The sequence below is a fragment of the Macrosteles quadrilineatus genome, unplaced genomic scaffold, assembly GCF_028750875.1.
Source record: "Macrosteles quadrilineatus isolate MER2022 unplaced genomic scaffold, UCM_ALF_1.0 Scaffold_3__2_contigs__length_128488019, whole genome shotgun sequence".
NCBI classification, from domain to species: domain Eukaryota; kingdom Metazoa; phylum Arthropoda; class Insecta; order Hemiptera; family Cicadellidae; genus Macrosteles; species Macrosteles quadrilineatus.
In genome coordinates this window covers 85,532,875-85,677,053 of record NW_026542596.1, presented here as the reverse complement: position 1 = coordinate 85,677,053, position 144,179 = coordinate 85,532,875, and the positions used below count along the sequence as shown (strand labels likewise).

At 34.7% G+C, this 144,179-nt stretch overlaps 2 protein-coding genes and 1 long non-coding RNA gene across 4 annotated transcripts; 1 reads left to right on the top strand and 2 right to left on the bottom strand.

The window, feature by feature from the left end:
* Window positions 1-52,805: 52,805 nt before the first annotated feature.
* On the bottom strand, window positions 52,806-97,595 carry LOC128990833 (WD repeat-containing protein 81-like). The gene is made up of 33 exons (XM_054413446.1): window positions 97,351-97,595; window positions 94,361-94,474; window positions 93,851-93,980; window positions 93,430-93,583; window positions 90,588-90,802; window positions 86,144-86,332; window positions 85,229-85,425; window positions 83,442-83,607; window positions 82,676-82,876; window positions 81,442-81,587; window positions 80,688-80,875; window positions 78,532-78,662; window positions 77,666-77,860; window positions 77,137-77,302; window positions 75,770-76,014; window positions 75,309-75,454; window positions 73,992-74,240; window positions 73,125-73,270; window positions 72,395-72,585; window positions 71,543-71,744; window positions 71,084-71,256; window positions 67,055-67,284; window positions 65,491-65,590; window positions 61,978-62,143; window positions 60,729-60,829; window positions 60,235-60,308; window positions 59,274-59,475; window positions 57,962-58,180; window positions 57,560-57,634; window positions 56,647-56,796; window positions 55,031-55,137; window positions 54,079-54,244; window positions 52,806-53,213 (listed from the first exon to the last, which is right to left on the bottom strand). The coding sequence occupies exons 2-33, from the start codon at window positions 94,468-94,470 to the stop codon at window positions 53,148-53,150; spliced, it is 5,196 nt and encodes a 1,731-aa protein (XP_054269421.1). The 5' UTR covers window positions 94,471-94,474; window positions 97,351-97,595; the 3' UTR covers window positions 52,806-53,147.
* A 2,004-nt stretch (window positions 97,596-99,599) lies between these two features.
* LOC128989896 (uncharacterized) lies at window positions 99,600-124,541 on the top strand. 2 transcript variants are annotated; one of them, XM_054412021.1, is made up of 7 exons: window positions 99,600-99,825; window positions 108,166-108,321; window positions 115,284-115,505; window positions 116,822-116,949; window positions 117,908-118,052; window positions 119,806-120,062; window positions 123,488-124,541. In XM_054412021.1, exons 1-7 carry the CDS (start codon window positions 99,676-99,678, stop codon window positions 123,687-123,689), a joined length of 1,260 nt encoding a protein of 419 aa, XP_054267996.1. In that variant the 5' UTR covers window positions 99,600-99,675; the 3' UTR covers window positions 123,690-124,541. The 2 variants fall into 2 exon arrangements, with proteins under 2 accessions (XP_054267996.1, XP_054267998.1); XM_054412023.1 differs by lacking the exon at window positions 115,284-115,505.
* Window positions 124,542-130,986: 6,445 nt separating this feature from the next.
* LOC128990783 (uncharacterized) lies at window positions 130,987-133,472 on the bottom strand. The gene is made up of 3 exons (XR_008490564.1): window positions 133,262-133,472; window positions 131,527-131,636; window positions 130,987-131,136 (listed from the first exon to the last, which is right to left on the bottom strand). It is a non-coding gene; the product is annotated as an uncharacterized LOC128990783 (long non-coding RNA).
* Window positions 133,473-144,179: the final 10,707 nt, after the last annotated feature.

Below are 144,179 nucleotides of genomic sequence, written 5' to 3'. Positions count from 1 at the left end.
TGGTGTTATGTACAGTTATTTGGGAAAATAAAACATAACCTTCCGTATAGTTAGTATTTTTATCATTGTCCAACGATAAAAAAAACGTATCGATACATGAACTGAAACTTTTAAACACAGAATTTATCACAGATTTTTCAAATAGCCATATATCCTATGTTGTAAAAATTCGACTAATTGATTTTTATTCCTTCTAAAATGAAGTTTATATCCAAACGATTTTTTTACCTCAAACCTGTTATCTAGTGATACAAAGATCATAACACTATTAATTTTAGAACATCAGACAAAGTGACTGTAAACTATAATTGCCAAAGTATATTGATCAGTTCCACCCCACGTTGAGACGATTTCATAATAATAATGGGTTGCACAAAATATTACCTTATTATATTTAATTACTGTTCGTTGACTGGAACCTATTGCGAATCTCAAACCTAAAATTGTTTAGCAGTTTCAGGAAGTGCTCTTGCAAATAAAATAGGTCGTGAAAAGTTTAATGTGTATTTAACACTAAAAATATATGGAGCAGTATTTCAAAGGACATGACTTTCTTTGAGCTTCTACTCAATATTTTGAAACAAAAAATTATTCAAAAAAGTTTCAAAAGTACGGATTGACATTATTATTTTACAATTGCTATTGCCAACATATTTCAGCCAAACAAAGTAATATCCCTAACTCAAATGCAATCACTAAAATGTAAAAGTTAAATGTTTACATAATTTAGATTCATACGCAGGATATTTAATTTTGATAAAGTTTTTAAATTTAATGAGGGATAGTGAAAATTTAAGTTTTCATAATGATACTCACATAGTGCAATGACACACACAGTAGTCATTAACATGTTTGAATCACGTGATATTTTAGGTAAGTTACAGGAGGACGGTAATCGTACGTCATCACTAGACGCGTGTCTGTCACATACTGACTGTCTGTAGTCTGTAACCTCCCCCTACCACCCTCTCATAGTGTCCTCCCCTCAACATATAGTGACGTTATAGTTAGGTAAGTTACAGTAGGACGGTGATTGTACGTCATCACTAGACGCGTGTCTGTCACATACTGACTGTCTGTAGTCTGTAACCTCCCCCTACCACCCTCTCGAAGTGTCCTCCCCTCAACACAGTGACGTAATAGTTAGGATTTGATCCCCAGAAAAAAGGGTTGTTTCGAAAAATGTTCCAAAAAGTATTCAATAGAAAACAAAACTGAACAGGCGTAGATATAGAAAAACAAATATTTGTTTAGCTACAATATAAGCAGTTAGGCTAGTCAGCCATATATCAATGCCATACAGTATTGCGTATTTAGGTCCAACAAAATCCAGGATATTTCTTTGAGTGGAAGACTGTCTAATCGTCAACACTGGCTATTGAGTGCCAATGTTGGAGAGTTGTATAAATATTGCTAGAACGAGCTTCCCCAAATCCGGCACAAGATATCCTGGCAACTCCCCAGACGTTGTGTAAATCTGTTAACCCAACTTTCAGAGGGTTTCCAAGGGTTTTGAAGTAGATCCTGGTCATAGACGTAATGGACACAAATATAGTCAGTAGATCGTACATGCAAAGCATTAATTAGGTTGTATATAAACTTGTTTTTCTTTTTACATCGAAGGAATTTTTAAAGCTGGATTTTATCTCATTAAAAGTCACCCCACTCCTCCATTTTGAAGGTTGAGGGGTGTAGGTTAAAAAAAACCAGGAGTACAGATAAGAACACAATAGGAAAAATCTGTAAACATTAAGCCTTAATTTGGAGGTTACGGAGTGAAGATACCAAGCTACTTCTAATGACAAAAAAGTAGTGCGCAAAGTAATTCTGTATTCAGATTTAAACAGACTTGATCGCCCCAGAGTTTTATTAATCAACCAAATTTGTACATAGGATTTATCTTATGTTATTATGAAATTGACCGGAAGTAACACGATTATGTTTAGAACGATCCTTTACGAATCTAAAACCCAAATTTGTAATGGCGTCCCTACAATGATTATAAATTAATTATCAAATTTCAAATATCCTAGCAAGTGTTGTGTATAGAATTTAAGACTGAAAATATATCTTGAAAAGTAAGAATAAAACATGAATCATCCATTATTGGGAGTAAGAAGTAAAACATGACCTTAAAAGCCTCACATCATTTTGCTGCGCAAACACCTGATCCATTTAGACAGTGATGCAAACTGTGCTGACAAGTTTTGGTGTTGGAATTTTACGATAGCGCTGATTAAAGATTTAAATTTATATAAATGCTTAAAAGCAGTTTGATTGATATATAAATGCCACAACAAAACCTATTTGGGTTTCAAATTAAATTTTGCCAAAAAATGTATAGTAATTTATTTATTTCAATCGCCAACGCCATCAACAATATAGTGGAAATTGTGTAAGTGTAGTGCTTACTGTTAATATATTGTTTATTAATTTCCATCTCTTTCGAAAGACATGATGATGATAAAATACCACATACACACTAAATATATTATAATACTATTTACTGTAGATAACAAAATTTAAAACATAATGCAACATATCTAATGTAAACAATAATAATAAATATGCATACTGATTACTACGATAGTAATATTAATTCTTAATGCAATATTTTACATCTCTAGTTTATTCTGTAGGTTTTCAGCACCATAGGTTTATTTAGCCTTGATTTGTGCGGTTTTGTATTCTTTAAATAGCGATTCTTGCAAATTTTGTTAGGTTGTCATTCTAAAAGTGTTTACAATGGAGCTAGATTGCAATCGACGTCTTCAATCACTTACACAAAGGTATAATTTTAAAATAGTCTGTTAAAAATATTTTCTTTGCTCCATACGCATTGTGTTTAGATATTTTTAACAGTCTCATTGGCTAGAAAAAGTGGTCAGCATATAATTCTCAGATCCATCATTTCAGTCACTCACAGTGCACTCGTTCCGTTCTTACGTTAGAAACAGCACGTATCGCTTGAAAAACAAATTTATATCATACCAGTAATTATTTCAAACTGATTCTATTCGGTTTAACGCGATTTTCCAAAACGTGTAAATAATTTACACAAATATTAACATACTGGTAGCATTCATTGTAGCTGACGGTTTCCCTAACATAAGCTTTACGTAGGCAATAGCTGTCCGAGTTTCCAATTATATTAATTAAGAATGTTTGCTTCCTCTAAAAGCTCACGGGTTGTTTTTTAGTAAAAAAAATGAAGTTGCGGTCTAGCAAAAGAGTGTTGTAGGATCATAAGATCTACTATAATAAGCGTCCTGGTATATAAAAACAGTTCTTGATTATGACCTTTTAACAGTTAAGTCATGTAATGCAAAATTACATAAAATGTTAAATTTACAACAATTTACGTTATTAACGAATTGGTTTCTTCCCAATAACAGTTAAGTCATGTAATGCAAAATTACATAAAATGTTAAATTTACAACAATTTACGTTATTGACGAATAGTTAAGTCATGTAATGCAAAATTACATAAAATGTTAAATTTACAACAATTTACGTTATTAACGAATTGGTTTCTTCCCAATAGCAAAATCATGTTTTACATTGGATGTTTTTGGTTTTTCTCATTCGTTGTGGTTTATTATACAACCAAAAATTATATTCGTGTATATTATTTCGGTGTTTTCTACAATATATCTATTTAAATTTTTGCATTTAATTACTGTATTATAACTGTAATAGTCCATCAGTAGGAGGGATTAGGAAATATTTAAATGTGTCTTTAAATTCGATAACTCCTTATTAATGTTTATACAATAAGTTATTACTAATCATTTATAAATACTAAACGTTTTGAGGTTAAAAAAGAGGTAAAATAGTTCAAAAAGCGTTGGAAGTAAAAGAAATAAAAACAATTAATTAAAGGAGTAGTTGTAAAAAGATCCCTGAGGGCTTTGCTTGAAAATACGTTTAAATCACGAACTCTAGCTTACGAATTCACTACACAATAACTCCATAAATCCAATTATTGCATCTAAAATATAAAATAAATATCAAGACTTGTTTTACAATTAGAGAAATGAAGGATGAAAATGCATTGATCATTATAATAATAATGCTTTTGGTTACTACAACACATTTTTGCTTTTTACCGATTTTTAAATCTTTTACTTTATTATAATTGATTTTCGGTATGGCTATTATCATTAAATTATCGAGTATTACTTATAACATGATCTCTCGGGATATGACTAACGTAGCAGTTGGCAACACGTAAATTAATTTATGACCAAAACAATTAATGCTTAGTAAATTACACGTACGATGTTGATCAAGAAGTAAATTTAATTGAAACGTAAGTAAATTACATTAATTTGATTAATAACATTCGATTAGGATTACCCAGTTTATTTTCAATTAACTTACGGCCATTAAAAATACCATGAATTGTTTTTAAAATCATGTTTCCTCAGTCCCAAAGAAAATATTAACTTACAATAACATGTTGGTAATATTAAAATTAAGTAAAATTCATTTAACACAAAATTATGGTCGGACAGTTAAGTACCCTGGAGGTTATACGTGCAGTGTAATTATCTTAAAGTCCCAGAAGCTTGACAAAAAAGGTTTTATTGTCTTTGAATTCAATGAGACAATTAGTGACCACAGAGAGTTAGAGTTAGACAATAAGACTATTGTGTTTTACTCTTCATCCTCGGGAGAAAACAATTTAGTCTTTATCTTATTGTGTCGTGCTTTATACAGCTCTGCGACTTTTTACAAATGAAATTTATAAATATGATTCGGATTTTACCAACATAAAATTTTGCAGGGAGTGATTTAAATTACTGGACAAATTAAATAGCATGTGTAAACTATTTCCAAGCCATTTGCTGTGGGATCAGTATTTGAATCCACTAAACAATTTGAAAATAATATTTCTGGTCCCCACGGTCTACAGTTTGGTTGGTTGGGGGCAGGACCTTTGTGGTTTTGTTCATTTATACTACATTAAAGTTTAGAGTTTGAGATATTACTGTCCACGAACACCTTTAAAATACATTTAGGTAAATAAATTACGTTTGAGTTCAAATCGTTTTTATAGCCAGCTAGAAAATTTTTAAACTTTTATCACTAACAGGGACGTACCCAGGGGGGCAGGGGTCCGGGCCCCTCCTAGACTTTGAAAACATAAATTTTATTTAGGACGTGCTCCCCCCCCCCCCCCAAATAATGTGATCCCCCACCAGTCAGTTGCAATAAAGGTATAAAGGTAGGTAAAGTATACATAGATGTGACTGACTATAAATGTTTAATTAGAAAGATGTATATGAACTAAATTGGCAAAAATAAAATTTGGATTTTGGTACGTGTTTAAGTTTAAAATGTTAAACTCTTCAGAACGCGTGTAAAGCTACAACTATGCATGAAGAACAATTGGAACTAAGTCTATTGAAATTCAAGTCTCCACTATCTTTTGTCGAGACTAAAATTAATTGCAATTACTTACCTAACTCTAGAGCATGAAAACATTGTTGTCTGTTTAATGTGGTGTAAGTCAATTAAATCTAATTGCGTTTTGAGCATTCAACACCCCATGTCTATTGTTTACCTATGACAATTGTTTGTAACTTGATTTCATTATTTTGTATTCAAAATGTATATTATTATTAAATTTATTACAATCATCGTATTGATCATAATAATTTTTATAGTCTTTATAGTTATTTTATTAGTTAAAAATATATGCCTTAGCTTTTTTGGTAGTTATTAGTTTTCAAATTTTTACAATTCTTTTATAGGTACAAAACCCTTATACTACACACTACTTGTGGTACTGCTTAACACTTTTATTGGAATAACTATCAATTACAGTTTAGTTAACAAACATGTTTTTAAGTGCTCTATGCCTTACTATGAATTCCTAACTTACCCTCATATCATTACACAATGTGTTTACGATGACAAATATACCCCAATAATATGTACTAATTTTAAAACGTAATTCGAGTTGAATTCTATCAACTTTATTGCAATTTCAACAATGTAATGAAATAAAATCCCATTGCTGTTATTTCCTTATGGGGCAATACAATCAGATTTCAACGCAATTATTTCCAACGAATGTAGGCTTGGCTTTCTAGTGTAATCTTCCTCTCTTGTGCCGAGCTTAGCTGTAAATCCTCATGCGTATGGCAATTGATATTGTTGTGTAGGTTTAACATGAAATAAAATTTATAAGCTCAACATCTGGCAATGAGTTTATAGTAGAATTAATTATGGATTTTTGTAGACTAGATATAAGTATGTTGTAAGTGACAGATTAACCTTTATGAGATAACACATTTACATAACTTAACGTAGGTGAATTAGCCCAAGTTAGGTTATGTCATCATTCTGTGTTTTAGAAGTTTTTGTTAGGTTTTATTCGTCAATGCTTTTATATCCTGGTTTAAAAAAATTGCGGAACCTATGTTAACAATCAATTCCACAAACAGAATATTTCTATCTATTTCGGTTTCAGAAATACAGATTTTTCCATCATTTGTAAAATTGGTGCTTTTTCACATACAGTAAATCCAATTTTGGAATACCTGCCATTTTAGATAAGGGTGATATATCCACCTCAGGTTTGCTTCATTGTGTTTCTGTTGACATATCCTTCAAAATGAGGGGTCACTCAATAGGGATTGCTATTTGAAAAAAATTAAGTCACCCCAACCCCCTACCCTGTTAGGGGGCGTAAAAAATAATTTTGATGTAAACAATTGCGGAACCTTTGTTAAAAATTATTGCCAAAAACATAATATTTCTATCTATATTGATTTTAAAAATACAGATTTGTTTCAATACTTAATTTACAGACTGTATATGAATTTTTAAATGTATTTATCACCCAATGACTTATAAAGCATAACTGTCTTGAAATACATTCATATCATAAAAATATATTCTTCTAGACCCTATTTGTAACGCAAAATTAAAAATGATATCCAATTTATATGTTATCTTTTGCATTGACAAAGTATTTCATTCACGTATTATCAAAGATTTTGAATTTTAAAAAAGAATTGCTTTCACGATTATTAAATTCTTTATTGTAATCATTAGAGAAAAATGCTTAAAATATAGAAATAACCGGGTTACTCAAAACTAGTTCGTTGGGTATATTTCATGTCAACCCATATTTTGTTTTCACAGGCTCTATAAAAGTTAGGTCTTCAACAATTAATTTGGTAAAGTAGATCTTAGTTGAGCCAGTGCCACTTGGCAGGCTCCCATGGGTTGCTTTAAGCTGCTCGAGTTTGTAAAGTTGTCCTACTCATATCTTCATTTCATTGTAAAAATCAATTACGCGTTTAAAATGTATTTTGACCTTCCAGTCAAAGATAATACCTAAATTGGTTTTAATTTTTTTTTACAATCTTTTATTAACAGAATATTTGAATGGACTCCATCATTTTGTACTGAAAATCCGCTAACATAATCTATGTACAGATTCACCAACTGTAAGTTTTTTTATAGTGCGATGAATTTATGTAAGATTAAAATCTGAAGAAAAGTGTTCTACATATCTTTGCTGTGACAATTATAACAGTAAAATGTTGGATACCAGTAAATAAATCAACGTTTCCAGTTGTTTATTCCATTCTTTCAGGAAGTAATAATAATGTTCTTTTAATATAAGTGAAATTGAACGATATTGGGTTATCTTTCTAGACAATTGGGTACATTATGAAGAACAAAAGCAATATTTATTTGATAAGGTGAATGAGATTGTTTTTACATAACCCTATTTATAATACTCTATGTATAACTGCTATTTATGGTTTGAAAGTAGTTGTAAAAATGGGACCCGCTCAATTCTAGTAAAACATTTTATATAAGGAGGCTATTAACTCTTTCATAATGATAGGTGAATGTGATTAGGTTTAGTGTCCAATTCCAGCGGGATAGTAGGCTAATAATTTAACTTGAGATCTGTAAGGGACTGAAAAAGCAACTCCAAACTGTTTCGACAACCAAAAATATAATAGAAATACGATTCGTACTTTTAACACTAGTTGCATTTTAGTTTTTAAATTTTGCTCTGTAGTTGTTATAAGTAAAGTTTTAAGATTTTTACTTGGGATTGTTATGCTAGTTCGTGGCCTTGCCATTAATAAGACGGGACATGATTTAAAATCTAAAAGCAACTTTTGGCTCTCTGAACTTTGCCTTTGTTTCGTTAAAGGATAAAATACTGACCTCTAGGGAAAACATGTCAGCAGAAAATACAGAAACGATGTCGTTCTTGTTATAAACAACTTTCTTTGCGATGCCTGCAGATCTATACGAAATAAATAATAATACAAAAAAAAACTCAGAGTCATGAATGTGTTTGCAAAAGTTAATAAATGATTATTTAAACAGTTATTATAAATTTGAAATAAAACTTCACCAATATTTTCAGAATAGTTTAATTTTATTAAAACTAAGAATTATGAAATTAAAAATTCTAAAAATATTGGTAAAGTTTTTATTTCAAATTTATATTTATTCCAATATTACCAGTTCTTCTTGAAGATTAAACTGAGTAAGATTCGTACAAAATTTTTTTTTTTTTTAGATACTGCATATAGGTTTAGAATGGAACAAATTTTTTAACGTTTAAACTAATAAAAAAAATTAACTTGTTTTAATCGTTCCCAATAACTTAATCCGGTAGTGAACTTTTTTCATCCTATAAATTGGCATATTTTATTAATTTATTACTCAATGTATAGAGTGATATTAATTTTGGATCTTCAAATATATTCTTTGTCTGATTTTGATTGTATGGATCGTTTTAATATGTGATTTTTTTTTTCATTTTCACCTGATTTCTAAATTATTTCTTTACGGTCTACATTTGTGAGTAACGTATTAATGACTTCTTATATATAAACGTTATGCTCTATAAAATTAAAATAATTAAACTTTCACATAATTAGAATTCCATGTAAGACTGGTACTTTTAAACAAAATAAAAATTTAGATTTCAGTTAAATTCATATCAACATAATTTATTGCGAGATGGGTCAGTTACTAGAGGCGATTTCCACAAACTGCTTAAAAGGGTAATATTAAATTACCTTAACACAAAATGTGGCCTTTGTGAGATTTCAAATGTAGCTTCAGTACAATAATGTACTCTTAGAATCCTTACTATTTTCTTATTCCTTTGATGAGTTAGTTTTACAAAATATCCCTAACCTAATCTGGAAAGTAGTAGTACCTGGCAATTTAATCTCTAAAACTCACAATGGGATTCTAACAAGATTTGTGTTATGATTAGCTTATTCCGAAATATATTTATTTTTGTGTGTGTTAAAAACATATATTATTTTATATATTATTGTTTCCATAGTTATCACATTATAATAATAATTATAATCATGAATATATGGGGATTATTAAGTGTTGCACTCATATATTCTTTGATGAAGCGTGTTGAAATTTATGCAAGAGTCACCTCAAAACATTATAATTAGATTTAATTCATTATTTATTTCATTCCGATTCAATCTAATTCAAACGTTTAATCAATGTGTGGTCAATGTTGAGTTAGACAACACAAACTGTTATGTTAGGACTACGAGAACTGTTATCCTTACCCTCACAAGGATCAAAAGGAACTTGCAAGGTGTTCTAAAATAACAAAAGGTTTTACGTTCTTAAGTTTTTATTATATTAAGTGTTTACGTTTTTTTTAAATTATCAACGTGGTTATTTATTGTCTACTTAACGATTTTCTCATTCACAATTTCCGAGCTAACAAAATGTTTATACATAAATTACCATAAACTATAAAGTCATAAATAGAAAGTTTTGTTTACAGGCTATTTGATTTTTAAGTTCATTTTTGCCACCATCAACATGTGGCTTATTTTTGTACTATATCTATGGAAAACCTCTCCGAGTTTATGATTGTTTCTGTAACGTAGGTTTAAAATTGTTATCAAATGCACGTAATAGTTAATAAAAGCAAATATTTTTTACAGGTTATATTTTGTACATTTTCTATCTAGGTAGTCACCTTATATATATACTACAGATATACAACATATAAAGGAGGATTGATTCATATAGTTTCTATCATATGTCCCAAATAGGCATTGTATACATATTAGACACATATTACATTGTATAAACTACAAACACCTAAAACTAGCACCTTTAAGAGACGTGTATAAACTATTTATAATCTCTGCTGTTCTTGAGTTACATAATTATTAGGCTTTTAGTACCAGAAGCTGTAATGTTCCTTTGAGTAGTTAAACATAACCTTAAAGCTTTAATGAATACCAATGCTAAATAGTTTAGGATATTTGTAACCAACCTACGTCTAAAACATGTGGCATGTGTACAGTATCAACCCTCTTTTATGTTATTCTTATTAGAGTTTATAAGGTGTACGGTATTCAAAAATATACATCTGAAATGTATTTACCAAGTTGAGGTGTTTATTGAAACAACCCTTACCAAAGGACGTGATGTTGTGCATTTTAAAAATAACTTTTGTTTACCGAGTGCTGTTGTCACGGATAGCGAACCAAACATAATCCCAGAGACGTGCTGAATTTGTGTTGAAGCATAGATTAAAAGAAGTAGACATAGATTATGGAAGTAGTGTCTATACTCCTTTTATCTATGGTTGAAGTATTCGTTTTAAACATCACTTTGCACTCTTAATATGCCTTAAGTATTGAGTTTCTATTTGTAAAACAACGCAATTATGTCCTTAAAATGCTATTTGTCTGAGTGTTCAGTATTTTGCTAGGTAAACAAAGCTTTTTGGATTCAACTAACTTTTAATATAATGGTTGTTTAAAGTATAAAGATGTATGTATAACCCAACCCAAATCGACTAATTAAATTCTAACTCAACAATATAATCTAGGAAAGAATTATATTGTATATTGTCCAAGAAAAGATATAATTCTTTAACACAGAATCCAGTAAGCCATATTTAAATGAATGAAACTTTTTCCACAAAAGTTCAGAAGTACCGTACAAAAGGTTCCTTCTTGTGTGAATTCTTTTCAATTTCTACCTTCATTATTTTACTTATTTCTTTTAGGGGATGTACACCAACAAATACATGAAAAATAAGAACGTTAAATCAGACAACATATCCGGTTTTAAACTAAATTAAAGACTAAATTACAGTTTCAATGACATTTGAATCCAACAACGCATACATAGTTAAAAATTTTTGCTCAAATAAACAAATCATTAGTGTATAAAATAAGCAAACATTGAGTGCGTAAAATATGTTAATCTACATCAATAAAAGAGGAACTATGTATGTACGTACCTTATGGACTCCGAAACCGCTTGAGAGATTGTAATAAAATTTTCAGACATTATTAAGCTTTTTAAATTTGTTTCTCAATAAAACACATCATCAGTGTATACATTGCAAACATTGAATGTGTAAAATATGTTAATAATATATGTGTTAATAAATTACGTGTAATAATATGTTTAAAGGCTAGTTTCTAATCACCTTAACACTTTGGTAGATTGACACCAAGTGTCCACTTTGTTTACTCCTAGTTCACTGGCTACTGAGGTATTATGTTACTGAGCTAAAGAGCCATTCGATAAATTAATTTTAACCTACGCTACACGTTCTGGATTTCATTGGTATTTGAAATTATATTATTATTATCACTGTTTCTATAACTGAAACTACAAAATATATTATAAAATTATAATTAAATGCCAGCTATTATGTTTCTGAAAAAGAGTGAAATATATAAGCTTGTTCAAGTAAAAATTTCAATTTCCGAAATAAAAAATGTTACGTTCGTAACTAGTGATCATGACATAGCTAACAAGAAATATATTATTCCGTATTTCAAGCTTAAAAATAAAACATACAACATTATTTTTTACAAATATGTCATAGAAGTTAACGCAACGATCGCATAAAGATAGTCTTTAATGCTCGAGTACAAAATTCTGGGTACGAGCCTTGGCGAGTGTCTTTGAAACTTCTACTCGTGTCGCTAACACTATTTACGCGAGTTGCGTACAATACTTTACCTACGGCAGTGTTTTAATTGCTAAAAATCACTACTCATAACTTCGATGAGAGGTTATGTTTTCGTTTAAAACATCTCATTGCCACTGATTTTGATTCAACGACTAACACTCACTCATTGAATAATCAGTTAAATTGGTCTTAACAGCTGATAAGTTAACGTTCGAAGTATTACAATTTTACTTCTTTTCTTTCAATCCTTGAACCTCATTGGTCCAAACTTGTACTGTTAAGCAACAAAACGATGATGTATAGTTAGTAAACAATACTTTTATGTGAATATTTTCAATACTAAGAACTGAATTTAAAAGGCTGACTTGAAAATCGGCCGAAGTTAAATTTTTACGTTTCACAAATAAACATTTGGAACCATCCAGGCAAACAAAATCCCGCCACATTTACTGCAGAACAATGAACCACAAAAGCGCAGAACACAACTTATGCTACAGTCGCACACCTTATAAACCGTAACTTGGATTCTGGGGGGGTTTGTGTTTTATGATATACACTGTATTAAAAGAGGATATGAAGTAGAGTTTTATACATATTCATGAAACTTTCTTGTCCTGAATAGATTTTAGCGTTGTAAATCGTATACACTTACATTTTTCTTAAATCAAGGATTATATTCATTTTTATTTACTATTAAGATAACATTAATATTTAATGAACTGTTAATTTAAATTCAAACATGCTTCAGTGTAAAACATTTTTACACTTTAGACATGTATAATTCATTTTTATAGCCCCAGGATTGCGTAATATGACTAATAATGGTTAAAAACGTACCTTGTCAGACAATCCTTGACATGTTTTGTAGTGTTAATAACCACCGAAACATGTAGCAAGTTATTTTCGACACTACAAATCATGTCAAGGATTGTCTGACAAGGTACGTTCTTAGACTTGTGTTTTAAATTTATAAATTTGTGTGTTTTATTCAAATTTATTTTTAATAAAAGTAAATAACGTATGGTTTTTTTATTTGTGGGTTTACCTATCGAACTATTCATTAATTTATTACTTGGTTAAAGTAACGAGTATGCTTTTCCTTTTTTTTAATGTCCCACGGCCAAGAAAGCTAGGTTATGTTCTAGCCCAGAATTGACACATTACTTCGGGCTAGTCCTACAGGGTCGCGGCACAGACAACAGAAACCATTAAAGTATTATATTGTCTGTGGTTGCGGTATTATAAGATAAAATCCATTGGTGATTGCGTGATTAGAACCCGGGACTTCAGGCTCCAAAGCTGATTGAACGAGCATACCTTTGAAAAATCTTTAACAAAAGAAAAAAGTATACATTATGTAACATTATAGCGATTACTGTAGATACTGATAGATATAAAAAGTAAATAATTAAGAAGTAAAATAGCAATAAATAACCCTACCAGACTATTCTTTTGCTAAACACTTTACTTGTCAAACAACGTGTTTCCTTGATCACAAACCAAGGTCAAAGGATCTGATAGCTTATATCTTAAAGTTTCGACTCAAGTTTCCTGTAAACCAAAGTGTTCCCTCGAGAAACCTTGCCAAGCTGTTAGAGTTCGATAGAAAATTATTGTTTTGTAAGTAGAAATCTAGACACACCGATATTTTGCTCACAACTAATGGTATTATTCAGAGATAAACAAATTTATTTATGAGACTTACGATACATTCAATATGTATTATCTGGTACCTTTAATACATTTAAAACCAATGCCAAACTAATTTAATCAGAATATCATCGCAATCTTTGTCACGCATCTAGACTAAGTCTTGAATTGTTTATAGAGTACTTAGAGTTAGAAATGGGTAAAATTGATAAGATTTTGCATAAAGCTGGTGGTAAAACTTAACCAAGGCGTATATATGTACATATGTAGGTATATAGCACATTATTCACACTTTTTATGTCTTTGGAATCGACAACCGGATCCACTATTTCTATACAGTAGTAATAAGATACATGCAAATAGACGGTAAAAAGGAGACACACAATGAACGAAAAAAGTTAGGACAAGGCAAGTGTCCATCAGTTATATTTCATCTTTGCCACACTCTATTAGAGAATAACTACAAAGTTTCTCGTTTAGTATAAGCTAAAAATTGTTCATACAAAAATAACCAAAGATAAAAACTAAAAAATCTAACTAATTGAGCTAAAGTTAGACAAATAACTATATCATAATTAGATATTGATATTACAAATGTTTTTAATTCTGGTTAAACAGAATTTAATACTTTCTTATTAAATGGCGACCATACAAAGTAGGTATTTTAAGCCAAGTATGAATGGAGATGAGTGTAATTACCAGTATGTGAGGACTGGTTCAGCTTTGTTTGTATTATCAATTTATTAGTTGAGTTAATTATGTAAACCTGAAATAATAAAATAATTTACCAACGAATATGTTTGACTAAGTCGAACTCATGACATGAACGAATTCCTTACAATAATTAATTAATAGCATAATGTAATATTTTGAAATATTCTTTTTGAATGATGATCTGGAGTTAAACATTTTATACATTTTACATTAAACTAATTTAGTAATCTATTTAATGTATGTCACTATTTTAATTTTATTTGTTCAAGGTTGAGATTTCCCAATACTATATGACATGATAACAAATAAATTATGTATGGATGTTAACTTTAAATACTCGTATGGATATTAAAATCTCGTGCATGTTATGGAAGTAGAGACAGTTATAAAGAGCCGCAGTCTGGGGAAAACACAGAGTGACCAGGCGCTGAATAAAACATGTCTCTAATATGTTCAGTTGAGTTATTTTAGAATTTAAAGAATTAATATTTCACATATGCAAGGTAAGTATTTTATCTAAATTATACGTCACCTAGAGTCGATGTATAAAAGCTCTTATAGTTAACAAAGTTATAAGAAACTTGTAGATTTACTATAACAATATTTAGGGAATAACTAAAATGTGTGGATGGTCGGCTGCTGATACAAATACATAGATATCACATATGAGATCTAGCCTTACTCAATAAACAAAAACAATATTCTACAATAAAGTGTTTAGGTGGTTATGGCAATGCCGAAGCAATAATGGGAGTAATAGGGTGCTGAATAAAACGTGTGATAATATGATATTTCTATCTCAATTATAAAACACGTATGACTATTGTATAAAACACTTAAGCTAAAAGTATTTTAGGACTTTTTTTAATACTGATGCAATATTGAAGAAGATATGGTGAGTAAAATGCCAATTAAAATATATCTACCAATCTGTCTCGTTCTAACGTCATTTAGGGTTTTAAATATCAATAAAAATATTTTGGGGGTTAAAGATTTAGTAAAGCGATATTGAGGGAAATATGAAACTGACTGAGTATTGAATAAAACATGTCTGATATATTAGAACTCTGTCTCATCCTAACTCAATATAACTCAATATAAAAATATATCCGCTGCAAACCTGCAGACTACACAGATTTCCATTAACTGTTTGGATTTCCTCTCAAATATTTCCTTAACATTTTCAGATTTATTCCCTATTGAAATAGTATTAAGTTCAATAAATACTTAGTTATATTGCAATAGGAAAGGTAAGCGTAAATTTACCGATTTCTATCACACTTTAACAAGCCAACTACAACAATGTTCTTATGTCTCAATAAGAATGAGATAGGAACTTTAAATTAACAGTTTTTTTAGCTTTTCTCCGTATTTCGCTTACAACAACGCGTCACATACTGAACTATTTGTTTCGTAAGCTTTACAAAATGATTCAGAAAGCAATTGCAAAGTTTAATATTTTGAGGGTCGACCACCCATAAAACCCGCATAATTTGAACATGCGTGAGCGTAAGTTTACAAACAAATTTATTAAAACCGGATCAATTTTATCCGAGTTATCATGATATAACGCTATAACGCCATAGCGGACACGCGTGGATGGTGTTTTTGACTTATGAGGACCTCAAAACGAAAAAGTAAATCGGTCTTGGGACTATTTTATCTACTTTTTTGGGGATTTTTTTATGGAAAATTCATTAAAGATAATCCTACGGAAATGATGCAATCAGTTAATCGACTGATGGAGGTCCATTTGCTTTGCAAGCTCAGACTCCGCAAAAACTAATCGACTGAAAAACATTCATCCGCTGGTCGAACCGCGCAATATAGGTTAGACAAATAACGCGTTTTGTTTCCACGATGAATCTGTTACGTGTTATGAAATGTGTTTTGTGTCAGTCACTGGTATTATATTGTTCAGGGAAATTAAATGTATGAACAAAGTATCGAATCCACTGCGTTGACATAGCTACAGTTTTATTATACATTTGTATTATCTATACTTATGTAATAGATTATATGACTTACTAAATTTTCGTCCGTCAAAGTAAACTTTTTTAAAGATTCTTTCAATACAATCAAGCAAGTATTTACATTTTTACCAAGCAAAGTGTCTAGTACAAGATCTTGTACGAAATTGCTAAAACGTTTTACAATTTATGAATAATACTAAGAATATTAATTTTCTCCAAATAAATACGTTAACACAACGCACAATACAGAATTTTTTTAAATTTAAAGGTGCAGGGGAAGAACGATCAAACTCTAAAACCCTATTATAAGCGAGTTTTAAAACCATGTGTGATTTATACACTATAATAACGAACAGATTCCGCACTAGAATATAACAGGGGAATATCGGACAAACTCCGCTGCGTTCATTGGAAGAACGGACTAAGTTTGTTGTTGCACAGTGTTGTTTTATTCAGTCAGGCTGCAGTTATCTCTGATTAGGTTGAGTATGCGAGTAGCTTGATCGGGAGTTTTAGTTAATTTCTTACGGTTTAGGTAGACAGGGCTGACAGTGATGCTAGTGCAATGTAGATTGATGGCCAAAGTTCCGCCTATAACGTAAATTGTATCGTAAACGTGGACGTGGAAAGAAATACTACACATGAAATGGGTAATGACTGTCATTGTAAACAACTAAATAATTCGAAAATGTCATTGAAGCTGGAATACATTCTCCTATGATTACTAATTACGTGTAGTACAGAAAAATAATAACGTTAATTTTACTTTCTCCTACTATACCTTAGTATATAGAGAAAGTATTGTTTTCATAAAAATGTTCGAGTTTGAGTTTTGGGTACATATATCCGTTTTGTGTCCTCTGAACCCAGTTTTCGAAGTAATGCCAGTGTGTGTGTGTGTGAGTGTGTAAGTCTGTATGTGTGGATGTACACAGAGCTACAGACCCCACCTGTAGCCCGATTTTAAAAGTTTTGTATGTTGGCACTAACCTATATTACTTCCAGGTCTTTTTAAATTTTTTAAATTTTGATTTTAAATGACAATTTTTCTTTAAAATCCATGAAATAAACTAATACCAAATTAAATCATACTACTTCCACAGACAAGTAAACTACATCACTTTATCTACTCTCCATAAGAGTTATACTTTAAACACTTCCAATTAATTAAATTATTTGTTGTTTAAGCTCTGCAAAATATTTTGGAAAGAAATAGCCAAATACATATAATGTTTTAGGGGTCAAAAATGGGTAGAGCCAATTTTGACCCTATAAATTCCTATTACCATAGTCTGATCATGCTGGTTTCTGAAGAATAAATGTAGCCAACACATATGTATTAAATTTGATCAGAATCATAAAATCTGTCCCGGACCCTGGTCTTACCATGAGACCTACGGTAATGGATTATTCACTTTATAAGAGATTTTCTAAAACATCATTTTTTTAATTTTCAATATAAATACAAATAATATTTAAAATCACTGCTCGCAATAAAAATTGAAAAGATTGTTTGGAATTCTACTCCCTCTACATGAACATTGTGATATACATGACTGCATTCTTGGAGATCAAAATCTAATCCCTTAACATTTCCTTTCGTAACATGTGTTGCAACACAATTAAAAATTGTATTTAAAATTTAATTTTAAAGTTATACTTGCAAATTTTGTTAAAGAGTTGAAACATAAATTCAGTTTTTTTAGTGAATCTTTTTTATCCTTATTAGAGAACAAATTTAAAAATATAATGCTTAACATCAATAACACTCTTTACGATAGACTTTAGTTAACATTTTAAAGCAAGAAAGAGAATGTTTTAATATACCAATTTTTACAATAATTTTATAGATAAAATATTGAAGAAAGGTCGTCGTTTGCGGGTGAGGAACCAATGATGCTGGTGGCATTTCCTTTTTGTAAGGCCATGGCAATTCCTTAAACTAGGTATCTCCTCGCTTTATAGTCACCTGTAAAAAAGCAAACCGGAGCAGCAGCTGAAATGGCCACCCAGAGAAAACATACAAAATACTCAAATATTACGTCAAAAGGATACCAGTTAATCGTCCTGGGTGTGGAAACTGCTGAGTGCTGGGTGCAAGGAAGGCAAGAACTGGGTTAATGAAATAGGCTGCAAGCTAATTAAAAAAATTGTAATTAGTTCTAAATGTAATGTATTTGTATGTATTTTTTTATAAATGTTTCCATAGAAACATTGAATCACTTCATTGAAAGCTCTCAAACATTCAACAGCACCAACAATTATCTCAGTAAGTCTTCTTTTTTGTCAATTATTAGTAAACCATGAGTCGCATTCGTAAGGTGGTGGTAGGTGTGGGTGTAGGGATCGCTGTAGGCTGGGTAGTGAGGAAAGTATTCGGGGTACCACCCCCGCCACCTTTTGGAGGTGTCGGGGTGTTGGTTCCTCGAGTACTTGAACCACTACCTTCCGACAGTTTCCCTACTCCGGCACCTCCAGCATCCTGGGGGTGGGGCTCTTGGTAGGAAGTAAAGAAGGTGCTAGACGGGGACAAACCAAAGAACAAGGAATAATAAGGACAAACACAAATGAAAACCAGAATGAGGCTGCAAACATCCAAAGCCAGGCCTAGGATACGACCCTGAACCCATCACGAGCTCTAAAAACGATGGCATGAAATTCTCATGACTTAGGGTAACTGAAACACCCTCTTGGAGTCGAAACAAAAAGAGATATGCTATCAGCAAACAAGATATGCTATCAGCAAACAAGATAGGCTAGCAACACACCAGATAGGCTAGCAGCAAACCAGACAGTCTAGCATCAAACCAGATGGACTAGCAACAAACCACATAGGCTAGCATCAAACCAGATAGACTAGCAACAAACCAGATAGGCTAGCAGCAAACCAGATAGACTAGCAACAAACCAGATAGGCTAGCATCAAACCAGATGGACTAGCAACAAACCAGATAGGCTAGCATCAAACCAGATAGACTAGCAACAAACCAGATAGGCTAGCAGCAAACCAGATAGACTAGCAACAAACCAGATAGGCTAGCAGCAAACCAGATAGACTAGCAACAAACCAGATAGGCTAGCATCAAACTAGATGGACTAGCAACAAACCAGATAGGCTAGCATCAAACCAGATAGACTAGCAACAAACCAGATAGGCTAGCAGCAAACCAGATAGACTAGCAACAAACCAGATAGGCTAGCAGCAAACCAGATAGACTAGCAACAAACCAGATAGGCTAGCAGAAAACCAGATAGACTAGCAACAAACCAGATAGGCTAGCATCAAACCAGATAGACTAGCAACAAACCAGATAGTCTAGCATCAAACCAGATAGACTAGCAACAAACCAGATAGGCTAGCAGCAAACCAGATAGTCTAGCATCAAACCAGATAGTCTAGCATCAAACCAGATAGTCTAGCATCAAACCAGATAGTCTAGCATCAAACCAGATAGACTAGCAACAAACCAGATAGGCTAGCAGCAAACCATACCATGGGACCAACTCGATGAGGGAAATCAAGTGCGGGATTTTGAACACACAGAGGAAACCAAAGACGAGGTTGGAATCTAATACCCAAAGGAATGTCCGGAGGAGGTTCTTAGTATTGCTGTAGAGTAACCAATAAATACTCCTTTCAATGGACTACATATTTTATTTTTATTTTTGAAGTATACATATGTTATTCGTAAGAGCTTCTTTAAAAAAAGTAACAGAAATGTTTTGTGGAATATCTGAGCATCGTCAACACTTTTAAAATTTGTTTTACAGGTTATGACAAGCTGTAAATATTGAAACATGACCGTAATATAGCCTACTGTTCTTAAAACAAATCGCACTAGTCTCTCTAGCTCTCATCAGCCTCAAAAATAAAATAAACCCCGTCGGAGCAAACCTGGAGACTAAGCGAATTTCAACTTGTCTGATTACATTTTTACTAAAATATTTCCCAAAAAAATAAGACATATTCCCAATTTAAATAACAATATATTTAACGAGTGATTAGGTTTGCTGCTACGGGGAAGGTAAAAAGTGTTTTGACCAAACGTTAATAGTATAGGACGAAATAAATACATTTGACAAATTTTATCAACATACATTAAGACTGTTATAGTAGGCTTAAAGTTTTAGAATTACCGACAAACAAATATTGAACTAAAAACCTTTTCTGCATGTTTCTGTACTTGCAACGAAAATATTACAATAATTCGAAATATTCGTTCTGTAAGTTGTCTGGAAAGTTATCACTGCAGTGGTGACAACAGAGAACTAAACCACAAGACAACCCCCTACTGAGCTAAGGGTAGATTTGCTGCTGCAAATTGAAAACATCATACTCCACTCTCTTTGTGCTATTAAGTTCCATTTAGGGTTAAACCAAAATCAAATTCTATCTCTCTGTCAGACATAAATATTGTATACTAACTTAACTTTTGCTTTATTTTTAATAATATATGGTTTTAGATATCAGGCTTGAATGATAATACGTCAAAAGTATAAAGTGTATTGAAACTATGCTATTTGAAACTATTTAAATTTAACAGTGTTTTTGCTATTTGTTGTGTTAGTCTTTCCAAATTCTCACACGGTTCTCAAATTCGGCACAATCAATCAACGCAATGTGATTTAGTGGAGATTGTCAGTTAAAATTAGATTAGTTTATTAGGGATTAAGAGGTAGAGAGGATTTGCAGGGTCCTAAACCTTGCCTCTTAAATAAATAAAGTAATTTTGAATTCCATTACTGTTGGTGTTGGACAACAATCGAACAGCTGATTTTTATTTATTGCCAAACGGACATATTATTAAACGGTAAATATGCATAATCTTTGGAAAACAAATTTTCCTACACTTACCTAACAATGTACATGTTCCCTCACTGATTTGAGAAAGCAAAGTGGCCAAATTCGCTCATCAGTGAGACAATGTTAACATTGTTTCACTCTAATTACTTTGTCTCACTCCAGATTTGCAACGTGAAGGCACGAAAAAGTGAGCGCGTAACATGCACTTTCTGTACTTTCTCCCATTAGCTTGTCAACAACCTTTATCATGGGTAAGCGACAAGAGTAACTATGATATGTAATAGTAAAAATCACAAAAATTGCATTGCCTTTTGAACCGAATTTTTACAGGAATTACGGGGATAGAGATGGTTGCACTATTTTGCTTAGAATTATAAGGACTATAACAGACGAATTCTATTTCCATCCAACGACTATAACAGGACGAGTTTTTTATCCATTTTTCTGTTTTTCGTGGGTTTTTATGGGAAAATAACATAAGTTACAATAACTTTTGAACCGTAGTTTTTACAGCAATGGGGGGGGGGGGTTTGGAAGTCTTAGACTAAACATTTGTCGTCGTAAGCACAGAAAACATACTAGTAGTATGTTTTCTGTGTCGTAAGGGACATATAGAATCATTTGTCCTAGGCACGAGCCCGGTATTGTTTTTCACATCACTGTACTTTAGGCTAGAATTGGTGCTATTGGGTCTGATGATGATTGGAGTGTCCAATCGAAATCGATCACCACTTACCAACTTTTATATGTATTTACCGTCTTGTAAGTCAACAATATATGTGTATATATATTTTTTTACAAGTGTTATTAGACGTATATATTTTTGCTTTTTTCAGGTAATTTAATAACACGTACGATGTTGATCAAGAAGTTATTTATTGCTTATATGACGTATAACATGTGTTTAAGTCTCAATTACACACTGTTAGCACAAACTTAGCATGTACAGTAGAATGCACTTTGGCATGTAGTATTTAATGATTTTCATAGCATGTAGCATGAACTATATTATTTCATAGCATGATTTTCATAGCATGTAGCATGAACTATATTATTTCATAGCATGATTATCATAGCATGTAGCATGAACTATATTATTACCGCGCTTAAATTCACTTTGTTCTATTTTGTCCTTGATGCTCTATTTTTGTGTTATTTGTGTGTCATATTAACTGTACCTGCAACTGAATCAACTTAAATTATTGAATCTAGTAGCTATTGTTGCATGTAAGCGGCTTTGAAAGAAAAATGTATCACAATATTCTGTATACTAATTAAACATATTTTGTAAAATGGCGATTGCCGTATGTACGAATTAATAAATAAATAAGTTTTCAAGTTCACTATTAATTACGGCTGTTGAAATATTTTTAAAATATTGCATGTTAACAACGTTGTTTACTCTATGTTGTTTCGTTTTTTACTTTCTTAGTCAACGCTTGTAGATTTGTTTCTTATAACATTTGTAAATCAACGCTTTCTCTGTGACTAATTTCCATAAAGAGAACTTGTGAATTAATTTTGTCAAGTGAATAAAAGTGTTTTAGCAATTATAATATGAGTACTCATAAAAATATAAATTTGCACCACTTGCACATGGATACATTACAAACAGAAATAGATACACGGCAATTAGAATGTATCGATCATAATTATAACACAAACTTTGTATATAAACTAGTTTACCATCCAATTAGAGTAATTTTCTCTTGCCAGAAGCTGTACTCTTGCAAGTACCATTTTATATTTTCGAAGTATCTCTACATAGAGCATCATGTACTTGATCAACATGTTTCTCCTGCTTCTAATGTGTAAGTGTTTAAATTTGTTTCAGTAATTTTTGATTGCACCAGCAGTTTAAATAAGGATTACGATTAGAAGATGGGTACTCTGGGGTTTTACTCATTATCTACACAATACTAAGTCACCCACTCTTTTTATTGAACCTCAAAAGAGTATTAAAAAAATCTCAAAATACTTCATCAACAACGAATTGAACGTCGTTGCAGAACTATTTTCACTCATGTTATATTTTTCAACACTATTCATATAACACAATTATTAATCATCGTATTCTTCATATACCATAAAAATACTAAGTTAAATAGCATAACTACTCTATGAATTCGCAAGGGTGGAAATCTAATTAAATGTCCCGGATGGTTGGTCACTGTTCTTCACTCTTTTTTTCGGATGAGTTATTCATCACTAGGACCTAAAGTGACTATTTTTGATACGAGGTCAAGTTTTATGATCGAAGCGAAGCCGAGGTCGGAAAATGAGTGAGGGTTAAAAAGGTCACAAAAATCACTTGTGGTGAACTATATTTTTCGTAATATTGCATCATAATTAACAAACAAAGCTAGAAAACAAAATATATTTTTTGTTTAAAGATAACATCTCAAAACACCTTTTCGCTTGTTTTCAATTCTACTAATGGAAATAAGCAGCTGTTTAGTAAGTGATTCAATAATTTTGTCCATTACAATTGTGTTACAGTACATTATACCATCGATATGTCGAGCAATCGACAACAACAGGTTAAAACCTTACCTAATAAATCAATCGATAAATAATTTCGATCGATTCGATTGCCCAAATTGAAATTAACAACTGTTTACATCAGCAGATTTTTACTCCCTAGAGACTAAAAATGATAACGCTACTTTAGCATTTAAAAAATCTGTTTTTGCTGCAGTATGACGATAAAGCAAATAAAACATCTGTTCATTATAAGACACAATTCAATCTATTACGCACTAAAGGTGAACCAGAACCCGATAATGTGAGGATTTTACATTAATATATTCAGCGTTAAACATTAGCTAACTGTTAAAAGATCTCTCATGGAAAGAAACACCATAACGTACAAAATTTATAATTCTCGCCGAATTGTCACCAGGGGCGATTTCTCTTGTCAGGGCATATAATTCCGAATTAGGTACTTGCATGATTATGCGTGGGGTGGGGGAAAAATTTCTAAAGTGAAATTCTGGGCTTTTATTGCTAATCCAATATATCCACACTCTGGGTTTTTTATCCTTAGACCACATGTCAAGAGGGTTATCATTCCGCACAAACAAACTTAGCAGCGCTCGTCAATTTTGACATATGGATGGTTTTCTCAATGGTACAATTCACGGGAGGTAAAATCCCAGCTTCCCGTCTAGTCTAGCCTTAGACACCATCATTATCTTCTGTAACTCAATAACATTGGGAATTTTCGATCTCAAAATCTTCTCAGTCGCGTTGACAAAAGTTCGACTTGACTCATTTTTCTGACCTGACCCTCGATCATCCGAGCATATGAGGCTGTGAGGTTCAGCTCGGCTCGAAATTCAAAACTACTAGACATCTCTAGTTGAGTTAGGTTATGGACAAATTTAGAATTTCTTTAAGCCTATATACTTCACAATTAGCTTTTGTTAGACGCGGATGTCAGAGTTGTCTTTTGGAAGTGTAAACAACAGTATTATATAGGCTAACTGTTATGTTTCAGGTACACTCTGTGGGGCTCTGTGGGGTAAATGTGGACTAGGATTCAAGTCTAACGGTGAACAACGAAATCATGGAGGGTTAGATCAACCCTGCATTCGCTGCGTTATAAAAGAAAGGTACTATCCGATACCTCCGCTGCTCTCATCATACGATGAATGTAAAATAGGCTTCAGATGTACAGAAGTCTCGACAGTGTTTGAACTAGGCGGGAAAAAATACCCAGATTTTAAGCGAATTTGTAAACCTATTTTTCCGTGTTGGTTTTAAAATCATGCACACTTGAGTTGTGTCGGATTATTAATTAAAACTAGTGTCAAGCTGGATTTTGGTGGTTATATTTTTTTACCTACATCACATTACAACAATTTTCTTTACGAGCCAACACAGTTTAAGATATAACCAAGCAACAATAATACCCCTCCACAGAAAACCTGCATATCAGGCGAATTTCTATTGGTCTGAGTAAAGATTTTAACTAAACCGTTAAACAAAAAAAATCATAGGAACCAAAGACTCGATATAGTTTCCCAATAATTGGATTTATGGCAGATTAAAACTGCCAAGAGGCTGCCAAATGTAGTATAGTATTTGGTAACAAAGCATAAGTGATGCATGCTGTGTTATGCATGTGATTACTTGAGTAAATTTGGTCCGATTTTGATGAAATTCTGCTTGAAGATGTAGGGCGGGATAGCCTTAATTAGTTCGCAAGATCGGGTTGTATTAGTATATCTAATACTAAATATACTAAACACATGCTTATTAATATATAACTCATTCATGTTTATCCAGGTTTACAGATGAACTTAATGTAAATGCAATCTAAATTGGACCAAAATTACTCCAAGTTATCGTGTTCACGGACACACACATTCACATACACACGCACACACACACACACACACATACATCACTTCGAAAACCACTTTTTTGGATCCAGGGGGGCCCAAAATGGTTATATCCACTCAAATCTTAAACCCGAAAATTTTGACAAAAACAATACTTTCTCCATCTTAGGCTACAATGTATAGGGGGAGAAAGTAAAAATACACATAGTTCTGCTAATGGAAAGAGCTGCCATAGTCCATGTTAATTTTGAAATCAACCAAGCCGTCACAAATAAGCTATTGATTTAAACTGTTACTAAAACTTTTGGGTTTACAGGATTAGTCTCTAGTTGATTCACTGAATTTACCTCATTAATCTCCTAACTGAATTTACCCGTGGATATTTTAGTTTAGAGGTTGTTAGCGAAGTATTCAACAGTAATTACTTAATTGAATTACGTCATTCGTATGTATTTGTTTTAATTTTGAACAAAGCTTATAGACATATAGAACTATTTCACTCAGTATTTTACATGAAAAAGAAACTGAAAACCCGAGAAAATTTACGTAAAAAGTAAAATAAAAACAAAGAAAAGAATGAGGTTGTGCAATGTAACAGAAAACAGCGCGGAGTTAACTGAGCCAAGCCAAAACAGGCGTCACGTGGCGGGTAAATACAAAAACTGCTCTACATTATTGTCTGCGACATTTATTCTCTACCACGATTTCAATACTACATTTAACAAACTATGGTTTTATATTTTTGTTGTACACTTTAACAATCATTTTAATAATAACGTAAATTTAGTAGATGCACTAAATAAATTTAACGACTCTCAGTAATAAAATAAATACCTTACGCTTGACAAAATGTAAAAAATAACTTGTATTTTTTCACAAACATTGTTCAGTATTCATTAAAGATATGCCAGCTGATCATTGTGACAGTGAGTGAGAGTAGATTTCACAATACATATGGCCGCAATACGCAACAATTCAACAATGTAGACATATAAAATACAAAGCCCTCACTCATCACTCTCCTACTTCCCATTTACCTAGGAAGCTGAAATTTTGTACACTGATTCTCTAGGCATTAAATAGGAAAACTAAGTAGTTTTTATTCTGATCTGACTTTCGGGCTCCACCCCAGTGGCTCTGAAATTTACAATGTTAACGTTATGAGTACCTATTCAAATTTAAAAAGAATTAATGAATCTTAACAGCTGTTTAAATTAAACAAGTTGTTTCCATGACCATGATGTTCAATAGCACTATAAAGTTTCAATATTTACCAGCAGGATGCAGCATTATCTTTTTTATGACAACAGCTAATTTGAACAAAGCATTAACAAGCTGTGATAAACAATGAGAAATGTCAAATTAGGATTGTTTACAGTTATGTGTTCTTCAAAGTAATCATGAAAAGCCTATTGAAATGCCACCCAAACCGGTACGGCAATTAAAATTCTTATTGATACTTGTGAAGTCAGACGTGGCGAAGCCCGCGAGTAACAGCTAATGAATAAATAAATGATATCAGCAAACTAACGAACTTACTTTCACTCATTACCTTGTGAAAAAAACTCATAATGAGTAAGCTGGGAGTAAGTAAGGTAGTAGGAATGGATGCACAATTTTTATTCCAGCTGCAGTTTTTTTAATACGGAGAAAATGAGAGCATTCTATTGGCTGAGGGAACACCATTACCGCAAAAAAAAAACTGATTGGTGCCTTTTAGGCCTCGGTGGTCTAGTGGATAGCGTGCCTGGCTGATAATCTGATGGTACCAGGTACGAAACCCATCGATGGCACAAACTTTTTCTCTAAAATTTTTGCATTATCAGCAAGTTTGGTTAGCTTTGTTAGGTTAATTTATAATTAAAACCAGTTTAATTTTATGATTAAACCCTTATTAAATTGCATTTGAGCTATTTAGTTTTATTTTATGAACAGAACAATTTTTTAGATTTGTAAACCTTCATTAAATTTTTAATTTTCAGCAAGTTTGGTTAGTCTGGTTATAGTCCAGTAAAATAAGACATTTTGGTATGCAAAAGGTCGGGTAGTTCTGATTTTTGGATATGTTGTTAGTATTGGGCCCATAACATGAAATCCAAGTTATCCACCTCGAGATACTGCCGCTCGCCGCGGGGCGCGCCACTTGTTATCGAAATATCAAAAATATGGCAATTCCTATTGTTTTTCACTCAATCTCGCGAACCGTTGATTTTACCGAAGATTTTATATTATTGCATTAAAGAAGAATACATTTGTGACAGTTTAAGCCCAACAGCAAGTATGTAGCGTAAATAATGGTCAAAATACAGATCATCAAAATAAATAAATTTTCCAAAGACGTATACAAATTGTGTTTTTTTCTATATTTCCACATTATAGTTGTTTGAAGCAAACACCGAATTGATTTAAAGAGAATGCCAGTTTATTTGCTATTAATGGAAAATAAATTAAAGTATGAATAAAAATACCCCACCTCAGCAAACCTGCAGACTAAGCGAATTTCCATTTGCTTGATTTGATTTTCACAAATCTATTTAAATAATATTAGGTTTAACTGGTACCTAGGTTTGCTGCTACAGGGGGGGTAATATAGTATATAAAATAATAATAGTATGATAAGAAACAAATAAATTTACCCAATTTTATGAAAATGTGTCTATAAATAAGAAAAAAACAATAATTAAAAATCTTTGCTATTGGAATAACTTAAGGTTTTTTAATTTACATTTTTTAATTTTCTCCGTAACCAATAACAGTAAAAAAACATTTTAATGTACTAAATTATTTGTTTTTAGTAGCTCTACAAAATTCTTAAATGATACAACTGTAAAATTGTATGTTTTGAGGGTTAAAAATTAAAAAAAATATATTCTTACCGGCAAAATACCTATAAGGCACCCGTTCCTATGGCCTTATCATGCCAATCATGCTTCGCGAACTCGTTTTAATAAATAAATGTACGTTTAAATGATTCAATGATTTATTTAGGCCATTAAGCAAAAGCAATAGGCTAAGTCACTTACAATACAAAGTAAATGATAAATAGTCCATCTCTTGATTCACAAATAAAAGTAATGTTTTTACAAAATTTCACTAAATCGGATGATTTTTGGGAATCATCGTGCTAACAGACGATAATAACTTTTTTGGATACAGTTTAGTAAAATCTTTAGTTTTTTTTTATGCAGGGTCTATAAAAAATTCACATAGTTTGAAAATGTATTCATTTATTGTACTAGATACAAACTACTCTTCAACGACTGATACCATAGAGAAGGTTATGCTGATACATTAAATGAAAGGTAATAAAATAAAAGTTATTTTAACACTATCACACCTCAATATGCGAACCATTTGTAGCCCTGCACACATGCAAGATATTTTTACTCATTTTTATCATTAATATTTTATTATTTGTATTATATTTTTTTACCAAAACTATGTTCAAGGTCAAATGGGTGAACGCAACTTATTGCCAACGTACAACACTAAAACTTTGAAGTATACTCTACACAGCACGAAATGATCATTACTCATCCATTTGAACAATAGTATCGTGAGGTATTTTTAAAACTATGGAGTCTTTTTCATATTTGTATATAGGCCTATATTTTGTATATAGGCCTATATACATATATATACATATATATTTATATATGTTAGAACAATTTGAACCAACAGTATTTTTGGCCTCTAGGAATACCAAAATGAAAAAGTAAATCGGTCCCGGGTCTAGGTCTTACCGTGAGACCTACTGTAATGGCGTATTCCCTATAAGGGAAATTTGCTAATAATCAGCATATCACAAATATTGAATGGTATGTGTTGCGGAAACCACTATTTAATCTTTTCATCAATTTCGTTGTCTCGAGCAATGCGAGAATAGAGCACGTCAACATGATGCTCACTGTTAATGTTCAACTGACGTCATTTTTTATAATATTTCTTATATAACTTCCTACAGATTTGATGAGGACGGATCATCCCAAGCGCCCATCAAGTTACAAAATTGTGTCTGTTATCCCTCGTCCTCGAGTCAATCCACCAGAGCTTTTCATTGTCTTTATGAGGGCCTGTTCGATGGCCTAATCAGACCAAATTCCACACCAGAACTAGTCTGTACGTCTTGTAGTGAAATTTCCGATCTTTGTGAATTTGTTGTGTTCTTCAATATCAATCCTGTATTTCAATTCATATTCAGCATGTCCTGTATAGATGGGCGCACTTTGCGTGGAAAAATTACCCGCCGCATGGAAGATCTGTAGAGTGATTGTAATTGGAAGATCTTATTTGCCTGATCTTTCAGCCTCAATAAACTGTTAACTCTGTTAAACTGTTTTATTTTGTTTTCAGGTGAGAGTATAGTACCCAAAAGCTTAGCTAAAATGTTTATGTATAAACATTTGACAGCTTTGGGAAGAATAGTTTTGCCGTTGAAGGTATATTTTGAAGGTCTTTTTTGACATATAAACCTACATTTAAACGAGTTCGCGAAGCACGATCAGACCATGGGAACGGTTGCTTTATAGGGTCTTTTGTTAAGAACGGGGTTTTCGTATTTTTGACCCTCAAAACATATAATTTTACCATGTATCTCTAAACCATTTTGTAGAGCTTAAAAAGAAATAATTTAGTACATGAAAATGTTTTTTACAGTTATTGGTTACGGAGAAAATTAAAAAATGTAAATTAAAAAATCTCAAGTTATTCCAATAGCAAAGATTTTTAATTATTGTTTTTTTCCTTATTTATAGACACATTTTTATAAAATTGGTTACATTTATTTGTTTTTTATCATACTATTATTATTTTATATATTATATTACCCTCCCCGTAGCAGCAAATCTAGGTACCAGTTAAACCTAATGTTATTAGTCTGCAGGTTTGCAGAGGGGGGGGGGGTATTTTTATTCATACTTTCATTTATTTTCTATTAATAGCAAATAAACTGGCATACTCTCTTAATCAATACGGTATTTGCTTCAAACAACTATAATGTGAAGATATTGAAAAAACCACAACTTTTATACGTTTTTGGAAAATTTATTTATTTTGATGGTCTGTATTTTGGCCATTATTTACGCTACATACTTGCTGTTGGGCTTAAACTGTCACAAATGTATTCTTCTTTAATGTAATAATATAAAATTTTCGGTAAAATCAACGGTTCGCGAGATTGAGTGAAAAACAATAGGAATTGCCATATTTTTGATAATTCGATAACAAGTGGCGCGCCCCGCGGCGAGCGGCAGTGTCTCGAGGTGGATAACTTGGATTTCATGTTATGGGCCCAATACTAACAACATATCCAAAAATCAGAACTACCCGACCTTTTGCACAGCAACCGAGCAACCCCATATTTTCTGACAGATTTACTGGACTATAGGTCATTTTAACGAAACCAATACTTTCTCCGTATACCATAGGTAGGGAGTAGGGACAATAACTTGTCCATAACAAGGTCTACTTCTCTATGCATACCTATGCATACTTAATATGTATAGGAGTAGACTCGTCTAGTTGCCACCAGGTATCACTAGCCAAAGTTTGGCGTAGTTCACAAAATCGCCACTAGGTTTCCCTAGCCATTAAGTGCGGCGCAGTTCTCTAAGTCGCCGCTAGGTGTCACTAGTAAAAGTTGGGTGCAGTTCAACAAGTCGCCGCTAGGTGTCACTAGCGAAAGTGTGCCACAGTTCGCTTCGCAAAGTCGCCGCTAGGTAGCACCATGTAGCACCAAATAATAGAACGTAGAAGTTTATTTATTTATTAGTGGCCTTTTATTATTTAGGCATAATAAACTAATTTAGCATTGATTAAAATAAATAGCAAGTTATAAATTAAAAACTAGCGTAAAATGTTGCAATTTAGAGGCGAGGTAGTCAACTACGAATCCTTTGTATCAGTCGACACTCGCAGGGATTTTTGAGTAGCTAGTACATGACTACCGAGCTTGACCATGTTACTTACTATAATACTAAGTAAAAGTGAATCAAATTATTATTTGAAAAGCCGAGAGTTGTGTCTGTCTAAGGCCTCTAACCTGAGCTTTGGACCAATGATTGGCTTATAATTACATATAAATATAAATATAATAACTCCTCATATATTCCAGGAGCTGAGAAGGTTGGAGCATGGATGTTTATTTTAGCTGCAGTTTTAGAGTTTTTTTAATACGGACAAAATGAGAGTTAAAAAAATTATTAATTTAAAAAAAACTTTATTATTGGCCTAAAACTAAAAAGAATAAAATTAATTTTTTTATTATAAAATTAAACTGTCATAACATAACCTAACTAACCAAACTTGTTGAAAATGAAAAAAAATTGATTTAAGGTTAACTAATCGATAAAATAGTTGTGTTCATAACATAAATCTATAAATGCATCAAATTCAATTTTATATTTTTTATTATAAAATTAAACCAAAAAATGTAGGTAGTCATTCCATTTTCCAAGTGCATTGCTTCCTCGTAGTATCGTTATTTGTGTAGCGGCTTCATTGTTCTCTTAATTTTGTCTTGTTTAATTCTTTTGTGCATGTCCATTTAACCCTTTTAATCTGATTGTAAATTGTGTGAACTGAAATGTGAGAACGAATGGACATTGAAAAGATCTTTTCGACAGTGGAGTTGACAACAGCTAATTTTTACTCCATATGGGCTAAGAACGATTTTTACTCCCTAAAGAGTAAAAATGCTACTTTAGACCCGCAACGCATGCGTTAAAAACGACTTTTTTACTGCAGTATGACAAAAACAATTTACTATGAACCCTTGATGACTCCGCTCAATTTTGTGGATGCCTCTGCGAACGCCACCTAGTAATCCTTAACCAAAATTAAATTCAATATTACCATCATATTATCCAGTTTACATTCAAAAAACATGCTTAGGGATCCGCAACAATCATTATGCTATATCTGACATTTGTAATATAGTGTATTTTGTTGACTACAATATAAACTAAGTAGTAGTAGTAGTTTATCGTCTTATAATAGGTACTTTCAACAGACTGACACAGCTTGGAATACATGTCCGTAACTTTGTAAATAAAGTAAAAACTACTTTTTGTAAAAGAATTTAATGTCAATTTTCTCTTATTTTATCCTTAAGATACTTTTAAATACTCTCACACACCTTACCTAAAAACCCTTTTGGGTTTTCCCTTTAAAGACACAACCATTGTTTCAATCATGTTTAACGTAATAGAAAGTGTATTGAACAACTTTTTCCCAGATATAAAAGTAGTAATTCTGCTATACCGGTACCCGATCTATGGATTGACAATTAATTGTAATTATACCTTGCATTGTGCACAGTTACATAATTACTGTATCCCTGAAGGTGTTGATCAACTATAATTGGATTAAAACTCTGTTCAACTAGAAACAGGGTTTATAATTATCGAGAAAAGCTTACAAGATACAGCACGTATTTATCATGCAAAACGTACGTAAAGTCAAACAAACCAATTACTTCGGTAACGGTTTGTTTGAATTTCTGTCTGTTCTATAATTCAAAATTTAGAGTCTGTTTTTTTGGAAGGAAGAAGACGAGATTGTTTGAATCTCACTTTACACGCTGTAGAAACCAGTTATTCATTTATATTTATACATGTTTTATGGAAAACTAACTACGGTACTTATCTCAAACCGTTGATCAATTTAAATCAGCAGTTTGTAATTTACCAGTTTTAAATTTTGCATCCCGGATACAAATAAATGCGGATAAATATACAAATAAATGCAGATAAATAATGCAAGACTGATAAATAAATCAGAAAAGAATCCTTAGATTCATATATTCTCAGTTTTATATCCTGGACACTTTTCAGTTCACTTATTTGACTTTCGCTATGTAAACATTATTTATACGAGGAAAATATTGGCTTTCTTCTGTTGTGATCCCTTAGAAATATTTATCAAAATACTCTTTTGATCGTAAACAAATTCTCAAAATATTTACGTTATATAAAACTAGTTTCTCTTCCCGTGCCCTTTCTTCGCAACGGAGTGATAATACAGGAAAGAATAGTGTGGTTCTCAATAATATAGGCAGAACAATACAGGCAAAGCTCAATTGTACTTATTGCTGTTTTAGTGAAGATGTCTCTTCTATTTAAACTTATTAAAATAACGACAATCCATCATTTCAAAGGTTCGTGATCCTTATTAGCAAATATAGATGAAACAAATTTAATAAGAAGAAAATAAATTAATTTAAGCTATTTAAAATCTAAACGTTATCGTTTAAGTATGTTTCTGGTTTTAAATCGAAACAAGGCGTATGAAGAAACAATTCAATAAGTGTGGATTGACAATATTTATAGCCTCTTACATGCCAGTATGGAAGGGCCGAGCAATATTTGAACTCTGACGCCAATATTAAAAGCATCCGTCTTTTTAACATTGCCTGAAAGATCTCGTTTTCAGATAGAAAAGATCCTGAAGAGCTTAGAGAAATGTTTTCATGATCAAAATAGTTTGTCTAGTAGTTTCTATTAATCTGATAGATCGTGTAATAAAACCATTATGAAAAGTTCATAGACTCATCAGTCACGCGCTTAAAATTTTGTTTTAAATCAAAATTGCTTCTCTAATTCAAATTAAATTGAATTTTTTATCCGATCATTTATTTAATTCATTACACATTTTTATTATTATTGTTATTTATCTCTAGATAAAATGCTGCAGGCACGCCTTTGAAAATATTTAAAAACTATACTATAAATCCTATACACACTTTTCTCAGTCATTATCTGGTAATAGTCACTAATGTAAAATAATAGAGTCTATGTCAATTTATAACATTTATTTATCATTGCAATTTAGAATGTAAAATGATAACATAATGCTTTTAAACCTTAAGCACATTATTAAGAAAACCCGGTCTAAACAAATATTCCTCTTGCCTATATTTTGATTAGAGCTATATCAGACGCTAGGTTTCGCATATTACACAAACCATACGTTTCATATCTTCATAGAGTACACATCAAGAAGGTACACAGCCAAATGCAAGCAATATGCCCTAATGAAATTGGAACTAGTGAACTTAAGGATGTATTAGATGTACCTAAATTAGCTGCTGGATTCAGACATATAATCGTTTACCTGTTAAAAAATCTAAATGTACAATCAGTTGTTAAAATTATAGCTAAAAGATACTTATACCTATTTTTATGGCAGCTTTTGACCTTCAGATTTTCAAAAAGTATTACAAAGGTATACTTCCACATAAACTTACGGTCTTTACGTGAAGATCAAAGATGAATGTCCTTCAACGACCTTTGAAGACAACTCCAAATTAGGATCCTCTACTATTCAGTTGCTACTGAATTAACTTCGATTACAGTTATTAATGTATTTACATCTTTTGTAATGAAGAAAAACAACGTATTTTGTGAAATAAGTACCATCGACATAAAAGTCAGACTATACTTTTTCAACTAATCAATATATTTATAAGACTTTAAATACATATCCTCAAACAACTAGTAAGTTAGAACATTCGAAACATTATGATTAAAGTGTTTAAATATGTTAAAAAATATAAGTTAATTGAATACTGAAATAAACTTGACCGAACCACCTTAACTCTGTCCCAGGAGAAGAATATATTTTGAACAGATTTCCCTTGACATCACGAATGTTCATTTACCAATCTGAGCTCAAGGTCTCCCGGGTAAGTTAAATATTTTGAGGCTAAACTGGCTTTAATATTATACAGTCCAACTTTCGACTGCAAAGCTAGATGTAAAATTGTTACAAAATGCAAAGCTTTGACCAAAGCTCAAAGTCAAAAATTCATAACTAATTAACTTTAATAAATTAATTAGATTTTTAATACCTGTTAAAAATTACTCTGTACAACAGGTTTAAATAAATACATTTATTTGAAAGAAATGTGAGTATTTGTCAACGTTCTAATCATAAAAAAATGATAATATTGATACAGACAAAACGTAATAAGCTCTGCTTTGGCTTGTGTAGTCTTTACAATCGCAAAATATACTTCAAGTAATATTCACTGCGTAATCTACAATACCAAACCATTTTTTTTTTGTTTTATCACGAATTGTGGAAATTTATAGGCATGCACTGCGGATGCGATACTCCCTGGTGTGGATTGGCGTCCTCACTAGTGAGTACTATGACTATCCGCAGTACTATCCTGATAAATAGACCAATTCGTTAATACCAAGGCAAAAATGTGGTTTGGATTCCACTATAAACTGTAGGTTCTTTAGTTGCCGCATGGGCTATTGATTAACAGCTGTGTCTAAGGAACATGTCGGCCTTGGTCACTAACAAGACTACAAGATCGTGCCACTCATCCTATACTCATCTCCATTCATACTTGGCTTAAAATACCTACTTTGTATGGTCGACATTTCGATGAAAAGTATTAAAATATTAAATTAAATACATGCCCGGCTATAATGTCACTACATAGTGTAAGGTAAGATGAGACAAAAATCTAGAAAGGTTAACGTTTAAAAAAAAAGTTAAATATTTTTGTTTTAACTGTTTCAGATTTGTGACGAATTACAATCAATAAATAAGTCAATAAGTCATTGGGCCAAACTGACAATACTTGCATTAACTTAATTGCATTAATTAAATGTGGATTGGACCAAATTGTCTGGTGAGATACAAAAAAACTAAACTGTTGTTGCTATTTCCCTATTAAAGTGTTACATTTGTAATTTTAAATATGTCAAGTATTTCAAATAATTTCTAAGAATTTGTGAATTTAATATTCAGTAATATAGTAATTTTTAAATCTTACCACAACGATAGTCCTCGCTGTTAAATTATTATTATTACCATTATGGGATGGGTACGCCAAATAGGTGCTTATTTTAACCAAATAAATAAGTAAACTACAACAGTATACAACTTTCTCCATAAGAATAACAAGAGAATATTAGATTTAAAACATTTTCTCCATAGCCATTAGGTGTACGCTTTAATATACTAAATTATTTGTTTTTTTAAGCTCTACAAAATGGTATGGAAAGAAAATGCTAAATTTTATGTTTTAGGGTCAAAGAAACATAAAATGTATAACCTTGAAGAAAACACGCAAAACAAAAACAAACTACTTTTACAGCAAGCAATTATCTTACCACTATTGTAATATTAATTTAATTTATACAACAATAATTGTTAAAGTGATTTGAAAGTGATAAAAACAACTGTCGTATAATGTAATTTTACAACAAAATAATTTAGAAATCTGCTCTTTATTAAGAAAATTAAGAGTTAGGTAAACGGTGACGATAGGCATACATGATAGCATTACAACGTTGTTAAAAACGCACGAAAGGAAGAAAGTGGTTTTGACAACTGATTTGTACAAAAGGTTTGGTTTGACCATCACACACAGATGCTTCCTTTACAAACAATGTGAAGACTTATGTCGTCGCCAGAAAACTTGTAATGCTCTAATGGCCGATATTTTGGACAATTTCAAAGGTTTAACCTAAAGATGCATAAAGAATTACAAAGGCAGTGAGGTTATTGTGATTTTGAGACGTAATTAAATGAACGTAACATAATTTATTAACTCAATAATAATTACAGTTTAATAAATACTAGAAGTCGCCCCTGGTCGAAAACTCGACCGAATGCATTGTGCAAACTTTTCTAATGATAAAACTTTTCTAAAATGATAGTTTTTTTTTTTGTAAATATGGAAAATAAACAAATCTCTTCTTCTTCTTTCTTTCTATTTTACCCCATGCTGTAAATAAAACATGTTATTGGAATTTCCTTCATTACTTTGGATTTTTGTTTTATTTCGTCGCCAACCTGGCAACTTGTAAGGCCCATTTAATTTTTTTTAAATTTAAAATCAATTTGTTGTACTTATTTTTTAGTCTATTTTAATTTATTAAGGGATTCTGCACATCTACAGGCAAATATCTTTCTAACAGTATGCGTAGATTCCCTGCAGTGCACACGAGCTGAGACAAAAGGTTTTCAAAAAACGTACCTATTAAGCCTATATACAGTATAGGATTTTGAGTAATGACTGGCATAAATAATTTATTTAAAAGATTTTGAAGATACAGTACATTATTGCGTGGCTAGGTCTATGAGATTATTTTTTTATAGGATTACTTAAGTAATTTTGCTGGCATCTATGATCTTAACAGGTTCAGTCCCAGCCGTCACACTCCTCTGTATGTAAGGTATACCTCCACACGCGAATGAGTGTGTTAAACTTTACCATCATTATATAGCTTTTACCTTTTATGAAAGCGCATTTCCATCGGTAACGGAATACGGTGAATAATTGTAACAGTAGGTTAGAAAACAGCTTAATGTAGATAATTTATCATAAATTATAGTGTTTATCTTTCTGATCAATCTGTTTTGTTTGTATAACCATTAATTCCAGTTCTTATCTAAATAAACGTCATGGCAGTCAAATATAAGTTGTTCAATATTACAATATCTAACTTCATGGTGAGAAGTCTCCAGTTTTAAAGAGCGGGACACGATTGTAATATTTATGACACAGTTGAGAAATCCAGGATTTTAAAGACGAAATTTTGTCCCCATTGTTCCATATTTCATTCTCTGCTTCCCTTCTAAGGAATGATCTTCTAAAGTCGTAAAGATAAAACTTTACTTTAAATTTTTTTTTTTTTATTTAACTGCAGCTATTTTAACTATGTTATAGAATATTGTCTCAATATGTCTTGGTTCAACTGTTTTTGACAGATGCAATTATCTAACAAAATTATTACTGTTTTAAATATGTATTTCCAAAACAATAGAAAATCCATTCTAAAGTGATTGCTGTTATCTGCCATGCTATTGTGATAGAAAAATCTGCTTCGGACATATAAAATAAATTGCACCCTTTAAAGTTTTAATTGTCTTAAAGTAGTATTTTTATTCTCTAATGGCCTTCTAATGTTTCTAATTGGGTAGCTGAGTGGTTATAGTGCTCACATTACAATCAATAGGTCGCCGGTTCGATCCTGAGAAAAGTCAGTAACTTGTTGATGGTTGAAACTAGACCCAGCTATCCTTGATTATTGGGCTTTAAATAAATGATCCTGGTTAATGAAACAGCTGGTCTTAGTCAGTAATAAAGCAACACCATTGATCTCTATTACTACAACTGTTGCAGTAATAGAGATCGATGAGCTACACACCATTACACTCATCCTTCACTCATATTCGGGTAAAAATACCTAGTTGGCGTCCCCAATTTCAATCAATTGAAAATTAAATACTATTTCAATTATTTTTTTAGTGTATATCTAATGCTATTCACGATTATTACATTTTGAGGAGAAATATAATCCAACCGCCAGCTACTTTACTAGATCAAAAGTACCTAAGTTAGGAAGCTGTGTAACGGTTTTTGTCTCAAGGGTGGAACGTTAGAATAAACTGTTGACCATTTGTTTTCGTTGCTGATAACCTAATCTCGGTCCATTAATTTGCCACTAGTTGAGAAGTTCCAATTTTGTGGCTGTAACATGTTGTATCTTAAATTGGATTTTGAAAATGTGGGGAAGCAGATTAATTTGATTTCTGAACATGTTCTATTTTAATCTAAGCTTAGCATTTTTTAGATGGTACAAGCCTTTTTTTATTGGTAGGTGGTGGTGCGGTTCCTATATGGTAAATAGAAGAAAGTAGGAGAACTGTTTTTAGTTTTCCAAAAATCTACATTTTAACAGTGATTACTGTCTTTTAATTTAATAGACTTGTGGATAAATATGCTTAAATATATTTTTCTATTAGCAAAAAAGGTGGTCACAAACTACAAGCAGTTTTTAGTACATTCTATAAACATCTAAAAAATCTCCTTTTGCTAAGTAATATAAAATATACATTATATAAAAATGTATCAATCAATTTGGTAAATGTGAAGAACATCGTGATTTTTCTAAATGCAATTAACGCTGATTGTCGTGAACTGTTATGGTGCGTTAGTGTTATTCACCAACTATAAATTGTCTTTCCACAGTTTTGTTATAGACCTAGATTTTTTTACTATTATTAGCAAAAAGAAATCTGTCATGTTTTTTTTCGCTGTTCCTAAGATAGCTATTTTCAACAGTACTTTTCATTGGTATTTGAAAAAAAAAACATTACTGTAGTACTTAACTTTGTACCAGCTTTTGTTGGTGTGACCCCATCAAAGTCATCAGTGAAAACCGAATTAATTGGCAATATTCACAATTTGGTACTAAAGGGAAATTTACGCTATCCATTTCTGTTGCAATGGAAAATGTCTAAATACATATTCACGTAGCACTCTCTCGTTTGAATGCACAGAAACAATATTCGCGCTGGATTGAGTAACAATAGAGCCAAACCACCGTTGTTGAAGATTCCTGGTAAATATTGAAATATAATATAACTCTAATAAATGTAAAGACTCTTCACGAAATATCATCGCGTTTTTAGCAGACTCGTAAAACGGGTTGAAGTTTTATGAGATAGCAATTTTAACTTTCCCCTATACCATAGTATACGGAGATAGTATTGTTTTCGTCAAAATTTTCGAGTTTGAGTTTTGAGTGGATACACTCGTTTTGGGTCCCCCTGGACTCAAAAAAGTGGTTTTCGAAGTGATGTCTGTGTGTGTGTGTGTGTCTGTGTGTCCGTGTGTCTGGATGTGTACAGAGCTAGGGACTACACCTGTGGTCCGATTTCGATGAAATTTGGTATGTAGGTTCTAATCCATGGTATCTCCAGGCATTTTTTCATTTTTTTTAAATTTAGATTTTTAATGGGGATTTTCCGACAAAAACCCTTAAAAAACCGGAAAAATATGATTTTCTCAAAAATGGCCCCACCGATTTTGAAAAAAAAAATACTATGTTGTAGACCTTTAAATTCTGAACAAAATGGTACAAATCCCATTTATGTAAAAATTACGGTTCAAAAGTTATTGTAAATTATGTTATTTTCCCATAAAAACCCCATAAAACAACGAAAAATAGGATTTTATAAAAAAATCCGGTTTTGATTAAACATAGTATGTTATGGTCCTTAACATTTTGATAGCTTTTTTCATTTTTTACAAATTTTGATTTTTAATGGGGATTTTCCCATAAAACCCCATAAAATAACGGAAAAATAGGATTTTCCCAAAAATGGCACAAACGATTTTTATAAAAATTTAGTATGTTATAGTCCTTTATATTCCGAACAAAATGGTACAAATCCCATTTCTGTAAACATTACGGTTCAAAAGTTATTGTAAATTATGTTATTTTCCCATAAAAAACCCCATAAAATAACGGAAAAATAGGATTTTTCCAAAACTGGCCCAAACGATTTTGAGAAAAATTTTGTATGTTATAGTCCTTTAAATTCTGAACAAAACTGTACAAATCCCATTTCCGTATATTTACTATTGATACATATGCTTACATATGATAAAGGTCGTTGACAAACTTATGGGAGAAAGTATGTGTCAGAATGCTGATACCGTTTATTATATGTAAACATTAATGATCTTTCATAGCAGAAACTAAGATTCTGACTATGATGGAAAATAACAATGGAATACTAAAACGTTTTTTAAGTAGTATTTTCTTTTCCAAATCAGTCTAGTAACACTATCAATGTCCAAGAGAAATCAGCATTTTCCACCACTTAATTTTGTAGGTCATATCAACCATGCAAAGTCATATTTACCACGCATGTGTAAGTACTGATTTAACAAACAAAGGTAAAAACATAATAACCTAAGAATTAGTCAGCTATAAACTAACATCAAAACCAACCTTAAGTGTTTTTATCTGTACCTATAGGGTTCTCATTGCTACCATCCAACATATAACAAAAACTTTCTCCATAATTTTATTTTATTATACAGGGTGAATTTTAAATGAGTTCCTCCCCTACTTTTTTCTACATTTCTTAAGATATCATCTCCGGACCACGTCAGATCATTGTTGAGTAGTAAGTACTTTATTTTGACTGGGTATACATTTTTGGCCGCCATCTTGGATCCGCCATATTGGATACAAAATTTTTTTTCAAAAGTAAAGGTAGGGTTGTGACCCATTATTTCAAACTAGAATTTTACGCTGATTACAATGCCGCAATTAGTTTTTAAAAATCTTGATTCGTTCTAAAGTTATGAGGACTTTTTATAACTTTACTTTTAGCGCATTTTAACATTGTGCATGTACAAACTAAGACCATAATCTCAAAATAGTGCTAGATAAAGATAAGTATACACCACCATTCATTGTCGACATATTTTTACTTGGTTATGACGGATGTAGTTTTTTCAGCCGCCATCTTGGATCCGCCATTTTGAAATGTGATCAATTAATTCAAATATGAAGGTGGTGTTGTGACCCATCATTTAGAGTTACTTTTTTATGCTGAACTCAATGCCGCAATCCGTTTTTCATTTGCATCTTTGGATTTTGAAATATTGAAATTTTAAATAAGAGTATTTTAATATTTCATCATGAAAGCTTGATAACCAAAAACGGATTGCATTGCAGCATTGAGTCCAGTATAAAAAAGTAGTTCAAAATAATGGGTCACAACACCACCTTCATATTTAAATTAATTGATCACATTTCAAAATGGCGGATCCAAGATGGCGGCTGAAAAAACTACATCCGTCATAACCAAGTGAAAATATGTCGACAATGAATGGTGGTGTATACTTATCTTTATCTAGCACTATTTTGAGATTATGGTCTTAGTTTGTTAATACACAATGTTAAAATGGGCTAAAAATAAAGTTATAAAAAGTCCTCATAACTTTAGAACGAATCGAGATTTTTAAAAACTAATTGCGGCATTGTAATCAGCGTAAAATTCTAGTTTGAAATAATGGGTCACAACCCTACCTTTACTTTTGAAAAAAAAAAATTTGTATCCAATATGGCGGATCCAAGATGGTGGCCAAAAATGTATACCTAGTCAAAATGAAGTACTTACTACTCAACAATGATCTGACGTGGTCCGGAGATGATATCTTAAGAAATGTAGAAAAAAGTAGGGGGGGAACTCATTTAAAATTCACCCTGTATGTATCACGTCAACAATAAGTAGCATTTAAACCATAAGCCTAGACTAGTTAGGGAAGCAAAAATAAAAATACATTATTTACTAATTTTGGGATATGCGTAAAATATAAAACTTTTGATCCAAAATCCAAACCCAAAGTGCCCCGAAAACACTGACAATGCTAACAAGTTACAATTCTCTGACAACTGCAGAAAATCGCATAAACCCCTCACGGCAGTGTTCAAATGAGTTTTGTGAGTTGTTCAAATCAAATGTCCTGAACAGCTATTTTGTTTCAAAACCGTACTGTGATGCCACCCCACATTGTACATTTGCCTTTTGCATTTATGTAGCTTTTTCCTTATGTGGTCCTTGGTAATTTAACTTTTTTCAATATTGATCGACAAAAGAGTTCTCATAGGCAGCACAAAATGGTATTCATTGTTTACAGTGCATTGAATAGTTCAACAGATTAATAGTCCAAGTAAACTAAAAAAACAGACAAAGGGATCGTTAAATTGAAATGAAGTACTACTACTACCCAATAAACATCAGCGTGCATAAAAAATGCATGTGATATATTTTTTATTTTTTAAGAATGTGTCCAATGTTGGGAAAAGCTGCAATTTTTAATAGTGATTTTAAGGGTTTTCCTGTGTTTTTTTTTTTTTACATACGACTGTACGTGATAAAGCGCTACAGTGTTACTGCAATACTATCGCTGCGGTATCGCGTATCACAGTTCGCTCTGGTGTGTGCGGTTCCATAAGCAGCCAGTTTATCGGACCACTGTTATCGTAAAGGATTTTCCAAGAAAAAGTATCGCGCCCGCTGTATCGCGATAGTGTCGCACGGAAGGCTTAGTAATTTATTTCTTACTAATTTTACTATTGGAGCTATCTTCATGCTCTAACCATAGATTAAACAAGGGAGTATGTTTAATCTACGCTCTTAACCCAATACTTGATGCAGTATGGCAGAAACTCATCAAAACTTATAAAGTGATCAAAACACTTCAACTTTATCAAACATGTTTGGCAATTCACAACCAAGTCACGAAATCGATCAAACCACTCTAATGTGTTTTGAAAGACATTACATTAAGCCTATAGAACATAAAACTTCTCTTCAAATTATACAGTATCGCTTTATTAATCGCTAATGACAAAAGATACCATAAACTTTATAGCAGCTCTTCCCCTTTATAGTTTGAGTAATGTGTAATTTCATCCATTCAAGGTTTATAGGCAATAGGATCTTATTGTGATTTTATGTGGATATATTCTTATTATTTATGCCTTTTACTTAACTTACTTCAATGAAATTCAATCCATGGATGACATCAATTCCATGGATGACATCCATGGATTCACTTAAACTTAAATTTCTTGTGTAGGAGCTGTATCTATATTATATTGTTGGTTGACCATAATTGACTAGGTGTAATGCTGATCAAAGCTTGTTTTAAACCCGAGTAAACTATCTAAATTAAGCTTAATGAATCAGAATACAAATTCATATCAATACGATTCAACATTGTGTCAGTACACCTGGCAGAATTTGATTGATAAAATTATGATAAATCCAATTCTGTAGATAAAAAGTAGGGGGGAGAAAATGTATTTAGCATAGCTTTGGCAGTAAAATGTATAGGGCAACTACTGACGAAAAATTAGTTAAGCTAATTAAGAGATTTCAGTTATGAACAAATTTTAATACAGAAAAATCAAGTACTTTCATTTTTAAATACTGGGATAGTACATCAAGATTTTTCTGAATCTTTGTGATAAAACATGTGAATATAAAAATGCATTAGATTTGGCGTTTTAAAGAAATAAAATTGGAGCCAATGTTAGCGGATTTTTAGGGTGTCCACAAAACGTTTCAGAACTTTGGGATAGGATCCACATAGTAAAAGAAAAAAAAGTGTATGTTAAGGTAATAGTATATTTCGTACCAAGGGCCGAAAATGAGGTTTTGCCGGCTCGAGATAGTTTTTAAGTTCGAGACGAAGTCGAGAACTTAAACGATCGAGAGCTGCAAAACCATTTCGGTCCGTGGTACGAACGCTATTTTTCACCACACTATACCCTATTACCACTATTCACCACTATAATAATGCACACTGATCGTCAACACAACTACAACTTTAGAAATAATTTGAGGAATCAGCAAAAATATAAAGAAATAGTTGCTAGGAAACGGTGACAATAACACAATTCTATATTGCAATGGTATGGATTTTGATTGTGTATTTAAAACGCATTCATGTTCTAAGTAAGTAAGCGGACAGCTGATTTTGCGGCCCCGGCCTGTAAAAACCTGCTCGGTCCCCAAATTGGCGACAGCTGGCATGGCCAGCAAAACGTAACTTTCAGCCACCAATTAACGTATGTAATACAGCCAAAAACATCATAGTGTGGTGAAAAGGTATTTTTCACCACACTATGATGTTTTTGGATGTATTACATACGTTAATTGGTGGCTGAAAGTTACGTTTTGCTGCCATGCCAGCTGTCATTGTAATTTGGGGACCGAGCAGGTTTTTACAGCCCGGGGCCGCAAAATCAGCTGTCCGCTTACTTACTTAAAACATGAATGCATTTTAAATTCACAGTCAAAATCCATAGCATTGCAATGGAATTGTGTTATTGTCACCGTTGCCTAGCAACTATTTATTTTTATTTTTGCTGATTCCTCAAATTATTTCTTCATACAACCTTAAAGTTGAAGTTGTGTTAACTATCAGTGTGCATTATTATAGTGGTGAATAGTGGTAATAGGGTATAGTGTGGTGAAAAATAGCGTTCGTACCAGCGAGCACATAATAATATGTGTTCGCTGGTTCGTACCACGGACCGAAATGGTTTTGCAGCTCTCGATCGATTTTAAAAACTATCTCGAGCCGGCAAAACCTAATTTTTGGCCCTAGGTACGAAATATACTATTGGAAAATGCATAATCCACCATTTTAGTTATTTATTCAAAAACATATTCTTATCTTAAGAGTTTTTTAACCTATCTTTAAGACATTTGGTATTTATATTACAAGTGAGAGTGAGGAGACATATTATGTAAGGGGAAAAACTAGGTTGGTTGGTACAATTAGAAATTTCAACATGGCAGCCTTTTTAACTAATAAAATTTGCGACGAGATTTTCTGCACTGGGAAAAATAATATTAAAAGTGCGTGCAGTCGCAACCGTTTGCCGGGGATAGCTCAGCCTACAATGGCTGGGTATTGTTCCAGGGTCTGCGACAAGGTCAGGGAAACCACTAGGCCAAAAGCCGGGTCTAACCGGTATAGGACTGGCTCATACACGGGCACTGTGAACAAGTAAAAAAACAAGTCACCAAAACAAACGTGCAATAATCACTACCAGGCCTACGCCGATTCTCCACACTCCTAGGGGGTCGTTGCTGACTGCGCAACTCGGGCTTCGTCCTAACTATCCAATAGTTAAGCCCAGAGTGCCTAAAACACGGTGAGTTACACGACGACTTGCCAATAAAAACCACAACGCGTGTTATCACCAGGCGGGGTCTACTAGGCCACTATAATCCAATACACAACTCTAATGCCCAAGCTAAGAATCAAACAGTTCACTCAATAATCGTACCACATAATAAAATAAAAGTACACTATAGGTAGAGTAACTACACCACTAGTAGCTGGTCTCAATAAATACCAAGCCAAACAAGCAAAATTAAATGGCAATTGCACTATTAAAATATTGAGCTACTTAGTAGCAGATAAATAAATAGTAAATACGTTCCAAACACTAGATAAATATATTATCTGATAGCCGGTACTCCGCTACCCAAGCTACCGAGATAACGTGTTGGACTACCAAACAAGCTGTTCAGGTTAAATTAAAATAATCAAATGAACAAACAATAACAACCCTACTACTGCTACTGCTACTACCAACTTTATGTTACTTAGCTGGGCTTCTGTTAATAAGCTAATAAAACTAGCTACTAGCCTACTGGCCTCGTGCTTCCAACTACGCACGCTAAATCGTGCAGCCTAGGTTTGTCGGGCCTCAGAGTTATAAGTAATATAACTAACTCTAGGTACAACGCAAAATAATATCTACTACAGTCAATTAAATTATATTATTTGCGCTCTAGCACCTGCCCAGAACCGTCAGGAATACACTTAAATATTATTCCTGACTAATATAAATCCTAACTACCGTCAGGCTTTGACCAGCACGGTTACAACTCTAACTCTCGCAATAAAGTGTAAGATTAATATTAAATCAAATCTTAAACCAAAGTGTAAGGAACGTCGTCCACTCACCAACAGTGGGTCTGTACCGTCTGTACCCAACTTACACCAACACTCGGCGCGATCACACCACGTACACTCTGTACCTCCAACGTACGCCAGCCGTTTACACAGGACACCAACACTGCCTTCTTCACTGTACGGGATCCACCACTAGAATCGAATGAATCTGTCCTAGACTGTCCTGAGAAACTAGAATATCCCAGGCTTATCGCCACTGATAAGCCGGGTCAAAGGGCGCTCGCTAGCTTCGCCGCCGCCGCTTGCTGATGCCAGCAATAGGTGCGCGGTCAAATAGCAAATATTTACCCCCCTAGGAAAAATAACTCGTTACATCCCCCACTTACATCGGGATGAAAAAAAAGAAAACGGCCAAAAAGAAAAAAAAATCTTTGAACTCCGGCCAAAACAAAATACTCCAACCCCTAACCCAATGGTGAACCCTACACCACAGGTCCCAAACTTAAAACAAAGAAAAACTCTTCTACTCGCCACTACCAGCCAACATGGTGCTGAATGATTTGGCATCAGGAACCAGACGGGGATTTCCATCGCAAGGGCCTTCTGGGTCTTCGTCACCAATTTTGACACTGTCTATGCGGCCACCTTGGCCAGAACAGTCATCACCCACGCCCATTCTTATCACCTCCGTCACGACCGTCACAAGTCCGAGATCTCGTATAACATCCATACCCAAAATCATATCCGTGGTAAGAGTGGGAACGTACAAGACGTCTCCATCCCATCGTCTTCCCGCAGCCTCCCCTGCCAATCGGAACGAATACTCGGCCCTAGACCGCGACCCATCTGCCATCCTCAGAGGAGAGGGTTTCTTAAAAGGTTCTACCCCCTGGCGTTGAAGATAATCGGCGACTTCTCGCCCAACCAGGTTAACTACGGACCCAGTGTCCAATAACGCCTTAAAAACGCTGCCCATCAGCACAACTTCAACAAAGGGCCTTGTCTCCGAAACCAGCCGGTTCTCGTCTACCCCACCAACCAGGCTGTTTAGTTTTCCGAGCCACTCGGACCACTCTTCTGAGGTCGTTCGTTTTGGGTGGCCTTGCCCAGTTGACCTCCTGATGTCTGGGCTGGCCTGCCGTTTCCCGCCCGACATCCACACTGACTCACCGTCAAACCAGGTTTGCCACACCCATAACAGGAGACGGTCCTTGGTTTACCACATTCTCGGGCAAAGTGACCAATCTCCTGGCACCTAAAACATTTCACCGTCCCCTGTGGACCCTCAGGTGCTCTAGCTGCTGTCACGGGCCGTTGACCGTGGACCCGATCCGACTTTAAAGCTACCCGTCCACGCGACTCGGCTTCCGGAGATGGTCTCTCGAAACTCCGCTTCTCGACGGCGGCAGTTTCGGCGCGCTTCTCCACCTTCTTTTTGGGCGTGTAGGCGGTTTCCAAAACCAGCGCTACGTTCGGAGAAGGAGGAGGTCGGAAGGCTGCCTTCTCGCGCATATAAGCCTCATAATCTTCGGCCAACTCAACCATCTCGGCCAGGTTCCTGAAGTCACGCCGGCGTACCATGAGTTTGTATTCCGGACGCATGTTGTTGTAGATCAAGTCCAATCTACCATGCTCTGACAACGTACCGCTACGCCTAAGCAAGGTACTTATGGCCACGACATAATCTCGGAAGTGTTCGGTCTCACCCTGCGTCCTTTTCCGGATCTCCTCATCCAAATTCCTCTGATAACCAGGTGGAAGGAACTGGATCTCAAATTGATGCCGAAAAGCTTCGAATGAATACAGGAGCTCCTTGCAATTCCTGTACCATAGAAGCGCTGAGCCTTGCAACAGCTCCGGCAGCGCTCTGAGCAGGTCCTCTGATGTTATAGAGTACGAGACCATCAGCTCTTCAAGGCGCTCCAGGAACGACACAGGGTCTCGTCGGCCATCAAACCTTAAACCCCACTTCCGTACCGTGTTGCATACTTTGATGTTCTCTAAGAGTCCGGGTATCGGTCCCTAAAGACAACCCAAGGATCTCTTTAATCGCCTCTAACTCCCCGCTAAGCCTGAATATCTCTGTTTGGTCCGATTCAGTACTAACCAGTACCTGAGGTACGGTTCTCGGGGGGTCTGGATGCCCTATGGTTGTAGTAGCCGGCGGTACATATGTCGGTGCAGTAGCCCCAGCCGTACACAGCCTATCCTCGCTGTACCGACGGGCATTCCGTTGCTTCCAAAACGATGAAAATCTCTGCCGTAATTCCGCAGAGGTTCCAGTGGTCACCAAACCATACTGGTCCATCGTCCTCATGAGCTCCCCTTTCGAGAGGTCATATATCCAACCCACGCGACCGTCCCGGGGCTGCGACCCCAAGGACATAGTCGCTGGCACGGAATAGGTCAGAGACGTTGTCACCGTCGTAGCCACTACCGAAGAAATTGTCGGCCAAACGGGCGAAGACGCCGGCCACAATGACGATGTCGTCATCACCGACAGTTCGGAGCTAACCCCAGAACTAGTCGTAGCAATAGCAGACGTAATAGGCGTACCGCCCAGCACAGACGTCGTACTTGTAGTCACAACCATATTTAAAATTCAAATACTACGACTAATCCGCAAAAATAAGAGCGAAACCGATTAAAATCTATTTAACACCGTACTATTAAATCAAACCAATTATAGGTGTGAAAGTCAAACCACAAATACACAATAAGGGTTCTCACTCAAATAATATTCAACACTAAAGCTCAATTAATTAGCAAAATAATATTAACTAACTAATTAACTATGTATACAACCACTAAATAAATTAGGGTTCACAACACACCACGCTGTAACAGAAAACAGGTTAGGCCTACCCAACCGACTATAAAATCACAGCAGGTCTGCCTAAAACTCTGCTCAACAGCTCAGGTCCGCAGCCAATCTGCACAAGTCCGCAGCAAATCTGCACAAATAAAATTATTTTGTTCGGGCGCCGTTAATACGTCAGCAACTCAGCACCACTGCCAACCTCAGTCCCTGTTCGCAGGCGCCATCTTGCGACGAGATTTTCTGCACTGGGAAAAATAATATTAAAAGTGCGTGCAGTCGCAACCGTTTGCCGGGGATAGCTCAGCCTACAATGGCTGGGTATTGTTCCAGGGTCTGCGACAAGGTCAGGGAAACCACTAGGCCAAAAGCCGGGTCTAACCGGTATAGGACTGGCTCATACACGGGCACTGTGAACAAGTAAAAAAACAAGTCACCAAAACAAACGTGCAATAATCACTACCAGGCCTACGCCGATTCTCCACACTCCTAGGGGGTCGTTGCTGACTGCGCAACTCGGGCTTCGTCCTAACTATCCAATAGCCCAGAGTGCCTAAAACACGGTGAGTTACACGACGACTTGCCAATAAAAACCACAACGCGTGTTATCACCAGGCGGGGTCTACTAGGCCACTATAATCCAATACACAACTCTAATGCCCAAGCTAAGAATCAAACAGTTCACTCAATAATCGTACCACATAATAAAATAAAAGTACACTATAGGTAGAGTAACTACACCACTAGTAGCTGGTCTCAATAAATACCAAGCCAAACAAGCAAAATTAAATGGCAATTGCACTATTAAAATATTGAGCTACTTAGTAGCAGATAAATAAATAGTAAATACGTTCCAAACACTAGATAAATATATTATCTGATAGCCGGTACTCCGCTACCCAAGCTACCGAGATAACGTGTTGGACTACCAAACAAGCTGTTCAGGTTAAATTAAAATAATCAAATGAACAAACAATAACAACCCTACTACTGCTACTGCTACTACCAACTTTATGTTACTTAGCTGGGCTTCTGTTAATAAGCTAATAAAACTAGCTACTAGCCTACTGGCCTCGTGCTTCCAACTACGCACGCTAAATCGTGCAGCCTAGGTTTGTCGGGCCTCAGAGTTATAAGTAATATAACTAACTCTAGGTACAACGCAAAATAATATCTACTACAGTCAATTAAATTATATTATTTGCGCTCTAGCACCTGCCCAGAACCGTCAGGAATACACTTAAATATTATTCCTGACTAATATAAATCCTAACTACCGTCAGGCTTTGACCAGCACGGTTACAACTCTAACTCTCGCAATAAAGTGTAAGATTAATATTAAATCAAATCTTAAACCAAAGTGTAAGGAACGTCGTCCACTCACCAACAGTGGGTCTGTACCGTCTGTACCCAACTTACACCAACACTCGGCGCGATCACACCACGTACACTCTGTACCTCCAACGTACGCCAGCCGTTTACACAGGACACCAACACTGCCTTCTTCACTGTACGGGATCCACCACTAGAATCGAATGAATCTGTCCTAGACTGTCCTGAGAAACTAGAATATCCCAGGCTTATCGCCACTGATAAGCCGGGTCAAAGGGCGCTCGCTAGCTTCGCCGCCGCCGCTTGCTGATGCCAGCAATAGGTGCGCGGTCAAATAGCAAATATTTACCCCCCTAGGAAAAATAACTCGTTACAAATTGCCTATCGAACGACCCCACATTGGACTTGTCATTCGCCTATATTGGGTCTGATGATGATTGGAGTTGTCCACACTTACCATCTTTTATGTATATTTACCGTCTTGTGAGTTAACTTTATAAGCGTAAATATATGTTTTGAGGGTTATTAGATGTATCTTTTATTTACTTTCCGTAAATATAATAACATGTACAATGCTGAACAAAAAGTTATTTAATAAAAAAAAAAAATTAGCTTAAGTAACACGTACTTAAGCTAATTTTTTTTATTGCCTCTTGGCACAATAAATGTATGTGCAAAGTTTGGTTTCCATAGTGTGAATAATCCTTGAGATATAAATTTGTTTTATAAAAAATACATAATGGCAGGTAACGGCTAAAAAAATTTTTTTTCGACCTGTGTTTACAGAACATTTTTGTTTGGATTGATGACTACAGGAGAGAGGGAAAACGCAAGAATTAACTACAAAATTACAATTAATTTATTGGTATAAAAATATTTAAATTCAGTTATATTGAACATAAGGAACAAAACGCTCTTAAATATATATCACATATTATAACCTAAAGCTAGTATAATACATTGAATAATTCCTAGTGATTAGTGAATCATGAAATGGACTAGAAGAGTTTATAAAATCACATGTCTAACTAGTAAAAAAGTAAATTATTTTCTGATTTGAAATAATTCACCAAAGCATTAATTTAAACTTCAACAACAATGCTGGTAACCCCTACAATCTGAGAAATGATTTGGTTTTCCACGAGGCTTTCTTTTAAGGTGGTCAATTTAGAGGACATTTCAAAACATACGGAATGCAACGTTGTGTGTGAAAAATTTTTTTAAACAAAAATAAAATTTTTCCTACAGGTACCTAACAATGTACACGTTCTCTCACTGATTTGAGAAAGCAAAGTGGCCAATTCGCTCATCAGTGAGACAATGTCAACATTGTCTCACTCTAATTACTTTGTCTCACTCCAGATTTGCAACGTGAAGGCACGAAATAGTGAGCGCGTAACATGCAGGCATTTCGTATGCGCGCGAAATACGTTGGCAGCACTGGCTGTAAATCAGCTGGTCAGCTGTTGTACTGTTGTATTTGTCACTTCACATTAAATGTTATATTAAAAGTTCACTTCTGTGTAAAAATATGTCACGTTTCTTACCAATTTATTTGTTTTAAATGGTAACTGTAGGAAAAATATAATGTGCAACTCGAGTGCAAAGTGCAATTGCCTCACCCGAGAAACCATTCCTCACTCGCCTACGGCTTGTGAGTAAGTATTTCTCTCGAGTGAGTCTATTGCTCCCATTGTTCAATAGTGCACAAATAACTATTTATTTAATTCATTACATAATTTACTACATTGGCGGGGGGGGGGGGGGGGGGGGGAACAATATGATTTCCCCCCCCCCGCACCAATTTCATTGATTTTCAAGATCTCACCAATTTTTCAAGTGACAATCGTGATGTTCACGATTCCTCCTCGGTCGCAGGTGATGATGATGTCCCCCTTATCCGTCAAGATGTTCATGTTTTCACTGTGATTATAGATGACTGTGACGATATTCCTATGAATGCGGGAGGTGTTCGCAATTTCATAATTTTCGGTCGCGGGTGATTATGGTGATGATGATGATGTCCCAGTGATCGTGGTAGACGCTCATAATTTTTCACAGGAGATGATTAAGATTTTGCCAAGATCGCGGCAAGTTTCACCTGTAGGGCAGGGCCCAATTGGGGTCTTGGCCTAGGGCCACAGCTACTCTAAAGGAAGACGGTATTTTACTGACAAGTGATGGATAATGTCTGCCACAACTATGAGTATGTAGCGACAATATGTACAGACAACCTTTTGGGGTAATGAAAGACTAGTTCTAACAGATGAGTGTGATGTTGCCAGTGTCCGCTCCTAGCAAGAGGAGTCTGTTTAGTGGAAGTACCTGTAACAAACATAACAAATTAACCCTCAAGTCTATACCTCCAAGGTGGGTGAATCTTTATTACAAATTATTTGGCAAAAATATTTAAATTGTTGTGGATTGCCGAGGATCAAACCCAACCCTCTCGTACCAAGTGCCAAAAATCGAGCCACCTCGCTAGCAACACACCTATGGGAGCAAAAATTGAATTTGAATAAAAGTACATTGGAAATTCTTTGGAGTAAACGACTCGTTGATACCTGACTGTGTGGATTGTTAAACTCGCCTTCCAGGCAGAAATGTTTTTATGTGAGTCACATGAGTTGTAATGTTTTCATAAAAATTTATGTGTCACGTTTACCTTTGAGGTGTGTTTGACATGAAATATGAGTTTGCCTCAAAGACATCAATTTTAATATTTTACCTTTAGTCTTTTATTTCCTCACATTTACTTTAAAAATAAAAATGTTAATAACTAAAGCTGCAATATAGTTGGATGAAGAGGTAACTAAGTGGTTTTCAAAGTCCATTTCTTGTTCATATTGGCCCATATAACTGACTTAATTTTAATTTCATAGTCAATGTTAACTCATTGGCTACAAGGTGGAACATGGTTCTATACATTCACTGCATAAAATTACACAGGACTTTTTGTAGAGAAGTATGACTGAGAGCACAGAATAAATTCCTAACCCAGAACTACCCCTTCTGTCGCTTAATGGTGGGCTAGGCCAACTAAAGTCACTCAACAGAGTTGCTATAAGCAGATCATATATACAAGTGAAATTAATACTTTTTCCAAAGTAGGAATGCTAGATCGTTGTGAGAAAAATAGCAGATTCAATCCCAACATTTTCATTGGCTCAGTGAGACTACCGAGTTATACCTGGAGGGTGGTGAGGACTCCACGGAAGCTGTCTGACCGTAGCCGAGAGGAGGAGAAGGTAGCGGCAGGATCCAAGGAGCTGTGGACCCCAACTCTGTTAGCCGTTGTACCAGACACCAGCTGGCCTCCGTACAGGTCCACACAGTGTACTGGCTCTGTGGGGCCCCTGTGTCACAACTTTTGGTTAACATCTTTTACAAAAAAAGTTTTCTTTAATTTTAGTGTTCTTGTGCAAAAATTCATTGTGTTTGCCCAATCTTTATTTTTAGTGATTATTATTTTATTTCAAGATCTCTTAATTTTAGCTATTAGTATTCTATTGGGTTTTCTTTAGTAATTTTCCAGCTTTGCTTTAGCTCGGTTCACATACTTTTGTTACATATTAGGTACCTACTTTTTCAACTTATGCCAGATTAAATTCCGTATTCTGAAAAGTAGACAAATTTTGATTTTAAAAATAATTGTGATTTACACGACAAATTTTATTTTATTTTTCGATATTTTCAAACACTTTGTATTGAATCCCTTAAAAAGAAATTTGTTTTAAACGTTTTTAATATTTATTTTCACAGCTCAATTAATACAAAATTAGTAGCCTATTATTACAGTATTGGTCGGGAAAGATACTACAGTATTGATGATTGGGAAATGGTTTTAAATTTTGCAGTCTATTAATTGTAATGGAATTTTGGTTTTTGTTACCTAACTTTTAAAAATGCGCTAATTATTAAGGGCAAATTTCAGTAACATTTATTTTTTATACAGAATTCTATTACTGAAGACATAGTCTTGCTTAAGTTTTTATTCAAATACACAATAATACCTGTACAGTCATACGCAATATAAACTTAACTTACCAACATCTTTTTCATACAATTTTTACATACATGTTAAAAATCAAATTCCTTTTTCAAACCTATTCTAGTTTTTGAATAGATCTATTTAAACTTACTTGATGTTGAACTTGAGCTTCCCTTCGCTAGGGTTCCACACAGAGACAGCCTGGTCCAGAGAAGAGCTGACTAATGTAGTGTCACTAGCTGCCACCAGCTGCAGCACCTGCATGATAATATAGTGTTAGTGTTCTAAAGGGTTACTAAATGTGTGTTAATAAAGGTTTCTTTATAGGATGAATATCGGGTGTTTGTTTAGCGCAAGCTAAATTACAAGTACAGAGATTTAAATGTTTAGAGACAAAACAAGCTCATAAGTTGGCAGCACTGATAGCTTCACTTCTTTGTCGATCAGCAGATAAGCATTTTTAGCTTGTAGTCTATACGGTATAGTGTTTTTCTCAATATTTTGGTAATAAGACTCAACATGGTGTTTTTGTAAGCTCAATGAGTATGTCTTACATAGAAGAGTACATTGAAGGTAAAAGTAAATAATTTGTCTTATGCCGGGTAGAGTAAGCAATTGAGTTTTCAGGTGAAATTTCAGTAGGCCTTCTTAAAAATAAATTAACTAAGTTATAGGTTTTTTTGGTTTTTTTATGCCCCATCTTTACATCCTAGGACGCTAGTTCAAGCCCGAAACTGTTTTAAACATTACTCCAAACTAGTTCTAGTGGGTCGTGGTATTATCACATGGATTGAATCCAATAGTGATTGGGGGGATTTGGACCTGGGACCTCGAGCTCCTAAGCTCCGAGCTCTACCACTAGACCATTTCTCTACCCCCAACTATAGGTTGTACAAACTGTAATCATCAGTAGTAAAATAGGAAGAAACAGGGACGCATACAGGCTATTAAATTGAAAAAAGAAGAAAAACAAAAAGCAACAAGAAATTAAAACTTTAACTTCCCAGTGAATGGGAAAGGAAAGATTAGAGGTAATCCAATGATCCTATTGCTCAGGACAGTAGGAGGAGGGGAGTCGTGCTGTCAGGGTTTTGGGGTAAAGAATGTGTCTGCATGAGGATTAAAAGTGGTCGAAGCCAGAGAAAAAAGATTTTTCATGGAAAGCGGCCTGGCAAATAAGTCCCAGACTTAAGCCAGGGATGGTGTTGGGAACGAGGAGCTTCAGCCGCAGCACGAGTAGAGCAATTGATTTTTTCTATGTATGTACATTTACATTATCAATCTTAAACATAGGTTACGTTTTAGAGAAAAACATGTTGAATCTTGAACAGGATAAATTTTCCACACTTACCTGTTTAGACAACAATGCATTCACGCATATCAGTAATGAAGTAGATGAGGTAGATGAGGAAGGTAGAGGAAGCAGGGTTACCAACCTCAGCTTCCTTTGTCTCTTAGCCGTGACTTTCTGTACTTGTAATTTGGATTGTGATTAGAAATAAATCCTCAATGACAACGTTTAAAGAGACAAGCAGAAGAATTTAAATACATAAGAATTTTTGTCATAGATAACCTCGATTTATAACTTGTTTTGAACAAAAATTACCCAAAACATGAAACTCTACAGTTACATGGGATTAGGATCTCTACTTCTCTCAACAGTCTATGGTAAGTTACAGTTTAGTAAAATGCCTAAACAACATACTTTGGTTTATCCACTTTTACTTACAGTCTTTTAAACAACTAAGGACTACATTATTGACTGACCTCTCCGTCGTGACCTCGCCAGGCCGCCAGTATCATCCCTGTCCTCAAGTCTATGACAGTGAGCAGACCCGATGCCTGACCCAGAGCTACCCAGGATGCACTAGGAGACACTGCGATGCATCTTACCAGCCCTGAAGGGGTGGATACTACCTGCGGGAGCAGATGAGAGAACTATACACAAGGCAGGCTGAAGTTTAAAAAAATCCATAGGTAAACAAGTAAAAAGATGCAGTTAATTAACATTATTGAGGATGTGACAATTCTCCCTAGCACTGATTCTTGTACATTAGTATCTGTATCAAAAACCGATCACCAAGAGTCAATACCGATACCAATAACCGACATGTCAGCAAAGATGCAATTACAAAAGTGCAAAAGGCTATTGCCTTGTGAGTGACAAGATGTTTCCGTGATCGCAGTAGACAATGATGTGCAGGTGACCGTGGGAGATATCCAGGATATAGCTGTGGTCCCAAAAGACGATGACGATGTTCCTGTGACCATTAGAAGTGATAAATATTTTACTGTGACAATGATAATGTCTACATGACTAAGGGAGTTGGATTTGGCCTTGATCATGGAAGTCATGTATGATATTCAGGGTTTGTTGTGATTAGCGATTGCAGAAGGCAATGATGTCCACAAGGTTGGGGGAGATAATCAGAATTTGGCCACAATCGTGGAAGACGATGATGATCCCATTACAGCGAGAGTTATTCAGAGATTTGCTGCAATCGCTTTAGATGATGGTGATTAAAGTTTCAATGACCGATGCAGATGTTCAAAATTTGACAGCTATCGCCAAAGATAAAGGAGATGCCTTACGACCACGGCAGATGATCTTAATAGGTACTGCCGCAAGCTCGGCTTAGTTGAAAATCTAGACTGAAAGAACGTACACAAAGTCACCTACCTTGAGCTCATTGACGTAACCACCAACTCTAGTGTCCAACGTTCTCAAAGTAGGATCTGTAGTTGCTGCCAAGACCTGCACCACAAAATAGGTGAATTGGTATAATGAACATATAAAAATAACACTTTAAATGTCCACATACATAGTACACGCTGACTAGATTTGGTTTTGAAATGTATTATTTGGGGTATAAAGTAGCAGTGACACAACAGCTTATTTCGTTTAGCCTGTTAAATTATATAGTTATAAAACATGGTTTTCATAAAACTATAATTGGGGTTTTGTAAACAATAAATTTGTACTGCAACAAATGCATGTAACACTGAGGTGTATCAATTATGTGTAATGAGTAATTAATATGGAAGTCTTTAGTTAACATTTATATATCCAAAATAGCCACACCTGATGACTAGGCGCAGGTAGCGAGCGCAGAGTGTTTACAGGAGGGGACCTAGAAGGGTCCGTGTGAGCCAGAACTCTCCCTACATAAGGATCCCAAACATGTACAGTAGAGTCACATGACACAGCCAACCTGGCCGCTTCACAGAAACAGACAGACAACACGGACTTGCGATGTCCAGTGTACGTCCACTGGGCTGGCACTACGGTGCTGCCATCTCCCTGCAAAAGTGTACGACAAGATGGTTATAAAGCTTTATGTAAAATCGTGTATTCTAACACAAGCTATGTCGATGTGTTTGATTGGTTGCAAAATTCATCTTGAAATCCAGCAGTGGGATTTTTCTGAAAGTTTGTTTGAGAATAGGAGCTTTTTTCCTGGGGCTAGAAAATCTATTGGTAGAAGCCACTGTGTACTAAAAGTTGGTACTTTGTCAAAAAACTCTTTAGGAAATTGAAAGATTTTACTTTTGGACTTAGGAGTGTCTATTTAGTTACAGTAGGCCTATAGCAATGATGTATGAAAAATAATCGTGAGGCATGCTTTAAACCCAAATAAGCATTATAAAAAGTAAAAATACAATCGAGAAGACGGCTTTGAGCAAAAACTACACTGAATAAATAAATAAATAAAAATGCCTTTATTTCCGAGCGTCTCTCAGTACAAATATTACTGTTTTACAGAGTAACTCAGGTCAAAACTAACTAGAAAAAATACAATACTATTATAATACAAGACATCGTGTGATAAAATAAAAATATAAAATATATATATATACAACTATTTTACAATATTAAAACGTTTTTTTAAGTTTCTTTTAAAAGCCAGGACCCCCAGCTGTTTTAGGTCCAAGGGGAGGTCATTGTAAATTAGTCACTGAGAGTACATTACTGAGCAGTGAGCATTATGATAAATACCACTGTTCAAAAATAAAGAGTTTTGAACAGTTACTACAAGCAAAACTTAATCCCAAGTACCAAAAGTATCTAGAAATGTTTTTTTTCAAGCTTTGTGTATAAAAATCAATATTTAAATGAATGAAGTTTATATCCTTAACTATGATAAGAGCAATCTTTTTTGTTCGCAAATTAGTTTCTCAAAATCCACTAATCCAGTAAAAGAGTCATTCTGAAAGTTTGAGGTTATAGGTTATATAACTTTTGAGCTAAAAAATCTTTTCAAACAGCCACTTTTTCAAAAAAATTTCTAAGAACTTTTCAAGAAATTTTTTTCTACAAATTAAATTGCTCTATCCTCATACACTAACTACAATATATAAGCTTACGAAATATATTTTCACTGTGAGTGCCTCACCATGCTGCGGATGGACCAGACTTTGACAGTCTTGTCGCGTGAGGCAGACAAGAAGCTGTTCTCGTTGTCCAGCACAGTCAGCGCTCGGACACTGTTGCAATGGCCACTGAAGCTTAGTAATTTGATCTGCTTGATATCCAGCAAGGACGAAGTGTTGCCAACCTCATTCTGCCAATAGCTCAGCCAGTTGCCCCTCAAGTGCCTACAATGTAACAGCTACAAATTAGTAACTTACAAAATGGATGAATCGGACCGAACTTTGTTAATGGATGAATAAGCCATTATCAAGAAGTGGGATTTTTTGGGTTGCAGAATTGTATACACAAAAGGCAAACGTGAAAATATAATTAATGATTAATAGAAAGTTAATAGCTAAGTGTTAATATTTAAAAGAGAACCTTCATAGGATTTTAATTCTATCAGGAAAATCACATCGAATCAGAACCACTTTGATAAACGGGTGGGCCCAGGCCTAGGGGTGCAAAAGGGTCTAGGTTTATTTGTAGCGCAAGGAAGAGAAAAATTCCCCCACATGGTAGGTGGAGAGGGGCGCATCTCGGGTCAACTCTCGGGCCCATAGCGCGTCACATGCAAACCGCGGGCCTGCATCAAATAACCTTCCAATCAAGATTGTTAAGGTTGGTTGAATGTAGAATTGTAGATTGACATTATTTTTTTATAAGCATTGGATATTTGTTAAATAATTTAAAGATGTACATTAAATTAATGTTATCAAACAATTATTTTTTTTATTTCTTAACTTTTAGTTAGTATTAGAGGGAATACTCAAAAGACTGCTACACAAATAGCTCATCTCACTTGGTCATTGGCTCTTAAAGAAAAAAAGTTATAAACATGTTTTACAAAAGAGCAATTAAATTTCGTACCATTATCTAAACTCTAAAAGAATAGTCTAACTCTTGCAGTATCAATTTAAACGATTCAAAAATAGAGCACTTACCTGGTGTTGTTATCAGTCCTGTGCAAATTATCAGCTTGGTCTTCAGGTCCTGGGTTAGGACTGGGCACAGGCTCCTAAAAATGTCAACTATTATGAGGGAATAGAAAAAGGTTGGTTGTTCAATGTATTATATTAATTTGACCTTAAACTGATGTAACCTTATAAAATATTTTACTCTATATCACAAAAAAATTATTTGCTAGAAAAGCTTAATAACACCCAAGTTATGAGGGATTTAAAATAAATGCTTCAAAGTTGAAATACTCTACTGTCTGCTCATTTTATTATATAAATTGAAACAAAACAAGCCTCACAGTGGCTATATTAGAAAACTATAACCAGGAAATATCTTTCAAATAACAAACATAAAAGTTGAAACTGAGTTCTTAAGTTCTCAACTCAAATTTTGATTTAAGCTCTCAATTTTTAGCCATGCTGAGCTCTTAAAATAATTGAGTTTTCCAAATTGACCAGAAACGTTGATAGATACTAACATGTAAGTCAATCCGGTTGCCGATGACGACGACGTTAGTTCCAAAACTTCCAACAGAGTCTTCCACATAATCCTCTCCAACTCGATCAATCAGTTGGGGATCTAAGGAGGGAAAACATTTGACTTCAGAATATTAACAAGTTCAAGTTTTCCTCTCCTCATATTTACTAAAAATTCTAAAAATTTGAGAACAAAAACTGTTATATTATTGCCTATTGGGTTCTGTCCTTCAAACATGCTCCACTAACAAAAGCATAACTTGGTTTTAATTTATAAATTTGTACTTTTAAAGCTTTTGAAACAGTTGTTCTGATTTTATGCTGGAAACCCTGTCCAGCCAGCACACAAATTTTGTTTTCTTTGCACTATGTGGAAAAGAGTGTAAATCTTGTAATTGAAGGAATGTAAAAACAATTTTCAAACGTGACCAAATTACACAAGCATAAACAAGAGAAGGTTTTGTTATGATACTTGAAATTTCAATATTTTGAGGTTTGGGGCTTCAAGGTTTAATCATGGAACCCCTTTTTTTTAAAGCTGCCCTTGGTGTGAGTAATGTCTAGGAACGGTTTAAGTTTAGAGAACATCCTCAATCTCCTTTATCACGTAGAGTGCGTCCGTACCCCATCGGGAACGCTCGGCAATGCCTTTTGTATATCTTCGTTTCAGCTCTAGCGTCAGCCGAAAGCGGACCTATACCACGTTAGCGTGTAGTATGTGACTTGCATTTTGTTGTGGTGTAGGTTGGTATTAAATTTCCCCGTAAAATTCCCGTCTGGCAATCTCAAAAGTCTTCTTTTTGTCCCGTCTTTTTCCCTCCCTTTGGAAATACAATTCCAATGGGACCGGCTACGTTCCAAGCAGTGCTGCTATCTGTGGGTGTTTAGCGAACTACGTCGACTCTCGTTGTAAAGCAGGACATCCCCGCACGTTATTTGCTATTCGTCAGACCAATATTGGAAAGCCAATCACACGCGGCAATCGGGTTTGCTCGACGCTGAGGGCTGCGCCGCACTGGGGATACGCCCGCTATTTGACGTGCCGCAGCGAACGTGTTAAGAGACTTAGGAGAAGGAGTTGCACAAAGAGCATCCTTTGAAGCTTAATAGGTTTTTCCTATTTGAATGGCAGCAGGTTTGAGGGTTTAGAGATTGCAAGTCACTGAGGAATTTTTTATTTCTTCCCTGACATTGTATTATAAAACATTACCCTTTGAGAAACAAAAAAAGTGTTCAGAAAACGGCTATTACCAGAGACATGACTATGGCTGAGACGGTGCTCTTCACACAACTGTCTGATAAACGAGTGGTTTTTGAGTGATTGCTCCATCAATGACTCTCCAAAGAAGCTGGCGAAGGGTCCGTAAGCCCAGTTAGCCAGCTCTGGTGACATAACCGCAGCCAACTCTTCTAGAGCCTGCTAACAAAATAAAATTAAGATTTGGTCAATGGTCATATATTTATGTCAATGGTCTATGGTCAATGATTTGATTTATTTCTAGAACACAAGGTGCTGAAACCTACTAAGAGAGCTCTATCATTAACCATTCATTTAATTTCCTCCTGCCATTGTCAAATGTGTCGCAGCACAACACTAATCAATAAAACACTGTAAAGCATTATTATTTTTCTTTTAATTTATATCTTATGTTAAATAAAAAAATATCTTCCAGAAAAATAGGTTATAGTAGGCCCTACCCCACAGTGTTCTTCTTTAAATTATTTCTGTCTTTTTTCCTGTCATCTGTAAAAATTCCACAGGTGTGGCCAGGAAAAAAAAATGGTCTCTGATTTTACTTAGGGTAATAAGAAACAAGATATTGAGTCAGATGTACTAGTGTACCTGTTGCTCGAATTTGAGCAATTGCGAAGCATTACATGCATTATTTTAAAACGAATAACGGTCATAATTTCCGATCACTTTATAAAAGTCGACTTAAAGATTATGGAAATACTCACGATGTACACAACAGTTAGATATAATCAGAATTGTTTGTAAATATCTTATCGTTTTTCAAAAGCTGATCTTGTTTTTTAGAGTTTTCTACAAATATTTCCTACTCATAGCTGTATTAGGTTCTCTATAATAATGATAATAAATGAAGAAGAAAAACATTATTTCTATTTCTCCTACTTGGTTGTGTTCTATGACTTTCTTATGTTTCCATTGTTTACAAATCGGCTCTTTCAATGATTGCTCAAAAAATGTAGCACAGTGTTAATTCAGTTTTATTTTTAGTAGGCCTATATCAAATTGTCCAGGATTTCTCGCTTTTTTCCATTGTAATAATTACACCAACCCAAGTATCGTCTACAAATGCAATACGCCAAAGAATATCATCTACGTGCAACACGCCTACGTACAATCTCCAAGAAGAGGTAAAAAAGGCAGAAACCAACAATAGACATAAGTTAACTCCATAAGAAATAATTTTAAGAGTTACTGTGATATTGGGATTTTCCACTGATTTTCCACAATAGAACATTATATTTCAAAACATGACACGATGCAGAAAAAAATCGATGTTAAAAATCAGAAAAAACCCATTGCAAATACAGTACTTCATTTTGACAAATTCAGTAAATCACAATTTAAATATTAACAGCTGTTTCATTAAGAAGAAGTAGTGTAAAATTATACATATGGTCATAATGTAAACAAATCTGCTGAGGGGACTTTAAAGGCCTCTGGGGCAGAGCCCCAAGGGAATTTACCTTGTTTCTCATTTGATTGCTCATCTACAGACCAAGACCTTTTTTAGAGACCCCTACCAAGTTTCTACGCCCAGCCGTTCTTTGAAATTAGCAATGACCAAAACCCGTTTCCCCCCATAAGAATAACATGGGATGGGAATTTAAAGGCCTCTGGAGCAGAGCCCCAAGGGAATTTACCAAATTTCTCTTTTGATGGCTCATCTACAGACCAAGCCCTTTCTTTAGACACCTCTACCGAGTTTCTACTCCCAGCCGTTCTCTCAAATTAGCTGTCACAAAGAAAAACAGTTTCAAATTAATATATACCGGGTGTCCATAAAGTCTTTCCCTGATTATAAATCTTTGTTGTGCGGACACCATCAATGCTACGCCGTACTTTTTTAGTTTTTCTGAAAGGGAATTTAATCAAGTTTTAGTTGGTATCACTTTAAATCCAGCTGATTTCCAACAATAACGTTACGTTGAACAAATAAACAAAACAGTAATACTGTAATGGCAAGTTTGCAAGAGAAATCACAGTGCGTCTTATGGTTTCATGAAACTCATTCCGCTGTTACAGTTCAGAGAAATTTTTGGAGAAATTTTGGAAGGCCTCCACCTGATGTGAAAAGTATCAAGAGTTGGTATGCAAAGTTTCAGGAAAGAGGCAGTGTATGATAAGGAAAGAACCGGTCGCCTGCGTGTTAATCAAGACACAGTTGATGCCTTGCGCCATGCATTTCGACAGAATCCTCGCAAATCAGTCCGAAAAGCTAGCCGAGAGCTACAAATGCCACGTTCTACTGTACACAAGATTTTGAAAAAAGAACTGAAATTCTTTGCTTATAAATTACAAGTTGTGCAAAAACTTGAGCAAAATGACTTTCCTCTCCGAACTGAATTTGCAAATAACGTTCTGGATCGCTTGGAGCTGAATGAAAATTACCTTAAACGCATATGTTTCTCAGACGAAGCTACATTTCATGTCTGTGGGAAGGTAAACCGGCACAATTGTAGAATTTGGGGCAGTGAAAACCCCAGAGTTGTGATTGAACACGAAAAGGATAGCCCAAAAGTAAATGTGTGGTGTAGATTAATGCACGATAGGATCATTGGACCCTTCTTTTTTGCGGAAGCAAATGTGAATAGGTGGTCTTATTTGGACATGTTAGAGTTGTATGCAGTCCCTCAACTACAAGAACTTCAACCTGAGATCATTTTTCAGCAAGATGGCGCTCCACCCAGTTGGGCTGGATGTGTAAGAGATTTTTTAAATGCTACCTTCCCAGAGCGCTGGATTGGGCGTGGTGGGCCAACAAAATGGCCACCTCGTTCACCAGATTTGACCCCCCTGGATTTTTTCTTGTGGGGGTTTGTAAAGGACATTGTTTATTCTAGCCCGGTAGCCGATTTGGAAACCCTCAAAAGAATTACGAATGCTTTTATGTCTGTGACTGAAGATATGCTGACTAAAACATGGAATGAAATCGAAAATCGCCTAGTTGATATTTAGTTTAGGCCATTAGAGGCGCTCACGTAGAGGTGTACTAACATTGTATATAGTTGTAAAAAAACTTAAGAAGTTGCTTGTTCTATCTGTAAATAAAACTTTGTTCTCCAATCATTGGTTTTCGTGTTATTCGGTTTCTTTATCAGGGAAAGACTTTATGGACACCCAGGTAGATTACAGTAGACATACATTTTGTGAAAATCAAGATACTTGAAATGATGAAAGCTACTTATTTAATGCAATACAAAATATTTTTTTTAAACAGACCACAAGACCAAATTAACGGGTTATGTAACCAGTTGTTCAATAGCTTAAAATTTGTCTTTTTCAATTGATTGTATGTGCACAAACCAATGGCTGGCCAATCCAGTGACAGCAGTGGTTTTATTTAGTTTTATTATAAAACATAATTTACTTATTCTTTATCTTGATACCATCTAAGTCTATTATGGAAGATTCTCATATTTTTCTTACTACATTTGTTTGCAAATCGTGATACAAAACATCCATGCATATTTACAGTAGGTGCATGAAATTCAGTCCAGGAGTCAGTTGCATACCTTGAATCTGTTAGTGTCACCATCAGCTGTACCAGACTTTGGTGGTGAAAATGAACCAACAGGGTCTGCATCTTTAATTTTATTCATTGGGTCCTCAAGTCTGAAATCACAATAATAGAGGGATTAAAAAAATGTAATACAGTAATGGTAAATCATAGTTTTATGCAAGAATTATGTAAAAACTGAACACAGGTGTTTAAGGAAAATGTTCAGCTTAAATGGATAAACTCTATGGCATCCAGGTGCTGTTGGATCAAAAAAGTTTATGTATTTGTTCAAAATTATGTTCTAGACATGATCTACATGAATGTGATGGGTCGGTTGTCAAATTACACATACACATGGTTCTGTTTGTCTTTGTGAACAAATTGTAGGCCAGAGGTTTTTACATTGTATTTTATTGTAATTTGCTTCGAGTCCTTCATTGGTTTCTTTTAATTTTAAAATGGTAGATGGTACCTAGATATTTTTATAAAATATTATTAACTGTATATTGGTTTAGTATAAACTATCAATTCACGTTTTTATGTTCAGTTTCGCAAAAAATGAGAATAAAAAAGCATTGTTGACGGATCAACTCTAATTCAGCGTTTGTACTCATTTTTGGAAAAACTTGCAGGATTTTTACAGCCAATATTTTTTTGGGACGGGATTTTCATTAATGATGAAAAATATTAGACAACACATAAAGAACATCACTAGCCACCTAGCCTACACATTTCATCAATGAGAACGTTGTGAATTATAATCAATATTCTACGGCTGTGTAACTATTAAAATTAATTGTGCAGCAATGTCCTTAGCAGACAATTGTCCATAATTATTTTGGGACCAAATTAAAAAATAATCAATAAACTATTTTAAAAATTGAGTTTTCCAAAATTTTATAAATATTTGGGGGGGGGGATAGTCGTTACTTGTCCCAAACTCAAATATTAGTCTCAAAGATCCCTACCAAAAACCAAATGATATTTTGCAATACACACTTTTCTTTTCTAGTAAAATGTAGGTCAGAGAAAGGCAAACCAGTCAACAGCACTATTGTCTTTTCCCTTGAGTCTGTAGTGCTTGGAGCTGCTCATGCAGATGGTGGCCTGGTCAGTGAGTCATATTTCTGGCATTACTATTACTGTGCAATCCACTTTAATTGAAGAAAATTAACAAATATGAATGTATTTTAATCTCCTGTTCATTTTGATCCAAAATTTCAGGTTAATCTATGAATTTTTATTGAGTTATGAAATTAGGTAATAGTATGATATTATTACATAGTAAAAGGTAAAAATTCACCGATTTGTCTTTAAATTGGTACCAAAATGAAGAGTAGATTAAAATACATTCATCACATCAGATTTGTATATTTATTCAATTAAATTTATTGCACAGATAGAGCCAGAAGTATGACTCACTGAGCAGGCCACCATCTGCCTGAGCAGCTCCAAGCGCTCATAACAGTCTCAAGGGATAAAGACTATTAGTTCGGTCTACTGGTTCGCCTCACTCTGACCTACGATTCACTATTCTCTGATTCCTCCTCGACAATGAGAAAAGCCAAGTAGCTAACCTAGTGTCATCAGTGTGTCCGCGAGCCTTGCTGAAGACAGAGAAGAACTTGGCCATTGTGTGGACCAGCGCAATCTTCTGCTCAGTAGTAGCTCTCAGCATCAACACGTGTAGACACTGCACCAGCTTCAGCATGAGTGCTCGGCGCGCCGCCACACCGCCTGGGAACATCTGGCGCAGAGTGGCGCCTAAACGCAGCGCTGGGCTACACACACGCAGCAGGATCACTTCCTAAAGAATATGTAAAAAATTAGTGACATGTCGATACCAAAATGTATCGATTCAAGAGACGGGGTGTTTTTAAGTAAAGAAAAATATTATGCAGCAATGACAAAGTTCTAAACTAGCCAATTATTAAGTTCAAACCATTCTAAACTCATTAAATAACCACCACATTAAAGGTTCCAAATGAATATCTAACTAAACTACGAAAATCTAAAAGTAAATGTTATAACTAGAGATGTGAAAGCTTAATATTTTCAGTAGGGGTGTGCGAATAGTGATTTTCAACCTCGAGCCGAGCCGAGCCGAGCTTTTTAAAAAATGTTCGAGCTCGAGCTTTTTCGAGCCGAGCTTTTCCTAGCGTAACCTTATCTTAATAATTAAACTTTTTTTCTTAAAAAAGTGCATAATAATAATAATGTTCAGTCAATTTTTAAATAAACACAATGTTATTTTAATATGTTTAAAAACATTGAGAATTGTCAAGACATCAAATAGTAGATAATCACGATAAGAACTGAACTGAACTAAATGAAGATGCAAGAAATAAAAGGATATCGATTGAAGGCCTGAAGAGATATGCAGTGCAGACTGAGACAATCAGATTGTCTTTCATAACAGAACAGCAACGCGACCTTGAATGACGACATAACAACTAGCAAGTTGATTACATATGTATATTGTAACTACTATGAATATTTAATTCTATTTTGTATAAATAAATACAAAATAAATTTAAAAACACTTGATTATTCTTGTTAATTTCCATGCACAAAATATTTTTGTTTTATGAATCCTATTAATCAAAAAAGAACATGGTTGGTTTGGATCCAAAAAGGTGGAGAGACAAGTTTTACTTATATATTAAAAAATATATAATTGACATATAGAGGAAATAGACCAAAGCACTAGAATTAATAGAATAACACACAAAGTAAACAAGAAATGAAATGCAGAACACAATGATTTAACACTGTCACTCAATTTTGTCATCTAGAAGAGTCGGCGAACTAATCAATAAATAGCCAAAACCAGTTTCCTCCCCTTCACACAGTCTCACCGCCCCCCTCCCCCCCAATCCGGGTGGCCCAACACTTTGTCCTTGAAACACCCTTGCGTCTGAAACAATAAACCCTTACACCCTCGTTGCTGTTTTGACAACAGGTTTATGAATGTGATCACTATTTTTCATTTCCAGAATTAACTATCAATTATTATTATTTGCAAGATACAAATAGGAAACTACATCACATTATGGTATTCAATGACCCATGTACTATCAAAAATTAATAACTCATTACTTATTTTGATAATAAAAAGCACTCATTACAGCACGCGCCACTTATTGATATATATATATATACAATTGTTTAGATAAAGGGCTACTATTATAATTAATGAAGAAAGCATATTAACTCAGTACCCTGAAATTAAAAGAAAAATCATATGTAAAAATCATCACATGATGTTTATTTGTTAATTAATTTGTTTGTGTTTGAAATGAGGTTAAATGTTACTCTTGTAAATGGCCTAAAGGTCGAAACATGTAGAGTTTTAAAAATAAAAATAATTTCAGGGTACTGAGTTAATATGCTTTCTTCATTAATTATATATATATATATATATATATATATATATATATATATATATATATATATATAATCCTCAAAGTAACTGTTACTTTATACAAAATAAAATAGGTACACAATTGTGTGGCCAGTCAAACTTTATAAACAAACATTTTATTCTATAAAATACAGATGGTAAATAGGGGTTGGTTTAAAGGAAATAAAATACAAAACATACTAATTAATTATTTTGATAAACATTAGAAAGGTTATGGGATTGATTGAACTAAAATAACCGCAGGGAAACTTATAAGTAGAAAAGTTGTCAACCACAATCTGTTTAATCAGTACATTGTTAGAGAGAGAGAGAGAGAGAAAGAGAGATAGCAGATAGGGGCGTTTGATAAGGAATCTGAAAAAGTAAACAAACAAGGAACAACGACACGACGATACTCGTTTACAGCCTTATTGTCTCGCCCACTACATTTGCACACGTGACCACTTTTTGCTTCTTCCTTATCTTTCATCCGTCCCAAAATAGAATTCCTGAAATAGTTTGTTGGTATAATCTCCCCTCCCACACAAGGCGCAGTGCTCAGTGCGCACTGTAGGTTGCCACGGCAACCGTGTGTCGTCATAGCGACTTAGCCAATCACGCACTCGCACTGCGTTGTATATTACGATACGAATAGTTGTGTTAGAAAGACAACGCGATAGGTGGTAGTTTCCTCAAAATTACGATCGATAATCATTGCGTCTTGACTGAGCTGAGGTTCGTGCTTATCAAGACACAATTATGAAACGGAGGAGAGTAAATTTAAATGAAAGTTAGTTCCTTATTTATTAATTTAATTTTTATTTGCTAGTTCAATAAGTATTCGCTTAGAACATTTCGAACTTTTTGAAAATCACGAGCCGAGCCGAATAGCGCCCTATTCGGCTCGAAAAAGCTCGATGTTCGAATACTCGCACACCCCTAATTTTCAGTCAAGCCAAACTCGAAGTAATATCGTGATCATCTCCCCCGGTGTTGGAGACATCATCGTGTCTCCTGGGATCCCTGCAAGATCCTGAATATCTTTCTCAGTCACGGAAACGTCATCATGGTCTTGCACGGTCGCAAACAAATTCTGAATATAGCTCAGCGGTAACATAAATACAATCATCGTTTCCCGTGGTCACGGAACGTTTTTGTCATCTTCCACGATAGCGACAAAATCATGAACATCTCCATGTCTCAATACCGATACCAACATAACATCCAAGTATCGGTGGTATTGAGAACCGACACATCCCTAGTAACAATATAAAGTAAGTAAATGGACGTAAAGAAGTGTTTCCAAACTCATTTAAAAGTTTAAAGTTTAAAGCAAAAGTGTTATTTGGCTGAGTTTATGGTAGAGATTTTTCATAAGTAACTATTGAAAACTTGGAACGATTAGTCATTGTATGTCCATTGTATCCGAGAGAAATAACACAGGTGACATAAACCTAATTTAATTATTCTGACGATTTGGAGGCAAATGCATCATGCAAATAACAACTAAGTTGTTGTAGCTGTAGCAGCAAGGAGACAAGTTTACTACAGTAGGAGTAGAGTCCCTATAACCCGGACCCTTTTAACTGGACGTCGGTTTAACTGAACTAAACTCAGCAGAAGTAACAACTCTTTAACCGGACAATTATATCAGCACGTTGGTTTAACTGGACTCGATCGACAGGAAAAGGGCGGTAGGCTACTGAAACGACTTTTCTTGTGGAAAAGATTGGAAATGTTACAATAACCATCCCAAAGTGTTTAGTTTTACAATTTTAATATAATAATCATTATTTGATTATGTAGTAGGCTATACATTAAATATGTCTTATTTAATGAGTTTTGGGGAAATGGGTTTAACCAAAAACCCCTATAATCAGACTAGCTTTGGTCCCGAGTAGTCCGGATAAGAGGGAGTCTACTGTAGTGTCAAGTGGCAATTTCTTTCCTTTCAAATCAAGAATCGTTTCAAAATTGTATTTGGCTAAAAGCACCCTGGGACAGCTCACTTAATCTTACAAAAAAACAAATCTTATTGTTCGGCCAAAATGATGATTATTTAGAAAAAACTTCAAACAGTAAAACAACAGAACAACCTAAAACAGTCGGCAATACCAAAAATGAAAGTTGAAATGTTGAGTGTGGGGGGTATTTAATATCAAAAATCTTATAAAGATAATAGATATATTAGAGACATGTCTACCTGGAACAGCTGATGTAGAGTATTGTCGGAGAGTAGAGGCAAGCAATGAGTGAGAAGTGTCAGATGAGCAACCACAGCCGCCTCTAGACTGGCTGTCAGTTTCTTGGACATTGAGATAACGTCAGCTGTGGCTGGCAGGTACTGAACAACCACAAACTGCTCTCCATACAGCCCTGAAATGTATGTTAATTAATCATTACATAAGCTTTAAAGCAGTCCCCAGGAGTTTTCATATAGTTTTTTGGTACCAAAGGTGATATTTTTCTACCTATTTTAAACTGTTTGACCGTCACTATTTGCCACTAGACTAAGTTGCCCGGGGAGATGACCTATGTAACAACTCCAACCTTGTAGTGATACAAGACTTTTAAACACAGAAAAATATTCTTCAACTACTTGATAAGAAGGTTAACACCCACACAGTGTTTAGGTTGATTAAAGAAGAGATTAAATACTCACCCACAATATCACTAAGGCACTGAAGTACATTAGCAGCATTCTCGTCTCCCAGCAGTCTGGCGCCGTGTTGCTGAGTACAGCCGTGCTGAGTGTAGCATAGACTCAGCATACGCAGCAGGTTCCTGCTGAGGAGTGTGGCTGTCAGCACGGGGCCTAGACGATGACTCAGCCACTGTATACTGGCTACCCCCACCTCGGATACCTCCAACAGACAACACTTGGGGTACATAAGACATACAGCAAGTTCCTGCAGCCAACACTTGGCATATATAGGAATAGAATTGATCAAAACTTAACAGTTAAGGATTTTTTTGAGTCTGCAGGATTGCCGACTGCTCATCACTCCTGACTTGTTGATCGTTCCTGATTCTGCAGATAGCTACTGACATGGCTGATTGTATCCGACTCTGCTACAAAATACTTAAAGCATATAAAACTATAACATTCAGCTGTATTGGATTTCAATGTAGTTAAGTCTTATCTGTTGTCTGCTGTAGGGTTATAACTGTGCAGCAGTAGCACTAGCAGACAACAGCCATCATAATTTTGCCAACAAAAATACTATGTTTTTTTTTTATAATATCTTACGATCTGAAGTGTTTTGCTCAGCTTTGGTTTCTAATAGTGCCCTGTTAATATATCAGTTATTATTGTTGCATTGGTGTTTTACTACCTAACTTTCATCACAAAATAAATGTACTTTTTTAACTAATTATATTTCTTTTTATCTTCCAACAATTTTTTTGTGAAAAGAATGCTGTCTTGTCCAGAACTGAAATTTAAGTCCCAAGTATTCCTATATACAACATAACAAATTCTTGCTGGTTATTCAGACAACACTTGAGTACCAACCTTGTTGTACTCTGTGGCGGAGGAGGATTGCTGTTGCTGCTCCGTGGAGGTCACAGACTCCCCGTCACTGGGCTCTGACTGGTCTGGAGCTGCTCCGTCCCCGTCGTCTGCATCGTCTGTCTGCAGTTCCAGCAACAATGAGGCAATCTGCTGTTGCTGGTCTGGCTCCTCAGTCTCCAGCACAAACACTTCTGCCAACATATCACAATCGTATCAATCACTGGACACAATATGTTATTGAAGTTAAAAAGTAATAAAATAACCCGGAAATATCTACAAAATATTCAAAATAAGTCACATCTAGTTAGAAAATATTACACAAGGAAACCAAATGCCAATAAGGACATTGAAGGTCATAAATAGGTTGAGATTGAGGTTGTTATTGGTGAAGCCAAATACAAACTAGGTTATTTTTAGGTGATATATTTGGATAGGCTAAGTAAGATTGGATATATTAAACTACTATTTGAATGTAACCAAATTTAAGTATTTAACAGATTGTAGGCTATTGCTACAAGCTCACAAATAAACATACAAGGAAGCAGCAATACTTTTTATTTTGATTGATTACAATGAGAATATTGAATGAGTTTTAATAACTATTCTTAGGAATGGAGCACAACTGATGACGATCTATATTTATACATTTTGTAAAAATCATAAAGCATCTGTGCCTCTGATAACTTGTCAATAGCCGATAGATGATTTATGTTAGCCACATCATACTGACCAGGCTCCTGAGGGTGGGTGTCTGTTTGTTGATGTGAGTCACTCTCTTTCACAAACATTGGTGTCTTCTCTGAATCTGCAGAAGAGTCCTCGTCTAATGGAGACGTCACACTGGCACACTCCGTAGCTTCCTCCACCTCACTAACTCTGTCAAAACACATATTAAACTCAAAACCTTTTACTTTCAATATCAACAACTGGTTTTGTAATAGGGCCTATTCTCTAGATGTAAAACACGATTTTGAAAAATATTATTATTATTCTTTTAGTTTCATTAATCTCCATTTTATAATTCACAGGAATTTCATCTAACAGAATTTAAAAGTCTATGTCTAAAACCTTATTGTGCTCCTGCTCAAACATTGCAAATATTGAATTTCTTTAAAAGGCCTGTTGTATCGAAGCTTTTATTTCTAATTTGTATAACTTGTGTTTAATTTATGTGGTGTATATTAAACCATTGAAAAAATTTCTCAAGCAGAATTGTATTTCATAACTATGCCTTTAGTCAATAGCAATTTCAGGATTATTACATTATTAACTAACACCACTGTCAATTCTTACTCTGTTACAACAGTAAGCAGCCCGGGGACCAAGATGATCCAGAGGTAGGCTTCAGTCTCCAAGGTCCTGGGTTTAAATCCAGCTAAACACCAATGGATTTTATCCAAGTGATAATGCCGCGGCCTACTAGGCCTAGCCCAAAGTAATGTCTAGGTAAGAACCTAGCATCCTAGGATTTGAAGGTGTTTTGAAAATTAACACAACAGTAAAAGCTGTGTTGCCATTAATTTTATAATAACTGTGATAAAGAGTCAAAGTAGAACATTGATGAAAACTTAAATTGATTGAACAAAACATGACTAACTCATTGTGGTGAGCTGGAAGAAGCAGATCAACATCGTGATATCCTCCGACGGCCTCTACCAGGGGAGTGATGAAATGATCGAGGAACGTCTTGAGACGGAAACGGACCATAAGCCTCAACAGGAAGCTGCGATGATACAGCTTGAGTCGCTTCTTGAGCTGAGCCGGAGAACTGAGGGTGTGATCACAGTCGTACAGACGTACCATGGGCTCTAGCAGCACCTTGGTACTGGCCACTGGGCCCAGCGCTCTGTAAAAGCAGACAATTAACTAAACATTGACTATTAAGTGGCTGTGTTTCTCTGCACTAACTGAACACAAGTCTTGCAATACAGGCTTTCTGCAAGTGGTCATAATGGACAAGGAAAACTCAGTGCCTAAGACTTACACAACGTTCCCGATTCCGTGGCCGTATTCCAGTGACTATAACAAAAAGTTTTTTTTTTTTTTTGCGAATTTGTACAATAAAGAAGTAAGCTTTATTTTTAACCCTTTGTTGGTGTCTTTGATTTTTAAACACAATCAGTGACACACGGAGTTTATTTTCGGATGTTGAAACATTAGACAAACACTGTTTTTTTATACATATAATAATACAAAGATGTATTAAATTAAAAACATGTATAATCGATAAATTAAAATTGTACATAAGACCAATAAAAACTCTTACTTTAGGCTACATGTTTTTTACATATTCAGCAAACATAAACAACACAATCATATGTTCAACACACGGAGTTTTTTCCGGATGTTGAACCATTAGACAAACACTGTTTTTATACATATAATAATACAAAAACATATTAAAAGTACATACAGTTGGAAAACTTTGTGGTGTGACCGACGGAGGGTTAAATATAAGCAACATGTTTTGTGAAGTGTCAATAGAAATCTGTGGTGATATTGCTTGAGCTTTAATTCCATACCACTTAAGGACATTTTCTCAATAATTTGATATCACACACATTCTTGCCAAATTATAAATCTGCAGCACATTGGGAAGGGGTTTACGTCCCCATACCAAAGTTAGACACAGGGTTTACTCCCCAAAATAATAATATAAGAAATAATATCAGTAATTTGGTGGGGGGTTTAGATTTTAAAATGCCACTTTAGAGAATTTTTCTCAGGGATCAGTTCACAGTTGCAAGACCAACCGAAAATATAGTCTCCAGTTCAGCCGTTCTAGAAGTGGATCTAAAATTCATGTCCCCCAGTGAGCTATTTAAGCTGTTAATGCATGTAGAATGTCGATGCATAGGCAATTCACTTCATAAAATAATTTGAAACATTTGATCGATATGTAAAACTAACTCACTTGGCGATTGGGTCAAAGAGGTACCAAGCAGCAGACACGGCTGTGTCGGGGTCTTCCAGTAGTCCAACAACATAACTCAACACCAGGTCTACAGTGAACTGAGGGTGTTCAGTCAACTGCTGCAGGTGTTTGGCAACACTCTCCACCTGAACAGCAAAACAAAGTGATAAATTGAAAAGATAAACCTAACGTCTACGCTAGTGGAAAAACAACTTAACATCTCAAATTTGTGTGGATATGCCAACAAACAAACCATTCCATCTTACACCAAGTGCGAGGCAATAATCACTAGGACCTTTGATTGAAGTGAACTTATTAACCCACAGACCTAAGGACAAATAGCCATATTACTATTGTAATTTTGGCATTGAAAAATCCATCACGACTTTATCTCATCCTCATTCAATTGGGTATAAAAAAAACAATCCTGCTCAGTGACACATATCTACAGGCTACTTTACCTTCATCTGATTGAGTTTATGAATGCAGGCCAGTAAAGCATCTTCTCTGTCCGCATGTGTCTCTCGCATTGCCTGCAGTACAGTCACTGCCGCAGTGTGTTCTCTTAGTGTTGTCACCAGACTGTACACGGTAGGCAGGGTGGGGGGGAGGGGCAGCAGGCTGGAGGATAGTGCAGGTTGTAGCAACTGGTGAGCAGAGGGGGGAGGGGTGCCTCTTGGTGTGACTGGTGCCTCACTGTCACTGTCTGTAATGATTATATACACAAAGTGAACATGAACTGAATCAGAAATCATAATTTCTCCCATTAGCTTGTCTAGGCCCTTTATAACGGGTAAGCGGTGGTGGTAACTATGATATTTTAAGGGTAAAATAACAAAAATTGCAATTTCTTGTAAACCATAATTTTTACAGCATTAGAGGTTGTAAATTTAGTTTAGAGTTAAAAGGAACCATTCAAGCTATTTTTGTGGATATATAACTTTTCCGTTGTTGTAACTAACAATGGCGGTTTTATGGGAAAAATCAACATTAAGTATAAAAATGTCAAAAAAAATTAATTAAACATCTGGAGATATTAAAGACCAGCAAACATATACCAAATTTTGTCAAAATTGGACCACAAGTGTAGTCTGTAGCTATGTACACATCCAGACAGACATACACACAATATCTTTTTTTTGGTTCTGCGGACCCAAAACGGATGGATCTACCAAAAAATCAAACTCGAAAACTTTGACAAAGACAATAGTTTCTCCATGAGAAATTAAAAAACAATAAAGCCTAACACAATCATAACTAAGGACACACCTCTTGTCATTCAATTGGGTGTATACTCAATAGATACCTTCTCAATTTAATCAATAATTTAGAACTTTGCTAAAATTACATGGATTGGTTTAAATTGACTTTGGGGTATTTGCTTGATGGTCAAATATTATAGTCAAAGGAAACTGTCAAATATTGTTCTTCAGGAGAAAGACTGCAAGGTTAAATTGGCGAAGATAGTTGCCAACGTGTTGCAGAAATCGCAACAACAATGAGTTGCTTTGGGACAGTTGAATTGGAGTTTCGTCCTGTTTGATGGAATGCTGCAACTCACGCAAAATTTCGGCTCATATTTTTGCCGATTCACAGCCATTTATTTACCAAAGACAAAGATTAGGATAAAGTCATGTTTTCATTTATTTACCAGTTAACAAAGTATGAAAAATAATAGATACAAGATCTTAAGTGTAAAATGTGTAGGAACTCTGCACTATTCAATTTTGTAAAAATATATGTAAAAATCATGTGATTCATTTTAGTGATGTATATCAAAATTTAAATATTACTAAAAAATTTATTAGTTTGGTTGTTTTCTACCAACCATCAAGAAGCAAAGCCACCAGAGAGCGGAAGCAGCGAGGTACTGCGTCCCGATTAGCAGCAAAAACAGTCTGACAGACGGACAAACGCTCCGCCAGAGACAGCTTCAGGCTGAACAAACGTACTTTGCTATTGAGAAACATTTCCACAATCAGACATCCCAGAACCTGAAAACAACAATGAATATTTAGCATAAAATGTGTTATAAATTTACTTTGAATTAGGCAAGTAACACCTGAAGCATATTCAGAGGATTAAATAAGGAGTTACCTGTTATTTATAGTGGGCTAACCCCAGAATTCTATAATCGCCATAATCCAACAGGGTACTGGAACGATGTGTCGGACAATGTTATCAACAATGGATGCCTTGTGTGGCTTGACTAACACCAGATGTTTCATTTCCCAGGACTATTTAGTATTTATTAAACAAAAAAATAAAAGTCTACAGACTTCTCTCAGGACAGAACCATTGACATTCGTCAGGCGACCACTACCGCTCAGCTATGTTTAATGTCTACGCAGACTGACCTGCATCTCCTGCTGTCTGCGTGCAGCCACCACCTGTTTGCATTGCGCAGCCTGTCCCACAGAGTCAGTGACCTTGGTAGGTCCTGTGCCTGTGAAGCTGTACAGTGCCTCCACAGAGGTCAGCAGAGCTACAGGGTTGTAGTCATGAGGGAGACTGATGCTGCCTTGCTTGTCTCCTGGGGAGGAGCCACTTGCCTACAATCATTATTGGTTAGTAAGGTTAGTTTTTGGAGGAAAAGTACCTGGCTTAGAAATGCATTTGGGAAAAGGAATGGTTGCATAACTAACATGTTCATAAAATAGAGTTCCAAGCAGTTAACAGAACAAAATTTTCACAAAACAACTAATTTGATTATACTATTTAATTATCTTCCTTGTAGGGGAGAAATATCAAATTGATTGTTTCTAAACTTTTTGTGAGCTGTCAAATGCCTGGAACTCTTTCCTTTGGTAAGTTATATCCATTGATTCTTTCATAATGCGATTGGTAATTGAGTGATTAACATTATTTTAGTTAGTTCATTTTATCTATTTACAAGATTCCTAACTATCTTAATGTAGTTACTTTAATTACATTACTAGCTTTTTCAAATCTTACACATCCAATCACAATATAAATATGAAAAGGCCTAGTGTTCTGCATTCCTTGTAGACTAGCTATTATAAGTCTTGCAAGAGAAAGAAAATTTCAATTTTACAATGTTCAAAGACTGAAAAAATGAGATTGATCATAATACCCACTAAATAAATTCACAAGACCAACTAAAGTCCCCTTGGCGAATTTACAGATTCAATTAGGCCTACATAACTGAAGAGTTCACTAACAGAGGGAGAATTTTTGTTTTGTCAAAACAAAAATGTCTAACCTGCAAAGATCCACGGGATCGGCTCAGTAGTCTAGTGAGAGCTAGGGGAGACGAGTGGGAAGTTTGGCTGTTAGTGTTGGCAACACTGTCCTCCCCTCCACTACTGGGACCTTCCTCTTCATCACTGCCCTCTACAAAAAGTACACACAGTTTATATCAACAATTTTTAAGAGTACATAATTAATGTTTTTTAATTAATCTATTAACTAAAAACTCTGTTGCAGGGATTCAATGAATAATGCTGAAAGTTTGTATATTTGTTTGTAAGTTTAACAGTTTGTTTGGGGCTCAATCACACATTAACTACCGTACTTGTCAGATTGGGCTGGAATTGGGCATGACGACATCTCCTTTCCTGATTAAAATTGTAGACAAATTCTTATCTCAAAAGTCCTTTTGGGCTTTGCCCCAGTTGTCTTGGAGTTTCCCATGTTTACCTTTGGTATTCATATAAAAGAATCAAAGATTCTAGACAGCTGTTTCAACTAAACCAATAAGTTAGGTTTTTGATTACCAAGAACTCATAATAGTCCAGTCAAGGAATGAGGTGTAGAGTGCGTGAGCAGGTAACTAAGCGATTCCTTCAGAAACTTGTTCAGGGGGCTTAGGGTGTTAACGTACCAAAAGTCCTGACTCCTAGGTGGTGAGCCAGGGGGTGGAGAGGGGAAAAAGGGGGGGGAGAAAGGTACGCATTTTGGGTTTTTTGATTATATCTCGAAAACTATCAACTTTTTGTATACTATAGTAAATTATAAAATTGAAGAAGATTAAATTTTCTACAAGAAAAGTATATAATGTGTTTATTTTGGTTCAACAGATTACGAGTTATAAATTATTTAATTGATATCTTATTAAAATACTCCTTCCATAAGAAATACATGTAAATTAGTATGCGAAATGGGGCAAATCCTATCCGCCCAAAGGAAATATAAATGATATTCTGGAAATCTTGACAAAATTTCCAGTAATTTGACACTTTAATCATTAAAATTGATCCAAATAAGGCAAAGGCGAGGTAACAAAATTTCGAGTTTTGGTGTTTTTTTTATTGGAAATATAAAAAAAACCTTAAATCATCCCATTTTTAAACGCTCACCCTCGCTTTAATTTTTGACAAAATTTCATGATTAAAGTGTCAAATTACTGGAAATTTTGTCAATATTTCCAGAATATCAGTTATATTTCCTTTGGGCGGATAGGATTCGCCCCATTTCGCATACTAATTTACATGTATTTCTTATGGAAGGAGTATTTTAATAAGATATCAATTAAATAAGTTATAACTCGTAATCTGTTGAACCAAAATAAACACATTATATACTTTTCTTGTAGAAAATTTAATCTTCTTCAATTTTATAATTTACTATAGTATACAAAAAGTTGATAGTTTTCGAAATATAATCAAAAAACCCAAAATGCGTACCTTTTTCCCCCCCTTTTTCCCCCCTCCACCCCCTGGCTCACCACCTAGGAGTCAGGACTTTTGGTATGTTAACACCCTAAGCCCCCTGAACAAGTTTCTGAAGGAATCGCTTAGTTACCTGCTCACGCACTCTACACCTACTTTTGGATCATTCATTGACTGGACTATAATTAGGCTTAACAATTTACAAAGTCTAACAACAGATTTGAGCCCTATTATTATTATTTATTTTTTTGTTCTCTCTGATACTGAAGTACACAGCCCATTTATATAAATCAGCTGGACATTTTTTAAATTCAAGTTGAAATAGCCACCAACAGGGTATGCTACAGTCTAAAATTCTATTTTCTCTTTTATTTTTGTTTACGTTTAAGTTTGTTTAAGTAACAGAAAACTTCACCTTGTTTACGATAAGTTGTCCTTCTAATTTAACTTTATTAAAAAGTTGGCGTATTCGACTGAAATCACTATTTTACAACGGTGCACACTGTTGATGACTCTATTCAACTTTTTTTATTTCTATTCCAAAACTGGCTCCAACTTAAATGAGGGAATAGGATGTAGAGTTAATGGTTATATTTAAAAGCAAAGCTATCACTCAGCTAAAAATAGAAAAATTAGTTAGAACCTGACTCAGATGTCTTTTATTGTGGAGATTTAAAATTATCAGTGAATCGGATTTTTTAATTATGATTTGCATTAAAAGTATACACTGTTTAGGTACATTACTGACTTGTGGCAGGTCGGGGGTGATGGTGGTGCAGTCTAGGCGGAGTGACGCCCCAGTAGGGGGAGGGGGCGGCCCGTGGAGGGTGGGGGGAGGTAAACAGCTGTACAACACCACAGTCCGTGACTTCAGTGTGGCCGTCCACCAGCTGTAGACAGACGTTCTTGCTCTTGACAGCAGCCTGGCCTGACAACCTGGCAAAGACACACTGTCACTTACAAAATTAACACCTATAGACAGTAGTCTTGATTATCCGACCTAACCAGGCCGCAGCAAGTTGGTATAAGAAAAAAGGTCGGATAACATGGAAAATGGTAAAAACGACATTCACGCTGGCGCTCTGATTGCCGGATGAGTTGGTGATCGTGCCAGGAGTGTTTGACCTATATTTACAAATGTGCTGTTCAGGCCCAAAACAATACTTAATGACTTTTTGAAAGGAACAGACCTATATTAGGCCTACTGAGATAGTTTTCCCCACTTGAGAATATTGTTTCCATGATAGGTGGATGACTAGATGCAAAGTGGGTTCCAAAACACGGCATTAAATCATTGAGAATTGCATTTGGTCTTGGTTAAAGCTTCAAATTAGGCTTCGAAACAGAAAATCTGAGCTCTAGCCACTATGCAAACTAAGCCTCTCTACTTCACTTATAGACTAGTAAATTGTTTTAGTTAAATCCACAAGGTCAGGTACCAATGCATTTTTTAGGTAGCAAATGTTTATCTAGCCATTTGAATTATGATAATAGAGCCTCACTTGTATCCGAAGGTGAGGTCTATCCAATGATGGAGCCTATCGCTAACATAGCTGCTCTCCAACGCAGCCCGGTGGTGAGCGACCAGCTGTTCAGCAGACGATGCCCATGACGGTACCTCTAGGTCTGGCAAGTCTGGGTGAACGGACTACACAAAAGTTGAAAAACTACTATAAAAAACATCAGTGAGAATTGTTGAAAAGCCTTATCAAAGATTTAACATTCAACTGCTTTGTTAGTACAAAAAGCTACACTTTCATGATAATACCAAATATGGCCAGCTTGTAGAAATATCAATCATTGAAACCATCCAGTTATCTATACGCCATTAAAATATGTTGAAACAATATATTGGGACCTTTTGTTATAACTACTATCATAGATAAAACATAACTCCCTTAGTAGATTTCTCATCCTAATGGAACAGCTGAAGACAATTTTATTGTTAGTTCTGTACGGTTTATGTAGAGGTCGTGTTTTGTTTACAATTTGTTTCCCGTTAATACAGTCATTTAAAACCTCGTTTAACCAAATAATACGATCTAATCATAAACTATAAATTGTCCCCTAGTTATTTAACCAAACAGTAAAGCACAAATCAAGAAATTAACCCTAAAATAATAGAAACAAAATTTCGTTGACACTAGCGCCCAGTGTGGCGTACATGAACTAGACATGAAAAACGAGCTTCAAAATTTACAATGGGATGAGAAGTCTTATTGTGTTGGTTAGTCTATGCTACTATATAATATTAATATTATTATTGATGACAAATTTATACACCAGACCCACAATCTTCCAAAATTCATAATATTCAACTCTGGGTCCAATGAATCATATAACCCAATATGGCATAAAAGCAGTCCACAATAAAATAAATAACGTCATTTGCCTTTCAATAAATCTAAATTATATCTGCAAAAATAAAATTCATATTAATGTTTTGTCAAAATCAGACATTATGGTCGGTATAACATGTACACAAGTTGCTAAAGAAGAAACTTATGCCCCAACTCCCAACCAAATGGATGCAATTAAATCAAATCTTACGTACCACATGGCTCTATTTTAGAACTCTATTTTTAACTATTTTTAAACTGGTGACTGTATTCTCTGGGAAATTGGTTTGGATTGAAAACTAGAATAACGATAAAAAGTGTTTCAAACAAATGCCAATCAGATAATCATTCAAAGTGATTTTAAATATTTAAATTTGATTCCTTCAGAAAATTTAACCTTGAATACAGAAGGATCTGTGAAGAATTCCGGGATGCACTCATCCGGTGTCCACTGCTGCAATCGCTGTATAGAGCTAGGATACTCAGCAGGAACCCACTGTGGCCTGACGTACTGACACAGCAAAGACCTTGGCGTGACACGGGCCAGGTACACGTAGTATGTGATCTCCGACAACACATCTGATATGTGGTGGGGTACCTACGATCAATAATGTAAGTGTGTTGCTATTGTGATGTAAAACTTACCAATAATAAAAAAATATGTGTTAATATATCCTTTTTCATAAGTGAAAATATCTGAAAATTACAGAAAAAAACCAAAATTTTAACAGAGACCATAGATTATATTGAGTAACAATTGTACACAATTATCAAGAGGCAACGTGAATGACTTGGGAGGTGTTGACAAATTCCAGGAATATGCGCTACCCCCCACCCTATAGTTGTGAACACCCGTGGAACTCAATGGTTACTCTACCCTGTTTTCTCAGGGAGTGCAGCTGGAGCTCGGCCCTAACTGTGAGAGACACGACTCACACACACACACTCTCAATGGTCTGTCGTTATCCCCTGTGTCTGTATGTGTGAGGCCTGCATGTGTGTGACTAGGGCCGACCCTCTCTTACATTCAGATTCAATCTCACTGAAATCCCGGGTGGTCAATATACAAAATCTTGCTGTAAGAAGTTCATTGTACAAAACTTAGTTTAGAGTCGAGTTGAAATGATTTAACAACAACAGGAGGGTTGAGAGATGAACCTAACCTGGGCAGAATTACAACTTGGAGGCAAGTCATAAGTCAAGTCTAGCTGTCGATCGCCCTTGTTGAGGCGGAACTTGCTCTTGGTGAGATCTCGCCAGTTGGCACCACTAGGAGCGGAGAAGTCTGTCACCCACGGCATTACGTGGTGGCAGCGAGGGTCTCCAAACCTACAAGTTTGAACTATTATAGGCTTAGTTCACAATCACTATATAACTACATAGGTTAGTTTTTGGAGAAAGAATTTCTTAGCCTAGTTTAGGTTTACATTAGGAAGGAAGGGGTGGATACACAGGTAACTTAAACAAGAAACAAGAAGGGAATTCCCATCATTCAACAGAATGCAAAAACGTTCACAACTCATTTAATTTAAGATTTTGCCTCAACAAGCTTCCCCAAAAGGAAATAGCTCTTGGGTAAGTTAGTTATATATCCGTTTATTCTTTCTCAATCTCAATGTCAATCTTTTGAGTTAGAACACAATTGTAAGTACAATTTGTGTGGCCTTATTACTGACTAAGATTAGCAATTTTTTATCCAGGATCATTGACCCATTGATCAAGGATGTCTGGGTCCAGTTTTAAACCATCAAAAAACTTCCCGGCACTCTTAAGGATCAGATGGATAAGCGACCTTCTGATTTTAAGGCCCCCCATACACGTAACGATCGGCCGGTCGGCGAGAGCCGGAAGGCCAAACTGAACAGTTTGGCCTGTGAAAGGAGAGTCCCCATACACGCAACGATTCGCCTGCCGGCCGGACTGTAATATGAAGTTATGTCAATGACCGTGCCTAACCTTAAAAATTAACGTAAATCAAAAATAATGCTATTACTGTACTGTCGGCCTTCCGGCGGCCTGCCGGCGACCCCATACACGTAACGATCGGCCAATTTGGTCGTCCGGCGGCCGGAAGACGACCCCATACACGTAACGATCGGCCGGCCGGCATGGACTGTTCAGGCCGGGCCGGCCGGCCGATCGTTACGTGTATGGGGGGCCTAAGGCTCTAAAATCCGTTTAGGCTCACTCAGCTAAATTCATCTATTTATCCCTAAAAGCAGCAATTAAACCACGAACACAATATGATGATGCATAGGGATTGTTGGAAGGAATTAAATCAAATCAAAGTATTTACATAATTTGTTTTCAAAAATAAGTAAATTAGGTCAAAGTTTTTTTCCAAAATACAATATATTTCCCTATGAAAATAAACCCCAAAATATCTAGTTAACCCATACAATATTGTAAATAAACTTTAAAGATTAGATTTATAAAGGTTTTCACAGTATGAGTTTATAAACTAGCCTATAGGTAAAATAGGCTTGTCAGCAAGTACAACATTCAACTTCAGCTGTCAACTAATTCCTACAAAAACATCAAGACTAACCCTACTTGAGTAAGTTTTAATAAAAATCAAGGTAAGGCAAAATCGTGAGTTTTCAGTGTTTTGTTGCGTACATACAAGAGGTTGCGTTATTTCACGTTTGATAGCATCTAATCATTCAATGGATCTTTGTCATTTTTTACTTTGTTGTCTGTTTGAGTTCAAATTTGCATTGTATTCTGCTAGTAAAGGCCTTTAATCGGATGTACATATCAACCTATGCTCCTATTTAAATTTTCCTTTCGATTCCTTGCTGTCAACGTGACATGACGGAAAACTGACATTTCCTTCAAAAAGTGGATTTTTATAAAATGTTGTGAAGATGTACCAAATCTTATTTATTTATCTGTTATCGTTTAAAATACATTAAACCTGTGCGGGACTTTATTTACACCCTGAAGGTACCTGCGGCCAGCCAGATTATTGAGAGCAGTGAGGTAATCCAGATTATTGACAGCTCCTCTCACCCAACCTAATGTGAGCTCAGTGAGTTTCTGGTCACTGGTGGAGCTTGAGTTTGACACAGGTACATCTTTCACTTTCTCTTTCACTGAAGACGCAGAGGGGAACGAATACTGGTTGGCTGTTAGCTTAGGTATTACCTGTGAACAAAAATATAGATCAGTTGAATCAGATTGGTGAGTGGGGTGCACATTGCACATGCAAACAAGAAAACTTTCCTCACCAACGTTGCTTTTGCTATTTTGTACAGTCATCTCAACAATCAATTGCTGTTGGACTAATTTAATACCACTTGTGTCTACGAGTGACCTTCAGTGTTATTGGGAGCCTTTCATAAATCCAACAAGCCATCTTAATTGTAGCAATTTTGTACATTTCATGAAATAGTGAAAGAGCCAGTTAAAGGTTAGTTTGATGCAATGAGTAGCTTTGTTACAGACTGAGGTTTACTTTTTGAAGGACAATATTGAACCACTAACAATTGTTGGATACCTTTCTTAAAGATGAACCCAGCTTAGCTAAGCGAGCTCCCTAATCCTAATCCTACATCATCTAGACCTACCTGATTCATTTATTCAATCATGTAAGTAACAAAAAGAAACATTAATTGATTTGGATTGATCATTAATATTGTTTGCCTGCTAGAAACTGTCTGGATATTAGTTCAATAGAAGGTAAAAATATCATTATTATAAGTGGATACAATTTAACAAAAACAATTGAGAATTCACTTGTCATTGGCGCAGGAAATAAATACAGCTTACCTAAAGCAATAAAAAAGCGGAATAAAAATGAGTGAATTTATAAAAATTAATGGATATGCCATTTGACACTATAATGTGTTCAGTTGTAGCCTACCTGTATCCAGAGGTGAGCATCTACATGTATATCTGCCAGAGTTATATCACCCAACACTAGACCTTTGTCATGTACATGTCTTAGTAGACACAACAGCTGGTAGACCAAACACTGGACCTTGCTGTGACAGTTGACTACAGCTGGACTGAACATTACACAGTCTTGTAGTGTGTGGCTTGGTACACCTTCCTACAACACCAACCATAACATGTCACCCAACACTAGACCCTTGTCATGTACATGTCTTAGTAGACACAACAGCTGGTAGACCAAACACTGGACCTTGCTGTGACAGTTGACTACAGCTGGACTGAACATTACACAGTCTTGTAGTGTGTGGCTTGGTACAGCTCCTACAACAGACACTAGTCATATACATGTCTTAGTAGACACAACAGCTGGTCGACCAAACACTGCACCTTTCTGTGACAGTAAGTTTGTTTATAAATACTATTAATAGGTGAGGTGCCTTAATAGCAAGGAGTATCCATCGATATATAACTACTACTGGATCGCTGGCTGAGCTCGCTAGCCCGAGCCGAAATCAGTGGTTGCGTTCTGCACTTGAAGGCGTCGGGTAGGGGCAAGAAAGGGGCAAGAAACCCGCACGGTGCTTGGGTTTTACATCGCACTGACGCTGTGATAGCATTTGTTTACCCTATTTTAACTATTGATTCACGAAAAATGTTCATCGGGGGATATTTTGACTCACTTATATAGTTATATTAAAAACCGAAAGTATATAAGTTAGTAATCAATTAATTGCTATACAGTACAACGTGTATTTACATTGTTATAAAATTGGGCGATAACATAGTATTTGTATTTAAAAAATTGCTTGGATGGTTTGGGTTAATGGGTTTTATAAAAAGGTTGATAAATTTAACAATAAAGATACAGCACAGTTGTATAAAAACCATTTACTGTATTTGAATACAGTACCACACAGAGTAGCCTACATTTCACGCATGATTAAAAAGTACTAATTTTGTTAGCTTTTGACGAATACCAACTTTTCCTTTGAAAGTCAATTATATCGTTTTCTTCACAGTCATCAATATCGCAATTAACAATTGCCTTTGTCTCTGTATTTGTATGCCTTAGGACTGTAAAAATAGACAGCGAGTGCAAAATCTTTCATTTTTTCTGAATACACGGTCCTGAATTTACTGGTGTTACTATTTTTCATAGAATGGACAATTAAATCTAACGGAAATCCTGACAATTTTTCCTCTAAAACCTCTATTAACCTATCAGGTGCTTTAAGTTTTTTCTTAAACACTACAATCATTTCACGCATGGATTTTATCATAGCATCTCTTCTGTTTAGCCGTGGTTTGACCTTCCGTCTCAGAAGAGAGATAGCTCCTATCCATTATTTGTCCATTTAAAAATACTTCCAATTCAACACCTGTTCTTTTATAAAGTATTAAGACTTTTTTATATTCGAAGTGGGAATAATGGAACAAACAATCTTCCATACAACACAAGAAGCAACAGTCAAATATTATTTAGATTGCCCAAAATTAACAAATCAATATTTAGACAGTCTTATCAGTACAGTGGGCCAAAACATTTCAACCAATTATCTCACGATATCAAAAGCAGTGCAAATTTAAAGTCATTTTCTATTAAAATAAAAAAAGTGGTTAATTAAGACGCCAAATATAGATTTTTAAAATAGTGTTGTAACATAAAGAATGTTTTTCTAAATCTTTGCAAATTTAACGTTTTGTATTGTAATTATCAAATCTGCATATCTTGTTTTAAATTGTCGATTTACATGATTTTATACTGCTTATATAATATAGGATTCATTTTTTAATATATTTTTATTGTAAATATCTATTATTGTAATAATATTGTTATTTTGTTTAATTTAACAACTGTCATCTAGACGCCACAGAGAGCGGCAAGGTGTTTTTCATGTGTGGACTGGACTGAAAGTTTATAGAATGTACTTTATATTGTTAATTTTTATTGAACTTTGTTACATTAACTGGATGCTATGGCAACGTAATTTCAAATTTTTTATTTCATTTGTATGTAATGTAATTATGGTGGAATAAATCATTATTTCATATTTCATTAATTCATACACTAGTGTACATGTTGCTCGAATTCGAGCAATTACAAAGTATTACAGGAGTTATTTCAGATTGAATAACAGTCATATTTACAATGAGTTTAAAAGAGTCAACTCAAATATTACCGTTGTGTAACTCAGACCCTGTTTACCTTCGTTATTGATAAACCTAAAGCATTCCGGACGGTCCTCTCCTTCTCAAAGAGGCCTCGCTGTACAGGCAACACAGGTCATTAATAGAGGGCCAATTGAGAACGAAAAGTCGTTTTGGGGTAGTGTTAGGGCGCATTTGTAACCAAATAGTTGAAGTTGTCCAGGTTCAGGTTCAGACTGTGATGAGTTAAGCCTATTACGCGCCACTGTTCTGTAGCAGCTGCGGTCGTTATCACGATTGCGCCTCCTGTCTATGTTTCGTTGTCGTTGCGTCAGAGACATTTAAAAGAAATAAACAATAAATAATAAACAAATTATAGCTACACAAAACAACGATAAATGCACAAATTTAAGTTACAATCATGCTAACACAATCCATCATAGCGACACAAAACAACGATAAATACACAAATTTAAGATACAACCATACTAACACGATCCGTCTTGGGGGTTATGTTTACACAAACTCTAATAGTAAATAAATGTACTCAATGTGTTTCATTGAATTGAAAAGTAAATAACAGCAATAAAATTATACAGCTGATCAGAATGTAAACAATTATGTTCTTCATAAGGATAACATGGGAACTTTCAAAGCCACTGGGGCAGAGCCCAAGGGACTTTTTCAAAAATGTAAGTTCAGTTTTGCAAAGTTCAGTTTGGAGTATCTTTCCAATGAGACGTCAATGGGTAAAATCGGTTAAGAAATGGCGGAGGAGTTCAACCGACAAACTTTCATGTAGCGTATTAATTATATAGATTGCTAACCAAACTACCACGTGAAAATGCTATCCGTCCACTAATAACTGGCAGGATGATTCATTCTCAGGTGGTTTACTTTTGCTTCTTCATACATGACCTCGAATTGTTAAAAAAAAACTATTATAGATTTGGCGGGGTTGCTAGTGGTGGAATAATTTTTTGGCGGGATAGTTCGTTGGCGGGAATAGCAGCGGGCGGCGGCGCGAGTTGCTGTTTTGCCCCTACCGGGCGCCTGCAACACCGCGATACGTCCCGCCACTCACACCTGTACGCGACCGAATTTCTCTACACAGCTCTTATGGACAGCGCGCAATCCAGTAGTAGTTATATATCGATGGGAGTATCCTAATGAATTGCAAGAATTGGAACAGGATAAACGTGATTCCTGACCCGATTTTTGGAACAAAGTTCAGGAAGTCTTAGGACAGGACAATGTGGACAAAGTTGTAGAAGATAATTCCCAATTTTACTTTGATTGCAGGAAACAATCATGATGGATGTCTCCATGGCTGCAGACAATCTTCATAATTTGCTGTATCGTTGGACATTAGCCTATCACAATTTTGTAGTAATGGCAAAAAAATCATGTTTATCTTCAGAAATTTCAGCGAAAGTTTGTCTTATTCAATTATCATCATCAAATGCCCTAATAAGGGTTAATTAATAATTCACCTTCATGTTTTATCAAGCATTTTTCACAGGATAACATTTACAGGAAAATTTATATGGTTTTCTGTATATCTTCTGAACCATATATTGAGGTGAGCCTACACCAAAGATTTTTTTCTACAAAAATTAAAGGCCTAATCAAATAAATAATTAAATGTGTTTACAGCACTTTTTAATGCCATATTTACTACAGAGTTAACAAGACAAATGTTTAAAACTTTTCTTAACGATATCTTTTCCCAAAAATTGTTTTTAACATTAGGTTAATCCTCAACTGTTGCATAAACATAGCTTTGGAGATTTTCACTGTGTTACTGTACATTTGGTAAAAATATTGTTACTGAAGTTGCTGTTACTTAATATTAATGAGCCTCATTAAATATGGAACAAAGACGTTAGAAATTTGTAGATTTACTCAATATTTCCAGGATAAACCATGTCTGAGTGATTATTTTTTTCTTTAAATGGTAAAAATTTGGCTATCTCTCTTGAGCAAAACTTTGAGTCAAAATTTGAGTCGGTGGACTAATAGTCTTGCAAGTACCTGTGATAACATGGACTTTGATCAGCATGGATGATATCCATGGCATTCCTATAAAATAAAATAAAATAAAATATGATATTCAGCTTGGACTTGGATTTAAATTTGAGTGCTAAATACAATGCCAACAGACTTATTTCCGGTACAATATTTTTAGATTTTTTTATATCTAAGTTTACAAATAAATTTGTTCTGTCATAGTGACATAAAGAAATGCAGCAGAAACCACTCACAAAGACTAAGATGAAACTTTTGCCGTCCTCCAAAGCGAATCTACACGGTAACAGGTTGGGATGGATGGTGGCATTCTCCTCTACTGGCACAGGTCGGCCATCGAGTGACAGAATGGGGCAACCGTACGCTCGAGTGATCACATTTCGCAACACTCTAGAACTATCTGTCAACTGTATCGTAGAATGGTCTGAATATCGTCCACTGTATATATTATCTGAAACAATAGAACAATAGATGGGTGTGTTGCTAGTCTAGTGGTTAGCGTCTCGGACTTCGGTGCGGGAGGGACGGGTTCAATCCCCGGCACATCCACGAAACTTTAATGGGTTTGGACCGCTTTCCCTTAAAAGTGTTTGAAATGACTTCATAACAAAAATGCCACTGGCGTTGATACGGAAAAAAAATAGAATTGTATTGTAATGTAGTAGATTAGTAGACTAATAGCTCTACAAGTCTAATAATGTGGTATTTATAATACTGGTACCATACCTATCATAATTCTCAAAATAAGGTAAATAAGAGAGTTCCAACACCTATAAACAAATTACATCCTCGGCGGTATTCACACTACCTACTTATAATTACCAGACGTTTCACACATTCTCCGAAATGCTATCCTCACTGGTAAAGCAGTCTCCACCGAGGATGCCATATCATAGGATGAGTGAAATGTCTGGCATTTTGGTAGCCCCTAATGTAACTAGTGCAAATACCGAGTTGACACGACTTTCATTGGAAGACCAAGAATGTGGTGATGACACCAGATATAAGCATGCGAATGAAGACATATAAACAAAAAACAGTAACACAAAAACTACAAAACTAATACCTAATATAGTGAAAATATATCATTCTATCCTCTTTCTACAGTGGGTAATTGTTGTTAGACGGTGTCATGTTTTTTTTTTCATAGGTATAAGTCAAATACTTCTACAACTAACAAATAGAACAATTTTTGATACGGTTTAGTACAGTGCTAATCCGGTAAGCACAATCTGGCATAGGCCTACTCAATAAACTAACATTGATCTAAGGTTTTTTCAGGGCCGGATTTCCCAATAGGCCCGGTAGGCCCGAGCCTATGGGCGCAAGGTCCCAGAGGGCGCACGGCCGAGAGTAATTTTTTTATACCTAGGCTATCTAAAAACAAAAATAAATAGTAATAGTTGATAAAAAAAAACTTAAAAGCATTGTGATTCTGAAGTTCATAAGAAGAAATAATTGTTATGAAATTTAAACTATATTTTCAGAATTACGCATTAATTTCGTTACAAAATTGGTAACGAACATTGGTTATACGGGAGTAGGCTGTAGGGATGTTGACGTTGGCGAGCGCCCAAGGGGTACGCATCGTATTGCCACTGCACTGATCAGAGTGATAAGGGGCGCATGCGTGCTAGACAAGACATTGTTACCACCCTGACATCACAAAACAAAAGTTATTTATTAACTAATCTTTTGATTAGTTTACAACTATCTGCAGGATCAATTAATAATATATCATAAGTGTTGTTGAATATTAAAACAACAATGAATTTGAATTTACCTTTAAAATTAACGAAAAAATATTAGTCTCAGTTTGCATTCAATTTTAGAAAAATTCAATACCCTCCAAAGAACCATTAATACTGTCATTTTCTCCTCAGGCCTAAGGATCGGTACGGTTGGCCGGAATAACTTATTGCTCTGTTTTGCTTTGGAAATATAACCTAGATGCAGTAGGACCATGGATTAAATATAACTCAAGTCGACTTCTTATAACATTGTTAATTCCAAATTTTTCCATGTGTAGTTCATGTTGGTGACACTGGACGTTAGTTTTGACGTAATTTTGTTTCTATTATTTTAGGGTTAGTTCTATGATGTGTGTTTTAATTTCTTGTAATATAAACAGGAGACGACCTATTGTTGATGATTAGATCGTTTTATTTTGAATAAACTAGATTTAAACATAGATAAACATACTCCTTATATAACAAGAATTTTTTTCAGCTAATCCAAAATGATGACAAATCTATTAAAGGAGTACGTATGTTTAATCTATGGTGTCACGTACTGTATGGAGTTAATGTTTTTGGGCCTGGAATTGGAATCAATGGCCATGTTTTTTTTTGCAGGAATGCTCGGTGGGTTCAGTTGTTTTGTTTCAGTCCCACCCCCACGGCCACAAACGTGAGCAATTATTGAAAAAAGCATAAAATTGCTAAAAGTGTTTAAGACGGTATTTTGTTAAGGCTAAACAAGTCAATTCTAAAAAAAAACTTGCAATGATTCTAACGAGGAGTGGTATTCAAGCAATTAACTTAGGCCTATGGGCATGATATAGTTTTTAATAAAGGTTTGAAGGAAAGTAACTGTGACCAGACTAGGGGGCGGAAAATTATTTGGGCCTAGGGGCGCAAAAATGCTAAATCCGGCCCTGGGTTTTTTCAAGACTTTCGAGCGGATGGGTTTGGCAGAACAGTAGAACCTTGATAAAAAGACTCTCATGGGTATTGTAAGATAAGACTTGTTAACAAGGTTGACTTCTTATCAAGGTTTGTAATAACAATGTGATGAGGGGTAAAATAATTTTAAGGGGATTTGAGGATGACACTTGTTATCAAGGGTGACTTGTTATCGAGGGTCTTCTTATCAAGGTTCCACTGAATTTGCTTAAATAATTGGCTTTGGTTGAGCATACTCAGAAGGAATGGTATGAGAAGATATCTATTGAAAGCCCACAATAGATACACTCACTGTTTATCAAATATTTAAAATATCCTGAAATATTTTAATACCACTTGAACAAGTGCAAACACTCTTGTAAAAATAATTTTTAAAGAAAACATCTTCACATACTTGAATACTTTTTGAAAGCTTCCTTCCAGAGATTTTTGTGATTAGTGTGGGAGACATAATGTAATACTTGGTAATAGGACAAGACTGCCTCTATCTTTCCACCAGGTTTGAGTCTCGGGAGTGGAATCACTGGAGTGTCAAGCTTCTCTACCACCTGCAACATCAGTTACATCTAAAAATTGGCGCTAGCTGGTCTGGTTAGCATGCACTTGTTATTGCAAGGTGTACAGAGTAGTAGGTCATAATAACTGTTTTAAGGCAAAATGAAATACTTAAATACAATATGATAAACAATAATTATGATTCAAATGTCAATTTAGATTCATTGTAACTAATCTTCATTTTACAAATAACCCTTGAAATAGGTTTTTGATTTGAAATACTTTTAATTTTTAAATAACAATCGCCGATAAATACAAACCACAAAAAGCAGGTGAATCCATGATGATCCCAGGTTCTCTCCCTGTTTAAACCATGCCTCCACCTCAGACGGAGACAGCTGATCATGCAAGATGAACTCATTGGGCACATTGCTGTGTTCTTCTAAGTCCCTTCAGCAAAACCAGAAGTTAACTAAGTTAATAATGAATTACTATTATGATTTGGTGAAATATCACAGCAAAGCAAGTCATTTGTTTAAGATATTTTGTCAAACATTCTAACACATTTTCAAAAGGGATTTTTTCCTTTTTTTTAAGAAGCCTAAGAATGTTAAAGTTTGCTAATCAACATTGAACCCTGTTCAAGACTATGACTAAAATAGCACTCATTTCTGGTGCACAAGACCACATACTACTGTAAAGCAAGATTTATTTTAAGCAAAAAATAGTGTAGGCCTATATTGAGACTGACAAATTAGCCCTTGGTAGCGCATATCATCAATAACGTGTATAGCCCTATTATTATTTAGCCAAGGTACAATTATACAAACCTCAGCCAGGAACGATGAACTATGGCTTCAACTCTGTCTTGTTGAGAGAAAATTTTCATATACTTGTTTGGAATTTTCAGAAGCTGATTTACTAAGATGGCTGCATCCATTTTACTAGAAATATGCAAACTTATTATTAATTGAAAGTTTACAATTACGAATAAACTATGTTTGTAATTATTAGGAACAATCGACAGTAAAAAACTCTCTTATTATTGATAAAATACGAAGTAAGGAAGATATATATTATTAGGCAATGATGACTAAATTATGTTGTGAGATTTTAGCTTTAATATTGGCATCCTAATCCTTTCCTTCTGTCCAAACAATCGGCTACATCGGCTAAAGTGATCGGCTACATGGCTACATTCAATTCAATATATATAGAAATATTATAATAGATATGTACATCAAATTAAAATTTCATCCAATAATAAATATCAGGTTCTCTGTGGAACTATATTCTACCCAACTTGTAAAAACAACAACAAGGCCTAACACTTGAAAAGGAGAGGTAATGATGAGGGTAAACAGCTGTTGATATTACAGTAGACTCCCTCTTATTCAGACACCTTTTAACCGGACATCGGTTTAACCGGACTAAACTCAGCGGAAATGTCTTATCTTTAACCGGACAATTATTATCAGCACATTGGTTTACCTGGACTAGAACGGCAGGAAGTGGGCGGTACTGAAACGACTGTTCTCGTGGGAAAGATTTGAGACCAGATCACGTGCTTAAATACAATGTTCTCCTAAATTTAAGTCGAATATCACAGTAAATGGTCCGTTTTAACGAGTTTTTGGAGACGTCGGTTTAGAGTTTTTTTTTTTACAGTGGATACAGAATAAATACACTAATCCGACCTCAGCTGGTCTGACTCCTCTTTGCCATCTCCTAACAGACAAGACTCACAGATTTATATTACAGACAGTGGCAGCCTTCCATTGAGGATTTAAAAAAGATTTTAACTTACCTTCAGAGGGTTCAGAGCAACATCAGACCACTTTTTACCGATTTTGACATGTAGTTATAGTAAAAAATATCTAAGTTTAAACTCATTTTCTTTCAGTGCCACAACAAACAAAGTCCATAATTCTTGATTTTGCTACTAGATACGCGCTAGATCACTAATCTCACGGTCTTGTCAGTGGTTTTAAGTTACTTAGTAGTTTCAAGCTTCTCTGGCGCACTACTTACAGAAACTCAGCGCTTAAAAACACCGTCTTTCTCATTGCTACCAGCCTCAGTAGCTTAGTTGGTTAAGTCGCTTTCGCTAAAGCGACTCATCCGATCACTACGGATTCGAATCCCGCCTGGGGCTCCTTGGGAGTTGGTGTCAATGCACAGGCATATAACGGCATCCTCGGGTTAGGCTCCTGACACAAGCTGCCAGGAAACCCAAGAAAGGCTCCGATGTGGTGAGCCTACGCCTTTATAATATGGGGGATCTGATATCATACAGTATGTTCTTGCGCACTGAGGCTAAACACCCGTTTGGCAAAGCCTACCCTTTAAATTTTTAGTTTTAGCGATTTGATAAGGTTTTTTTTTGTAGAGCAGCATTATATTCATACTTTGTAAGTTATTACACCTTTTTAGAATTATTTAAGTTAGGGCCTACCGGTAACAAAAAAATTTAACCCTCCGAGGGTTAAGCGTTGCGTAATCGACGCACAACACACCCGCCTGGTGTTGTGCGTCGCTTTTGCGACCCACAAACATCGTTTACGGCAAAGGCTCTGGGACTGACTAAATCAGATTGAACTGGATCGAGAACTGTATACATCGTTCTGTTGTTTTCGGCATATTCTGAGCTTTCTCCTGATGTCTGTTTCTAGACGCTATTCTAAACAACTTGGTTAACCTCGCACCGATGACTGATGTGTTTTATTACGTTTATCATTGTTTTAGTGTTAAAAATCACAAGTATTGATATACGTGGTGCATTATAAGAAGATTTAAGAGATTTTGAAGGGCTGGTTGATGATCCTGAAGAAGTAGGAACTGTGATATTGATGTAAATTATCAGCCAGATTCCTAGCTATGGTTAGGCTACCGGTATGCATTCTTAGCTAAACGTTATGTACCGAAATCTGTTTTTTGCCCATAACTTATTTATTTGCAAACCTACTCCTTATATTATTATACTTTTGGAATCCTCATAAAATTCTGAACAAAGTGGCTATTTTAAAATATTTGCAGACCTATAAATTATAACAATTTATTGAGCGCAAAAATAATTTTTTTCAATTATTTTATAATTTTTGAGAAATGTTAACCCCACAAAAATTGTTGAACATTTTTTTTGTAATGTTATAGGCCTATGTTACATTGAAGCCCATAATTTTCCAAACAGAATGATATATAAAGCAGTATACTTTATATTGTTTTTAAGTTTCTAAGATACATTTTAATAAAACCTTGCGATTGCGCAATAAATGGGCGAATCATGCTATTAAGACCAAAACTATGGACACTTGGAGGGTTAAATAAAGTTTTTTTGGTACTTACGTATTAAACGGAGGCCAAATTTTGTCAGCAAGCTGCGGCGGTTATGTTAGGTTGGGTTGTCGTAAATATTATGTGTGTAAGACTTTCCTCACTTCGTTATGAATCGAACGATACCAGACGAGTTATACTTTCTATTATGATAACCCAACCTAACATAACCGCCGCAGCGCGCTGACAAAATGTGGCCTCCGTTTAATACGTAAGTACCGTTTTTTTTTTCCTTTTGAACTTTGAATTCATTTTTCTTAAAACTTATCTAGATGGAATTGGTTTGTTGTTGGAATGAACCCTCCAGCAGTGTAGTGTGTAGTTAGGCTAAATCAACAGCGGTTTCAGTTTTCCCACTGCTAACCTATGCTATATACCTACATGTTGTAAACACAATTTATTGGTAGCCTAACTTTAGGCCAGCCTGATTAACTTAACTAATTGATTTAATTTTAACAAAACTCGACAATAAGTTGACTTAACTTACCTATGATGAAATCAAGTGGGATTGGACAATTTCTAAATTTAGGATTTAAGTAGCCTGATCCATCCATCCATAACAACTAAATAATGACAATGAAATGTTCACTCTAAAAGTTCCCAACTTAACATCTACAATATTAAAGAGGAATTAACAATAAGCATGATAAATCTGGATGATAATTTACTGTCATTAAACTAGTACGATACGATTTTTGATAATATATTAAATTAATTACATTGTTTACAGTAACTTGTGTTTCAGACTTGGCAAAGTTGACATTAGCACTTCTGTTTTTGACAGTCAATCTGAATCTGAAACCTGAAACTGAAAGACTCTGACTCACAGAAATCCGCGCTCCGTTCCGATTTCAATTCCGAATCCACTCTCCCGTTTCTATGTAGACAGACGACAAAAGAAGCATTCGTCGGGTTCGTCGGCACGGCTGATGGCTTGGTGGTGGGGGATGTTTCTGTCAGGTCAGGATTCAGGAAGGTCTCGTCTGAAACATATCATTGATATAGTATATTACGTTACTAGTCCTGAAAATAAGTGTTTACGGGATTACCATACGAGTCCGGTACACACATTTTGGACGAGTTACGTACGATAGTTTACGCCATACTAATAAATCTGTACAAATCCTTATATATTTCCACCAACTAAAGGACTAAAAATCACTAGTCATAACCTCTAAGTGAGGTTATGTTTTTGTTTATAACCATTCATTGCCACCTAAATACAGTATAATCAGCTGATTGGTGTCCGGTAAAACTCATTACAGTACAGTAGTACGCAATGAAACCCCATTTGAATAAGCTGGCGGTAAACAGCTGTTTTCTGGACTAAATCCTTGCGTGGGAAGCTCGTCAAAATAATGTAGTGTGGCGTAAAAACATTTATTCCCTTTAATGTGTAATAATTTCCGGTTGATGATCTTCTTGTTACATTCAACACCAAAACGCTTAATTCGCCGGTTGGTTGTATCCCAGTTCAGTTAATAGTAGTATTTTATCTCTATGAACCACTATAAACACACAAATTAGTGAAAACTTACTATCGATAGTCACACTATCGATAGTTTTCGATAGTTTTTTTAAAAACTATCGATACTATCGATAGTACTATCGATAGTCACTCAAATGGAATTTTAATGCATATAATATTGTATATATCCTGCCTGCATGAGTTTAAACAATGGTTTCTACCTAGTCGAAGATAAAGCTGTATCAGATTATTAATTTTAACAATTTATGAGTGACGCCCTGGAGCCCCCTTTATGTTTTTTTTTCCAAAATATTACAACATTTGTATAAAATAACAATAAGTTTTTTTAAGGGTTACAACAATAAAAAAAGAAAAATTCTCTTACTATTTTCTTTCTATTATTCACTACAAAAATATTTTTTTACTCACATAGCATAAATAATATATATATATATATATATATATATATATATATTTATGACAATCTAAAACCATAGATCAAAGGAAAATACCGTATACCGGTGTCTACTATGTATGCTAAAACCCACGAGGCAAATGTACCCATAAGTCCGGTAGTGAATTAGCAAATGCCCCCGCTTTCAAATGTTTGAGAAGGTAGCCTACTTGTCTACCAAAGCTTTTCTACAATGAATTAAAAAAAAAATAGTCTATAATATTAACTATAGGTATGCATTAACAGACAAACAATGAAATGTAAGAGTACCAGATAATGATTTCTTTACTTAATTTAACGTAAAAAAAACTATCGATAGTCTCATCGATAGTATAATACTATCGACCAACTATCGATATTTTCAAACTATCGATACTATCGATAGTACTATCGATAGTAAGTTTTCACTAACACAAATATCACACTACACGAATCAGCATAAACAAATTTCACTTCAGTCTTGCCTGCCAACAAATACCGAAGAAAGAACAGAGCGAATAACGGAAAGGACTCAGACACTAGACTGAATTAAATTGGCTGGAATCTGGAATGTCTGGAATTGGAATTTGGAATATTTGGATGGATGGAATTCAAAAAACTAAACCAAAAAAATTCCAGTTAGTTGTGCATTGCATGCATGGTATACATTCATCCAACTGGTGCATTTTCGTGTTATTGTTATTGTTTGTTAACTTAGTCAAACTATTTGTTTACTTATTTTGTTGTTAACAACATTTTGTGGTTATTACTTTTGTGATTTAAAAAGTCTTAGTTTTGGAAACTTGATGAAAATGAAAATGAAGTAGGTAACTTAGGCCTAGGCTGGTAATTTCGATAGGAATCTGAAACCATAGCCTGAACATTCATCATCCTTGGGTACCTTAATAATTATGATATCGAGCCATTCCACGCGAAAGGACATACTAAACATGATGTGTAGAATATGCGCTCGGGAAGACTGCAATTCCATTGACATTTTTGGTGTAGAAGGTGTAAAACAAAACCTTGTCAGGAAGATTCATGCATGTCTACCTGTGACTGTGAGTAAGCCTACAATACAATTTGATTGGTTTACTACTGTACTAGGATAGTTTTATATAGGCCTAACTTAATTATCAAGTCCCCCTATAACGTAGGGTAATCATGGGGTAACTTAAGTCACCCTGTAGCATTAGAATATAGGCCCACCAACTCAACAGTTTCCAGTTCCCACACTCCACACTGCTCACCTTTACTACTTCTGTTATATTCGCTAGTGGGTGGGGTGTCCAGAATAAATACTCGGGCGTAAATTAATTGGGTTCATTTATTGAGTGGATAAGCAATGCATCAATACATTATAATATCTTACTAGTACACGATTATGCTAATATCACAGAGAAATTCCCCATTACTAGAGGGTAGAATTTAGAGGGCTACCTACTACTGAACCAAGGGTCGGGCAATGTAAATCTTCTATTAGCCTATCACCACAAACCTGCTAATATTAGCGGGAGAATCATGACCAGTTAGTTGTGCTCTGGTCGAGGAAAAGATTGATTCTGAATGTAAGTTGGTGGTTCACAAGGACTGACTATAGGCCTATCTAACTTCAAGAGTGGTGGGGGCTTATGACGCAAATGCTGGTTTTTAGAATTACCTTAAACCATATTTGGTACTAAATATAATGTTATAAAATCTCAAGATTAAAAACTATTTACTTTTTGGCTGAGCTCCCTGCTTCAGATATAAACAGAATTAAACTGTTTAAATTAATAAACTAACCCATGTGAATACACAACATTCGCCCCTCTTTCTAAAAGTGAGACCACATTTAAGTGGTCTAATTTTTACTATAAATAAAGAATTTTGAAAGAAACTATGTGTTTTGTTTATATGTTAAATGATCCTTGGCCCTTACAATTATAGGAGGTACTCTTAGGGGAATTCTTTGTTTATTTAAGTATTAAAGCTATACTATATAGCAATGTTAAAACAAATATCTAAAATAGGTAATTATTGCGACGAACGTGACCATGGGAACCTATATAGGCTAGATTTTTATATCACTAGAAACTAGATTTTTTGCTGAAAATAACGGTGCAAAAATTTTTCCGCTCTCACAAATTATTAACGGAGTTACGGCTGTTTTAAGTTTTATTTACCTTTGTAAGTCTACTGACTAGCCTATTTCAATTGACGATATTTCCTCACCAGAAACTTTGTATAACTATTAAATTTATGTAAATTGTAAGTGATTTTAAGTAAATATTAGACTCACACTAACAATCAATAGGTTAACGCAAACTTATTAATTTCAGCATAAAGAACGTTCGGGAAACAAAATAGCTTATCTGTACGCAGCTAAGTGAAATGGTTAGTGGGCATGATGGATTTGACAAAATCCAGTTCCAAGTTCCAGTAATCCAATCCACTCCACAAAATAGGCCAACATTGTTACTTTAACCATGTAGCTTTTATGCCCTTTTGAATCCTTATACATGCTTATACCATATACCTAGAATAAGGATTTTTACCTAGGCATACTTCTAAAGTCTAACAACTACTATTAAACATACACTAACAAACAATGTTAGACTTCTCATTCCATTCTAAAATCTGAAGTTTTTTCCATGTCTAGTTCATGTTGGTGACACTTGAGCGCTAGTGTCATAACACTTTGTTAAATATTATAAGAGAGTACTACAGTAAAGTATTATTGAATATATTAGTAATGAACTGTGCTTCACATTTGGTAATATAACCAGGGGATGAGTGATTGTGTTATTGACTTAAATAACACGTTGATTAGTCTATGAATACATATTAATATTAAAATAAAACTATTCTAAACTAACCTAACCAAACCAAACTTGCTGTAGCATAAAATATAAGTATGATGACAGAAAAGGCATGTGTGGAAGGCAAGTCGGACTTTATGCGGATTCGTGACTGCATTAAGTCCAGGTAGGTTAGATTAGGTAAGTTAAAGTGTAGGTTATAGTGAACTGAGTTGATAATTTATATTACACACAGGCAGTTGTTGTGCCATTAAAATAGTGTGTTAACCACAACAAAATAACGATTTCAAAAATGCTTGCAGCATTTTTGAAATCGTTATTTCATTGTGTTTAACACACTATTTTAATTGCACAACAACTGCCTGTGTGTAATATAAATTATCAACTCAGTTCACTATAACCTACACTTTACCTTCCTAATCTAACCTAACTTCAAAACACTTAATACAGTCACGAATCCGCATAAGCCCGACTTGCCTTCCACACATGCCTAAATAAAATCATTCTGAAATAAGTTATTCAGTGCCGTGTTGTTTCTTAGTGTAAAAACATACAGACAGCGTATCGTAGCGCAGCGCAGCGCATGTTTTAAATCAAAACCGTGCATTGAAATGAGGTATGACATACTAGTAGCGTATTTCGGCGTAGCGTAGCGCAGCGCAGCGCAGCGTACGACCGAGGAACAAACTATTTTGTTTTTCTCAGAGCGTATTGGAGCGCATTCGACTGCAGACACGCTTAAGAGTCAATTCTAGTCTCTTTTCTGCACCAATTGGTCCCCTTCAATTAGTTGTAAGCGTCTCTCAATCATCCTTCACCAAACTAAATATGTGATCGAACGTTGTAGTCGACATTCTTGCATAATTCTTAAACCGAGACTCGTGTTTTTTAAGGATTGGAAATAAGATGTATTCACCATGCCTGTTCCTGCCTTTACACACTTCATGGGGTCGCCGGAATGTTATCCCCCTGGAATTTTACCCCCTGGGCAAAGCTGACGTCACTATGACGTAGTAACCTGAGGGGCCAAAAGTTTGTTCGCGGCCGGAATTTTACCCCCGCGGATTTCGAAGTCTAATGAAAATAGTCAGAGCGTGATTAATTCAATTAGCGATAAAAACCGGAATTTTACCCCCTGTCCATATAACTAGTGTTTAGACAACTGAAATGTACGGGCCGGATTTTTACCCTCCGGAATTTTACCCCCCGGAATTTTACCCCCGGATTTTTTCCCCCCCGGAATTTTACCCCCTGGCCGATTTTATAAATTGAATGATTGGTTTTCTTATTTCTGTTTTTAATTAATTGTAAACATTTCATTTTATTTAGTGGCCTGTCTTTATTTATTTATTTTGTAATCTCATTCAGTTGATTGTATATACGTCATATTAACCAAAATTTGGCTTCAAAGATCAAATCCTAATACTTGAATCTCAAAATTAAAATTAAAAACATGTTCGATTAGTTAATGTCACAAATAAATTAAGATAGGCTACTTAATAATAAAATGTTTACTATTAAATTAAAACAAAATGAAGATAATTAATCATTCTCACTAATTTTTATATCTAGCCAGGGGGTAAAATTCCGGGGAAAAAATTCCGGGGGGTTAAATTCCGGGGGTAAAATTCCGGGGGGTAAAAAGACGGGGCCGTACACTCTAGGTTTTTATAATTTGATGTGTTCTGATTAAATTCACAACCGTGAAAATATATGTTTAATTCCGCGTTTAATCCATCGAGTTGATGTCGCGAAACTCAAAAGTTCGCGGCCGGAATTTTACCCCCTGGTTTGTGACGTCACGTTTGCCCAGGGGCTAAAATTCCAGGGGGATAAAAATCCGCTACCCCACTTCATGCACCTCGACACTTCTCCTACTGATCAAAAACTGCCACCTTAAGGTATTTTCGACAAAACTGATACGAGCCGTCTTCGACAGAGCCATCTTCTATACTGATGTACCGGGTACACTATTAAGACCGTCTACAACCTATGTTGCGCTACGCTACGCTGCGCTCTCTGTGTGTATTGGACTACGCTGCGCTCCTATACGCTACGCTGCGCTGCGCTACGTTGCGCTACGCTACGCTGTCTGTATGTTTCTACACTTAGATGTTTGTAGCATATGTAATTGAAATGACTTGATTGGCTTATTTTTATTCTCTTCTCTTCAATTTCGTTTTCGTATTTTCATTTTCATTTCAGGTTCAGTATAGTTGTACAAGTAAGTAACAGTTAGTCCGTTCCATTGTTCCGTAATTCCGTAATGCGGCAACGGCAAGCAGTAGCAGAAGCAGACTAGAATAGAATAGAAAGTAGATAAAGGAATTCAAAACGACAAATTATCTTAAGTTACCTTAGTTAATATTCGTGGCCTCGGAGACATTTTTGCACTGTTATTTCCTGGTAAAAAGTGAGTCTTCTACTTTAATTACTTACAATTAATTAACATAATATATCAAGTATCTGGAGGGAACATTTCATAGGCTTATAAATAGGTTAGGTCAAAAAAACAAAGTACCGGTTGGTCGGTAAATAAAACTTAAAACAGCCGTAACTCCGTTAATATTTGAGAGCGCGGAAAAATTTTTGCACCATTATTTTCAGCTAAAAATCTAGTTTCTAGTGATATATAAATCTATATAGGTTCTCATGGTCACGTTCGTCGCAATAAATACCCTAAAATATTCTATGGTTAGAGTATATTCATATTTGATACGAAGTTACAACAGCAAAGTTACAACAGAAACAGAGGCTTATCATTGTCCGGCTTCCCGCAGCGATAACGCCTGCGGTGGCACACGCCGCCTCAATGAAACAATTAGACATCTACGACTGTATGCACAGTGAAATGATGAATCAAAATTTTCATGTAAATTTAAATTGTTAAATTCAATATGATCAAATGGAAATAATTAATACGAGGCATGTTTTTTAAGTAAGTACCGTTTTTTAATTTCTCCGTTCCGGCACTGCGATTGGCATTTTCGACATTTGCGCTATGTATGGGCATCTATTGGTAAGACCTAGCCGGAAATTCGAGAAAAATCGGCCGTGTTTACATCCGGTTTCGAGCATTCAAAATGGTGCCGCCAATTGAGACTGCCGCCGACTATGAAGTGCGCGCTACAGTTAGATTTTTAAGTGCTTAAGGTATGAAAGCTATTGAATATAATCGACAGATCAATAAAATGTATGGCGAGAACATTATGAGTGACGGAATAGTACGCAGGTAGGTAAGGGCATTTTAAGACGGCCCCACCAACGTTCATGATGAGCAACGCTTGGGTCCGGGGACAGTAATGACGCCGCCCAGTGCGTTACTCATCATGAACGTTGGTGGGGCCGTATTTAAATGACCTTATCCACTTGCGTACCATTATGGCACTCATAATGTTCTCGCCATACACTTCACTAATCTGTCGATGATATTCAATGGCTTTCACACCTTTAGTACTTAAAAATATAATGACAGCATGCACTAACAGTAGGCGGCAGTCTCAATTGGCGGCACCATTTTGAATGCTCAAAACCGGATGTAAACACGGCCGATTTTTCTAGAATTTCCAGGCTAGGTCTTACCAATAGATGCCCATACACAGCGCAAATGTCGAAAATGCCAATCGCGGTGCTGGAACGGAGACATTTAAAAACGGTACTTACTTAAAAAACATGCCTCGTACTTTGTTTGATCTCATAAGCGACTATCTCTGCTAAATATTACCTAAATATCCTAACATATACACAATAAACCACAGGACAATGATTATGTTATTAATTAAGATAATTAAAATTTGTAGTTGTATTTAAATTATGAGGCGAAAATGACTGGGATTCAAGATAGAGAATTTGATCTCTTTCGTACCCAATTTTACTACGATTGCCTAGGTCACATATTTACTGAAAATAAAATAGCTGAATTAGTATTTGTCTATGTGTATGATTCAAAGACATATATTTTGTGCGAAAGATTGACACATAATTTTTTTATAAAATTTCGATTGATGTCGGTAGACGTAATAGATGAGGTAAGGGATATTGGAGCCGTGTTACCGGGAATTATAAGGGTTTATAGTGGCACTCCGGGTGTGGGTATTCGTGCGGTACAGGTACGCACTAATTATGCTAGCATTTTATTGTGGGAACGTTAGTGATGAGTTATGTATGTGTCAGTATGTAGCCTATGTCGACGATAGGGGATTTTTTTAAAAATTTGCCTGGTGATGATCTATGTCAGTATTTTGGTACTATTGGTGTTACATTGCTAGTGTTGGGCCGGAATCTAAAATAGTAGGCTTAACGCTGGGTAATAAATCCACTAAAATTAGCGTGCCCTCGATGTTGGAACATCAGAGGCCGTTTGGCACAGCTCCAGGGAGATAGCTAAACATATTGGGACAGAGTAAATTTTAAAAGATGTTATTATTAAACATCTAGACATGCTAAAATAATTAATACTTATTACCTACTAATAATGGCTAATAATTATGGCTACTAATTACCTCTGGTGGGCAGACATGCTGTGATATTAGCATAATCATGTACTAGTAAGATATTATAAATAATGTATTGATGCATTGCTTATCCACTCAATAAATGAACCCAATTAATTATCTATCATATTATTATTTGGTACTAAATACAGGGTGAGTCAGTGAAACGGGCCATTTTTCGGTAAGTATTAAAAAAAGGTCAAACATCATGAGATCGATTTATTCATTAAAAAACATAGTAAATGAGTGGAAGTTTGTGTTGAACCAACAAAACAAGCATCAAGTCTTGAAAATAATATCGGAGTCAACTCCTTAAACTTTTAGTCAAGCCACAAAAAAAAAACAGGAGCTAAGGTCAAGCCAGGATCAAGGGGGCCAGGCAATATCCCCATTTCATGTCAAGGGAAGAAACGGCACACCAAACCGTTGCTTTATTAGAGTGAACTGGCCATTCATGAAGTGCTTGTGGACCGACCAATATAAAAAATTTGTTTATTGACATCCCGTTAAGTGGAAATGAGCCTCATCGCTCATCCATAGGCTGTGAATTAGCTCTGGGCCATCTTGCATATTTTGCTTAAGCATATGCTCACAAAAAGTAATGCAAGATCAAAAATCACCCATATTCTAGGCTTGCACAACCTGAATTTTGTACGGATGCATGTTAAGATCTTAATGCAAAATTCGCCTCACTGTTGGCGCGGAAAGTCCAAGTGCTTTGCTAAGCCGTTGGCCAGATCCACAGGGACTTCTGGCAATCGTTTAACTGATTCAAATGTTTCGGGTGTCCGCACAGTTCTGCTGGTACTTCCACCTCTTCTTTTTGTGGTTTGTCCCGTTTCTTCCAAGTTTCAGCCCAGAATTGCATGTCTCGATGGAACTTGAGGGAGGGGGCAGACCAAAATTAATGCGCAAGGCCCGATGTGGTGTACGCACAGAACTTTCACTGTTTTGATAAAATGCCTTGACGGCAAAACCCCGCTGTGGTCCGGTCCAAAGCTAAAGCTATATGGCAACTAAACTTCCAGAGGTTGGGAACGCAGGGTAACTTACTCGGCCCCTTTCCTTCTTCCCCTCTACTCACTAACGTTATAAGAAAATAGCCCGTTTCACTGACTCACCCTGTATAATGTTACAAAATCTCAAGATTGAAAACTATTTACTTTTTGGCTGAGCTCCCTGCTCCAGATATAAATGAAATCAAACTGCAAACTAATAAATTAACCCATGTGAATACACAACACTTCCTTCACCTCTTCCTATGTCGCGGAACTGTTTCCATCCCTTCCCATAGAATTTTAGGATTGCAGATACCTTAATCTTATGGTCATAAACAGATCCCACACTCCGGACAGCTCGCCTTTACTACTTCTTTCATCACTTCCTATGTCACGGACCTGTTTCCCTCCCTTCCCATAGCATTTTAGGATTGCAGATACTTTAATCTTCGTCTTAACAGATCCCACACTCCGCACTGCTAGCCTTTACTACAATGTATCGAGTAATTTTCAGTAGGTCCTCTAGGGCCTAATCTTTGCTCAATAGTAACAAGTGATGTTTTTCCTTTTGTACTGTATTTTGTAATTTGCTAGTATAGGGCCTACTGTTGGTGATGGCTTATTATAAACACATGCTACAACTTGCAAGTCTTTTGTTAACTTTTTCCTAGTTATTTAATTCAACCTACATGGTTACTTAGCAACCCATAAGACTAATGATAAAAAATGTGACTTTCAGTTTCATTTTTCTACGTAATAAGATTTTTGTTGGCAGTTATAACTGCAGTAAACTTGTTTTTAGAAGCCAGAAATAATCTAAGCCTATTTACAACATTTGAAGAAAATCGTCAAAGCCGTTTTTGAGATCTTTGTGCAAGCAAGCATACATAACATACAAGCAAACATTGCTCATATTAGAGTATTAGTATAGGATACATAATAGCAGAGATTTATTCTTATTTGATTTTTAAGCTTCATTATTAAAGTTAATATAATATTTCAGTATTTGAAAGAGACTTACTACATATGTTTTAAGGTTTTCTTCTAGTTTAAATTTTTTTATTGTGGTTTAACTTGTATTTTACATGTCTTGCACATTTTTGTTTTAGGTCCGGCAAGACGACAACCTTCCAAAACAGATTTGCCTTACGTGCCTAACAAAACTTGATACATGTTGGGCTATGTACTTGCAGTGTAAGGAGGCACAGACCAAAATTGAAAAGAAATTGTATTCCTTGTCGAGAGAGCGAGACAAAAATAATCAGGTTAGATAATGTAATACTTATTTCTAAATTTGTCTTGACAGCTGCACGGTGTGAAGTTTTAATTTTGCTGTGTTTCATCCCTAAATAATCTTGTAAATACTAATTCTGTTATCTACAGGATTTGGTGCTTCAAATTTATGGCTAGGTTTAGTGGTAACATAAATACCTAATGCTAGGCATATCCTTCTAAAATATCCCTGAAACAAAAATAACCCAATAATAATTTTACAATAATGAATGGGTTTGGTACAGGAAGTAAATGTTGCTCCGTGTGCAATGAAAAGAGCTTAATTTTAATGTGCTTTTGTTTTTTCACACTAAGGCCAACTTGCAAGTTCACTCTTGGTGGAAGGATTTATTTATTTATTTATTATACTACACTAAGGCCTGAGTCCGTTAAGGTTCAGACTTTATTCAGAAACTGTTCAGAATTTGTTCCATTTGGTGATTCAAGCCTGAAACAGAATGTGATCAACAATTAGGTTCTGATTATAGAGTTGGGTTGATGCTGTTGTAAGTTAGGCCTAACTTGCTACTTTCTTTTTTAGTACGCTGTTTTTGACCACTAGGAGAGAAAACAATGGCAATCACTTTGATTATTGTACTTACGAATTTGAATGAATATGCTCAGCGGCATGTTGCAAATAGTATGTTATAATGGTCATGATGATGCACTCATGTCAGCCAGGGATGTTCCACAGCAAAAAATCAATAGATGATTTTAAAACACTATGTAATATGAGCACGACTTTTCTAGTTGGAGAGTAGGACTTTGGTCCTGAATCCCTCGGCTCAAATCTTTTGGCAATCATCAATAGTATTTATTTTCTATTTAAAAAGACTCCCAACAGCAATTTTCCATTACCATTGAGAATATATGTATAAGAGGAGACAGATAATGCTAATACGGTAGTTGTTACCGATTTTGGCAACATAGTTTGGGTTGCTGATGCTTGGGTCTCAGTAGTCGGTCGGTGTGCTTACAAGCCTCTGTATATATTTTGGCGCCTCTGGGAACGTTTTAATAATTTAATATTAAAAATGTATTATAAAACAACAAAACTACAACCAAACAAACAAGTTTCATGAACAAAAATGACATTTTACAACCTACAATGAAGGCAATATTAAAAAAAAACCAAACTGCCTTACCGAGATGCCCGAGGTGGAGTATAATCGATACAGACTGGTCTCTAAATGTTTCACTTGTTATACCAATCGTCTCCGCTAAGCAAGCTGTACACACCTTTAAAAATAAAAAATAATTGTTGAGGTTTTATTACAAACATAAGAAATATGTATAGAAGCGAAATAATAAAAATGGAGAGGGAGAAAGGATAACATAAGTAGAACAGATCTCAAATTGTTTGGTGAGAAAAAGGGAAATAAACATTATTTTGCTGAATGTCCAATCAGAATACTTGCCATAACCTTCAACCTTATAGTTAACCTTAGTTAACCTTCAAGAGTATTGAGTATATAGTCAAAACTAAACCCTCCTTGACATTTGAATTCTTAAAATATTGATGGTATCAAAATGCAAACCCAATCTACAATTTTCTGTAAGAAAGAAGATGCAGCTCAAAGTTGCAGATTCGATTTGTTACAGTTTGGGGAGTTGGTAGCTCAGTCGGTAGATGGGCTACGAACAAAAACAGTAGTTACAGCTCTCGTCCCAGTGCTGCCACTAATGTTTATCAGTAGCCTACATTTAATTTTTTCACTCACCCCTTGCTTTACTCGACAGACCTACGGTCCATGTTGATGAACAATTGTAAAAAAAAGAAGCTGCCAACCTTAAAAAAAGTGGTATTTAGTGACTTTAAAGTACCGTACTACATCTTAAATATATTTTTTTGTCTTTGGATGTTAAACATTTTGAAACACACCTAATGAGAATATTTATATAGCTCTGTTGACATGCAAAGTAAATTAGTATTTTTGTCTCATTAAAAAAGTTCCAGTTGTATTTTTCTGTGTGATGTTTAAAAAATGTAACGTTTTAGTAGTTATATTTGCCATTAGTAGCCTATTTAGATGTGATACTGTAGATGGATGTAGATTTTTTGTAAATCTTTGATGTATCTAGATGTTTATTTGATTATGTTTTACTGTGTATGTGTTTGTGATGTTGCACTGTCTTTTATCCCCTTTTCCTCATTTAATTGTTAAACAGAAATAACAGTGTATCATTCTTAATATCAGTTATCACACAGAATAGTTACATATTGCTTCTATATAGCTTAATATAAATCCAAGAAGACAAAATCTTCGTCCTCTGGTTCAAAGGGTTAAAGAGTTGATTCGTGATTCTTGTTTTATTGTGCATTTATTTGTTTTAATTTAGTTTCCATTATTAATAATTTGTTATGTTTGTTCCATGTATTTGTGTGTATATTCTCAACATCTGTCGTCCAAAATTGGTTTGGTTTTTTTTATTTACCTTGATTCTTTTAGCTTTTGCGAATTTCCCAGTAGGGAAGTAGCTATTACCGCAGGTGGCACGGTAAGACCTAGACCCGGGACTGATTTACTTTTCTATTTTGATGCCCCTATTTGCCAAACATTTTATTTGTTAAAACTGTTATGTGTGTCTGTGATCATGATAACTCGAGTAGTTTTAATCCATTTTTGATGAACACTTTTATGAGTTTATGAACCAGCAAGATTGGGTCATGGGAACAGAATGTTGGGTTTTAAAATTGGTCAAAAAAGGTTTTTTTCAAATTTTTATTCATTAAACTTAGAAATTTATATATTATTTATTATAACTATCATGTAGAGTTAAAAAACAAATAATTTTGTACAATAAACCGTTGTATGATTAAAGTTTATGGAGAAAATTCCAAAACATTGTATATTTAAAATTCCAACGTTTTTCTTATGGAAAAAAGTAAACTGCTCTAGTTTGAGTACTTGTTTATGTATATATTTTGATTGAATTTGGCCAATTTATTGATTTCATACCATACTTTTAACATTTTTCATAAACAAAATGTTTTTTTTCCCTGTAGCAGCAAACCTAATAAGGACTAGTTGCATCTAATGTTATTTAAATCGGGAATAAATGTGACAATTTTAAGGGCATATTTTAGTCAACATAAAAAAAGGAAATTGGCTCAGTCTGCAGGTTTGCTGTGGCAGGGGAATTAGGTATGTGATGTTAGCATTTGTGATTAGAAAATGTGTAAAGTAACTCTTAGTTCAGTATGTAATTTTTGTCCTCTTTACTAGTTTGAAGACCTTACTTGTTGGCTTGAGTTGGTGATTTAAAGATCACAATTTGGTGGTTGTTGCACTAGTTAATACCTCTGATTCATCTGAAAACAGACATACCTTGAAACAATAATCTTTTTCCTTCAAAACCATGAGAATTACTATCATTTAGTAGAAGTATAACACCAACAATTTCCGTCAGATCATTGCAGGAGTTTCCCACTGTGCATTGTTTTTTTCTATATTGAGTGGTGGATGTTTAAGCATGTTGTGTGAGTATAGTTGCATGTTAGGCAGACTTTACTGATGATATTTAATAAATTTTACATTGTGTGCTTTCAAATTTAACTTTGTCCCAGCTCTCCGCAAAGTTGACCAAATAAACATACTTTTAGTTCCTTCATGAAAACACAAGTTTGATTTATTATTGTCATTAAATTGAGGTCGTGGTTGAAGCTTTGTTATTAGTGACATTTGAGTGTTGACTTTATTTCAGTTGTTAGAATTTAGTTTTCAGATAAGTTTACCTATCTTGTTTCTGGAAAATATGTGGACTTTTTAAGTGATTTGCTCAGTTGGTTTTTTTAGGCAATAGGCAATAAACTTAACTTTTCAGTTTCATTAAATTTAAAGCTGTGTTTACACCATACCGATTGGAGGGCAGGTTACTTGCCTCAGGTAACTTGAAATACATTAGAGGCATGTAACCTGCCTTGCTACCTGCCTACTCTACTGGCCTCGAGTAAATGGGGCTTAAATAGTACAATGGTGGTAAAACTCCTTACAAAAAAATAATGTAAAAATATTGCTCTTATGAAAGATTATGTGGTAACTCTTTTTGGATTAGTATGCTCCTTACTTAAAAATTTTAAGATGATTGTATGCAACTAAGAATTCCATTTCAAGTCCTAGAATTGTCTTTCTAATATACTGTAAGAGATGTGGCTATAAAACAACGAGTCATTTTTTCTAATAGACAAATGATTTGAGAGTCAAGGCCAAATGCCATATTACCGAGTTGCCTGACATTACCCCCCCCCCCCCCCCCAAATTTCCAGCCGGTTCCATGACCCAAGGTTGCTTAGTTTGGCTACAGTCTTTGTTTGAGTTGGACTGTCTAGTTCCGGCTAGTCAGAAAATTTTTATATTTTATAATCAAGCTGCGTCTCAACATCAAATTTTTGGGAAGTGCAGTAACAGTTTCAAACACAACAGTTTTGTCGCAAACTTCCTAACCTTTTAGCATTTTAGGATCTTTCTTCAAGTTTTTCAAAGTGTCCATTTCCATTTTGTGAGTCACAGGTGTAGTATGTTACTGAGAGGTAACTGTACAACAAACGTGTTGGCACTAAGTGGTTCGTCAAATCTAGCTGTGAGCTCATGGAGCAACGTGTTTGTAGTGGTACTCATCTTGGGCGGCTGACGATGGCATGGTTGCTCAGCTGGCTAAGGTGTTGGCACTGACAAGTTTAGCATTGCCGGATTCAAACCCCGTACATGTGCAATCCATATTAAGCTTACTAATGTGTTGCTAAACTGGTTTAGAGGGGTCACCTTAAATAAACGGTGTCCAGCTTGGGTGGAAGTTGATGACATTTAGTGAGATTAGTAGGGATTGCACACAATGTCTGTTTTACTTCTTTTCACTTTTGTTTATAGAAGGAGGTCACAGATCTCTCTTTTCTGGCTTTTATTTTGGTCATAAACGGATACAAAATTAATTAATATACAAATACAAATAATATTTGTATCCGTATACCAATAGTTTAGTTGGGCATGCTTCATAAAGTAAGACTTAATCAGGCATAACACATATTATAAAATACAGTCCACTCTTGGTAATTCAAACACTTGATAATTCAAAACTTTCGATAATTCAAAATGAAGGCTCAGTCCCTAGAGAATCTCTCAATATTTCAAATTTTTACCATGCATTTTGATACACTCGGTATTTCAAAGTCCAAATAGAGGGCAGGTCAATTTGTAACACGCAGTAATTCGAAGTTTCGTCGAAAAAACACTCTATAATTCGAAGTAACTCAGTAATTCAAAGTTTCGTCGGTTAACACTCATTAATTCGAAGTCATGCTGTAATTCAAAGTTTCGTCGAAAAAACACTCTATAAATCAAAGTCACGCAGTAATTCGAAGTTAAGTCGGTACAACACTCTATAATTCGAAGTGATCTCTTCCTGTTATAACAGGAAACTATACAGTACAGTACATCCTGTTCCCATGGTAGGCTAGTGTTGGACGTTTTGATGTTTTTTTAGTTAGAGCAGTAGTCTGAGTTAGTTCGCTGACTTGTTTTTCTAAGTTGGCAATCCGATCTCTAGATTGCGCGACATCTCCTTGAGCACAAACGTAGTTGTCGACAGCTGATAGTTCAGCTATTGGCGAAATATATCTAGCGCTAAATAACAGATTTCTTTGCAACTACAGTAACTGAAAAATAAGCCGTTGATTGTTTAAAAGTGTACTAAAATACGGTATGATGTTTTATTGTAACGTGCTGTACCTTTGTATGTATTAAACAAACAAACTCTCTGTAATTCGAATGGTTTATTTTTCTCCCGATAAATCGAACTCTTGATAATTCAAAACTCTTGATAATTCAAATTTATATGCTTGGCCCACCAATTTCGAATTATCAAGAGTCTACTGTAACACCTTCCTATATTTTATAAATAAGTATAATAATTTAAAGAGTCTTATGTTTCCTCTTCTTTAACTGTGTCCCACTTCTTTTTAGCAGTTAAAATAATTAACAAGTTATTTCTATACAGGCCAATATAACATTAAGCATTACAATTTAACCAAGCCTTCTGGTACTGTATAAGTAAGAATGTAAAAGGTTGTGTTTAGTTTGTTCTTCCTCAAACTGTCTAGCACAGCTATTTTTAGATTTTTTTTTCGAATTAAATGCTACTGTTGTTGCTTTTTCACATGTGATATTGTGTCTTATATTCACTGCTTTTCAACTACGTTGTCTTCAACATAAGATGTAACCTTTTGTACAATTTCTTCATCTATCATAACTGCAAACTGAACTAAAAACAGCAACCAGAAAGTCCCAAGACACATCTCACAACACAAATCAAATACTTGTACTTTACTTACATACTTTGATGACTTATCTAGTGCAGTTTCAGAATACTTATGAGTGTTGGATTATTGAGTGCCAACTGTATGCTATTGGTGTGACTAGGGCTTGTTTAAGAGGTTCTTCAGCTCTTGTTTAGTTCAGTGTTGTGGTATTTAAACTGCAATCACAATCTTACACTGAATACCTGCAGAAATAATGTGTAGTTAGACAAAAAAATACTGATCACTAGACACACCCCTGAGTCTGTCTCTTATCTTAAAACTGAGGTAGGATATGTCGCCGTATTCATTTTAATGTTCAGTGACCCAATTCTAGATCTGGGTATTTCTACAATTTTTTTTATCTATATTTTGTATGAAATCGTCTGGGACTATTTAGGATGGCAGGTCCAAAGTAACTTAAATTGGTATGTAAGGCAAGGATTCTGTTAGAAAGGAAAACCATGTCTTCAATTGGTTAACCAACTAAAAGAGCTAGGAAACCCTTTCTAAAATTAATTAATTATTTATCGGTAACAAGCTAACTTAGGCACATTTCTGAATGAGCCATCAAAATCAGAACGTAATCTTTCTTGGATGACAGATGTTGTGGAAAGCTTAATGTTTGGTTATTTATTTTTTTTTAATTTTCGTTCCCTCTAGGAAAATTTAAGCCCCAGTAATGAAGACGCATGTTGTGGCGTTTGCGGTCAGGAAGTAGGAGAAGAGGATTATGGTGTAGGATGTGAAGGTGTTTGTAAAAAGTGGTTCCATACAACATGTGTACAAATGACCATGTTTAAGTACAATGAGCTGTTGAACAATCCTAATAAATCATGGCTGTGTCAGGGGTGTAAGACAAAAGCCCCACTGCCAAAAAAAATAGTTGAGTATACAATTATCATAAATTATTTTACATAAGTAGATAACAAAAATATATATTTCATAATATTCTATTGGAAAGTTGCTTTTTAACAATAATTTTTAACTTCACAGCTTTAAAATTATTTTGATGGCATAGCAGAGGCTTCTCATGAGTATTTCATGTTGTTCTCAGGGTAACAAAGCTTACACATATCATCTCACTCCATTCTACACTCACCTTGTGTACATATTCACTATTCAGCTTAAAATCTAGCTTACTGTAAAAGAAAGAAAGTTGTAAAATACACGCTTACGGCCACTGTCTCAAAGAATTGATAACACTTCATTTACGGCCACTGTCTCAAAGAATTGATAACACTTCATTTGTCCTTTGTAGGGTGTTTATTATCATTTCATTTACTAAATTTTAAGAAAAAACGCCTTTATAAAAAAATTCTACCAACAAATAACCTCTTTTAAAAACTGTTGGTATTTTTTTTAGTATCTTGGCTTGGTATTTATTTAATTTTTTCAATCTTTAAATATGTCATTTAAAGTCCTGCAAACCCCTTCTTTTCCAAACTGTATTAGACCATCGTAATTTCAAAGCCTGCTTAGGAAAGTATATGGGGTACTTTTGAGAGATTTTGCTGTACACATTGTTGCTAATAAACTATTAGATAGCATAAATGCATGGCCCTTCATCTTGCATGGGAACACCCCCTTAACATTCCTTCTCATTGGTTCCACCTCGAAAGTGTCAGTAGATGTAGATAATGGTCAGCTGTAACTTGGAGGGAAGGATTTTCCTTGTAAGTAGTGTCCTAGTATGGAAAATGTATGTTTATCTGATAATATCATTATGGTGAACACATTGAAGATACAGCATAGATATCATAAACCATAAACAAGGTATAGCAATGTAGGTATAGCCAATATAATTGTGGTTTCATCCGCCTAAGGTGCAGCCACTAGTCACAGTGTTTAAGAACTATTATCATCCGCTGACAGAGCTATATACAAAAGTCAAACCTTACTATTAAGTTTTAACAACTCAAAGTAATTTCTATAGTTTAAAAAGCCACATCTACAGTACCTTAGTTTGTTTTCTTATTCTCATATTTTCCTGGCTCTTGTTTCTCGACCTAGCTTGTTGATACAAGTTAAATTTGATTTTAAATATATTTTTAGAAATAGCCTACACATATTGTTCCTAACAAGATTTAAAATTATTACATTCAATAAATGGTTCAACAAATACCCTGATAATATATCAGGTATAAATCGCCGGAACTTTTTTCCAACAAAAAGATAATACAAATGTCGCTGTATTTTAGACCCATGTCAGGCTCAGCGTGGAGGATAGATTACGTGATCTGACTGAGACTTACCCAGTGAATTTTGGAGAGTCGGCGGTCATCTGTTTAGCTCCGGACACTTCGACCCCAACCACCAGTGTCAACAGGTGAGGGAAACTATCTCAGTAACTTTAATATGTTGTGATTTGTAAGCTATCAGATTGATTTGTAAAAAAAGTTGGTGTGATAGACAGAAATCAGTAATTTACATTAGCACAATTTGTCAGTTGGTTTAACTCAACTACATAAATTCTGATAACACTACTAAAACAACTTTGGGCTATTGTTAATGGGGTAGCCTAATATGCTTAAAACTTAAACATTTTTCCTGTGTTCTCTAGACAGTAACCCGAAGATGGAATGTATAGTTCAATCAATAGTCAACGATTGTGTTTTTATATCACTTTCCTTGGTGGGGTCTGAACTATCAAGCACGGTGGCAGAGGATAGTCAAACCAGTGTTTAAAAGACTCCTTTCTGTAATTCTCCTTTCTAAACTAACATTCGGGTTGCTATATAGTTAAACCACTGTTTGGTTAAATGCTACTTTCCTTTGTGGGGTGTAACCTGACACTAGTGAAAAATGTGGACAGATTCACCTCAGAGCTGTTTGTCAAGAATACCACGGCTATTAATGTCTGGACCTTAACTGTGACTTGCAGAATTTGTCTCTTGTGGTAATTACAGTTCCGGGAAAAGTCTATGAAGTAAGCAAAAGTCAAGATCAAGATTGTACCAACTGTTACAACTACTACTTAAGATCCCCATTTTAAATCACTGAACATTTGTAATACATCTATTATAGTATAATTTTAACTGACATGTCCAAGTAATGTTAATCACAGATCAGTCAAATGGCAAATGATACCCCAAATATCAACGCAAGACTTTAGATTGATTGAGTTTAGTTTAGATGGATCAGTAGAAATTAGATCTAAATCGATTAGTACCTTAAATAGACACAGATTAAGTATTTAAGTAAGAATAACCTGAGGAAAATGGAAATAACCATTGGAGAGGAAAGATTTTTAAATGTCAATGCTTGTTTTCTGTTTTGATCACTAGGGAGGCCCAAGTAGTGCCACAAGCCCCCACAGCGGGGACAATAGAACCTGTGTTGACACCAGTCACGTATCTAGCCCCCGCCACAGCCACCCCTACACAGCCAACAGCCCCTGCTGAAGAAATATATCCTCAGGCGTTGATCCAGGTATGTCAAGGTTACAGTGGTTAACACAAATGGTATAAAAAAACTGAGATTATCAACTTTTTTCCTTTTTTGCAGTATTACTCACTGCAATATTCTGAATAGTTTTACACTTATCATCTCATTTTCTTCAATTCAAATTCAAAATTACTATATTCACAAGATACAAAATATATACCGTACAAGAGGTATCAGACTTAAGAATCAATCCGGTTATCATTTTAAAATTGTAACCAAATTGGTTTTGAATAGTGACGGACAAAACCCAAAATTTCGAATCTCAAAACCGAAACTGAAACTTTTAAAATCTAATCCCGAATCTCGAATCTCAAAACCTAAACGTGAAACTAGTGAAAACTTACTATCGATAGTCACACTATCGATATTTTTCGATAGTTTTTTTAAAACTATCGATACTATCGATAGTACTATCGATAGTTACTCAAATGGAGTTTTAATGCATATAATATTGTATATCCTTCCTGTATGGGTTTAATCAATGGTTTCTACCTAGTCGAAGATAAAGCTGTATCAGATTATTAATTTTAACAATTTGTGAGTGACGTCCAGGTGCCTCCTTTATGATTTTTTCTTTTCCAAAATAATATAACATTGGTATAAAATAACAATAAGTTTTACCATTTTCTTTTATTATTCACTAAAAATATTATATATTTATGCTATGTGAGTATAAAATAATTTGTTAAATGAATAATAAAAAGAAAATGGCAAGAGAATTTTTTACCGTATACCGGTGTCTACTCTTTAATCCATGCTAAGACCCATAAGGCAAATGTACCCATAAGTCCGGTATAGTGAATTAGCAAATGCCCCCTCTTTCAAATGTTTAAGAAGGTACTTTTCTACAAAGTTTTTCCACAATAAACTTTGAAAAAAAAACTTAGGCTATAGGCCTAATATTAACAATAGGTATGCATTAACAGACAAACAATGAAATGTGAGAGTAACAGAAAAAGATTTTTTTACATAATTTTACGTAAACAAAAACTATTGATAGTCTAATACTATTGACCCACTATCGATATTTTTTAAACTATCGATACTATCGATAGTAAGTTTTCACTACGTGAAACCTTTTTACTTAGCTGGTTACGAAGGCCAAGGTTACAAAAATACAGGTAATAATGAAATGTTAAGTATGCAATCAAAACTGATAGAGATCGACTCCTGACCCTAACATAACATAAATACGTGACTGATAATCTTAAAACACAATACAACATAATTTTTATAAATAACCAATATTGCTACGAGTTTGTGAGGAAACAATGTTAAAAACAGTAATAATGACACAAAAAGATGTCAGCAGTTTAAAAAATAAATGCAAAAATCTTCAATTTCCAAACTTAAATTTTGAATCTCGAAACTGAAACTTTTCCAAAGTTTTGATGGTTTTGAGATTAGAGATTCAGTTTTGACACTTCACTAGTTGTGATATTGTGATGACTAGATGTTCTGTAGTTGTGGTTTGCTCTTCAGTGTTAGCTGTATTGCCTCACTGGGCATTGCAATAGTTGTCCATTACCTATGTAATTAGAATATAGGTAAATATACAAAACCAATGCCATAATGCTCAAAATAAGACATAAAATTGTGTTCAATTCTTTTCTTAAGACTCCCTTGAAACAACACTATTCTATTTCTATTTACATATTACAGAGCTAACCAAGCATTCATCCGTAACTATAATTTAAGTTAAGTTCTTATATCAAACTATATTTTCCGTTATTCTCAGGTGCCTCAGAATCCAGTTAGTGAGCAGCCGATAGTTTACCAAAACCCCACAGTAGTGGCCCCAGTAGTCGCCCCAGTCGATACACCAGTTGTTGCTCCCGTTGTCGCTCCAGTACCTGCTCCCCAGTCACTTCCGAGACGGAGAACCGTCGTGCCCAAACCTATGTCTGTTCAAGCTTCAGCTACACCCCAGCGAGCAGCCCCCACACCGGTGAAGAGACCGAACGAAGAGAATTTCAATAATATTAATGGGAAGAAGTAAGCTCCTTCAATTTAGTCTACCGTAGTACTGTATTATTAAGACAGTCTTTGAAGATCATGTGTGGTTAAAGAAATACCATGTGATAAGATCTGTTATGTTTGGAGATATACTTAAGTCTTAACCAATTCAAGATGGCCAATCACCCCACTATGTTGGGTTTGAGAATTTCGTCATTGACATCAATTTTCATATTTTAAAAATCAGATTTTGATGAAATTTGGAATCAACATGTAAACCTACATTTATTCGAATGAGTTCGCAAACCAGCATGATCGGGCCATGGGAACGGGTGTTTATTGGGGGGGTTTTATGGGGTAAAAATTGGTTTTTCCCATTTTTACCCAAAAAACATGCAATTTTGCAATTTCTTTCGAAACCATTTTGTAGAGCTTGAAAAAGAAATAATTTAGTATATTGAAGCGCTGTTGATGTCAACGGTTACAGAGAAAATTTATAAAATTGTAAATTTAAAATTCCCATGTTATTTTCATGGAGAAAAATAAACTGTTGCAGTTTGCTTGTTTACGAACATATCTATACTTATTTAATACGCAAGCAGGTTTTTTATGACAATTACTCCTCCAAAACTACTAAACCGATTGACATGTTTTTGATGTCATTGGAAAGAGCGTAACATGAAGTTGTGCAGGAAACTTTTTAGGGAAATAATTAGAGAGTGAGGCCCTATAAAGTTTCGTATTCCTCCATAAGATTAACATGGGAAACAAACATTGTTATGAAACTCAAGCTGTTGTCAGAAATTAAAAGTGAGAAGAAGAATTTCCCCATGTAGGAAGGGTGAGACTGTGTCAAAAACAAGTTTGAGATTGTGTCTAGGATACTGTAAATTATTTTTGAATCTTGTATTATAAGAATGCTCAAAGTTTCCGCTACAAAATTGAGAATAGTTGGATTGTACAGTTAGCAAGGTTTTATAAATAATCAAATTTGGAACCGTCATTATATTTAAGTGTTTATAAATTGGTTTATATGAAGCTTTCCATAGTGAAAAGTTATGATTCGCAAAAACCTTTTTTGGACTTTGAAAATTCTATTTATATCTGTTGAGTAGCCCCAAAATTCAATACCATATTGAAGTATGGAGTAAAAATAAGCGTAACACATCATCACTGAAGTTTTTAAGTCTATTGTATCCCTTAAACATAAAATTTGGAAACAAGCAGAGTTGAGTTTGCCCAAAACATATTCAACACACCTATCCCACGCAAAATGCTTGTCAATGTACAGGCCTAAAAATTTAACATTTTTATCAATTGAAAGCTGTGTGAAAGCATTTACATTTTGTCTATACTGTGGTATAAAAAATCTAACCAATTGAGTTTTATCTTGATTAATTTTCAATCCATTTTTATCAAACAAGTTCCCTACAAGTTTTATTAAAGATATCCCTAGTATTTCGCTTATGTACAATCCTTGATTTCATTTGGTATTATCTGCTGGGGAGCATGCTATCACACCACCTTGGAACCCTTGAATGTGGTCCAAATATCAATTTTGAAAGTAGCTTTTAGAAAAAATAAAAGGTACTCCACTGATGCGCTATTCCGTGAGACGGGAGTATTACCAGTCAGACATATTTTCATTCAGTTTCTTCTTAGTCACACATTCAAAAACTCAAACACGATCCTTACAGCAGTCACACATCAACACTACACAAGATATTCACACAATGTTGGAATATCTGTCCCTCAGCTACATAAGTCAGTTCTAACTACAAACTGTTTTTATGTTGCTCAGATTCTATATCGAAATCTAATTCAAAAATATAATATTCTACACATTTGTAGTTTACCCTCAATACAGAAATTCAAAAAACAGATGCTTGTTTTACTGCACACGATTACCAATGAAGAGGCCGAAACTTTGATCAGACCTAACCTTACTTGACCCTGACTAAACAATCCTTGACCCTTCGACCCCCTCGCCCTCACAATGTCTCCTGTCTTAGATTGCACTGGCTTTGGTTGTCGTCGCCGACATTCTCTTATCCGCTAAACGATCAAGTTAAATTAACAAGGCTTAAAAACCTTCCCAATTTTAGTGTGTGCCCTCAATTTGCTTAGACTGATAACAGCCAGGCCTACGCACAGGCACCTGCCCATATAGGCCTATCCCATAAGTAAGGCAAATTTTATTTTATTTTAGAAATATTGTACTGTTAGTAGTGATGTAAAATACCCAGGTATTTAAAACTCAGGGTAAATACCCAAAATCCGACTCCTCGGGACCGAGGCTAGTCCAGATAACGGTTTTTCTGGTTAAACCGACGTCCCCAAAAACTTGTTAAAACGGAAACCGTGTACCGGTACTGTCATAATCGACTTTAATTTAGGAGAGCATTGTATTTAGATACGTGATCACTGGTCTCAAATCTTTCCCACGAGAACAGTCGTTTCAGTACCGCTCACTTCTTGCCAATCTAGTCAGGTTAAACCAATGGGCTGGTAAAAATTGTCCAGTTAAAAGGTGTCTGGATAAGAAGGAGTCTACATTAAACTTTTCTGTGTTACCGCTTAGTTGGGAACAATAATATATTTGGATAAACCTACTAAAAAATTTATGTCCTGTTTTTTGGTCTAACTTTGATATATTTTTGAAAGATTTATTGTGCTATAGATTCAAATTTGTTGTGTCACAAGTTTATGAAATTAGTTTTATTTTTATTTTTATACCAACAAAAGATCTAGAACAAAAATATTATTAAATCCTGCCATCCTACAGTTTGAATTTTAATTATTTTCTTAAGTTGTTTACACACAGGCCACTACTAGGTTAAATTTTCCTGTCTTTCTAAATAATAATTATTATTTTACAAATTATTTTCCTTCACTTTTAATAAAATAAATTCATCTATCTATCATATAAATTAAAAAATCATAAGTAGTCAGGACCAGTGCAACCATGCGACAAGGGTATTTATGCCGATTATGCTTTATGCTCAGACCTGGGTATTTATGGTGATCATACCGAGAAGTAAAATGCTAGTAGTGACCATATTAAATTTTGTTTAACACGTTTTATTATCATTTTGCTATCTTTACAAGGTAATAATTGCAAAAAAACATCTCAATCTTCTCTAACTTTAATACAAATGATAAATACCCAATTTTTGGGTATTTACCCGGGCCTGGGGTAAATACCCAGGTAAATACCCAATTTATATTTACCTACCCACTGGGTATTTACCCGGCCCACATCACTAACTGTTAGTTGTATAGCTACTCTCTGTTTTAGTTTATATTCTTGGGATAAATAAACGTTTTTCATTTCATTTCATTTCATTTTTCATTTCATTTCATTTTATTTCATTTTCATTTTATTTTTCAATTTGTATATCTCTGTCTAAAGTAGGGAGATATATTGGTTAAAATACTGTATAATTACTGGCTCTTTGTTTCAGATTGTGCGTTTATTGTAATAAGTATTTCACTGACGACATCATCGACCATCACACGAGCTTGCACCTTCGGCAGACATTCCACACGTGTTTAGACTGCAACAAGAACTTCAGATCTGAGCAGGCCCTGGAGAGACATCGCTGTGAGAGTAGTACCAACGAAACTATAAATCTGGATGACGATGATGAATTGATCATTGTTTGAATTCAGTTTTAAACATTTGGCCATTAAAGAGATTCACTACTTAAGATATGTTAGTATGAATTAATGGAGTTGGCATGATTTTTTATGGTTCACATCAAAAGTATAGAATTTTTTTTTATGGGAATAAATATAAAAAAAATACTTGGCCGTCTTAAAAATTGGTATAACTTGAGCCTTAGGTGTCATTTTGTAGGGCAAATACAAATAAAGGCATTCCCCTCCCCCCCTCTATTTAATAAGAAGTTATGAGCAATAATCATACTTTACCATTAGATGAGATTCAAACTTGTTTTAAAAGCATATAGCCTAATTTAATTTCCAAAAGTAATATGGATGTAATTGGAAAAAGAACTAGGCTACTTAAGAATATGCAATAATAATTTCAACTAATTTCCAAGTAATATCTAGGATGTATCAATCTTTGTGTTGAAATATTCATGTAAAAGTTATGCCAGCAAGCTGTGTCACAGACAAAAATCACTAATGTGTCCAACACCGTATTATTTTCTTTTCTTTTTACATATTTATAGTTACATACAGTTTTAAAATTAGTATTGTATATATTTTTCATGAAGAAGTTATTCCAAGAAACAAAAATGTATAGTAAAATAAAAAAAGCTCAGTAGTGAATCTCTTTACATTTTCCCTAAATTTGTATTGTATGTAGGCTACGACCACACGAGACGACTTGGCGACAAAGAATAAAAATACCCCCGCCGCAGCAAACCTGCAGACTTAGCGAATTTCCATTTGCCTGATTGGATTTAAACTAAAATGTCTCCTTAAAAATATCACATTTATTCCCTTTTTAAACAGAATTAGTTTAATGAGGACTTAGGTTTGCTGCAACAGGGAGGGTAAAAAAGATTTTTAAAAAATGTAAAATATTAAAAGGTACCGTGGTTTAGTAAGAAATTAATGTACATATTTTCCAAATATGATCAAAATTTGTTCATAAACAAGCAAACTACAACAGTTGACTTATTCTCCATAAGAATAACATGGGAATTTTAAAATTACAATTTTTTTGAATTTTCTCCGTAACAATTAGGCGCATAACAACACTTCATTATACTAAATTATTTGTTTTTTTTTAAGCTCTACAAAATGGTTTGAAAAGAAATAGTGAAATTTTGTGTTTTTAGGGTCAAAAATGGGAAAAACCTATTTTTACCCCATCAAACCCCCCATAAACCCCTGTTCCCATAGTCCGATCATGCTGGTTCGCGAACTCATTCAAGTTTATCCCGCCTTACACCTTCAAACCAAATTTTATCAAAATCGGACAAAAATTACTCAAGTTATCGTGCGGATGGACACATATATATATATATATATCTATAAATAAAGATAAAACATTAATAAACTTAGTACCCAAGTAAAATTATTTATTAAAATATTTTAATAAATAATTTTACTTGGGTACTAAGTTTAATGTTTAATCTTTATTTATATATAGTAGCCCTATTTTTCTATTTTTCATATATATCTATATATAGATATATAAAAATTTGAACGAATGGTGTTTTTGGCCTCTGGGGACATCAAAATGAAAAAGTAAATTGGTCCCGGGCTTAGGTCTTACCATGAGACCTACGGTAATAGCTACTTCCCTATAGGGAAATTCGCTAACAGGTCACGACTACAAATGCACTCCCTAATGTTAACATACGGCTCCAGCCACACTCAGCGACAAGTTGCTTTTTCAAATGCTGACTTCTTGCACTGTTTTAATGTAGGCTTATATATCCTGCCAGTTTTGGTTTGACCAGGGGTAATGTGTTGTAAAAAAATGTGCTTTTTTAATAGTTCAGACATTTTCATTGATGAAATAAACAAGCTCTATGATTCTTAACGAAACCCTTACCTTACCGCTGTGGTCATTTAAACCAAAGTAGGTTTTTGGATCTCCACAACAATGCGCCTACATTCTTCTCGGTCTTCGGCTTGCTCGCAAGTTACTCCTGAGGTCTTTTTCCACTTGGTCTTTATTAGTTTTGTCCAAGCGGTTTCAAATACTTCTGTACCTTCTTATTCTTCTGCTTTTGCTTTGGATGATAGCTTCAAGTATGGACGTTGGTGGAGGTTTCTTAGTTCTTGATTTCATCTAATTCTCCATTCACCACGCCATTTCATTTACTGGACCATATATTTTTCACACTTTATTAAAAAAAAAAACTTAACACCTATAGGCCTAACTTATTTTCTATGTTTTTGCTTTGAGCCAAGTTCCTGGTGTTAATGTTTATTAAAATTGTAACTCCTTGTTGTAACCCTAAAGGATTAAATGTCCTCTGGTACAATACGAATGGGAAACATCAAGTATTTTTCACGATGTTGTCTTCAAGCTCGTCAAAGCTAATGTTTGTCTGAAAATCCTGAAAAAAATTTGTGATTTGAAAATAAATCATCCCTAAATGTCGTCAAGGAGTGAAAATAACATGTTTTATGGAATGCACTCCAAATCAGCGATTCCTCTTTCTTTTTAGATAATATGTAATATAGTAAATAGTAACAGATCCTCCTTACTCATTAAAAAAAAACAATCACACAGCTAGAAGTAGCTCAAGTGTGGCTTTTCCTGTGGCCAGGCTGTAAATAAATAAAGTCGTCGTGGCCAAGTCGCCAAGTGTGTAGTCGTAGCGTAAGGGGTTGACCAGCTGTATAAGACATTTGTAGAAAGTTGTATAAATGTGTTGTTTTTATGAAAGTATTTAGGCCTATTTTTCAAATCATGCATAGAATAAAACCTTTAATTACTTTCTAATGTATTAAATTCAATAAATCTAAGAAAACTAAAACCCTTTGAGGTAAGTTGATCTCCACTGTTTGGTATTGAGTTTGGTCAATGAATAAAATGGTAGGATTGTTTGTACAGGAAATACTTGAGAATGTAATTTATTATTATTAAGGCTATTTAGAGAGTAGGGGAAGTTTTGGAACAAATTAAAAAGTCAATACAGTAGAACCTCTTTAATCATAACTAATTGGAACCGGGGGTAGTTCGGATTACAGAACATATTGTTGTTTTTACATAACAATAGTTAAAATTAGGCTAAAATGGATCAAAATTGTTACGGGAAAAGTGAAAAATGCTTGATAATGTAAAATACAGTCTTTATTTAATACACTTAGTAAACAAAGTGAATAAACAGTACTGTGCATTACAGTAGAAACAATTACGGATTAAGGGGGCTCGGATTAAAGATGTTCTACTGTAGAAGAAACAAATTGAGGCACTTTAAATGGTAGACAAGCTTTGAAATTCCTTTCTAAAAAAATTCTGGCCTCTGTGATCTCGACCACTTGACGACAAGCAGTAGGTTTTAAATTTTGGCCAACAACAGTCCGCATCTCACGACTAGTGTCTGAGGTACAATTATTGCAGCACAATTTACTTAAATAACATTTACTTAAGGCGAACATGTTTGAACTTGAAAGAGAGCAATTGCCACACGTCTAGCGGCCTTAGATAGAAACTTTCCTTACTCTTTGAATAGCCCTTGTACATAGAAATTAAATATATTTTGCTAATTTCTTTTATATGTTTAGGTATTAGTAATCCTGAATAAGATTTCTCGATTTGCTCACTGGTGATGTTGATGAAGCTTTGATAGAGCAGGGTTACCTTGCAAGAAAAAAGACTTTTAGTACCTTTGTCATCTCATATTTTTTGGAAGATATTTTAAATGTGAAAGTTATTTTATTCAGTATTTATTCAACAACTAACGTCAAAAATTGAGTATGTTGTTCAGAGCATAAAATGTTCATCTTTTAAAATAATTATTGTGATTAAAATCTGCTTCAGTTATACCGAATTGAAAATATGTATGTTTTCCTAAATGATTTTAAAGATCTGTGACAAATAGTTTATTTCCGTTCAGCCTCTAAAAAATTGTTTGTTGGGAACTGCAAACAATGCTACAGCTTGTTGCTGAAGCTGGTTTCTTTAGGGTTTTTAAAAAATATTTATTTGTGATCGAGATGTTAGCAGTAAAAATCTGTTGTTGGAAAGCTGCTCTTCTTTTGCCAACCCAGTATTGTCTCTTGTAAACTGTACATTTTTTTTAACGAGTAAATTTAGCATTCAATGTTAATTATATATATAGTGTCCATTATCATGACTGATGTTATTTAAAGTGATAATTATGAATAATGTTAATGTTACCAATGTAAAAAAGTACTTGTTTCATCGATTTTTTTAAAGAAACTATTGTAAAATAAACATTAAAAAATAAAATCTGTTTTTTGTCTTTTACCTTTATAATTTAACTATCAGAGTACCTATCCTTCGTCACCTTCGGGATTGGCATATAAGTATAAAATGCTTATTGCAGTTATACTAAAGCTTTGCATTTGCAATGAGGGAGGACACAGTTTTTATAACATTTGGTTCTTTAAATTTACGGTTTGCTGTAGTATAACACATCTACCATAGCCATAATGTTCTACATCTGCCTAAACAATAGAAAAAAAACTATGAAACATTCACACAGTATCACAAATTATTCATTAAATTAAAACCATAAACATAACTGTAAACAATCCTACTTTTGACAGTTCTCAATGGGTATCACAGCTTTTTGTTGCTGCTTAGTTCAAATTAACTGCTCTCATAGGTTCAAAGTAATAATATGGTCATATCGATTTTTGTTTTGATGGCTTTGTTTTTACACAGCATAGTTTCACTGAAAAAGCACACCCTTGACGAAGTCACAAACAACTGAATGTGTAAAAAGAAACGGGGTCTTGCATGTACAATCCTTCCTTCGTTTGTGTCTGTCCATGTGTCTTATTTAAAGTAATGGCAAAGGTAACTTTTAGGGAAATTCCTTCTTAGTCAGTTTGTAAGGATTACAGACATTTGTTGCTTAGTATGACAGTTTGAGAGTCAGCCAACTTGGCTTTGATAGTTTAGGTGCCCAAGCGAGCCAATCTTTAACCCTGCTTATGTTTCTCGTCAACATGATACTATTATCATAATAGAGTTCTTTTTAGCATTCGAGTTTATGAGGGGACGAACCCAAAGGGCTTAATGAGGTTAAATCTCTAATGGTACAACAGAGCGTTCTATGTTCCTTAGTAAAGAACCGAATCAAAATTAATATAACCGTACATATAATTGATATACAGTTTCCTGTCGGTATCAAATTCGACACAACATAACCATTTATTAAACCTGTAATAATGATAAGAGGTGATGTTTAAAGATGGAATTCATGAATATACATAGAATGGTTGTTAGGTATGTCAAAAGAAAGGCTATGTCCTTAATAAAGAAATATAAAACCTAAAGTATCCATGCGTTACTTTTGAGTTGTTCTTGTTTAGACTTCTTTAAAGTGAATAATGTGATTTCATTTCCAGGGTTATTTATCGAAGAAAGCACAGACTAAGTTCGTCATCGGTGATGGTCGTCTTGGATGAAGTAAAAACAAATCACTCAGATTATTTTTAGAAACAAATATTCGTTTGTTTTGATTAATTTAATTCACATGTTTCAGATGATCGAATAACGTAAATAAACATTTCAAGTTTTACTACTTGCAGAATGATATAATTATTTTTTTACAAAAAAAAAAATACCTCGAAATGAGTGCATTGTATATTTTTCCGGTGCATTGGGTGAATACCCTAGTGAAAAAATCCAGTTACTGGCCAGGTTCTGGACCAGGTTCCAGAATTGGCAGGAACCTGGGCCAGAACCAGAACCTGGCCAGTACTGTTCCAGAACCTGGTCAGTACTGTTCCAGAACCTGGCCAGTACTGTTCCAGAACCTGGCCAGTACTGTACCAGAACCTGGCCACTACTGTTCCAGAACCTGGCCAGTACTGTTCCAGAACCTGGCCAGTACTGTTTCAGAACCTGGCCAGTACTGTTTCAGAACCTGGCCAGTACTGTTCCAGAACCTGGCCAGTACTGTTTCAGAACCTGGCCAGTACTGTTCCAGATCCTGGCCAGTACTGTTCCAGAACCTGGCCAGTACTGGTCCAGAACCTGGCCAGTACTAGTCCAGAACCTGGCCAGTACTGTTCCAGAACCTGGCCAGTACTGTTCCAGAACCTGGCCATTACTGGTCCAGAACCTGGCCAGTACTGGTCCAGAACCTGGCCAGTACTGTTCCAGAACCTGGCCAGTACTGTTCCAGAACCTGGCCAGTACTGGTCCAGAACCTGGCCAGTACTGGTCCAGTACCAATCTAGAGCCTGGTTAGTACTGTTCCAGAATGTATTGGTTGTTTGAGCTTGCGAAGACAACACACTTTTACATGAGAATGATGTGAAAAAAACATAATTGTGTTAGTATTTTATCACGTCTTTCACATTTTCTCAAATTAAAATACAGTAACGTTTTTGTATCCATAGTTTTTTGTATTTTACGTGAATAAGTCTTTAAATAAATTTACCTTTTTACATGAGGGAAAGGAATTTATCGATGGGTTTTCCAAAAAATAAAATCTGTATGCTGATATTTTTACGTTATGGGTACATGACGATTGTTTATGTTATTTCCATTTATATAACTCTTTTGTAGAAAATGATTGTAAAGGGTCACTCTTGCCTTACACTTTCCAATCAGACAAATACTGCCATTATCTTATCACAATTTCCACTCTTTTCTACTTACTGAAGTCAATGGTAAGACTCATTAACTTTATATAGGCCTAAACCATGGTTATTGATATGAGCATGTTTACTTCTTACTGAAATGGTTGAGGACCCCATAATTCTGCATTTTATGTAAGATTAGGTACTCAATTACAATAGACACTGTTATAATAAAAAAAAAACTTATTTGTTATTTCCGTGCTATTCAAACCGTCAAACAAAATTAAAATAACCAAATATATATTAGTCTTAATATTAACAAGAATCTCAATCATACCTATTATCAGACAATTTTACGGATTGTTACACAATTTGTAATTAAGGTTAACTAACTTTTTAAAATATAACAATATTGATTGTTAAATTAACAAATTTCTATTGAAACTGTTGGTAAAGATGGCTTTAGGCCAGCATTTTAGGGATTTTTATATAGGCCTATACATTTTAGGCCTACCTTAGTGACAATTCAAAAGACAATGCACGATTTAACATAGGATTATTAGGTCTGCTAGCTCCTTTGTTGGTAAAAGAATTATTATTTGTGAATTTTCTTCTATTTTAGTCAGCAAGGTAATACTGCTGTTAAATTGATCATCCATTACGAAATCTTTAATTTTGTTAATGTTTTTCTATATTTGAAAAGTTATCTCACTAGCAAATGTGTAGGCCTTAATCAATAATCAGCATTACACTCCAACATGTATGTATTTAAAAATATTACATTAGATCTTTGCACTTATAAATGATAATGAATTTTAAATACATAAAGATTATCTAAAGATTGAGTCCATGAGCCATTTATGGGATGCAGTCTTCGTCCTCCTCAGTCGTTTCTCTCCTGAAAAAAAGTAACATTATATTATTAACATTGAATATATTCAACTGGTATTGGATGTAAATTTTTAAGAGATCACTCATAAACAGATGTCTTATTCTAAAGCACAATCACCTGGCTTCTTTCAATTTACTGAGCCTTTTTTTGCCATTAACTCCTTAAACATATCATTTTGCTTTGGTTGAGAAAATGTTGCAGTTTCAAAAACAAAAAAAGTGTTGGTTTTAATTTGTTTGTCTATATTAGTTTTGATATCTTAGAGGGATTGGCTATGTGCAAATAAATCAGGCATCAACTCTGTAAGGCAAAATGAAACATTTAGGCTAAGTTTTTACATTTTGCTTTGATGGTCACTGACATCATCTATTAATCAATCATTTGGTATCAAATTACCTTGCTTCCTACTTGCTAACAATTTGATTTCTTGACGGTCTTAGCCAATCTTTTATCACCGTCTCGATGTCTTTTTCTTTGGCCTCTGGAAACTGGTTGAAAAACAGCTTCTGTAAGAAATAACAAGAAGTTTGCTATTATTAAGTAGGCTATGTAGCACTAGTAATGTGTCAAAATCTAATCTCAAAACCACCAAAACTTTGAAAAAGGTTTCAGCTTGAAAAAAGGTTCTATCAGCAAGTTTCTAGATTCAAAACTTTAAATGGGGGAAGACAGACAAAAAGAAATTAAACCTTTGACAAGAACTTCATGCAAATTTTTTTTAACTTTAACTTTTTGCAATCTCATGTAACGACAATTTGACGTTGGGAATAAATAAATTTGATTGAATCAAAATCAGCATAATATATTTCTCAATGCTGTAAAAGGGTCTAAAAATCAACCATAATAAAGCTTTCCCAGATCTACTCAATGCTTAAATAGGGTACAGTACACAAAACTCGGCATGGTACAATAAGGCGCTTCGACAAGCATAACCCACGCACATAAAATGTGCCGCAGCGGGTCTGCCTCCGATTCCCATTCAATTATCACAAATTTCAAAAGTATAAATACAATAACCAAGCTATGTAGGGCCTACATAAATTTATTAACAACATAAAATTTGTTCTAGCCTAAGTACTTTCAGTTAAGAAGTAAACAGGCCTAGAAAAATCCATACCGCTGGAGAAACGTAACGGATTTTGACGCAAATTGGTTAGCTAGAACTTAACATTAACTTATACTTAACATACCGTAATGAATAAATTATTGGTAAGTTAAGCCTATCAGTCGAGAAAAATGTAACCAATAACTTACTTATCCTATAAAATATGTAATAGGCCTCGTCCATAGCGTGACAATAAATACGGTAACAAATTAAGTTATTCTAGCCTAGATAGGAATTGGTCAAACAAATACGTTAGATAGGAGTACATTTTCGGTTTGTTGGAAGTTATTTTTGGTAAGCTAATGCTCCCTAGCCTAAGTTTGATTTACTGCGCTTGGCTGGATTTTATTTTCATCCTACCTAGCAGTAGCCCAACTTATGCCTAAGGAATTTATTTTATGAAATCAACTATCCTTTAATGGCATAAGAATTATTTAGGTAGGGCCTAACAATTGAGTTACGGTAGACTATTTAAGATAGTTAACTTGTAACCTAACTTTTAATCTAGGCTTTGACCAAGGCTGACTGCATAGGTTTAAGAAAATGATTGTAGTAACTTAAGTTAGGTATATTCCTATATAGCCTAGGTTATTAAAATTTGCAGATTTGAAACTGTGGCCAATGATTCACCTAAGTAAGGTTAAAAAGTTATATCGCATTAGGACATGCAGTAAAACGTTAGGACTCCGTTCAAGTAAAAACCGAACTTTCAAAGAAAGCCCCATCAAGGCTATAGGCCTACTAACAAATGCACTAAGATTAAACCCAATGCAACTTTGTTAGGTAGTGTACAAACTTATAACTGTAAGCCAAAGCCTGACTAACTCATTTTAGGTTAGTTTTCTATAAGTAAGTTAACTTTACCTACTTATTAACTACCGGTTTATAACTTAACCTAACTTTAATCAGTTTAAAGTAAGATTAGATGTTGCAGAATTTGTATTGAACCTAATTTTTGATGTGTAACTCACATGAAACTTATGAACTAAAGTAGGCCTAGGCCCAATGTTGTTTTGAATTCCTTACCTTGGTTTGGGAGACAGCCTCTTCAATAACGATATTCTTTGGTGAAAGAAAACTAAAAAATGAAGGTAAACTACCTAACAACATAAATCTTAGGCTACTAATATAATATTGATACGATTATACACTAATACATTTTAATTTTAAATGTAAAGGACTAAGTTATACTTTTGCAAAGTCGAGAGGTTGAGGTTAGGCACAACAGCCAAGCAAAGATGGCGACGCCGATCTTTTGACAGTTGGACAGTTGGAACAGAAAAACCAGTCCCCTCCACAGCCAACACGCGCATAGAGCCTGTCATTACCTCATTCTGGCGCAAAAATTCTTTTTTTAAATTGAAATCTTGCTAAATTTTTCTAAACAATAGTTAGTTATCTTAATCAATCTTTTATTTTGGTTTTAGAGATAATTATTTAAAAATAAACTGTATCCAATGACACATACTTGTCCTTTGTATGGGTATGTGCATTGACTATTTAAATGTGGTAGTAGTATATTTTACAGGAAAAAATCACAAAAGTTGCAATAAATATAAACCCTAATTTTCACAACACTGAGAGGTTGCACCATTTTAATTTGAATTATAAGGACCCAAATATACTAATTTTGATAAATATATAAAAAAAACACAGTTTTCCTCTATAATATATTATGGAAAAAATAACATACAAGTTACAGTAACTTTTAAGCCGTAATTTTACAGTAAAAGGAGTTGTAACGTTTTGTTCAGAATTTAAAGGGCTATAACATACCTACTAGTTATTTATAAAAAAAAAATTGAGCTATTTTTTTGGAAAATAAGATTTTGCTATTATTTTATGGAAAAATCGCCATTAAAAAATAAAATTTAAAAAAAAATAAAAACACTTTGAAAACCCGTGGTTTGGTAGCCTACCTACTTGCTGAATTTCATCACAATCGTACAACACTTTTTCAGTCTGTAGCTCTGTACAGATCCACACATTATGTTTTATGTCCTGGAAATACCTTCAAAATGTATAAATTAATCGTTATCAGTAATCTCCAATTTACCAATGTTAATAACTTAAGTAAATAACAACAAACACATGGACCAGAGGCCATAATCAGCCAAAAAGAACACTGCCAGATATCAGCCCAGAACCTGGCCAGTATCAGAATCAGAATATAGTTTTATTGCCATTAATAATACAAAGACGTACTGGGCTAAAGTCACTAAAACTATCAAGTAAAACCAGACCCATTAAAATAAAGATACAAACTTCAATATCAGCCCAGTACTCGCCAGAACCTGGCCAGCACCCTCCAGAACCTGACCAGTATCGCCCAGAACCTGGCCAGTATCAGTCCAGTACCTGGCCAGTATCGCCCAGAACCTGGCCAGTATCAGTCCAGTACCTGGCCAGTATCACCCAGAACCTGGCCAGTATCAGTCCAGTACCTGGCCAGTATCGCCCAGAACCTGGCCAGTATCATCCAGAACCTGGCCAGTATCGCCCAGAACCTGGCCAGTACTTGTCAGTACTGTGGCAGAACTGGTCAGTTCTGTGACAGTACTGGCCAGGTTCTGGACCAGAAAATTTTTTTCACTAGGGTAAGGCTTTAAAATGACACCTCATTTATTGGTGAAGTAATAAGGACACTTACAAAGACGCACTGACAAAGAAAATCACTTTAGATTACTAGAATGCATTTCTTGAAAATACTCAATACAGCTAGCCTAAGCTTGGCTACAAATAGAAACTTTGCAATGCATTTCTTATAGAAAATATATTTTTATTTAATTTTTCTAACACAAATTTTTATAGTTTATTTGCAAATTTACAGGGAGTAAATTTCCAATGACCCATTTATTAATCAAATTGGTCCAGTAGAACTGTAGATTTATTTGTACAAAGATTTTTAAAGCTGAATTATTATAAAGAGTAGATAGGTGGCATAAAAATATACAGTGTTGCCTAAATTCTATAGAGTGCAATTAATTGGAATTGTAAATAGCTGTTACAATTTCTATCGGACCAGTTACATGCGATCTACATGAGGCAATATAATGCGATCTACATCGTGAACGAAAATCTTGCAATAAGAGTATACAGTACATCACAGAGAAAAAGGTAGAAGGGATCCATGTTAGAAAAAAAGTTAACCTCGATCCAACATTAAATTTCAAAATGGCAGCCATTTTACATTTTAAACTAAAATTACTCAAAAACTGCTAATTTTATGAAAAAATGCCAAGTACACTTTTATTTAGCATTTTAAATTCCCTATCAACCGATACTAAGTTCAAAAAGATCGAATAAGAAATAGCTGAAATATTACGATTATTAGTTGTAAAATGGGGTAGAATAAGGCAGAAGCTACCTGTAGTAGTTAGGTTTAACACATGATTGTCGTAGTTGATGTGAGCCACCGAGAGATTGTGCTAAATTTAAATTACTGATTTCTGTAGAATACACTATCTTTTTTAACAATTAATAGTAGTTTACGCAACGATTGCGTTAAGTGAGTCTTTACGACACGAGTAGAAAATTTTAGGCACGAGCCTTGGCGAGTGCCTTAAAAACTTCTACGAGTGTCGTAAAGACTATTAACGCGAGTTGCGTACACTACTTTACCTACGACCGTTTTTTAATTACTATCAATCTGGATTTAATTACTAACAATCACTAATGATGACTTTTTAGAGAGGTTATGTTTTCGTGTATTGTCATTGCCAGGCCCACTTTTATAAACGGGCAGACTGGGCATATGCCCAGGGGCGCTGGTGGTTTGGGGGCGCCCACTGGGAGCCCCCAAACCACCACCTGCCAGCACTAGGAAAAAAGGGGGCGCTGCTCTTGGGTTTGCCCAGGGCTCCACTGACCCTTAACGCAGCCCTGGTCATTGCCACTGAAAGTGATGCAACGACTTGTTGTATAATCAGCTGATTTTCTGTAATTACGTGTTTGTTAAACTTCGTTAAATATTACATTGCTAGCAGCATTCTTACCATAAATAATATTGTATCAGGTACAATTCGGCAAATATTTCATTTATTTTTGGACTTCCACCAACTTAATTAAGAATACGCGAGTATCAACATGAACAAGTCGGATCAACAATTAAATTGGTCGACTGATCAGCTGATCAACTGATTAGTTGACGTTCGAAGCATTACAATTTTAATTCTTTTCTCTCAATACTTGAACCTCATTGGTACGTTACCTGTGTGGATATGAGAAAAACTATGCGGATATGAAAGTTAACAGCTGTAAAGTGAAACTTTTCAATTCTAAGAACTGGACTGAAATGGCTACTTTAAAAAACAGTCGTAGGTAAAAGTTTTTATTAGCTTGTTTTCTTGTCCGGATCAAATTTTGCAATCAATTTAATACTAAGTTCCCGATGAGCTATAGAGACTTGAAATTTGAAACATCGCTCACAAATAGAAGACAATGCAATATTATATAATTTAATTTTCATATTTCCCTTTGGCTACGCCCCATGGGCTTGATTTGTACAAATTTTGTAATCAATTTTATACTAATTTTCCGATTAGCTAGACTTGAAAAATAGCTCACAAATGGATGACAATATAATATTATATCGTTTAATTTTCATATTTCCTTTGGGCTACGCCTCATGGGCTTGTTTTTATTAACTACACATCCACACGCCTACTTCAAAACCCACTTTTATAATTTTGTTAACTTTTTTGGGGTCCAGCGGCTCCAAAACGGATATATCCACTCATAACTCAAACCTGAAAATTTTGACGAAAAGAATATTTTCTCCATATAGGCCTACTTCATAAAAACCTGTGTACAGTAAAAGGTTGCATGAATCTGCTCGTTTATGATCGTTGAAAAAACGAAATTTTCAGTTACAGTAGCTGTTGGAAATTATAAACTAGATTTTAAGGGTGTTTTGCAATTTTTTAATACATTATATTCCTTCAAAACCTTTTTTCCATACGGTTTAAAATGTATAACTTATTACTTGTGTTCTTGGCAGTCTAGCGGAGAATATAGCGGAATGCAGAATTGTTTGGTAGAAATATTAAATTGGAATATTTTAGCATTTCGATGGAGGAGGTGCATCAGGTTTGTGCGTGAACTTAAGAACTTTACAGTCATGTGAACCCCCTGAGGTACGCCGTGCTGCTCAGGGGGCGTTACCTTGTCTTACAAGATTTGCCGACGTATTGTTGTAGTCTAAAGGCGTTACTATAGTGTCAATCCGTAACTTATTTTCCATTAATATCTTTTATTTTACATAAATGGCAACCGGTGGGTTGTACTGTCTAAAGGACGTGATTTCTGAAAAAAACTATTAGTCTACTTCGGAAGTTTTTATATGGAGGTTTCAGTTTTTTTGGTCCAATTTGAGTGCAAATAAAAAATAATACTATTAATAGAAGGCGATTTTTAATTTTACTGATCTTGATGTTTTTTCCTAGTTCCCAAATAAGGAAGTTATAATTTTTTTCTAGTTCTGTTTGTTTTAATATTATTGTACAATTTAAATCTGCTTTGGTTCAATCCATGGATCGAAGAACGTTAGTTTAATTTTGTGAAATTTTCCTCTGGAGATTTGCATTTATTTACGTTTTATTGCCAATACATAGCATAAAGATAACACTTTTTGCTCAAGTCTGTGTTTTAGTTTGTATGCGTACCTCAACAGGAAAAGAAGAGGTACCGGTACCTAAATAGTTTCACATTCCCCAAACAAAAGTTATTCTTTGATTATATAGATATCCTTTAAATATATGTCGTAGCATTTGGTTGGAATTAGCGTTATATTACAGTAAATGGTTAAAAATAGGTACTATTTTCAATTTTAAACCTATCAAACTATAGTAGCATTAGTAGTTTACGCAATGATTGCGTAAATATAGTGTTAACTACATGAGTAGAAAATTTAAGGTACGAGCCTTAGCGAGTGCCTTTAAAACTTCTACGAGTGTCGTTACACTATTTACTACTTTACCTACGACAGTATTTTAATTACCAAAACTCACTACTCATAACTTCTAAGAGAGGTTATGTTTTCGTTAACAACCTATCATTGCCACTGACAGTGATGCGACGAAACATTGTAACAAACACTAATTGCACCACTCAACAATTAAATTCGCCTAAACAGCTGATTAGTTGAAATTCGAATCATTCTCTCTCAATCCTTGAATTTCATTGGTCCGTTACCCGTGTTGTTATGAATAAAACTATGCTGTTGTGAAAGTAGACAAATCTGTTATGTGGAACTTTTCAATTCTAAGAACTGAACTGAAACTGCTATTTAAAAAAACACTCATAGGTAATAGTAGTACCATAGATAAAAGGAGTATAGACATGGAGTATGTCTACATGGAGTCTAGACATGGAGTATGAGTATGTCTACTTCTTTTACTCTATGGTAGTACGCAAACGACACGAGTAGAAAATTTAAGGCACGAGCCTTGTGTCGTAAAGACTATTAACGCGAGTTGCGTACAATACTTTACCTACGACAGTTTTTTTTTTAAGTACTAAAAATCCGGTTTTTAATTACTAACAATCATTACTCATAACTTCTTAGAGAGGTTATGTTTTCGTTGATTGTCATTGCCACTGAAAGTGATGCAACGACTTATTGTATAATCAGCTGATTTCATGTAGGCCTAAATACGTTTTTGTAAAATTTCGTTAAAAATAATCATTACTATTTTTCAGGCAATAGCTTCTGCTAGCAGCATTCTTACCATAAATACTGTATCAGGTACAATTAGGGAAATATTGCATATTTATTTAGACAACTGAATAATATAGTGAAACAGTTAATTTACAGTTAGATCTCGGCATCGAATATGTGGTCCACAACGAGTTGGGTGAAACAATGGTTAAGAGGTTTTCAAAATAAACCAGAAGCACATTTTCAATTATCAATCTAACCTTATTTTGTTTCGTCAATTTAATGAATTGCTGGTATGTAATTTCATACATTTGTTTCGATTTGGGTGGCAAAAGATAAGCACAAACAGTTTGTGCTCTCATTTCCATCTCGTCAACTTCACTTTCAATAAAACTAAAATTTTAAAATCAGTTTAATCTACCTTCCTTTAACCACAAACTAAGGTTAAAATTACGCGAGTATCAACAGGAACAAGACTGACCAACAATTAATAAAATTGTCAACTGATCAGCTGATCAGCTGATTAGTTGACGTTCGAAGCATTACAATTTTACTTCTTTTCTCTCAATCCTTGAATCTCATTGGTCCGTTACCCGTGTTGTTATGAGAAAAACTATGCTGTTATGAAATGAAACTATGCTGTTATGAAAGTAAACAGCTGTTGAGTGAAACTTTTCAATTCTAAGAACTGAACTGAAACTGCTACTTTAAGAAACAGTCATAGGGAAATAGTTATTTGTGCAACTAGTGAGAAAAGTGAGCAATTGACTCACTCGAGAGAAATCCTTACTCACGAGGAATGGTTTCTCGAGTGAGGCAATTGTACTTTGAACTTGAGTTGCACATTATACTTTTCCTACAGTTACCATAAAACAAATAAATTGGTGAAGAAACATAACCTATTTTTACACAGAAGTGAACTTTTAATATAACATTTAATGTGAAGTGACAAATACAACAGTACAACAGCTGACCAACTGATTTACAGCCAGTGCTGCCAACGTATTTCGCGCGCACAGGACGTTGCCTGCATGTTACGCGCTCACTATTTCGTGCCTTCACCTTGCAAATCTTGAGTGAGACAAAGTAATTAGAGTGAGACAATGTTAACATTGTCTCACTGATGAGCGAATTGGCCACTTTGCTTTCTCAAATCAGGAGAGAACATGTACATTGTTAGGTAACTGTAGGAAAACACTATTTCAGTAAGCCTTATCGAGTTTTTCTACCTAAATCCTACCAAAGTATTTGGTTTCCTGCTATAAATATTCCCAAAGTATGTATTTGGTTTGTTTATAAAAATAATAACACCTGGCCAAAAACTAATCATATTCATATGATACAAGGTTTGGTTATCCGTTTGGATTGAATTAAGTAGCCTATGCTGTAGTAAAATTACGATAGGTACAAATCCTTAGACACAAAAGGCCAATGAAGTGATGTCATGCAATGACAATATTTACAACGTTATTTTGACTTCACTCAAATGTTTGGCTAACTCTAAATGTACAGATGACCAACCTCCTCAAACAAGAACGTTTGACTCTGACTTCACCTGTGAGAAAGGTAAATATAGTAACTAATATTTCCGTTTTGCATGGGTGTCCCCAAGACGATGACTATTTTCGAAGACTAAATTAGAAAAATATAATTACATAAAACATGTAATTTTTATCCTTGGAAACTATATAATTATGTGTACACTTCAAAATTCAATTTTCAACTAGCAGATGATAATGAATGAATGCATTATGAAAATAACACACACAACTGTTCTATTTGAATAGAAAAATAATTTAGTTTGATATTATGATAGGAAATAGAAGCTAGTTTAGTATTAAAACGTTACTTTTCCAAGTTAGAAACATTTAAATGCGTTATAATGTTTTTAAAGATACTCGTTAATACCACTATAATGCCGATCTCTGATTACGGTAATAAAATAACACTTAACGCATAACTATGAAAAAGACATGCAGATTAACACCTTTGGTTATAGATAGTCACCTGCAATATGGACACCCTCTTTCAATTTTGTATCAAAAATCATCATAGAGCCGCGCCGACTTAAAATAAGTTACGTGAGCTTGCCTAATACAAAAGTTTACTTTACTGAAATTATTCATATTTCAAGACTTGCATACATGATGTACAATTCAGTCACCCATGATTTAAAAATGAAAACATTATTAAACACGGCTTCTAGAAGTAAAAGTCAAGCGAGAGGTAAGTAAATGAATATGTTAAATATTGATTTCATAATATTTATTCCATCATTCTATGCTTCTACATTTGCACTGAGATTAATGTTTTCTATCTAGGCTGTACTATTCTGCATGCTGATTTTTGCCGATCTAGGAGGAGAAAAACATTTTATTGGTAAAGTGTAATTTGATAATGCTGTACCAGCCGTAAACAACCATAGAATGAGTACATCAACAATTTTATAATTACATTGAAAATAATAATATCATTATATTTCTATGTGAACATTGATTGGACCTTGTCCCTGTAGGTCAGGTTACTGCATGTTGTGTCATACCATTATAATTTATATCTTTTAGGTAGAAAGAGGGAAGACTACGACCCTTAGAAATGGTTGCAGAGGAAAATCTGAGGGAAGTCTTACTGTGACAACTCTCAATCAATCAATCAATCAAGAAATTTATTTACACGATAATTTAACAATACATAGGTTACAACAGTGCAAAAACCACAAAGGGTTTGTCTGCACTAAAAATATTGTTTCTTATTTACCATACAGTTTTGTCAGTTTGAATCAGTAGCATGCAGTTTTGTGAGTCATTTTGTCTCTTGAGTGATTATAAAAAAAAGACAACAAAGACGCAAATATCTGTAAAAATTCAACAGCAACAATAATAAATAAACTATTAGAATAAATAACAGTAAATCTACACCGATTACCGTCTTCGTTCTTCAGGATTGCCAACATCAGGACTACCTCAATCTTTGGCAGGATCAACATAAGATAAAGTGGCTATTTAATTACAATGTCGTAACCTAATCAACTAGTTTAACTCATAGCAGAGGGATTGTACTGTATATCGAGTGTTTGGCTTCCATGCCGATTGGGTAATCTCTGACTGAGTGATTAAGCGTGTGAGTCATTTTTGTATATAGTTTTTGTTATTTATTGTTATTGTAAATTATATCTGTAACAATAACGGATATAATTATGTGTAATTGTGTATAATTGTTGTAGTTGTGTATATCTGTGTAAGGTTATAATCTTAATAATATTATAAATGTCTTTTCTATTTTATATTTACATGTATGCAGGTTAAGTGTAAGAAATGGCCATGGGGCCTTAACTTTACCTGTTGAAATAAAGGATTTACATTTCATTTCAATGTTACAAACAAGAGTAATAGCACGTCCCCTCTAATACAAAGTGAACAAATTCAAAAATTAGCATTCTGCTTCACGGACTTCATCACTTTACAGCCCACTGTTCTTATCTTCCCTCCCTTTACACGCAGACGCAGTGCGCTACGCATCGGGCATATAATTTAATTTCGTCGTAGAACTAATGGCGCGTCGTGCGCGGACTGTACGCATGCGCAGAGACTGTACCGGTCCTACGCCGGTCTATAATTACAACGCCATTAGCTCGCCTCTACCCCCTAATTTTCGCAGCTCATTGTTGCCCCCTCTCACTCCTTCTCTCTCGCTCCCCCCTTCTCCGTCTACTTTATTATCGTTGCCGGAGCGAGTTCATCATTATTATTGTTATTACGACCACTGCCTCGCCGGATCGGACAGCTCGGGTTCTATTCTTTGTTCCGGACGCCTCCTCCAACACGCGAGTAAAATTTACATCGTTATTAGCATATGGAAATCCGAGGAAAGGTTCGGAGGTTTGATCCTCGGGGTTTATAATGAAACTTATCCTACCATTTGTTAGGAATAGACTTAGTAGTTGGTATAGTGGTTGAATGGAATTCAACTTAAAAAAGAACAACTTTTTGTTAGGCTTTACTGGAGTGACGTTGGAAAACGGATAGTTAATTTAATATATATGTAACCCTTAAGGTAGTACATAATTATCTGACTATCTGATCTTCGTTGTAATACTATCCGTAAAGCTTGGCTCTCCATGATAGTAGAAGGGAGGGATTTTTGGAGCCAAGAGAGAATTGGTAATGGTGTGAGAGAATAATGTTAGTACTGTATATAAATATATTTAATTTAAAACACAAACAAACCAGATTGTAGAAATGTCCATACTTCGTCATATACCGTCTAATGTGGTATAATACTATATGATAAAGATACATTATTATAGTTTAAAAGGGTATACAAACTTCGGTCTTATACATGCTGTGTGATTTTTTATGGCATAGTAGATATTTTTGCGAAAGCTATATGAATTTGCAAAGCTATAGAAAATATATACAGCAGCTAATCAAGCTTAAATTAATAATAGCAAGTCAATTTTCCAACTTACTACAATACACCGTGGTAGTACTAACTGCATCTCATTCGTATTAAGTGTGTTTTCATTGTCAATTTTTGAAAACACAACTGTTTGAAAAGAAAACACAATTTTGGTTGAATAGTATAAATAACAATCATATATTATATGATTATATAACATATTATGTATAATTTAGCAAGTACGACACAACAGGTTGCTTGGCAGTTCCCTTTCTTTCAACGTTTTTTTGTTATTGGAGTCTATGATTTTGGTAGTCCAGAGGTTCCCCTAAAACTACTTTTCTTACTTCTGTTCTGTGCTGTCAATATCAACAACTGGGAAATGTGAACTAACGAGCTATCATACCAAATTTCAGCCCAATCCGACCAGTACTTAATGCGTAATTTAACCCCAAACAAACCCACATATGATTGTTTTATGATCGACTTCAGTCCTACATTGAATACTTCATTGGAAAAGATTAATATTTTATCATTCATTCCGAATAAAAATAAACTCTTGACGGCTAATTTATGAGACGCACTAATAGTTTAGGGGGTTTATGTCGAGTTCCATAATCACGTCGTCCGTAAAATGGCAATATGTGTTACATGTCCTAAAATAGTAGGTTTAGTCACTAGTCCCTAAAGTAGGGTTTTTTGGGACGATATCTCGTTTAGTGGACGAGGCTTTGCCAAGTCCAAAAATTCGATTAAGTCACAAAAAAAGCATTTTAGGACGAGTTACGAACAATATTTTTCATTACATTGTCATGTATTATAGCAGAAAATACAAAATATAGCCAAAACCGTTTGATTAAAAAGGAACGTTTACTTTACCAAGAAACA

Excerpts from the sequence above, each read along its gene's own strand:
- LOC128989896 (XM_054412021.1), top strand. The coding sequence starts at position 99,676 with ATGATATCGAGCCATTCCACGCGAAAGGACATACTAAACATGATGTGT. Across the intron at positions 99,826-108,165 it reads ATGCATGTCTACCTGTGACT|GTCCGGCAAGACGACAACCT; the intron begins GTGAGTAAGCCT and ends TTTTTGTTTTAG. Across the intron at positions 118,053-119,805 it reads ATCCTCAGGCGTTGATCCAG|GTGCCTCAGAATCCAGTTAG; the intron begins GTATGTCAAGGT and ends CGTTATTCTCAG.
- LOC128990833 (XM_054413446.1), bottom strand. The coding sequence starts at position 94,470 with ATGGATGCAGCCATCTTAGTAAATCAGCTTCTGAAAATTCCAAACAAG. Across the intron at positions 74,241-75,308 it reads CTCTTTGACCCAATCGCCAA|AGCGCTGGGCCCAGTGGCCA; the intron begins GTGAGTTAGTTT and ends CTGCTTTTACAG. Across the intron at positions 59,476-60,234 it reads AGGACTGATAACAACACCAG|GCACTTGAGGGGCAACTGGC; the intron begins GTAAGTGCTCTA and ends GTTACATTGTAG.